Genomic DNA, 144,179 nt, shown 5'->3' on the forward strand with positions numbered 1-144,179 from the left:
ACATGTTGATTGGTATAAACAGGAGGCTACAATCACGGCTCAGCAGTGTGTCCGATGAATCTGAAGTTCATTTTAACCTTTGTTTTCTTGACCATACAGCCAACCACAATTAAACACATCAGTAACAACTGCCAGTTTCCATTATTATCTACGTACAGATTTCAATGCTGTACACTTTATGAAATTGGTATGTATACACAGTCAATGTATTATTTTAACTAAATGATTGTGTACCAGTACACTTCACTTAGTGTCTGATTTGTCTTCTGATGTAATGGGTAATTGGAGTCCATCCTCCAGGCAGTGCAGTTCATATTTTCTGCTCTGCCACCCCTCGGAGTGGTCACTCTTGCCAAAGGCTCATGGTGTTACGTTGCCAGTCTTCTCCTCCTGGGCATCTCCTGAACTAGCCTAATGGCCTGCAGGTAAAAACCCCGAGACGTCCCAGCAGTTTGTGGGCTCATGTCTCAGTTTAGGGCAGATCTCTGTAGAGTGAACATGTTCTCCTCCAACTCGCTTGCAGTTTGAGTTGAATGGGATGGAAAATGTTACCTCTTGAAGATAGCCCTTGTCAGGTTTCAAAAATTGTTGGAAAGTGGGGTTGCACAATGGACGTGCAACATGTAGTAGAAGCTTTGTTAAAATTGTTGCTGTTAAGGAGCTGGATGTCGTTGAGATTCGAGACAATGAGGAAATAGCTTGAGACAAAATAAAGAGGCAAAAAATAAATTGCAGCCCGAAGAGAAAAGCAAGCCACAGAAGATATATATGAGAGACCATCGAAGCTAATTTATAATCAGTTAAAATAGGATAGGCAAGGAATAACAATCAAAGATGCCGAAGCTTTCATAAATCTGCGTACAAAGCTAGGCGGAAAATTCTGCCAAAATTGCCAACTAGTATTGAAGAGGTTCCTGATGTTGTCAGCACACCAAATGTAGAATCCATAGATGGGACCTACGTTGCTGAAAAATAATGCGGAGAAAAAAAGTAAAAAAGTCTCCAAGTGATCAAGGTCTAACTTCAATGCTAAGAAATATGACCCCAAAATGCCCCCCCCCCCCCCCCCAGGCCACACCATGGGAGGAACACCAGGCTAAGGATGGCTGCGAAGCTTATTTACCCCGGTACCTCGTACGTACGAGTGTTGATGGGGTATCTTTCTTGTCAATGTAACCTCAGTTTCTTGTGGAGCATTTAGAAGACATGGTGCATAGTGTCCATCATGCTCTGAGACCACTCGCATCCTTCGTTGATGTGGACCCACACTTCTGCTCATTCTCCAGCTGTTGTGCGAGGTCATCCTCCTGAGTGTGTTTTCCTCCATCCTCTGTGCAGTATTGTGAATCAAAAAACCTTGAAATACTTAATGTGACTTATATGTTGATAAAAACATTCAAGTGTTGCACAAAGATCTTTTTGTCAGCTGTTTACAATACTCAGCTTAGTTACATTATATTCCAGTGGTTTGCCTTTCAAACAGTTGCCGATAAACTAGTTTGGTGAGAAGGAGGGCTTTCCCCACTGTCGACGATAATGGACTTCTTAGCTCGTTTGCACCTGATATCCAAAACCGTAGCCAGTTCGTTGTGGTGGGGCCGCCATGTACCCTGTTGGTTGTAGCCCACTGACAACGCAGGGATCGCTCTGCTGATGCTTGCACTGTTAACTCCCCACATATGCCGTGGAGTAGATGCCCGTCACCCTGGGGCATCGGGACTCCGGGCAATGGCCATCCTGCCAGGTGGCCTTTGCTGTGGCTTGGTGGCACCTATGGGGAGAGCCCCTGGTTGGAGGGGGTGGCATCAGGGCGGATGACATGTCATGAAGTGTAGTATGTCATCTCTTGCTGGTGGTCAAACACCAGCAGTCTCTATGTGATCAAAGTCTGACTTCAGTGCTAAGAAATATGACCCCAAATCATCCCCCCCCCCTCCTCTCCCCAGGCTACACCATGGGAGGAACGCCAGGCTAAGGATGGCAGCGAAGCTTATTCACCCTGGTACCTTGTATGTATGAGAGTTGACGGGGACTCTTGTCCAAAATGCAGTCAGGGTCAGTCTTTATCAAAACAGCATCCTCTGTCCAGTCACAGGCACTACTAGCCCGTGACAAGCTGGGGGATGTTTCTGTTTCCCTCACACCCCATAGGAGGTTAAATATGGTCCAGGGTATCTTATTCCACAGGGACCTTCTTTTGCAGTCTGATGATGAGCTGCACGCCAATTTAGAGCGGCAACGTGTCCATTTCGTCTGGTGCATCCACCGGGGTCCAAGAGATAATCAGGTTGCCACTGGTGCCTTCATCTTGGCCTTCGAGGGTGACACATTACCCGAGAAGGTCAAGGTGATGATGTAAAGCCATATATCCCTCCCCCAATGTGATGCTTTAAGTGCTAGAAGCGTAGGTCTTCCTGCTGTACTTCCAGCATCACCTGTCGGGATTGTGGATGTTCTTCACATCCCAATACTCCATGTGCCCCGCCTCCCATCTGTGTCAGCTATGGAGAGCACCATTCGCCTTGGTCGCCAGACTGCAGGATTCTCCAGAAAGAAACAAAAATAATGGAATACAAGACCATGGACTGACTGACCTACACTGAGGCTAAGAGAAAATATGAGAGGCTACATCCTGTGCATATGATATCAACCTACGCCGCTGCTATTACAACGGTTCTACCATCTTCCGTTCTGCCACATAGAGCTGGCTCTCAGAGCCGTCAAGACTCCACCTGCCTCCTTGATTGGGGGCGGGGTGGGGGGGGGCACTTGCCTTCCTGTTGCTCCTGCACAGCCTACTTCAGGAGCAACAACCCCCCCCCCCCCCCAACCATCAGGGATGTCAGTCCCTACTTCTCAGCTGGAGAAGCGTATGTCTTCTTCGGCTCCTCTCTCCAGGAAGGGATCCTTTGAGTCACTCCCTTTCCAGGTTCCTACCAATGGCAAAGCTGACAACCGCCATTGGCTGAAGCAACTGGAGGTAGCTGGTCGTAGTGCTTTACGGTCCTCCTCAACCCCTGAGACTGAATCAGTGAAGCCCTCCCAACCAGACAAATTTAAGGAGCAGCGTGAGAAACCTAAAAAGAAAATGACCCTAAGAACCAAGGCACTGCAGTGGTGCACACACACCACCAATACCTACAAGCTCTGTGTCTAAGGATGAAATGGAGATTTTGGTGCCACTAAGGACCTAAATCTTGTTCGGCCCTCAGACACAATGGATGTCAATCGCGCAGGTACTCATCTGGTGGCAGCAGGTCACCCTGAAGTGATGACTGCCTCATTGATTGTTTCTCATGCCTGCCCAGTCTCATGATCACGTCATCCTCCACTGGAACTGCAGAAGTTTTTCCCTCCACCTGGCTGAGCTACGGCAACTGTTAAGCTTTACACCTGCTTTCTGTATTGCCCTCCTGGAAACCTGGTTCCCAGCAATGTGGACCACTGCCCTCCGCAGCTATAAGGGATATTACAGGAACCGCAGCAACTATAATAGTGTCAGGTGGAGTTTGTGTCTATGTCCTGAACTCAGTATGTAGTGAACCTGTGTCCCTTCAAACCCCTGTCAGGGTAAGGACAACGCAGGAAATAACTGTCTGTGATGTATATCTTCCTCCAGATGGTGCAGTACCCCTGAAAGTATTAGCTGCATTGATTCTTAAACTTCCTAAACCTTTCCTACTTTTGAGAGGGAGATTTTAATGCACATAAACCCTTGTGGGTTGGCACCATGCTTCTGGCTGAGGTAGGGAGGTCGAAAATTTACTGTCACTACTCGACCTCTGCCTCTTAAATACAGGTGCCACCACACATTTCAATGTGGCACATGGCACATATTCGGCCATTGATGTCTCGGTTTGCAGTCCTGGCCTTCTCCCATCTATCCACAGGAAAGCACTTGATGACCTATGTGGTAGTGACCACTTCCCCAACTTCCTGTCACTCCCCCTGCGTCAGGCCCAAGTACGCCTACCCAGATGGGCTTTTAAACAAGACAGACTGAGAAGCCTTCACCTCTGCTGTCACCGCTGAATCTCCCCCACATGGTGCCATCGATGTTGTTGTTGAGCAGGTCATTACAATGATCATTTCTGCGGCGGAAAACGCGATCCCTCATTCTTTAGGGTGCCCCGGCGAAAGACAGTCCCTTGGTCGTCTCCAGAAGTCGCTGAGGTAATTAAAGAGTGTCGGCGAGCTCCACAGTGACATATGTGGCAGCCTTCCCTATAGCACCTAATAGCGTTTAAGCAGCTCCATGCCCGTGTTTGCCAGCTTATAAAACAACGGAAACAGGAGAGTTTGGGAGAGGTACGTGTCGACCATTGGGTGCCATACGTCACCTTCCCAAGTCTGGAAGAAGATCAGACGTCTTTTTGTGTACCAGACCCCAACGGGTATCTGTGGCGTATTATCTACCGATGCAAACGTGATTGCCGAGCACTATGCTCGAGCCTCTGCGTCGGAGAGCTACCCCCCCGAGCCTTTCGCACCCTCAAACAGTGGATGGAAAGGCAAGTCCTCTCGTTCACTTCACGCCACAGTGGACTCTATGACGCCCCATTTACAGAGTGGGAGCTCCTCAGCGCCCTTGAACGTTGCCCTGACAGCTCCTGGCCCAGATCAGATTCACTATTAGATGCTTAAACATTTCTCGTCTGAGTGTAAGCGACAGTCGTCTTCAACCGGACCTGGTGCGATTGCGTCTTTCCATCGCAATGGCGGGGGAACACCATAATTCCGGTATACTCTGTTAAAACCCACTTGATGTGGATAGCTACTGGCCCATCAGCTGCACCAACTTCCTTTGTAAGCTGCTGGAATGTATGGTGTGTCAGTGGTTGGTTTGGGTCCTGGAGTCGTGTGGCCTACTGGCTCCACGTCAGGGCGGCTTCCGCGAGGGCCGCTCTGCCACTGATAATATTGTGTCTCTCAAGTCTGCCATCCAAACAGCCTTTTCCAGACGCCAACATCTGGTTGCCATCTTTTTCGACTTACGTAAAGCATATGACACGACCTGGCGACATATCCTTGCCACATTGTATGAGTGGGGTGTCTGGGGCCCGCTCCCGATTTTTATCCAAAACTTCCTGTCGCTCCGTAGTTTCCGTGTCAAAGTCAGTGCCTTTCATAGTTCACCCTGTATTCAGGAGACTGGCATTCCGCAGGGCTCCGTATTGAGTGTCTATTTTTAGTGGCTATTAACAGTCTAGCAGCAGTAGGCCCGTCGGTCTCACCTTCTGTGTATGCAGATGACTTCTGCATTTTGTACTGTTCCTCCAGTACTGGTGTTGCTGAGCAGCGCCTACCGGGAGCCATTCACAATGCGCAGTCATCGGCTCTAGCCCACGGCTCCCAGTTTTCAGCCGTGAAGTCTCGTGTCGTGCATTTCTGTCGGTGTCACACCATTCATCCAGAACCAGTACTTTACCTTAATGACGATCCACTGACTATAGTGGAGACGTATCTATTCTTAGAACTGGTTTTCGATGCCTGATTGACTTGGCTACCTCACCTTCGTCAGCTTAAGTAGAAGTGCTGGCAGCACCTCTATGCCCTCCGCTGCCTGAGCAACACCAACTGGACCTCTATGCTCTCCACTGCCTGAGCAACACCAACTGGGGTGCAGATCACTCTACGCCGCTGCAGCTCTTCAGAGCCCATGTTCAATCCCACCTTGACTATAGGAGTCATATTTATGGTTCGGTGGCGCCCTCATTATTCCGTTTACACAACCCAGTGCACCACTGTGGTGGTCGCATAGTGACGGGAGCTTTTAGAACGAGTGCGATGTCCTGGTGGAGGCCAGAGTCCCTCCATTGAAGGGTAGGCATGCACAACCGCTCGCAAGTTACGTTGTACACATTCGTACCTCTCCTGCACATCTGAATTACCTTATCCTTTTTCCAACTACTGCTCCTTTTCCCAACTACAGCGGTTCATCTCCCCATCAGTGGCCCAGGTCAGGGCTTAGGATTGCGGTTCGCATCCGGACCCTTCTGTCTGAACTGTTAGTCCTTCCCATTACCACCTCTCCTTGAGGTCCATTCATGTACACCTTCATGGTGTACATCTAGGCCGCAGATGCTTCTGGATATTTCACATGGCCCTAAGGACTCCGTTAATCGTGCAGCTCTCTGCTATCACTTCCTCTCGATTCTCGACATGTGCTGGGGGCCACGAAGTGGTTTACACCGACTTCTCGATGGCTGATTGTCACGTAGGCTTTGTGTCTGTTCGTGGAGGACATATTGAACAGCACTCCTTCCCACATGGCTGTAGTGTTTTCACTGTAGAGCTAGCGGCCATATCTCGTGCTCTTGTGTGCATCCGCTCATGCCCTGGTGAGTCGTTTCTCTTGTGTACTGATTCCTTGAGCAGCCTACAAGCTATTGACCAGTCCTACCCTCGCCATTGCTTGGTAGCGTCCATTCAGGAGTCCATCTATGCCCTGGAACGGTCCCGTCGTTCAGGGGTGTGTGTGGACCCAGGACACATTGGAATCTCAGGCAACGAACTTGCCGACAAGCTGGCCAAACAGGCTATGTGGAAACCGCTTCTGGAGATGCGCATCTCCGAAAGTGACCTGCGTTCTGTCTTATGCCGCAGGGTTTTCTGACTTTGGGAGATGGAATGGCATAAGAATACACTCAACAAACTGTGTGTCATTAAGGAGACTATGAATGTGTGGAAGTGTTCCATGCGGTCCTTTCGCAGGGAATCAGTTGTCCTCTGCTGGCTCCGCATGACCATACGTGGCTAACGCATGGTTACCTCCTCTGTCGCAAGCACCTACCGTGGTGTCCTGTTGCTCACAAATGACGTTCGTCCACCTCTTGCTGGACTGCCCACTTTTAGCCGCTCTGTGACGGACTTTTAACTCTCCCAGTACCCTACCTTCGGCGTTGGGCGAAAATGCCTCAACAGTAGCTTTAGTTTTAAGTTTTATTCGTGAGGGTGGGTTTTATCATTTGATCTAAGTTTTAGCGCATGTCCTTTGTCCCTCTGTGTCCTCCACCTTAGTGCTTTTAGGGTGGAGGTTTTAATGTATTGCAGAGGAAGTCTTTGGTGTGACGTCATAAGCATGTGACTGTGTGTCAGATCGCTCTCTAAGTTTTCATATATTTTTAGGTTTCAGATACATATTTTAACGGATTTTGTGATAATATTTACTATATAAGTGACTTATTAGTTGTTTTTTCATTCACCTCCGCCTATCTTGTGTTGTGACCTGATATTTGTGAGTGTTTCGTATCGAGCAACTTAACCTCTTACCTGTGTTTACATTCTGCGCTGACTAGTTGCAGCTGTAGCGGTGCATCGAAAGCTAAATACTAATTAATTGTTCGTGCATAGTGGTTTACTTAGGAACTTTATTAGTCTTCAACCGGTGGTCTTGGTGTTTTCTGGTGAAATAATTTCAGAAGAAACTTTTGAGAACTGGTTTCAGTTTCGTTACTGTGTCATTAGACGTTTGATTTTCTTTCTGTGTTAAGTCTTTTGTTATATTCTCATTTGCTGTTGATTAATACTGTTAATAATAGTAGTTACTTCCCTTGTAAAGTAAGTTTGTGCTTATTGTAGTCAGTTTTTTAACATTTTCTTATTGTAGTAGCTGAACTTAAAGTAGTTTTCTTGTTTCAATAACTGTAAAATTTTACCATGAGTGAGAAGTGTGGGCCTTGCCATAGGTTCATGAGTAGTGGATTGCGGTGTGAGACTTGTTCGAAGTATTTTCACCGGGGGGGGGGGGGGGGGGGGATGCAGCGGGGAAGTCAGTGGGCATTCTGGTGAGATCCTCTCCTGGAACTGCAGGTTATGCAGCAAGAGTAAGTTGATAGAGGAGCAGGAGCGTAAGATCTGTGCCCTTCAGGTGCAGTTGAAAAACGCACATGAGGAGCTAGATAGGATGAGGAGGGAGAAGGGGGTTGGGGGATGGGAGCTGGCTGTTGGCAAGAGATCTGCTAGGAGAAGGAGATTTTCAGATAGTTTTACTATTGGTGTTTGCAATAGATATGACCAACTGTCAGAGTCTAGTGGAGAGGAATCTCTGGTACCTGTAGATGTAGGAAGTATGCAGCAGACCTCAGCAGTTACGGTGGCTAGGACAGTTGCAAAGTCTAAGAGAAAGAAGAAGGTTCTGCTGTTACGTAGTTCTCATGGGAGAGGTGTAGGCCAGCAGTTGCAGGAAATGCTGGGGAGTGAGTACCAGGTCACCAGCATTGTGAAGCCTAATGCAGGATTGGCTCAGGTGACTGTTAACATAGGGGGGGTTATGTAGGGATTTTACTAAAGAGGATCAGGTAGTGATTGTGGGTGGGGTTGGTAATAGTATTGATAGGGATGGGGAGTGTGACATAGATGGTGACCTGGAAAAGATAGCCACTCAGACTGGCAACACGAATGTGCATTTCGTGGAACTGTTTCAGCGCCACGATTGGCCTCATCTTAATACAGCCGTCAAGCGTAATAACATGAGACTTGGGGGTGCGCTGATGACGGAAAGCATGAGTCACATTTCAGTGGTGTCGGTGGAGTCTATTAGCAGGACAGGTTTCACTAGACATGGGCTGCACCTCAACAGGTATGGGAAGGGGAGGTTGGCAAAGCTTATAGGTGACAGCATAGGTGGGGGTGGTGGGATCACTCATGGGAAAATTACTGTACTAGTGGGTGTTAGAGCTGCACCTTTTTTAGATTGAAGTCAGCTGATAGGTATTCCTGCTTAAGGGAAGTGTCTCTAACAAAGAAACCACTTTCGACAAAGCTTAGGTATCTGAGTAATGAGGGAATTGGTATATTTAATCAAAACATACAAGGTATTAGGGATAAGGTTAGTGAACTGCTTATAGATGTTGACTCTGAAATTATTGGTATATCTGAACACTTCTTAAATAAGGAGATAATTCAGAGGCTTCCTTTACCAGATACAGGTTGGCTGACAGCTTTTCTAGGAGCTCTTTGCGGTGTGGGGGAGTAGCCATGTATGTGAAAAACGGTATCCCATTTGAGTCCGTTGATGTTTCAAAGTACTGCACTGAAAAGGTGTTTGAATGTTGTGCAGGTGTGGTTGAATTTAGTGGGGTTAAACTTCTAACTGTTGTTATTTATAGATCCCCAGACTCAGATTTCACAACATTTTTGCTAAAGCTAGAGGAGGTTCTTGGTTCACTTTGTAGGAAATACAAAAAGTATAAGTGATTGTGCAAGGAAAAGGATGCTGGTAGACCTCCTTAATTCATATAATCTTATGCAAACCGTATTCTTTCCAACGAGAGTGCAAGGGAACAGTAGAACAACCATAGACAACATTTTTGTTCATTCCTCATTACTAGAAGGGCATTCTGTTAGCAAAAAGGTGAATGGCCTTTCAGATCATGATGCACAAGTTTTACCTCTAAAATTTTTTTGTGCTGCAAGACATGTTAAATATAGTTATCAACTTTTTAGGAAAGCTGATCCAGTTGCTGTAGAGACCTTTGTAAACCTTATCAAGGAACAAGAGTGGCAAGATGTTTATAATGCTGATACAGTAGACGATAAATATAATGCTTTCCTCAAGAATTTTCTCATGCTCTTTGAAAGTTGCTTTCCGTTAGAATGTTCAAAACAGGGTACTAGCACAAACAGACAGCCTGGGTGGCTGACTAGAGAGATAAGAATATCCTGTAGAACAAAGTGGCAATTATATCAAAACATTAGAAACAGTCAAAATCTAAATGCAGCAGCCCATTACAAACAGTATTGTAAGGTGCTTAAAAAAGTTATTAGGAAGGCAAAAAGTATGTGGTATGCAGGTAGAACAGCTTAGTCTCAGGATAAAATTAAAGCCATATGGTCAGTCGTAAAGAAAGTGGCTGGTCTGCAGAGACAGGTCAAGGATATAGAGCCAGTGCATAGTGGGAATGTCCATGTTACTGATAAGTCGCATATATGTACAGTATTTAATAATCACTTTCTGAATATAGCAGGTGAACTAAATAGAAACCTAGTCCCAACAGGGAATCATGTAGTGCTTGTAGAAAAAAGTGTTCCGAGACTGTTACCTGAAATTCTCCTCCATGATACTGACAAGAGGGAGATTGAGTTAATTATTAAATCACTAAAGACAAAGAACTCTCATGGATATGAGGGGTATCTAGCAGAATACTGAAGTATTGTTCTATGTATGTTAGCCCAGTACTTAGCCATATCTGTAACTTTTACTTTAGGAGTGGTCAGTTTCCTGACCGATTAAAGTACTCGGTAGTGAAGCCACTTTATAAAAAGGGAGACAGGGAAAATGTTGACAATTATGGACCTATTTCTATGCCATCGGTGTTTGCTAAAGTTATCGAGAAGGTTGTATATACAAGGTTACTGGAGCATTTAAATTCACATAATTTGCTGTCAAATGTACAGTTTGGTTTTAGAAATGGTTTAACAGCTGAAAATGCTATATTCTCTTTTCTCTGTGAGGTTTTTGGACGGATTAAATAAAAGGTTGCGAACACTAGGTGTTTTCTTTAATTTAACAAAGGCTTTTGACTGTATTGACCACAAAATATTACTGCAGAAATTGGACCATTATCGAGTAAGGGGATTAGCTTACAATTGGTTCGCCTCTTACTTTAAGAACATAAAGCAGAAGGTGATTCGCCACAATATGGAGAGTGGTAGTGATGTTCAGTCCCAATGGGGCACTGTTAAGTGGGGCGTTCCCCAAGGGTCGGTGCTGGGGCCACTGCTGTTCCTTATTTATATAAATGATATGCCGTCTAGTATTACAGGTGATTCAAAAATATTTCTGTTTGCTGATGACACCAGCTTGGTAGTGAAGGATCGTGTGTGTAATATTGAAACATTATCAAATAATGTAGTTCATGAAATAAGTTCGTGGCTTGTGGAAAATAATTTGATGTTAAATTACAGTAAGACTCAGTTTTTACAGTTTCTAACTCATAATTCAACAAGAACTGATATTTTGATCAGACAGAAGGGGCATATTATAAGCGAGACGGAACAGTTAGAGTTCCTAGGCGTTCGGATAGATAGTAAGTTGTTGTGGAAAGCCCATGTTCAGGATCTTGTTCGGAAACAAAATGCTGCTTTATTTACCATTAGAACAGTATCTGAAATAAGTGACAGTTCAACACGAAAAGTAGTCTACTTCGCATATTTTCATATGCTTATGTCATATGGTATTATTTTTTGGGGTAATTCTTCTGATTCAAAAAGGGTATTTTTTGCTCAAAAACGGGCTGTTCGAGCTATATGTGGTGTAAGTTCGATAACCTCTTGTCAACCCCTATTCAATAGTCTGGGAATTCTGACATTGCCCTCACTAAATATTTTCTTTAATGTCGTTTGTTGTTAGCAATATTAGCTTATTCCCAAGAATTAGCAGCTTTCACTCAGTTAATACTTGGCAGAAATCAAATCTGCATGTGGAATGCACTTACTTGACTCTTGTGCAGAAAGGAGTGCACCATACTGCTGCATCTATTTTCAATAAGCTACCACAAGAACTCAAAAATCTTAGCAGTAGCCCAAACACTTTTAAGTTTAAACTGAAGAGTTTCCTCATGGCTCACACCAATTTTGTGGAGGAGCTCCTGGAAGAGCTGAAAAATTAAGCAAATTCCAGTGTTACATTGTTGATTTTCTTTATTTAAACTTACGAATTGTCGCCTGAATACGTTTCTTATATTTCATTTTATGTGTTTCTACTATCGTGTTATAATTTCATGTATTGACTCGTTCCGTGACCATGGAGACTTCTCCTTAATTTGGTCCCACAGAACGATAAATAAATAAATAAATAAAAAGTGGCTGGCGTCTCGTTTTTATTCTCATGGTCAGCCAGCCATGGTAATCTGCTCTCTGGTTTTGATCTTTTCTACATGTTTCTTAAGTATCTGTGATTTTCTTGTCTGATTTTGTCCATTTTAGTATTTGTCGCCCTTCTGTCATTCTTCTGGTTTTCTCCTTTCTTCCAGCTTTGTTTTGTATGTCTCAGTTATTTTACACCCACCCTATGAACCTTTCTGGAGTATCATTTCTATTACTAAGGCCCTGTTTCATGCAACCTCCATGTTAACAAAAGCAGCAGTTTACACGGAGTGGCGTAGCGGGGACATTTCGCCTTGTTGTCCGCACCATGTCCGTTTTTCGCCACGAGTGGCGCAACGGAAGGATGCGTGGTGGACTCCATTTGATGTCTTCTGATGTGCCTCAAGAAACATTGTTTTATCTAAGCATTGGTCTGTGTAGATAGTTTCTCAGCAAAACTTTTACTTCTCGCGTAAAAAATTAAAAATTACAGTTTTCAAATTTGCGCGTTATCTGTTATGCAATCTTTCTCATTCGATTTTGAAGAAAGAGTTTGGCAATATATATCGACATTTTATTTTCTGGCGTCATAGCTTGATGGTGAACTGGTTTCAGTTTCTTTATTGCTCGCAGTTATTGTGATACTTTCCAAATAAGTAAACCATCGAGCATTTTTTGAAAAGTTTGCAGTGAAGAATGTAGTCGCCGTCCAGTTTACATTTCGTGGGCTTTAGGACATAGTACGATATGTAGCTAACATATCGAAATTGTTTTTAACGGTGGAAGGAGATTTCCATTCGCGAGTAAGTGATAATATTTTGACGTTTGGCCATGACGAGCAACATTCGACGTTATGGCCGTGCTCTAAGTGGATTTGTGACTCGTTTCCCTTAACGTATGTGGTCTGTAAAGTCAGTTAAAACCACATTTAAGTTAATATTGCGTTAAGAGATATTTTCAGTGTAAAACTAGATGTAGACAATTGCAAATCCAGTGGCAGAGTTAACTGTATAGGTAAATTGCTATTGCCTACACCACCAGTTTCATTCACAAAACATTTAAAAACTATTTTCGTTCACGTTTTCTCAGACATATGGCGTGTGTTCCAGCGAGCAACGAATGAGAAATGTTATTCTACTGTTGATATAACTAAAGTATTCTGCGATCTACATTGTTTTATACTTATTTATTTGCTTACCTACTTTATGCTTCCATATTTGGGCTTTCTTGTTGAGATAAAAAGCCATTTTGCTTATTTTTGTAAATTATTTCACAATTATATCTTCGAAAAAATAATACTATTTTATGTTCCTGCACTAACAACATTCAATCTCTACAGTTACAACTTTGTGCTGCTGAAACACTCAGGTTTTTGTGTCACTTATTCCAGAAGTAGAAACCTTAACAATTGGTTTAAGAATAATGAGAGAAGGTTGTACATGAGAAAGAGACCAAGGATACCGAAAGGTTTCAGATTGATTATATAATTGTTAGACAGAGATTAAGGACCTAGATTTTAAATTGTAAGACATTTCCAGGTGCAGATGTGGACTCTCACCACAATTTATTGGTTATGAAGTGCAAATTAAAACTGTAGAAAGTGCAAAAAGGCAGGAATTTAAGGATATGGGACCTGGATAAACTAAACGAACAATAGGTTGTAGAGGGGTGTCAGGTGGATCATTAGGGAATGATTGACAAGAACATCGGAAAGGAATATAGAGGAAGAATGGGTAGCTTTGAGAGATGAAATAGTGAAGACAGCAGAGGATCAAGTAAGTAAAAAGACGAGGGCAAGTAGAAATCCTTGGGTAACACAAGAGATATTGAATTTAATTAATGAAAGGAGAAAATATAAAAATGCAATAAATAAAGCAGGCAAAACGAAATACAAACGTCTAAAAAATGAGATTGATGGGAAGTGCAAAATGGCTAAGCAGAAATGGCTAGAGGACAAATGTAAAGATGGAGAACCATATATGACTAAGGGTAGTATAGTTACTGCCTACAGGAAAATTCAAGAGACCTTTGGAGAAAAAAGAACCACCTGTATGAAAACCAGCCCTAAGCAAAGAAGGGAAAGCAGAAAGGTTGAAGGAGTGTATAGACAAGGGAGATGCACTTGAGGGCAATATTATGGAAATGGAAGAGGACCTGGAGGAAGATGAAATGGGAGATATGATGCTGCGTGAAGAATTTGACAAAGTACTGAAAGATCTAAGTCGAAACAAGGAACTGGAAGCAGACAACTTTCCATTACAGCTACTTGGGAGAGCCAGCCATGCCAAAACTCATCTATCTGGTGAGTAAGATGTACAAGACAGGCGAAATATCCCCAGACTCCAAGAATAACATAATAATCCCAGTTTCAAAGAAAGCAGGTGCTGATAGGTGTGAAAATTATCAAAGTCTATCAGTTTGAGTCATGGCAGCGAAATACAAACACGGATCAGTTACAGAAGAATGGAAAAACTCGTAGAAGCCGACCTCAGGGAAGATCAGTTTGGATTCTGGAGAAATGTAGGAACACGCGAGGCAATACTGACCCCTACGATTTCTCATAGAAGACAGGTTAAGGAAAGGCAGACCTACGTTTCTAGCAAGCATTTGTGGGCTTAGAGAAAGCTTTTGACTATGTTAACTGGAATACTCTGTCTCAAATTATAAAGGTGACAGTGGTAAAATACAGGGAAGGCTATTTACAATTTGCCCAGAAACAAGACAGCAGTTATAAGAGTCGAGTGGCATGAATGGGAGGCTAGCGGTTCAGAAGGGAGTAAGGCAGAGTTTTAGCTCTCAAATGGTTCAAATGGCTCTGAGCACTATGGGACTCAACATCTTAGGTCATAAGTCCCCTAGAACTTAGAACTACTTAAACCTAACAAACCTAAGGACATCACACACGCCCATGCCCGAGGCAGGATTCGAACCTGCGACCGTAGCAGTCCCGCGGTTCCGGACTGCAGCGCCAGAACCGCTAGACCACCGCGGCCGGCAGTTTTAGCCTATCCCTGATGTTGATGTTATTCATCTGTATATTGAGCAGGCAGTAAAGGAGGCAGAGACAGCAAAGGACTCGCAAGAGCAGTTGAACAGAAAGGACAGTATCTTGGAAGGAGGATATAAGATGAACATCAACAAAAGCTTAACGAGGATAATGGAATGTGGTCGAATTAAATTAGGTGATGCTGAGAGAGAGATTAGGAAATGAGACACTTAAAGTAGTAAAGGAGTTTTGCTATTTGGGGAGCAAAATAACTGATGATGGTCGAAGTAGAGAGGATATAAAATGTAGACTGGCAATGGCAAGGAAAGTGTTTCTGAAGAAGAGAAATTTGTTAACGTCGAGTATAAATTTAAGTGTCAGGAAGTCCTTTCTGGAGGTATATTTATGGAGTGTAGCCATGTTTGGAAGTGAAATATAGATGATAAATAGTTTAGACAAAAAGAGAAGAGAAGCTTTTGAAATGTGGTGCTACAAAAGAATGCTGAAGATCAGATGGGTAGACCATGTAACTAATGAGGTGGTACTGAATAGAATTGAGGAGAAGAGAAAATTGTGATATAACCTGGCCAAAAGAAGGGATCGGTTTGTAGAAGGCATTGTGAGACATCAAGGGATCACCAATTCAGTACTGGAGGGAAGCATGCGGGGTAAAAGTAATAGGAGACCAACAGATGAATACAAATCGTAGAGGGAGACCAAGAGATGAATACAGTAAGCAGATTCGGAGGGATGTAGGTTGCAGTAGTTACTCGGAGACAAAGAAGCGTGCACAGGATAGAGCAGCATGGAGAGCTGCGTCAAAACGATCTTCAGACTGAAGACCACAACACAACAACATTTTGAGAAAGTACAAGACAGGTCAAAGCATATAATGTTTGTTGCAGTACAAATCAGGATGAACAGCAGCAAAAGGTACGGAAAAACTTGACACCATTTCTGTTGTTGTTGTTTTCAGTCCTGAAACTGGTGTGATGCAGCTCTCCATGCTACTCTATCCTGTGCAAGCTTCTTCATCTCCCTGTACCTACTGCAGCTTACATCCTTCTGAATCTGTTGTGTGTATTCATCTCTTTGTCTCCCTCTACGATTTTTACCCTCCACGCTGCCATCCAATGCTAAATTTGTGATCCCTTGATGCCTCAGAACATGTCCTACCAACAGATCCCTTCTTCTAGTCAAGTTGTGCCACAAGCTCCTCTTCTTCCCAATTCTATTCAATACCTCATTAGTTATGTGATCTACCCATCTAATCTTCAGCATTCTTCTGTAGCACCACATTTCGAAAGCTTCTATTCTCTTCTTGTCCAAACTATTTATCGTCCATGTTTCACTTCCATACGTGCTACACTCCATACAAATACTTTCAGAAACGACTTCCTGACCTTTAAATCCATACTCGATGTTAACAAATTTTTCTTCTTCAGAAACGCTTTCCTTGCCATTGCCAGTCTGCATTTTATATCCTCTCTACTTCAACCATCATCTGTTATTTTGCTCCCCAAATAGCAAACTCCTTTACTACGTTAAGTGTCTCATTTCCTAATCTAATTGCCTCAGCATCACCCGACTTAATTCGACTACATTCCATTATCCTCGTTTTGCTTTTGTTGAATCTTATACCCTCCTTTCAAGACACTGTCCATTCCGTTCAGCTGCTCTTCCAAGTCCTTTGCTGTCTCTGACAGAATTACAATGTCATCGGCGAACCTCAAAGCTTTTGTTTCTTCTCCATGGATTTTAGTACCTACTCCGAATTTTTCTTTTGTTTCCTTTATTGCATGCTCAATATACAGATTGAATAACATCGGGGATAGGCTACAACCCTGTCTCACTCCCTTCCCAACCACTGCTTCCCTTTCACACCCCTCGACTCTAATAACTGCCATCTTGTTTCTGTACAAATTGTAAATAGCCTTTCGCTCCCTGTATTTTACCCCTGCCACCTTTAGAATTTGAGAGAGAGTATTCCAGTCAACATTGTCAAAAACTTTCTCTAGATCTACAAATGCTAGAAACGTAGGTTTGCCTTTCCTTAATCTTTCTTCTAAGATAAGTCGTAAGGTCAGTATTGCCTCACGTGTTCCAACATTTCTACGGAATCCAAGCTGATCTTCCCCGAGGTCGGCTTCTAGCAGTTTTTCCGTTCGTCTGTAAAGAATTCGCGTTAGTATTTTGCAGCCGTGACTGATTAATCTGATAGTTCGGTAATGTTCACATCTGTCAACACCTGCTTTCTGTGGGATTGGAATTATTATATTCTTCTTGAAGTCTGAGGGAATTTCGCCTGTCTCAAACATCTTGCTCACCAGATGGTAGAGTTTTGTCAGGACTGGCTCTCCCAAGGCTGTCAGTAGTTCTAATGGAGTGTTGTCTACTCTGGGGGCCTTGTGTCGACTCAGGTCTTTCAGCGCTCTGTCAAACTCTTCACGCAGTATTGTATTTCCCATTTCATCTACATCTACATCCTCTTCCATTTCCATAATATTGTCCTCAAGTACATCGCCCTTGTATAGACCCTCTACATACTCCTTCCGCCTTTCTGCTTTCCCTTCTTTACTTAGAACTGGGTTTCCATCAAAGCTCTTGATATTCATGCAAGTGGTTCTCCTGTCTCCAAAGGTCTCTTTAATTTTCCTGTAGGCAATATCTATCTTACCCCTAGTGAGATAAGCCTCTACATCCTTACATTTGTCCTCTAAGCCATCCCTGCTTAGCCATTTTGCACTTGCTGTCGATCTCATTTTTAAGACGGTTGTATTCCTTTTTGCCTGCTTCATTTACTGCATTTTTATATTTTCTCCTTTCATCAATTAAATTCAATATTTCTTCTGTTACCCAAGGGTTTCTACTAGCCCTCGTCTTTTTACCTATTTGATCCACTGCTGCCTTCACTATTTCATCCCTCAAAGCTATCCATTCTTCGTCTACTGTATTTTTTTCCCCCATTCCTGTCAGTTGTTCCCTTATGCTCTCCCTGAAACTCTGTACAACCTCTGGTTCTTTCAGTTTATCCAGGTTCCATCTCCTTAAATTCCCACCTTTTTGCAGTTTCTTCAGTTTTGTTGCAATTACACAAAACGTGCAGTCAGTATAACACCATTGTCTGTCCTTAGTCGATTGGATTTGCCAGACATACGTGGAAGTTTACTATGCATTTGTTACTTCCCTTTGAAGTTCGGATTTTCAGATGAGATATACTGTCACATGTTAAGTAATCAGCGCTTTTAACCTCATCACACAAGATAGGGAAAACTGTAAAGTTATCTAGCGGCAAATTTTTTCTCCCAGGACCTCTTGGCTTCCTTGCAACGCTGTGACAAAGCCACGGTTGTTGGATGTTACGACTTTTTCCTCCCCATTGTTTGGTAGGGTTGGCAGATGAAATACTCAATTATTTTGAATGAGCCTCTGCAATCCGTGGTCTGGTGTGCCAAGATCCCTGAAATCCTCTGGTTCCAACTTGCACAGAAGGAATCCGTTGCCCTTGGCCTTGGCAATGATTGGAATCCAGTTGTCTTGGGCGAAATGATATTTTGTTCCTGACTGTAAAGGCAAAAATCTCTGTCGCATGGTAGGAAACTATGACTTGTAACAAGGAATTTCTGGTGTGCAGCAGTGAAATATTTACGGATTATCAGATTTCGTGAAAGTGGGGTATCGTAATATATTGAACATCTCTTACGAAATCAACAATGTTTAGGCTTAAGTTCAAATGAAAATCATAAGAAAGATAGGAATTATGATCAAACCATTCAAGTTTCATTGCTTTCCTCGGAATGCTGTCCTCCATTGTCTGACGCAATACAGAAACACTTCTGAGACATTCTGTAAAATGATGGAAACGTTCGTGGTACATATTATGGTCTTTCATTATGTTGAGTGCGCTGCATTTCTTTCTCTTTTGTCGACCATAACGGATGTACCCTGTATGTTCTTCACTGTTCAGCATTTAAGAGTCACAAAAGGTCCAGTGCATCAGTATCTTCGTCTGACGAAGAAGACTTATACCGATCCATTCGTAGCACACCCGTCCCTCGTGTCTCGGAGAGCGCCACCTCTGTGAATTCCTGAAGTCCCGTCCGGGCCACGTCTCTCACTCGCCATTTCTGTGTGAATATTGTTATCAAAGTAACATCATAAAATTAGTGGAATACCACATCAGAAGATTACTTTAAGAAGTAGTGAATATTGCTAAAGAAAAGGATTAATATACAGGGTGAGCACAAAGTCTTGCCCTTATTATAAAAATTTATAATATTATAAAAATTTATAACAGAATAACAGTTTGACGTAAGCGACAATATATTTCCCCTCGGAGCTGTCAAACATCAATCTTTTGAATGGTAACGGTTTTATACACGGCGTAGAACGACACTTCAGGAAACGAAACCTGGAGAAAAAGCATTGTGTTTCGGAAAGATCTTCGACGCACGGCAACATGTACTCCGCATAGTTTCCTATTATGAAAATATAAATACGAATTCCACCAAATACACCAAGGAAGCTTCCGAAGCTCTGAAATAGAGATTGCGATGCGTTTTTATTAGCCAATCATAGCTCATGTCACGTTGTCTCGTCAATCAGTGACAGCAGATATTTTATTTATTTTATGTTCCGTAGATCTCGTATTGTGAGCACGTCACATGAGATGTGGAACGAGTCAAACGTACAAAAAGATACAAAACAGTCTTCATTAAATATATAAAAAATGTTCTACATAACTGCATATAGTTAATACAAAGTTTCTATTCGAAGCATAGGACATGTAATGTAGTGCGAACACACAAATTGTAAAAGTTAATGGTTTAAACTAAATTAGTATACATGCAATATAGCTACAAAAAAAGCTAAGCTGAACTTTCACATTACAAGCACTGACTTTGATCTTAACCTCTGAGTTAGATTTATAAAGAGCTATCTATGTGTGGTCAGTGCTTTTGTATGGCGTGGAAAGTTGGACGTTGAAACTGAACACCGTGAACAAGTTGGAAGCATTCGAGATGTGGTTATATCGAAGAATACTTAAAATTCCATGGACAGCAAGGAAAACAAATGAAAAGATCTTGAGAATAGTAAAAAGAGACCGCGAACTGCTAACCACAAACAAACGTAAGAAAACAGCTTACTTAGGCTAAGTAATATGAAATGAAAGGAATCCCCTTTTTAAACTGATAATCGAGGGGAAGAGGAACTGGCAGGAGAAAAATGTCATGGCTCCTCAATAACAGATAGTGGACAGGAATAAGAAACGCCGGCGACTTGATCCATGTTGATAGAGATAGAGAAGGCTGGGTAAATGTGATCGCAAACATCCATTATTGGATATGCAGCAGAATAAAAAAAAAGATTGGTCGTCAAAAGTTTGGTGCTGCTTTTTTTTCACGAGGGTGTGGTTAGGCAGTATTGTAAGAGCGCAGCTTAAATTGTACCAGCAAAATTTTTATGGCAAACAAGATTTAAAATATCACTGCTCTGAACTGAACTGAATATTTCAAGGGGTAAATTTCATCGAGCACTTCAACTTATATATTGAAAAGTCAGTTACGTTTGAAATTGCTGAAGAACTCACCTCGCACTTTGTAATTATACTCCTTCCCATCGTTATCATACAATTTGTAATCTATGAAAGAACTAAAATCAATATGAAAAACTTAACAACCTCGAAGCTTTGTCTGTTTTTAGCATGTTTTATCCTTCAAATGTGCCAGTAAAATCTTAAATGGTGGCATAAATGGCTGGTCTTTTCGGCCTGAAATTTTTCTAAGTGGCGGGCCCTCAAATTAGATTCAAACGCTCCATGCTTTAAAAAATTCAACCTACATTCTCACATGCGACACAATTCATCATGTGGAAGAGGAAATTTATTTTAAAATTAACACTTCTCAAACCACCATTCCCAATATTTTCCCGCGAACTATTAGGAATTTAAACAATCGTGGTGTCACGCTCATCGAAAGTAGTTTGATGTTACGACCTATTGCACTGTCGGCATCCTGAAGTCTTTGAAACATTTTGCTGTCGGGAGACGCTTGTGTGTGCAAGAGGTGGGCCAAACAGTTATTTTGAAGTTAATTTAAACGGTTATAAGTAACTGCCACTTATTTTTCACTGCCGAGTACTCCAGGCGGGGTTACAGTAAAATAACGAAGTAGGTGGAATCCATCAGTTCAGTTATCAGTATAATTATAATTACGAGTACTGCTAAGTGGCAGTAATGTCATTATAAATCGTGCCATATCCTTAGCAAATTAACTGTCCGGTAAATTGCATTTGATCTTCGGACGGTTATTGGTGTTTCATATTATATGTACGTAGGTTATTGGTCGCTGTTAGAAATGCTATCCTCGCAGGTACAACAGAAAGTACGCGAAACTTCGCCACAGCACTGTTTAAATGAAATGTTAAAAACGTGTGCCGGCCGGTGTGACCGTGCGGTTCTAGGCGCTTCAGTCAGGAACCGCGTGTGACCGCTACGGTCGCAGGTTCGAATCCTGCCTCGGGCATGGATGTGTGTGATGTCCTTAGGTTAGTTAGGTTTAGGTAGTTCTAAGTTCTAGTGGACTGATGACCACAGATGTTAAGTCCCATAGTGCTCAGAGCCATTTGTTAAAAATGTGCTCTTTTATGTATGAACTACTACGTAAGCTGAATACTGTAGGTAATTTCTTATGCTGTTCACTTTATAGAATAAGTGTACGGCCTTGTAATGCAACACAAAAATATACATAATGTGATAGGTTCGTTTACTCTTGCACGAGACATTATACGCGCAAAGTCGACACTCGGCGCGGTGGCTGATGGGAGCGACTGTAAAGGCATTTCCCAATAACAGCCGCTGCCATTAGCCAGCACGCCAAGTGTCAGCTTTGTTAGCGCTCTTAATAGCCCATTTGAGGAAAGTGAGAGTACGCTAATCCAAGTTTTATGTAAGATTTGAAAAAAAACTGCTCGCTTTCTTCAGCTACTATGAGGGTCTTGATTTTTTTGCGGGAGAATGACTAAATTACATTTCTCCAAGCTTTCAGTATATCTTACGTTTAACATTATTGTACGCAGAATTCCAGTGAATGATGGGTAGCAGATTTAAATGCCTCAGACGTCATTATGATACCCTTTTTACTCTGTTGATCTAATTATTCTTTGGGTATCCAGATTGTAAGAATCTGAATTAATAGTATTGTGATGGGAATACGATTTCGTTGAGAAATTTCTCAATAACAGAATTTCCTGTCCTGAGGAATACTTTACCTGTCTATTCCATGTTTTGCTTTTTTTCCCTCCTGTTACCCATAGGAGGCAATAATAAACACTTCATGTGTCAATACCAACTGCCAGCTTTGACTTTTTTCTTATTTTTACAATTTAATATCATGAGAGTTAACTGTCGAATATGTAACAGACTAAATCATGAACGAGATAGGTGAGCACTTAAAATGAAGTGCAAAGTTTGGCATATAACAGAGCCTCAACATAGCGGTAAGTGCACCTGCCAAAGTTTTCTAGTGTTGCTTAACATAATGGACCTGCCCCCCCCCCCCCCCCCCCCCCCCCTCATGAACCATAGACCTTGCCATTGGTGGGGAGGCTTGCATGCCTCAGCGATACAGATAGCTGTACCGTAGGTGCAACCACAACAAAGGGGTATCTGTTGGGAGGCCAGGCAAACATATGGTTCCTGAAGAGGGGCAGCAGCCTTTTCAGTAGTTGCAGGGGCAACAGTCTGGGTGATTGACTGATCTGGCCTTGTAACACTAACCAAAACGGCCTTGCTGTGCTGGTACTTCGAACGGCTGAAAGCAAGGGGAAACTACAGCCGTAATTTTTCCCGAGGGCATGCAGCTTTACTGTATGGTTAAACGATGGGTAAAATATTCCAGAGGTAAAATAGTCACCCATTCGGATAACCGGGCAGGGACTACTCAAGAGGATGTCGTTATCAGGAAAAAGAAAACTGGCGTTCTACGGATCAGAGCGTGGAATGTCAGATCCCTTAATCGGACAGGTAGGTTAGAAATTTTAAAAAGGGAAATGGATAGGTTAAAGTTAGATATAGTGGGAATTAGTGAAGTTCGGTGGCAGGAGGAACAAGACTTCTGGTCAGGTGAATACAGGGTTATAAACACAAAATCAAATAGGGGTAATGCAGGAGTAGGTTTAATAATGATAAAAAAAATAGGAGTGCGGGTAAGCTACTACAAACAGCATAGTAAACGCCTTATTGTGGCCAAGATAGAGATGAAGCCCACACCTACTTCAGTAGTACAAGTTTATATGCCATCTAGCGCTGCAGATTACGAAGAAATTGAAGAAATGTATGATGAAATAAAAGAAATTATTCAGATAGTGAAGGGAGACGAAAATTTAATAGTCATGGGTGACTCGAATTCGATAGTAGGAAAAGGAAGAGAAGGAAACTTAGTAGGTGAATATGGATTGGGGGTAAGGAATGAAAGAGGAAGCCGTCTGGTAGAATCTTGCACAGAGCATAACTTAATCATAGCTAACACTTGGTTCAAGAATCATAAAAGAAGGTTGTATACATGGAAGAAACCTGGAGATACTGACAGGTTTCAGATAGATTACATAATGGTAAGACAGAGATTTAGGAACCAGGTTTTAAATTGTAAGACATTTCCAGGGGCAGATGTGGACTCTGACCACAATCTATTGGTTATGAACTGTAGATTAAAACTGAAGGAACTGCAAAAAGGTGGGAATTTAAGGAGATGGGACCTGGATAAACTGACTAAACCAGAGGTTGTTCACAGTTTCAGGGAGAGCATAAGGGAACAATTGACAAGAATGGGGGAAAAAATACAGTAGAAGAAGAATGGGTAGCTTTGAGGGATGAAGTAGCAAAGGCAGCAGGGGATCAAGTAGGTAAAAAGATGAAGGCTAGTAGAAATCCTTGGGTAACAGAAGAAATACTGAATTTAATTGATGAAAAGAGAAAATATAAAAATGCAATAAATGAAGCAGCCAAAAAGGAATACAAACGTCTCAAAAATGAGATGGACAGGAAGTGCTAAATGGCTAAGCAGGGATGGCTAGAGGACAAATGTAAGGATGTAGAGGCTTATCTCACTAGGCGTAAGCTAAATACTGCCTACAGGAAAATTAAAGAGACCTTTGGAGAAAAGAGAACCACTTGTATGAATATCAAGAGATCAGATGGAAACCCAGTTCTAAGCAAAGAAGGGAAAGCAGAAAGGTGGAAGGAGTATATAGAGGGTCTATACAAGGGCGATGTACTTGAGGTCAATATTATGGAAATGGAAGAGGATGTAGATGCAGATGCAGATGGAATGGGAGATACAATACTGCGTGAAGAGTTTGACATAGAACTGAAAGACCTAAGTCGAAACAAGGCCCCAGGAATAGATAACATTCCATTAGAACTACTGACAGCCTTGGAAGAGCCAGTCCTGACAACTCTCTACCATCTGGTGAGTAAGATGTATGAGACAGGCGAAATACACTCAGACTTCAGGAAGAATATAATAATTCCAATCCCAAAGAAAGCAGGTGTTGACAGATGTGAACATTACCGAACTATCAGTTTAATAATTCACGGCTGCAAAATAGTAACAGAAATTCTTTACAGACGAATGGAAAAACTGGTAGAAGCCGACCTCTGGGAAGATCAGTTTGGATTCCGTAGAAATGTTGGAACACGTGAGGCAATACTGACCCTATTGCTTATCTTAGAAGCTAGCTTAAGAAAAGGCAAACCTATGTTTCTAGCATTTGTAGACTTAAAGAAAGCTTTCGACAATGTTGACTGGAATACTCTTTCAAATTCTGAAGGTGGCAGGGTATTTACAATTTCTACAGAAACCAGATGGAAGTTTTAAGAGTTGAGGGGCATGAAAGGGAAGCAGTGGTTGGGAAGGGAGTGAGACAGGGTTGTAGCCTCTCCCCGATGTTATTCAATCTGTATATTGAACAAGCAGTAAAGGAAACAAAAGAAAAATTCTGAGTAGGTATTAAAAACCATGGAGAAGAAATAAAAACTTTGAGGTTCGCTAATGACATTGTAATTCTGTCAGAGACAGTAAAGGACTTGGAAGAGCAGTTGAACGGAATGGACAGTGTCTTGAAGGGAGGATATAAGATGAACATCAACAAAAGCAAAATGAGGATAATGGGATGTAGTCGAATTAAGTCGGGTGATGCTGAGGGAAATAGATTAGGAAATGAGACACTTAAAGTAGTAAAAGAATTTTGCTGTTTGTGGAGCAAAATAACTGATGATGGTCGAAGTAGAGAGGATATAAAATGTAGACTGGCAATGGCAAGGAAAGCGTTTCTGAAGAAGAGAAATTTGTTAACATCAAGTATAGATTTAAGTGTCAGGAAGTCATTTCTGAGAGTATTTGTATTGAGTGTAGCCATGTATGGAAGTGAAACATGGACAATAAATAGTTTAGATAAGAAGAGAATAGAAGCTTTTGAAATGTGGTGCTACAGAAGAATGCTGAAGATTAGATGGGTAGATCACATAACTAATGAGGAGGTATTGAATAGAATTGGCGAGAAGTGGAGTTTGTGGCACAACTTGACTAGAAGAAGGGACCAGTTGTTAGGACATGTTCTGAGGAATCAAGGGATCACCAATTTAGTATTGGGGGCAGCGTGGAGGGTAAAAATTGTAGAGGGAGACCAAGAGATGAATACACCAAGCAGATTCAGAAGGATATAGGCTGCAGTACTTACTGGGAGATGAAGCAGCTTGCACAGGATGGAGTAGCATGGAGAGCTGCATCAAACCAGTCTCAGGAGTGAAGACAACAACAACAACGTAATGGAAAATGAACTGACTTGAGCTCTTTGAAAACAAAAAGCATATATTATTCAAAAACTTTCATGTTGTGTGCACAAGTAATAGTAGGCCTAAAATAAGTAAATCTACAGTTTTATTAAAATTCCACAGACAAAGTATCTGACCTAATTATTGTTGTAAGCATACATGTATTCATTCCAAATATGCCTCCATCAAATGGTTACTTTGCTTATACGTGTGTCTAAAATGTAAATATTCCATTGTACAATAAACCTTTATAAAATTAATGTGCTCAATATTGTGCAGAGTATGTTTCAAAGTCAATGGACAAAAACTAATCAAATAAAATAAAGCCCTCTTGTAATGGCTATATCACAATCATAAGTTTTTTGCTATATTAGCAGGTCTGGTCTTTTGCCTCTCCATTATCTTCAATCCATTGCTTCCTTCTTAAGGCTGCTGTATGTTACACACCGTCCATCACAACATCTAGTATCTGAAAACTCTTTCTTCCTTGCTTCCTTTTCCCTTCTACGTAACCTTCTAAAACTGTTTTTATCAGTCTGTCATTTTTTCTTAATATATGCCCAATACAATTTCTTTTTCTTCTTTTTATTACATCTAGTATCTGTCTTTATCTCCCACTCTTCTCGGTACCTCTGTATGATGTATGCAAATTGAGAAAACTCATTTTTCTTTTAGTAAAGCTACAAAGCTATGTTTCGCCAAATTGCACATGTCTTTTTGTACACAAGTCGATAAATCACACTTTAATGTGATTGATGTGATGCAGCACCAGTATTCTTTCATCACATTGATGCCACTGAGCTTTAGGGTTATGGTATACTGTGAGAAAATGCTGAACTATTTTCCACTTTTTGATCGCCTACATTACTCAGATATTTCAGTACCGGCAAGCGTAAAACCCTGAAAAATAGTAACATGTTGCATACTCTTTACAATATTGTGTAGCTTTCATGGATAAGACTATTGCTAGTATTACTGGCCTTGAGGCAACAACACAAAGACAGACAAGAACATGGAGTGAAAAGTTACCCTCTAATGCAACCAATGGCTTGAAAGAGTGTGCCACCTGTTACGGAACTACAAGAAATGAAGAAAATAGAATACTGTTATTTGTCAACTCTCTGGAATCTCCGATGGCCAGCGGTTATTTCCGTAGCAGTATGAAAATATTTTGTTCACTCCAGTAACTATCCTCTGTGGAAATATCACCGGTTCTACGACCTATAACAGGAGTCAGGAACACAGTTGCCAACTTTCAGGTTACCTGTAGTGGTTGCCCGGGAACGAGAATGGTGAGCGAATACGATAACTGCCAGAAAAAAAAATACCGACCTGTGACAGTTATTTCCATAGTCACTCAAATTCCTTATAGTAACTATTTGTACTCCCTCCCTCCCAATGTGCAATGTCGTTACGGTCGCTCTTACCTGCCACCGCTCTGATGATATCTTTATTTGTTTATGCTGAAAGTAGCGAGAGCGCACAATATAATGCACAGTTATGTCAACAAATGGCGCGCAGTCTAACAGTTATTTCCATGGCATATAGAACACCTTCCATATGTCCATCCCTCTCCATCGTAACCAGATCTCAGATCAGTTGACGCGAAAGTATAGTACGATCTTCGGTAAACGATGGTGCGAGGCACTGTTCGCAGTAATTGAAATAACTGCTAATATCAGATCGAACGGTTATCACAGTAACTGCTACTTTTCAATAACCGGTTATTTATATCAGTTATGTTGTTTTTGCCACCTCTAACTGTGAACTGTGTTTTGTTGTAAATGTCACATTTTGTTTGCATCTACAGTTTTATTTTGGTGTTATTGTCTTGTTTGTTTTATTGCTGCAGCATTATTACTTCTGCAGTAGCAAGCTAAAGTAAAATACTTTCTAAGAGGATCCGTTCTTACCAGTCAAAAGTACGAAAATTTAACTGGAAACTAAAATAATGAAAAATTCCCCGTTTTCCTGGGGAATATACTCCCTGTACTATGGATGAACTGTTGTTAAATTTTTAATTTATTACTGTGACCATAATAGTTCCTCTTTTGTTAATTCATAGAAAAGGTAGACGAATATTTAATCTTTTAAAGCAAATGAAGCATGTACTTCATTGTTATATCACTTAATAAAAATATTTCCAGCCTAGAGTTAGTGCCATTCTGCAGCACAACAGAAGTCTGGGGATGACAGCGAGAGACTACTCTATAGAACAGATGGGGACAAGTCTTGAAACTGACACATCACCTAAAGAGCCATGTGGAAGGGCTGTCATGGGTGCATACACATCAATTTTCAGAATTATGTTTTTGAAATTTCAAGTGAAATGAATAACTCGTAGTGTAAAAATGTATTTCTTAAGCCTTTTACACTCTAATACATTATTTATTACATATTCAGAAATAAAAAATATCATTTAACGAGTGGAACGTGAACAGTTAATTTCGAAATAAAAATATGTCATGACCTCAATAGTTTTAGCCAGTGATGGATCATAAATTGTGTGTAATCTGCATACTCAAGGTCATCTTCGTCGTCTTCGTAAAAACCATTGAATGCTTGAGAAGTAGGATTGGTCAAGAACTGTTTCAAATGTAGTAGATCCTTCAGTTTTGCGGCTTGAAGGGGCAGCTTTCCATTGTAAAGTTCTCTCCGTTTGTGTGGGTCACTTTGCTTACTGTACTTCCTTGATTTCTTCTTTTCTGTGCCTTGATTCCCAGTAAAAACAACTTTAAAAAGATTCTAGTTTGCCTTGTGAAGCACGAATCTTGGCTTCTACTGTTCAACCTTTATAATTCTAATTGATCAGGTAGCATAGGGTACATTTAAACATAAAGTCAAAGTTTGTCCTAGTTGAAGATTTCATGTCTGTGGCACAATTGATGACAGTGTAGAGCTAAGGTTTCATTCTGCTATTACTAATGACGTCGCTCCAGTCATCGGATGTCTCGATGCAAGATTTTACATTTACAAGACTCGGTATCCTTGTCCCCCTCCGTATAAGAATGGCCTCTTACTGGGAAAACTACTTTTAAGGTTGCAATTCATTTTAGTGTATGAACTATGTTGTGCAGAAAACACTTGTATGGAATTCTGTGCTTTACTAAAATGTTTAAGCTTCAAGCAAATGTCATATCCCTCCTTCCGGACAACACCTTCACCATACGTGTAAAATATTGAGATTGTGTCTGACAGTAAAAGATATGAAATTAAGTTGATGATGATAGTATATGTCAGATGTGGTTATGTTAGAAGTAGGCAGATATTTTTGAAAATCAACAGTAATAACCTCTATGTCTTCATATTTTCTGGATTCTTTACGATTGTTTCTTTTTATTGAAAAAAACTTCACACTTTTCACCAGATGTTCTTTTCTTTCATTCTCCTTTGTAAGTAGGTCGTGTGCTAATGATGCTTTAGTTTTTTTTTTCCAGTTGTCTTAGTATTTTCTTTGTCATTAGTCTTAGTAATTTATCTTCTAACACTGATATCTGATTTCAGGAAATCACAACAGCTGCCCGTGTCTTTTCGAGGGCATCCAAAAGAAATATTGAAATTTCAGTTAAAAACTTCACGGAAAGTTGTCAAACCAACAGTCGGCTCTTTATTAGACTCGTTGTATATTCTGTATAGTTTGGCTTCAAGTAGCCCTTCAGGTAAGTAAACCCTTGGTGTATTCTTTATAGAATAGTGAGATTTCCTTTCTCTCCAAGATTTAATGAAGGAAAAGATTTTGGATTTTATTTGCTGAGGTAGTTAATTTGGGCTGTTTTTATGTTTACCTCTGAATTCAGTCAGCTGTTTCTATGAAGTTTGTACACAGTGATTTATAATACTGTATAAGGATAAAATGGCTTTGTGACAAACAGTGACATCCTGCAATGAATTGCTACCATCAACATGTACACGATAACAATAAGAACACCCAAGATTTGTATATAATACGTTGTTGTTCCTTAGACGATAAACTTGAAAACACTTGCAGTGAAAGAAAATGTAATTCTCACCTGTCCCTCTAGTTGAAGCTCACAGTTTTCTCATCGTATCCCTCGTTCTACCTGTAGTCCTTTTTTTCACTTCACTCTGTACACTCATCCCTTCTTTACTGTCTGTTTCGCTATAATCACTTGACATACCTCATTCCGCCTGTGTTCGCCCCCCCCCCCCCACCCCCACCCCCACCCCTTTTTTTGCCCCATGTGTCTCTGTACGTTCCTTCCTTCTTCAGTGTCTTTTGCTAAAATCACTCAACATAATGTATAATGTTTTAATGGGACAGGACATTACATTATTGTAGACAGAATGATAGCATGCCAGAAAACAAAGCAATGTAATCGAATATGTATGGATGGGAACAAATGGAACTTTGACCTCCTTTGCCCCCCCCAATGTGTGTACTCGGTGGTCATTCTTCCCCACTAGCCTCAATCGTTCCCCTATTATAACTTAGGGACTACGATCTATGGTGCGTGGATGATGATATCATAGTTTCAGTAATCACAATTTGGTGGGAAATAGACTTTGCTTGTTCTTTCCTGTGGCCCTTCACCTATTTTGAAGTGTTGGACTTAATGAGTTGCTGCTTGCATCCAGGGTAAGATCTAGGACTGCGGTTTTGTAGCGGATATGAAGAAGCAGTGACTAACAGTGGCAGGCAGGAACAAATGTTTCAATATATCTAAAATGTGTTGGAATGGCATAAGAAATGCACAATATCAGAAGGTGGATGTTAAAGTACTTGAGACCAGTAAGTGATAGAGTTTGATAAAGTTTTTGAAAACACAAAAGTGGCATAACAAGAGAGTGGGGGGGATGCACAATGGGTACCAAGTCCGTGGGGGCGACAAAACCTGGCAGTATATGTAAATGGAAGTTTTAGAGGTGGAGAAAGGGAAGAGAAGGGAAGGGACTGCTATGTCAGCTGCATCGGGACTTTATGCGGAATCTGCGGAGGTGAGTGCAAATGTGTGCTGGACCAGGATTTGAACCTGGGATCTCCAGCTTACTTGGCAGTTGCATTAACCACTGCACCACCCGGAACGCAGTGTCCGTTGCAATTGCGCATACTGTCTCGGTATACCTCTCCGCTAACCCACACTCCCATCCGCAGTCCATGTCCTTCATGCCCACTACTTTGAGACTTCAAGAGGAGGTCAGATGTAATTATGCATCCACACTGAAGAAGATATTCTTGCCCGTGGAGGCGAATTAATTATGTGAATGAGAGGTGCCTGTTCTTTTGGACATGGCTCAAAGAACGGCTTACTGCAGTTGCAGTAGATACTGTGTTCCTGCAGTTGTCGGCACTGATTCTGCCGAAAGCCCCGATTTTGCTGACCCCAATAGTCCCTTTCCTTTCTCCGCCTCCACCTTCAATTTACACATAATGTACTACAGCTGCAGATACTGCCTGGTGTCTGTTCTTTTGAACATGTGGTTATCCTGTCAAGGTTTTCTTACTGTTATTATTTTGTGCTAAGTACAGATCCCAGATTTAAAAATAAAGAAAAACAATCCTTTATGAGGCAACGTACTGTGATCGTAAAGAAATTTAAGTTGTGGATGGAGAAGGTAACATATTTAGTGCCTCCAGGATTTAAAAAAAAAAAATACACAAAACGTGTAACTGAATATATGTAACAATATAATGTAATTGGATAGGTAAAAAATCTACTCACGAAGCGGCAGCAGGAGAACACCCATATAAAAAAGGTATGAAGAATTCATGCTTTTGGAGCCAGTGTCTCGTTTTTCTGGAAGAAAGGTTGAAGAGGAAGGAATTGGGGGTGAAGGTAAAGGACTGGTGAGGTTTTAGGAAAAGCAATGGAGTTCAGAAAACTCGCCCAGAACCCCAGGTAACGGGAGATTTACCAGACGGGATGAGAAGCAAAGACTGATTGTTGGGGACTACACCAAACGAGACTTGAAAACCAGAGAGATAAGGGTGGCAGATAAGGTAATATCCTCCACCTTTAACTCTCAGGTTTCCAAATCTCGCCCAGTGCAGTCATCAACAATCAGTCTTCTGTCTCACCCTGTCCAGTAAGTATCACCTGACCTGGGGTTCTGGTTGAGATTTCCTATCTCTATCCCTTTTTCTAATCCTTACCAGTCCTTTTACTTCATCCCTCTTCCCTTCTTCCCTTTTGCCAGAAGAAGAAAATACGTAGTACTTGCATCAGATGAAAGTAATGTGAAAGACTTTTCTTTTGCATTTTCTAAAACTTTTCACACTCTGCTCATAGATCAGATCAGTGAAATCATTTGTTACATTCACTTAAGAACATAAAAGTGTAAGTAACGAAATCATCTGTAGGTTATTTGCATCAAACTTGGAGGAGAGCCATTAACATAATAGAAGATAAATTACAGGTTACTGAACAGGGTAGTCTGGATATAACAACATGTTTAGAACCAGGATACAGTGTTTGTATAATGGTCAGTCAAAAACGATCAGATGTTTTTACAGACTATCTGGGTCAGGAGCTGTAGTAGTGTAGTGCTTCAGAAAGACCGTACAGAATATCGTTAATAATTTTTGTGATCATGCCATTGTAATAGTGGATTACTTCAACTTGTCAGGTATAGACTGGGTGAGTCATTTATCAAAACTGGAGCCAGAGATAGCAATTTGTGTGACATTATTCTGAATGTCTTGTCTGATAATTGCTTGGAGTATATAATTACAGAACCATTATGTGAAGGTAAAGACATAGACCACCTAGTGACTAAACAGACCTGACGATATCGAATCAGTTTACATAGAGGAAGGAATCAGTGGTCATAAGGCTGTGACAGCAAATTTGACTATGAGTTTTATAAGAAATGTTAGGAAAGGTAGTAGGAAAATATTTTTTTTTTAGCAAGAATGACAGAGTACAAAATGCAGAGTATCTAAGCAGTGAGCATCAAATATTCACTGCTGAGCATGAAGGTGGAAAGCACAAGGGGGAGGGGGGTTGGGGTGGGGGGTTGGGGGGGGGGGGAGGAGAACAACAAAACAAAATAAAAGTGTTGTTCACTATGCCTAAATACAATACAAGTATGTTCCAAGCTAGGTCTTAATGAATTGGAAAGAGCCAGTGTGATTCAATAGCTGTGTTAGAAAACTGGGATGTAAACAAATAAAGCTTCATCATAGATTCAAGAAGGAAAATGTGAGACAGTTTATACAATAATTGCTTAGGATTTTGCCTATCGTGATGCACATGTTGGTTCGTGGGAACAGGCAGCCCATGATCGTAGTTGGTTCCATAGAAATATACAAGACCTGCCCAAAGTTTTGCACCTATTCTGGTTGTATGCCATAGAAGTCACGTATGGAGTAAATTTCGTAAGGAGGATTTTTCATAGATATAGATTGTCAGAACAAGGATGTGTTAATTACTGGCAGGGGTAAACTAATATCAAACTACAGGAATTTGTAATGGTTGCTATCCATAAAGCATCACGTGTATTGTCATCTGAACAGTATATGACTGTGAAGATTAAAAATGTGCTGAGTCTCTCTGATGTAGCAATGTAGCAACAACTGAACTGTAGAAGTGTCTCTGACATTGCAAAATGTATGAAGTACTAAAGCTCTCTCTCCAGCATCTGAACTGTTTAGTCTCATGGTATATGTGTATGTTAGAATAAAACATATTACAACTTGTAAAAGAAAAATATTATTTATTATCATATATATTTTTTATATATGTTGCTAATATACATTTGGTACTTTGGGGAGTAAATCACCATTGTTAAAAAATATTGGCATTCTCTTTCTCTATACATCAACCCCATTCAATACTCTCCAATACTTTCCAAATAACTGTTTGTTTTTATTCCTTAAATTCAGTATGAGTTTCTCACAAGCCACTTGGACCACTAATACACTTAGGAATGCCTTCTGTAAACTCCATTTGCATGGGATTTCTTTTTGTAGGATTAAAGCCTCGTTTACACTGGTGCAACATCTTGCAACAGTTCCGTATGCTACGTGACGCACGTTGTCGCATGAATCACGCGGTGTAGACAACACCGTGCGTCATGTCGCAAGCTGCCCCTCCCGAGCTAAGTGGGTTCGTGTGCGACATTTTCTGTCCGGCATTGGTAAATTCGAAAATGAAAGAGTGGTCGAACGAGAAGTATTTGGCGTTCATAGAGGATTATAGACAAGCTAAGGTTATGTGGAACGTACATGAACATAATTATAAAAATAATGTAATGAAAAGACATTATATGAAATCTCGCTTCAAAATATGAAATCGATGAGAACGCTGTGAGGAAGAAGATTAAAAGTCAAGTGCGTTTCATCACGAACACACACGTGTGACGAATGAAGAAGTGACTCAACGGGTAATATGGAAAAAATTGTTCGCATATGAATCATTAAAACTCATCTAAGATGTGATGGAACCACATGCAGCTCAATTGTAAGTATCTCGATTTCAATAACTATTCATATTCCTTAACTGAGTACTGTAGCATACCAATCCATGGCATCAAATTTATATTATATTTGTAAAATAGGGAATATTATTGTGTTCTTAGAAAGCCCCCAGTTATTCTGCCCTTAAGTCCCAAGTTTTTAAACTGTTGAAATGAATAGGCTACGTATAGTACTTTCTACCAAATACTTTTGAATAAGTATGTGATCGATAGATGTAGACAGTAGTATCAAAATACATTTTACTACAGTAGAACACACAAACAATTTTGTAGGAAGAAAGCAACTAGAAAGTTTGAATGCATCTAGATAATTCTATTTATTTACATAAATTAATATACATTGTAGAATAAACATAATTAATATACATTGATGCAAGATTATACTATTGGAATCTCTCTTGCCACTCAACCTTTCCATATGGTGTCATAAAATATTCTTTGAATTCCTCTCATACTGCCTGTTCATCACAGGAATGTCTTTGAAGTACCTTTGTTAAAGTCGTTAAACCTGTAAAGTTGCGAGTAGCGTCTCTCCACTCTCCAAGAATAATTACACCATTATGGACATATTCTGTATCCAAACTACTTTGAGGTGAATAAATAGTTCTGGACGGTGCACTTTGCCTTAAAAATTATGGAGATAAGTACAAGCTTTTGTAACTATTTCAGCATTCTCAACTTTAAACAACACTGGCTTCCTAAACACTCTCGTGCGAGAAGGTCGATAATTAAATATTCTTTCTTCCGACCTCGGTAACTGCCCAGCATACGGTTTCATTATATTTGTGATCAATGGAAATGCCTCGTTTGCTACTAAGACATGGAGTCAAATTTTCTCTTGCTGGCAGAGATTCTGGGGGAGGCATGTTTAATTTATTTTCCGTCAACACATTATGAAACGAAGTGTTCTTAAAAACTTTTCCATCTGATATGCGGCGCTGACAGCCAATATGTATGTATTGAAAGCAGTAATTTGCGTCTGCAATCGGCATAAGGACTTTTTTTTAGTTAATATATTCACTTGCAGAATTGGCAGGACATATAATTTGCACATGTTTGCCATCTATGGCTCTTACACAGTGAGGGAAGTTCCACTTCACTTATCATTTCTTTCCCTATCTTTTCAGAATGACAACACAGAGGACACAGAAACAAAAGATGAAGATGCACACCAGCCTTTTGAAGAAAACTTGCCTCAAACACCATCTACGTCTCATGAGGAAAAAGCAAAAGAGAATTACTGTTGTTGTTGTTGTTGTTGTTGTTGTGGTCTTCAGTCCTGAGACTGGTTTGATGCAGCTCTCTTGCTACTCTATCCTGTGCAAGCTTCATCATCTCCCAGTACCTACTGCAACCTACATCCTTCTGAATCTGCTTGGTGTATTCATCTCTTGGTCTACCTCTACGAATTTCACCCTCCACGCTTCCCTCCAATACTAAATTGGTGATCCCTTGATGCCTCAGAATATGCCCTACCAACTGATCACTTTTTCTAGTCAAGTTGTGCCACAAACTCCTCTTCTTCCCAATTCTGTTCAATACCTCCTCATTAGTTATGTGATCTACCCATCTAATCTTCAGCATTCTTCTGTAGCACCACATTTCGAAAGCTTCTATTCTATGCCCTACCAACCGATCACTTTTTCTAGCCAAGTTGTGCCACAAACTCCTCTTCTTCCCAATTCTATTCAATACCTCCTCATTAGTTATGTGATCTACCCATCTAATCTTCAGCATTCTTCTGTAGCACCACATTTCGAAAGCTTCTATTCTCTTCTTCTCCAAACTATTTATCATCCATGTTTCACTTCCATACATGGCTACACTCCATACAAATACTTTCAGAAATGACTTCCTGACACTTAAACCTATACTCGATGTTAACAAATTTCTCTTCTTCAGAAACGCTTTCCTTGCCATTGCCAGTCTACATTTTATATCCTCTCTACTTCGACCATTATCAGTTACTTTGCTCCCCAAATAGCAAAACTCATTTACTACATTAAGTGTCTCATTTCCTAATCTAATTCCCTCAGTATCACCTGACTTAATTCGACTACATTCCATTATCCTCAGTTTGCTTTTGTTGATGTTACTAATTATTACTAAACCCAAGAAAAGAACAGCTCAGGAAATGGAGAGTGATGCTCAAGCTGAGGAAGCTTACCAGATTTTAAAAACTGTTAACAACGTAGATGAGTGGAGAATGTATGGAGAATTCATCGCCAATGAAATTAGAAAAATTTCCCCCGACAACACAAACATATGTGAAGCAAATAATTGGAAATGTCCTATTCAAAACACCGTTGGTGGAGTCTTAGAAACCAACTCCCAGCATTACATCATTACCGGTTGTTCTATCAGAAAACAGTGCAAAACAGTGGCTAGCACACTGGACTTTCATTCGGGAGGAAGAAATCCCGCGTCCGGCCATCCTGATTTAGGTTTCTGTGATTTCCCTAAATTTCTCCAGGCAAATGCCAGGATGGTTCCTTTGAAAGGGCATGGCCGACTTCCTTCCCCGTCCTTCTCTAATCCAATGAGACCGATGACCTCGCTGTCTGGTCTCTTCCCTCAAACAACCCAACCCAACAGTGCAGAAATAAGCTGTCCAGAAGCTAACCGCAAAATTGTATAGTTTGATAATGATACTGGTGAGAGTGAAGAATTTGTTGAAGTACCAGTTACATCAGAAGAGGTCCATCAATTTTTGCTATTTAAAAATAAATGAAATACTTTGTACCAATTATTTAACTTAGATTATAGCTTATTTAAAAATTAAAATAAAAAATTATTTAAACGAAGTGACTATTAAACGTTGTGTACCTACCTTTATATAATGCTTCAACACTGATGAAATAGCTTTGCATATTTCTGACACTATGAGGGAAATAGCAGAATGATACTTTGAATAAAAACTTTAGTGACTTGCACGAACCCCCAGGTGCTAAAAATCATAATCCAGTGGGCAGTCAAATTCTTTGTGGAATACTGTCTTGGCAATTGGTATCTTTCTTTAGAATGAGAGGTGTTGTTAACTGTCATAAATAATTCCAGTCTTCACTGGACGTTCACTTAAAATTACTAAATAATTCACCAATATCTGCTGCTACATCTCCTAGTATACTCAGTTGTAGGCCGCCTTGAAATATTCTTCTGTTCCACCATCATTCCCTTTTCCATTTATTTTCATTTCCATTGTTAGCTACATGTGCGATGACAAAGTAAGCAGCCACCGCAATCACTTTATCACCCATTCTCCTGCAAGACCGACTCAGTGTGGCACAGATTCTGTTGCTTTGATGTAAATTAACCTGCCGCATGCAACATAGGCTCCAAGATGTTGTCTTTTCTAGCATACTACAAGACGACACACACTAAATTCCTGTAGCATGCCCCATTTTGCAAGATGTTGCTCCATTGTAAACGAGCCGTAATACTAGCAGACTTAAGTGCAAAACACACACACAAACCTATGCACATGGAGGTATCTGCCCTGGGCAGCATTTTCAGGGGGTGCCAAATTCATATTCTTGAAGAATAAAACCTTATCTCACAAACTAGCATGCAGCATGCGTTGATCTATTGATTATTCATATGATTTCGAAACAGGAAATAAATTTCTAACACGTAAGAAAGATTACATATTATCATCTTGGTGTACCCAAGAACATAAAATTTTGACGGAAGGTTTTCGCCAGAATGCTACGCTACTAAGGGCCAGTCCCCTGTTAGCAGCGGCTTAAGTTCTATTCTCGGAATAGTGCAGAAAACACGTGATATGAACATGTAATAACACGTTACCGGAGAATAAACTAGGGATAACTGAACTAGTGATTCTGGCAGGGTTAGGGAAGTTAACCGGAGAATAAGTTTGACAATGGCAGTTACAGAATCAGTGATGACAAGATTGTTTGTTAGAATGAGGAAGGAGGAAGAACTGAGACATCACACAAATTGTATGGAAGAATATGATGATTCCAAATTTATATAAAAATTTCATACTGCAACTTTTTGCTTTCCTGCTTGAGAAACTGGAACGTATGAATGAAATGAGAAACTTGTTTCCTAACATAAAACTTTTCTCTTGTAGTAGACGTAATTGGCAGTTGATATTGGTACTTAGTGAATTGTATCCTGTTGTGTTGTTTATGTAAAGGAGGTTCATAAAAATAACCATTTGTGTCAAAGCAGTCTCGCTTATTTGGCGTGTGTTAAAATTGCTCCAATAATCGAAAGACCAATTTCGTTTTATCTATCAGACTGTGACAAAATGGATACAATCAAATAGAGAAACCTCACCAATCTTGGGTACTGTTCATATTAACGGCTTTTTCAGTGTTAGACACTGCCATTTTGATTTTTCTTTTAGAGAAATGTTTGATGAATTTTTATGAGGTAACAGATTCTTTCGCAGAAAGGAAATCACACAGTATACAACTGTAGCAGGATCAGAGAGAAAAAAATGCTAGGACCTGAGGATTGAAGAAATGCGTACTATCTTGCTTGTCTCTCGACTTAACTGGTTTTATGTTTAGTATATTTAATTTTATGTCACATAAATAATAAGCTTTTAGCTAATAAGCAATAGAGAGTGCATATTTTCTGGAGAGTTCTTATTCTCCTGGTCACAAATAATCCCCCATAGTATTAATTGTGATTTTCTATTTTTATTTTTTATTTTATTTTTTTAAATTTTTTTAAAGTGGAGTTGGATGTCAAACTGGGAGCAGGAGAGGCACCATTGTTGTTGTTGTGGTCTTCAGTCCTGAGACTGGTTTGATGCAGCTCTCCATGCTACTCTATCCTGTGCAAGCTCCTTCATCTCCCAGTACCTACTGCAACCTACATTCTTCTGAATCTGTTTAGTGTATTCGTCTCTTGGCCTCCCTCTACGATTTTTACCCTCCACGCTGCCCTCCATTACTAAATTGGTGATCCCTTGATGCCTCAGAACATATCCTACCAACCGATCCCTTCTTCTACTCAAGTTGTGCCACAAACTTCTCTTCTCCCAATCCTATTCAATACCTCCTCATTAGTTATATGATCTACCCATCTAATCTTCAGCATTCTTCTGTAGCACCACATTTCGAAAGCTTCTATTCTCTTCTTGTCCAAAGTAGTTATCGTCCATGTTTCACTTCCATACATGGCTACGCTCCATACAAATACTTTCAGAAACGACTTCCTGACACTTAAACCTATACTCGATGTTAACAAATTCCTCTTCTTGAGAAACGCTTTCCTTGCCATTGCCAGTCTACATTTTATATCCTCTCTACTTCAACCATCATCAGTTATTTTGCTCCCCAAATAGCAAAACTCCTTTACTACTTTAAGCCTCTCATTTCCTAATCTAATTCCCTCAGCATCATCCGACTTAATTCGACTACATTCCATTATCCTCGTTTTGCTTTTGTTGATGTTCATCTTAAATCCTCCTTTCATGACACTGTCCATTCCGTTCAACTTCTCTTCCAAGTCCTTCGCTGTCTCTGACAGAATTACAATGTCATCGGCAAACCTCAAAGTTTTTATTTCTTCTCCATGGTTTTTAATACCTACTCCGGATGTTTCTTTTGTTTCTTTTACTGCTTTACGGGGAGAAGCTACAACCCTGTCTCACTCCCTTCCCAACCACTGCTTCCCTTTCATGCCCCTCGACTCTTAAAACTTCCATCTGGTTTCTGTACAAATTGTAAATACCCCTGCCACCTTCAGAATTTGAAAGAGAGTATTCCAGTCAACATAGTCAAAAGCTTTCTCTGAGTCTACAAATGCTAGAAATGTAGGTTTGCCTTTCCTTAATCTAGCTTCTAAGATAAGTCGTAGGGTCAGTATTGCCTCGTGTTTTAATATTTCTACGGAATCCAAACTGATCTTCCCCGAGGTCAGCTTCTACCAGTTTTTCCATTTGTCTGTAAAGAATTCGTGTTAGTATTTTGCAGCCGTGACTTATTGAACTGATAGTTTGGTAATTTTCACATCTGTCAACACCTGCTTTCTTTGGGAATGGAATTATTATACTCTTCTTGAAGTCTGAGGGTATTTCGCTTGTCTCACTCATCTTGCTCACCAGATGGTAGAGTTTTGTCAGGACTGGCTCTCCCAAGGCCGTCAGTAGTTCTAATGGAATGTTATCTACTCCCGGGGCCTTGTTTCGACTCAGGTCTTTCAGTGCTCTGTCAAACTCTTCACGCAGTATCGTATCTCCCATTTCATCTTCATCTACATCCTCTTCCATTTCCATAATATTGTCCTCAAGTACATTGTCCTTGTTGAGAGGCACCATAGATTTTAATTTCCACTGTCCTGAGTATAGGGTTGATGGCTTCCATTACAAAATATACATGTTTGAATTCCACAGAACGAAGTATGGTGAAGTGCGATAGAAGAATGCTGTGTGAAGAAGCGTGGCACACTTAAGACAAATAACATGCCTTAAATTTCCTCAAACATATTTGTTTTATGTATCAAACTATTCTGAAATATGTATGCTACAAAGAGAATATGTTTCTGAAAAATCAATTTTTTTTAATTTTTGATGCTCGATGGGGGTGGCACAACTATCAAACTTTTGCCGCGGTTCAGAAATATCGTAGATCTAGGGCTTCCTGGAGGGTGACATCATGGAAATACCATTACCCTGCTCAGTTGTTTACTATTTTGGAATGTTGAATGACAATAACATGTTAGAAATTCATAGCAGAGACTTTCTTGAAGGGTAGTAAGCCTGGACACTACAGGCGAGTAGTAGATTGAGATCTGTTGGGAGTATTAGATGTCCTATGTACGACATAAAACACTTAATGGTTGGAGTTTAACATTTCATCAGCATCAATATCTAATTTCCACCACATCAAGGCATGTCTACAGTGAAAATTGGTGTTAGTTAAAAAAGTTATACTGCCACGCATCAAGAGTGTGTGTGGGTTAGTTGGGAACATATTACGGTATGAAATTATCACAGAGCCAGTTTTAATTTGTCAAATCTACTACTACAAATGCTAGTATGGTACTGTTGCATACCAACCTTGTGTAGGGCAGGTAAAACTGTGTGTATTGGGGGGGGGGGGGGGTGTTAAAGGCTTTGGTGCTCTCTTGCTCCATTATATTCTTTGAGGGTAGTAAGCCTGCGTGCTACACCTTGTGGAGAATATCTTATATCAGTGCTAGTCGGCCCCTTTTTTTCTGTGCCATTTGCATATGGAGCAATGGGAGAGGGGGTATGTGCCTCTAACAAGTTACTTTAAGCATTCAGTTGTGGTGAACCTGTGCAACTTGTACTCTGCAATATACGTTGCTATAGAGAGACTGGATCTATGGTGGACATATTTTAAAACTACTCTTTGATTGTGCTGTCAAGTTTTTAGAGTTGAAATGCACTGTGGTGTTGCACTGGTGACTTTTTGGTGTTGAAATATCATCGATATGAAGGGGACAAACAATTACTCTCATAAGACATTGCTGTTTTGTCAAATATGTTTACCATCACTGACGATCATTTTATAGAGAATGATGTGAACATACCACAAATTCCAAACTGTAATCAGATATTAATTCCGTGAACCATTGCTTTTATGAAGCTTCTGAAACTTGTAAATGGGTGTGTCGGATAGAAACAATGTTGTATTGGGTGTCCAAGGCAGTATTGTCACCCTCGTAAAGAAGTGACTGTAGTGTGCGGAACTTGGTAGCTATATGTATGTTTAAGGACTGTTGAATGATATTAAATTGCAGTCGGCATTTTTGCATTGTGTGTGATCTACACTCTCACCTTGTGTATGGAACATTGTTTCGAAGTTGTGGTGGTTTTGGGTCTGCAGTAGAAGTGCGAATACCTTAAAGTGATAATTCAGTGGATAGTACTACTATATGTCAGAACTACAGCTGTTTAGCAAGTTTGAAGTTACAGTAGAAACGTAAAATGTGCTGTGCAAGATATCATAGAGTTGAGTCATACAACCAAAGGTCTATATCGCTAGCGTTAGGCGGCTGTTAATTTTTGGGAATGTCTTATGCCCATTCTGGAGACAGGACAACAACAACAATATGTATTTATTCCTTTTTAGCCTATTGAGAGCTTGTTTAATACATGTAACATATAAGCGCAACACTGAAAAGAGCTGGACCAACATGGCAAAATTCAGTGTTGAATTCAGACCCTGGATAGCCTGACTTTAGATACATTATTCAAGAATTTCACCATAAAATTGATGCGAATATTCAATGACTGTCTATATCTATTATGCCTGTCACTATGTAGAAATCCTATGGAGTCTGCTGATGGTAAGTATGCACCATAAAAGTTCTGTGACACGACAGCAAATTCGGGCTGCCTTGTCCTCCAGCTGTGAGTAGTTGACTGGGCCATGTGTGCTCCGGCAGCACCTCTCCATACGGAGAGACAGAGTGCAGCCAGTGTACATGAATTGTACGTTACACAGTGTGGTAGGTAGAGCTGTCATGCTTCATTCTCGTTAGCCTTTGCTCATATTCTCGAGGCATAGTGTTCATACTTTCTCCACCAGATGTGTCACTGGGCAATGTTACCGTCATCCACCACTATTTGGTGCTGTACACTGTTGGTGGTGGCAGTTCAGTTTTTTGTGTTGTATGAGTTTGGTGTAGACCATCACTCTTATAGAAAATATTATACTTTCTCATCATATGTATTTGTCAGGTTTTGACGAGTATGATTCAGCCTGTAAATATGTACTCATATAAGCATGTTTCTTTCTCAAATTTCAATACTACATGGCTTCTGCGTTCTGCATTCACATGTTTGATGGCTCTGTGATGTTGATTATGTTATTTTCAGTTATAGCCACACACCGTTTATTTTTGTGGTAAATTTTATAGGCATAGTATTCAGACTTTTTTTTCCTCTCCAGCTTCAGAGCCTGCGCACAAGTGTCCACCATTGGGAGGACAAATGTGTGTCCTTGATATTCAGTTTCCATTCAGTATGTATGTGTGTACAGGGCTATTACAAATGATTGAAGCGATTTCATAAATTCACTGTAGCTCCATTCATTGAAATATGGTCGCGACACACTACAGATACGTAGAAAAACTCATAAAGTTTTGATCGGCTGAAGCCGCACTTCAGGTTTCTGCTGCCAGAGCGCTAGAGAGCGCAGTGAGACAAAATGGCGACAGGAGCCGAGAAAGCGTGTGTCGTGCTTGAAATGCACTCACATCAGTCAGTCATAACAGTGCAACGACACTTCAGGACGAAGTTCAACAAAGATCCACCAACTGCTAACTCCATTCGGCGATGGTATGCGCAGTTTAAAGCTTCTGGATGCCTCTGTAAGGGGAAATCAACGGGTCGGCCTGCAATGAGCGAAGAAACGGTTGAACCTCCACGCTCTCCCGACTTAACCCAATGCGATTTCTTTCTGTGGGGTTATGTGAAAGATTCAGTGTTTAAACCTCCTCTACCAAGAAACGTGCCAGAACTGCGAGCTCACATCGATGATGCTTTCGAACTCATTGATGGGGACATGCTGCGCCGAGTGTGGGAGGAACTTGATTATCGGCTTGATGTCTGCCAAATCACTAAAGGGGCACATATCGAACATTTGTGAATGCCTAAAAAAACTTTTTGAGTTTTTGTATGTGTGTGCAAAGCATTGTGAAAATATCTCAAATAATAAAGTTATTGTAGAGCTGTGAAATCGCTTCAATCATTTGTAATAACCCTGTATGTATGTGTGGATTATAGATTATTGGTGCTTCTCACTAGCTTGGAAATTATTAAAATGTTGAATTTCCCACCAGTTGGTCTTTGTCAGGTTGGTATGGGGATGCGGAAATCCCGTGATGCCATCGGTGTGTCCAATAATTGGCCCAACATATATACTTGTGGTTTCCCAGTTCACTCCTGATGAATCCCAGGATGGTTCCTTTAGAAGGCCCCAGCTGCTTCCTTCCCCTCTGATAGTGAAAAATCGGAGTAGAGCTCCGTCGCTGATGATCTTAGCTGTCGAGGAGACATAAAACACTGAACTTCCTCCCTTAATTCTACCACAGCACATAATCGACAGGACTATGAAGTGAAACCTGTACATGTGTTGTCAGTGTTGAGCAAATTAGAAATTCTTTTGCATGTACTTCTCATCATTGTGCCGTTTTCCCCTCTCACTAATTCATTATTATTTGAAATGATACCACTTCTTGGAAAGACATGGATTGCCAACAGTTACGTGCAAGTACTCACTGCCACCTCTAACAACATTTACTGCCATACATAATCACATCTCTCACACACGTGTGTGTCTACATATTTTTATATTTTGTTGTTTTGTGTTCTATTACGAGTCCACTATATCATGATGACCGTTTGTCAGATCGCTCTAACCCACGGAAGTCAAATCCTGGCTTCGCTTGGGGAGAAATGGATACAATCATTGTATCATATCCTGTGACAATTTACTCTAGCAGAGAAACTAAAATTTGCTAATTGTGTTTGCTATACTTGCACTTTACAAATGGAGAGACAAAGAACTCATCATGTAATTTATTGATTTGCTTATTTTGTTTTATATATTCTCAAGGACGTCATGTTCTTGCACTTCTTTATTTAACAATGTTGGAGAATGATGAGTGACAGAACCTTGTAATTTTGACCTCTGCATAGTGGAAAGAGGTTAAGAACTGTTTGTGCTCTCTTTTTATGTGGTTTAGAGTTAGAATATTATGTATGTAGTTGCAGCAGTTAGTATCCCATTATTTGGAAGTATCATTGTCAGCTGATACTCGTATTCAAGTTTTCATTTTTCTCCTGCATTTCCTTTATTGCATCACAGTTTAGGTATGGAGATACCTTTAATGGCTTAGCAAACAAATCCTGGCATGAAAGTTTCGTTCACATAGATCACACATAATAGAGGGTGGAGGCAATGGCTGGGGCTGGTGGAGTTTACGTATCTGATGTTTTCCATTTTCCTGCCTCTGACATTCTTGCTCAAAATGGAAGACAGCAGTTGAAGTAGCTGTGGGCTACACACTACTCTCTCTGCTGCAGCCCACCAGTTATTCAGGTCAGTCTTTAGACTCATTAGATTGTTCCTGAACTGGTCCTTACAGCACTTCAGAGGAGCATTACGGGGTCTTCTATATGTGCTCACTTCACTATTAAAAAAACTGTTGAGGAAATCTTCCATTTTTTCATTGGCTGGACATGCCCAGTCTACCTGAATTGGTGACCAATAATGGTGGCTCTGTACAACACATCTTTGCCTTCCCAAGAACAGTAGTATTTGATGCAGTCATCCCATTTGTTGTTCATAATGTATATTTCTGTTGGCTGAGCATTCTATTCTTAAGTCACGGCAATATATCATCCCAAGTTTCGCAACCATAAACCAGGGTAGAAGCAGCTACTGTTCAATACACCATCAGTTTGGTGCATACCGTCTGATCTTTATTCAGGTAGATACAACGTAGAAGGCATCCAAAAGCAAGATGTGCCGCATGAAGTAATTAACTGATGATATACTTCCTAGATAGAGGAAGTAATCTACTTATTCCACAGATGTTTTGGAAATGGTGATAACCAAATCTGGAAAGGCAGTTCCAGGAACTGACTATTCTAGTAACTTTGTTTTTTGGATATTGATGGTCAGGACAAACTGTTTATATGCAATACTTAAACAATTTACAGACAGTTGCAGCTCTGCGGGCATGTGACCTTGAGAAGCATTGTCGCTTGCATACTGCAGAGTGAGACTTGTGAACTTTTAGAATGCTGTCTGTACTTATCAAATTTTCTTTTGTCAAATCTTTATGCAAGTTCCACTCCTGCAGTGTTAACAGAAAATGTCACATAAAGCATGGCTGGTAGATATAGAGCAATAAATATTGCTTGAGGATGCATCCTTGTTTGAGCTCATGAGTAATAGGGAATTTGTCAGATGTTTCATTCTAGTATAGCAGTTGCCCAAACATATTATGAAAAGCTTGTATCAGTCAAAGAAAGTATTCAGGGCAGAAAAAACATTTTAAGTTCTTCCATATAGCTTCTCTGTATGCTTTGTCCAAGGTCTTTTCAAGGCTATAGAACATAAATAATAAAGGTTATAAAAACAATGGTGAATGATTGTATGTAAAGCTACTGTGCAGAGAAAGTATAGCATGGATATGTTGTATTTCTTGTAAACTCTGTGTGGTACAGCTAAAATGCTCATATGAATGCAGTTCATTTTGAATGAATTACAGCTTCAAAATCATGAAATTTTGAGTCTCTCGTATATTTTACAAGTCCAGCCAGAATTTATGTTGCAACTCATGAATACTTAGTGTAGTACTGCAGAAAGTTTGAAGAACGTGACTCCAGTGTTCAAATACATAAGGAGCTGAAATCTTCCTATTCGTTACTTTCTTTAAAATATTAATGATGAATCAATTGGATCCATTCCGTAGGTCACGTTAGGAAACCAATTCACCTCGTGAAGACCGTGAAAATTTTATTGAATTAAACCTGCATTTATGCTGGATTTGAAATGTGTTTTACAATGATGATATAAACACAAAAATACTGATACCAAGCTTTGTCAATACATATAAAAGAAAATTTTGTTTCTGGGCTGCTACCACTAAATGCTATTGTATCGGGGCTAGTGTTAATGTTCTTATGACTTACCAGTACTTCGTGACTTCTTGCAGTAGAGTACATATAATAATTGTGTTGTGTCATAGAGTTTGATAGATTTAAATACATGTTTTTTGTGTCATTACAACACACATTTAATCTTAACACACAGAGCAGTGCCTGTGGAATGTGTGAAGTGCAGACTATAAAAATTCAAAGTTAAAAAAAAAAAAAGGCTCCATACAGAAAACTTGCTTCTGCGCTTAACAGTAGCAGCAGTGACTGGGAAAATAAATTGAGGTCTCGGCAAACGCACTACCGTACTGACAAATTGTATCAGGTACACTTTCTGACACAACTGAATTTATTTAAGAGAATGGAGGAATTCATGAGCGTGGATGTAGATGGAGAATCGAACAGGTGCAAATTCCCTTTATTTCATTATTACTGTTTTCGACTTCATTGTAGAAGATATTGAAGAGGATTTGATATATATGTTAATGTATTACAAGTATTCCAGTACAAGAAAGTACAGGATTATTCTAAATGATGGACCCATTTTCAAAACGTCGTATTTATTCAAGTACAAATCTAAAATGATCAAGCTTTATACCAATGAAAAGAGAAACTCTTTACAAAGTATTTTTTCATAATGCTTGATATCACTTTAATAATTTGTAATTAATTACTTTTTAATAATTATTTAATAATTAAAAATTTGATAAATGTTATAAATGTTCAGTGTGGCCACCATTGGCTGCACAGAAAAATATCGACATGGTAGCCAAACTCGTCCCACACATGCCTAAGCATATCTGCTGTTCCCGAGTGCAAGGCAACAGTGATCCAGTTCCGCAACTCGTTCAGAGTGGTCGATAGAGGCAGGATGTAAACATCTTCCCTCACAGAACCCGATAAGAAATAGTCGCAGGATGAGAGATCAGGAGATCTCGGTGGCCAGAAGTGCAGAGCCAGGTCCTCAAGTCCCCTGTGATCCAGTTCTGAGGAAGGGAGTCATTCAAAAAAACCTTGTACACCACAGTGCCAGTGAGGTGGAGCACCATGCTGGAGGAAAATGAAGTCCAGGGAATCTTCCATAAGTCGAGGGAACAGCAATTGTTCCAACATGTCAAAGTACATGATACCTGTTACAGTTCAACATTGTGTCTGTTGACCTTCGTGGAATGTTGCTCATTGCTAAAAATTACACGCTGTAGAAATGCGTCATCCTCCATCTCTGCTAGCACATAACCACAAAATGCGAGACGCTTCTCTTTGTTATTGGGGTTGAGAGCTTGCTCAAGTTGTAATCAGTAGGGCTTGTACAGCAAATGCCTTCTCAGAACTTTCCATATATTTGGATGGGGCATTCAAAGTATTCAATTGGCTGTATTGGTAGACTTACTGGGACTGCGATCAAAACTTTCTTGAATTCGTTGGACATCAGCATCTGACACGTGCATTCGGCCTGTGCTCTTTCCTTTGCACACACTCCCAGTCTGTTTAAATTGCTTAAACCAATGGCTAATGCTTTTGCGAGTTGGTGGTTGAATCCCGAATATTTGGTACAAAATGCTTGTTGCACTGCAATTTGCGATTCACTTTTTGCGAACTCAAGAATGCAGAAAACCTTGTGCTCTGCAGTCACCATCTCACTCACAACTGACAGTGAAACAGAATGACTCCCCTATTGCCGCGCTAACTGTACCAGCCGCTTCGGAGGAACAATCACCGCCTGCTCACCGCCACCCACCAAAAACTTTGAAACTTCGTCTTTTCATTGGTACAAAGCTGGTTTGTTTTGGATTTGTACTTAAATACATATGAATTTTTGAAAATGGGTCCATCATTTAGAATAACCCTGTTTACTTCAGTATCATTTCCATAACTGGATTGCCTTTGAATAATTCTTTGACCAAAACTTCACAAAATGCAAAGACTATTTGAGATAGGTGGCTTCGAAATGTGGAATAATTATATAAGGCTTTGAAAAAAATCTCTGTCTGCCAAAAATCAAAGGATAACAGCAAATACTGTATGTGCAAACTATGTTGACACCTGGTGCAGTAACTGTAAATAGGGAATGCCTTTATGTTCGATCCCATCAGCAGGTGCACCAAATATCTACTTAGTTTTTTCATGTAGTAACTAATTCACAGGAATTGTTTTCTTGTGGAGTGAAATTACCAGCCAGTATGAAAAGCAATGCTTTCTTCCATGTTCTGCCCGCACAGTGAACACTATTCCTGCCATGACTGGGGTTACCAAGTCCAAAAATAGGAAAGGTGGTCTCAGCATTATATGTAGGTGTACAATTTGCCCTAAAAGCCAGACTACCTGTTTTAAATACAAATGGGATCAGTAGGACATTTAGCTGTCATTAAAAAAAATGCCATTCAGTGCAAGAATGAAAGGAATGTTATAACATGAAGTTATTCGTATGTCTATCAGATTGATTGACTGTAATGATGTTTGAATCAGAAACAGTCTTGGTCAGTAAACTGTCAAAAACAATGAGTTTTTTAGATGTTCTTAGTGTGACATTGCCTCAAAACAGTATGTTTACGTAGCTCGTTAATTACCACTGTACGATTGCAATGTAAATGCTGTGTTAGCTGTATAACATGCTAAAATTTAATGTGTAGTACTGGTAACCAATTTGCAACCAATAACATACTAATGTCACTTGTGACATGAAAAATATGATGGTTTCTTCTAAATCGAAAATCTTTCGTTAGGTGAAATGCACAAATTTTTAGTAGATGTTGGTGACTTTAATTTTTATTCCAAATGTTTGTTTATACATTCACCAAGCACACTATTGTAATTGCAGAAAGGTGATAACAGGTTGAAATTAGTTCTTGAGTGTTTTAGTTTTAGGCAGAGTTTCAAAGCTACTGCTGTGGTGTGGAACATGCTTACAGCACAGTCTAATATTGCTTAGATCTTGTTATGCTCTTTACATCTCGTGAATAGTTGGTGCCATTCAAATCATTACATGGAAGTAGATATGCCAGTGGTGCTCTTCAGTTTGTATTATTGTGTGTTTTCACTTTCGAGGCCAGTTCAACAATACTTTTCCACATGAGGGACATTACGTTTGCACCACTCACATCTCCCTTTTTCTCAGACATTAGTTTTCTTTACTTAGGCTCTTGGTAATACCTTCAAAAATAATCTAAATCTAGTGATAGTGGAAATAAGTTAGGTTGGTTTTTCTTTTAAAACAAATAGGGGAGGGGGGAGACTACTTTCTTCCTTAATAATGAATTACCCCAAAATATGTTGTCATGTGAAAGCAGTGAATAAAAATAGGCATAATAAGTTATTTAATTTATATGTTAATAACCAAAGTCCGCAAGAACCCTTATAGCATATTGTCTTTCTTAGTCTATCTGTTACATTAGTATTCTACTGGACGCAAATAATCAGTAAGTGGAATAAAACCAAGCAGAAGTTTTATAAAAAATCCAGTTAAAAGTTAAAAACATTTTGAAATTGAACTTATTGGAAACTAATACAAATTTCCATTTCACCTTCTGTGGTAAAAGCCCTTCTGTTTCAAAGTACAAGATGGTGGTTGACTGACAAAGTAAGGCTGAACTTCCAACATGTTATAAAAAGTTTTAAAACAATTGAGGATGGAATAAAGACAGTATAATGAAAAGGATAGATTGTTGCTCACTATATAGTGGAGATGAGTCACAGAAAGGGAAAAGAAAAATACTACTAAACAAGTGAGCTGTCAACCAAAGGCCTTTCTGAATTATGCGACATACACTGATCAACCAGAACATAATGACCACCTACCTAATAGCCAGTATGTCTACCTTCGCCACAGATAACAGTGGCGACACATCGTGGCACAGAAGCAGTGAGGCCTTGGTATGTCGCTGGAGGGAGTTGGCACAACATCTGCACACACAACTCACGTAATTCCCGTACTTTTGGGGAGGAGGGGCCAATGAGCTCTGACGCCATGTTCAATCACATTCCAGATGTGTTAGATTGGATTCAGATAAGGTGACTTGTGGGGCCAGCACATCAATTGGAACTCACTACTGTGTTTGTTGAACTGCTCCGTGACACTCTCGGCCTTGTGACGTCTTGCTTTATATTGTTGAAAAATGCCACTGTCGTCGGGAAAGATGATCGTCATGAAGGGGTATATGTGGTCTGGAACCAGTGTACAATACTGCTTGGTCATCATGGTACCTTGCACGAGCTCCACTGGACCCATGGATGCTGACGTGAATGTTCCCTAGACCATAATGGAGCCACTACCAGCTTGTCTCTGTCGTGCAGTATAGGTGTCAAGGAGCAGTTGCCCTGAAAGATTACAGATTTGCTCCTTCCCATGAGCATGATGATAAAGGTATCTGGATTCATCAGACCATACAGCGATCTATTGCTGTGTCAATGCCCAGTGCCAATGGTCACTTGCTCATTTCAGTCATATTTGCCAATGTCATTTGTTAACATTGGCTCATGCAAGAGTCATTGGCTGCAGAGGTCTATTGTTAGGAGTATTTGGTGCACTGTGTGCTCAGACCCCCTGTACACTGCCCAGCATTAAAGTCTGATGTTGGTCTCACCATAATTTTCCATCTGCCCTGTTTTACCCGTCTGCCCAGCGTACGTCATCAGAGAACCGTAATTAGGGGTGGCCTCCCAACGTCATGGTTTCTGGACATGGATTCACCTTGGTTTTGCCATGCCACTCCTTGAGCAATCCATAAGTCGTGCAGTTTCCAGGATGCTCATGCCGAGCCTCTGGGCCATTACAGTGTGCCATCGGTCAAACTCAGGTAGATTGCGCTGTCCATTCTACAAATGGGCAGCACACTCATTTATACTACGTGCGCCATGAGTGTATCTGACTAGCAGTCATTATGAAATGCCCTGCTTAACTCTCAGGACAGGACAGATAGAATAAATTGTGGAAAGGCGCCAAAATAAGGGCTGTCAGTTACATTCCAACATACAACTTTATTATTTGATCAAACATTACAAGAGCCCAAAAATTTTTTTTAAATACACAGCTTTAATCTTTGGGACTTAATTACTGGCTGAAAGCCACTTTAATTTAAAAACGGCTGAAGGCCAATAACTTAAAACGCAAGCATAATTACAAATTTAAAAGGCAAGCCTTATCTTAAAACAGTTCTTTAGTTAGGCTGAATAAACAAGTTAAATTCAAATCGGCTGAAGGCCGAAGAATTAAAAATTAATGTCAAAGGGCTTACGTGAAACAGCACTTTAAGCTAGGCTGAAGCTCTTAAGAGTAAAACAACTCTAATTTTAAACACAAAACCAGCTAGAAGCCATACAAGTACCAACACAAGAACAAATTAAAAAAAATAAGTCAGTACACACAAGGGCGCCCAGATGTTCGAGGGTCAGCCTACAATTCAAACACTAACGTTCACTTAGGTGAGACAAGCACTCGGGCCAACCATTAAATCTGATGACAGACCGACAGTCAGCGGACCCCACCGACAAGATAACTTCCACTTCACCTGACCAGGGCACAACAGGGAGTTGAACAGAACAACGTAGAAGATATTGGTGCCAACAACCAATCATACACGGAGCTGTCAAACTACACACCATGCTGGACAGCAACAACACGGTGAGGTACCACACTGCCTGAAATTTACGTCAACGGCCAGGGCAGGTAACTGGAATGTTAACGGCCACAAGGCAGAAGATTTCGCTTGTGCACTTCAATTAATTCAAATAACCAAATACAGTGAAACTCCACCAGAGGGTGGCAAGAATTTTGCAACTTGAAAACAATGTTGTTGCTCGTGGGAATATCCCAACAGCCAAGAACGAACTCCGAACAACACAATGTGAATAGTCTTGACTTGCTGGTAAGTTAAATCAAAACTAAACTTTCATGTCCAGGGTCGGTGACCCGCGGACCTTGTAGCAATGGGAACAGCGCCACACACACACAGACAGTGCGTAGAGACTGCCAGCGGGCCCCCGACCAAACTATGCCCCGCCGAGAATTCCTCGCTGCTCCATGCCGACTGACCAACTTGACAGAGCCAGTACGCCGACAACATTAAAAATAACTTGTCAGTCAATCACACAAACTTCAAACAGTTTCACGAACTCTTACACAAAGAACTAGACAATGCAACGGCAGTGCCTGTACAATAACAGGGATGAATCACGAGTTGGCACACACAGCCAACCCATAAGTGAACGCCAGCCAAATACACGTTGTCTGGCAAGACAACCGACCGACGACCAACCAAAGTCGTCCTCACTCCAATAATGTGTGTTGGCAACAGTCAGGCAAGTCATGGCGGTCCAGACCTCAACTGCTGCCATTCCTGACTGAACTTGTGCCGTGTGCCAACTGAAACACTGCCAGGACCGAACTAACTCGCAACACATGACGACCAGGAAGTAATAGCAGCCCAGCAAATATAATACGGCAGGGCCTATATCGAAAAGCGCTGCTGCTGCTGCTGCTGCTGCTGCTGCCGCTCACAGACATGCAAGGCAGCAGTTCAGTGACACTAGTAATTGAAAATTAACATAACAAGGTGGCAGTATGGTAAAAACAAGATGTAAAATAAGAAATGGTGTGAACATGAACCACACACAGCACAAATTAGTTGTCAGATGACACTTCTATAACTTGGAGGGGTTTATATTTATAGTAGGTCGGTAGTCGTGTGTGTGTGTGTGTGTGTGTGTGTGTGTGTGTGTGTGTGTGTGTTTGAGAGAGAGAGAGAGAGAGAGAGAGCTGTGTTCTGTGAATTTGTGTGTGTGTGAGGGGCATTTGAAAAGTCAGTGCAAAAATAAAAACTTCTTATGTGTTTGGGGTAAACCTTTTTATTTTTCAACATTGTCTCCTTTTAGACTTATACACTTCATCCAACGCTGTTCTAATTTGTTTTTCCCTTCCGAATAATAGGAATTGTGTCTGCAAAATAGCTATTAGTTGCTGCAATCACCTCCTCCTTTGAATGAAATCTTTGTCCCACCAGCCATTTCTTCAAATTGGGGAACAAATAGTAGTCCGAGGTAGCCAAGTCTGGAGAACAGGGGGATGTGAAATGAGTTGGAATCTTATTTCCATTAATTTTGCGACTACAACTGTTGAGGTGTGTGCTAGTGCATTGTCGTGATGGAAAAGGACTTTTTTTGCGGTCCAATCGCTGCCGTTTTTCCTGCAGCTCGGTTTTCAAATGGTCCAATAAGAATGAATAATATGCACCTGTAATAGTTTTACCCTTTTCCAGATAGTCGACAAGGATTATCCCTTGTGAATCCCAAAAGACAGTCACCATAACCTTTCCGGCCGAAGGAATGGTCTTCACCTTTTTTGGTGCAGATTCTCCCATGGTAACCCATTGTTTAGATTGTTGTTTGGTCTCCACGTTTCATCCACAGTGACGAAAGTCCTGTGGATTCTTCCTGAGCAGCAGCAAACCAGCCTTGCAACACTTCACATGATTCCGTTTTTGGTCAAGCATGAGCAATTGCGGAAGCCCTCTTGTGGCTAGCTTTCTCACATCCAAATGTTTATGCAAAATATTATGTACTCGTTCATTCGAGATGCCCACAGTACTAGCAATCTCACGCACCTTAACTCTTATGTCATCCATCACCATATCGTGGATTTTATCAATGATGTCCGGAGTTGTAACCTCCACAGGGCGTCCAGAACATTCAGCACCACTTGTGCCCATATGGCCATTCCAAAAATTTTGAAACCACTTATAAAATGTTCTAATCAAAGGTGCAGAGTCACCGTAATGTTTATCAAGCTTCTCTTTAGTCTCCTGAGGCATTTTGCCTTTCGTAAAGTAGTATTTAATCACCACACGAGATTCTTTTTTTGTCCATTTTTTGACAATCGCTCGACTTCCTTGATTCACACAAATGCCAAACACAAAGAAATAGACCAATATGGCTGAAACTTGGTGTGCATTCTTTATAAAGATGCTACTAACTAAATATGACCTCGATACGCGCTGGTGGTGCCATCTCTTGGGCTTTGCACAGAATTTTCAAACGCCCCTTGTATGTTGTCTAATTCAGAAGGAGGTCCACTACATAGTGAGTAGCAATCTATCCTTTTCATTATAAACAGTTGTAAAATACACACCATTTTACTGACCATATAATTCTTTACCTGGAGAATCAGCTGTATATTCCCAATAGAGGTAATGTATCATACAGCACTTATAAGTGTGCAGAATGCGAAATATTGACAAATGCTGTGGAAAACACACTCACATAACTAACAACAAAAAGCTGTAGAAAATGTTCTTTGTTGCCTGTAGTTTGCATTCTTTCATTTGATTTTGAAATTGGCCTGTAGACTGAGTACTGACCATGAAATATTGTGTCTTCCTAGGTACTCTATCCTCTAGGTACAAGACTACTTCATACACAATCCTCTGAAAAAATAAATAAATATCTTTATCTTATTTCAATGTTAAATATTAAAATAAGGAACAATTTCCATCTAAATCGAGATCTTTATAAAAATACAGAGAAAGCAGGAAGAACTCACCTTTTGTATTATTCTAGCTATGTATGTTATCTACTGAATGGAGTGGAACTAATGAGTATAAAGAGTGTTACCTAATATGTGGGGAACCTCTGGGGAATGGACAGATAACTTAAAAAAAAAAATCTTTGTTACAGACATTTTTTTGTTGCACGTCTCTGGCTGCCGAGGTCAGCCTCTGAGCAGCAGGTACAATGGTAGGTGCAGTGCGGGGGTAAGGAGGGCGCTGGTGTCAGTGGGGGCAGGGACGGTAAAGTGCTTCTTGTGGGAGCATAGGGACGAGATAGGGAGAGAGGGTAGGCTGGTTGGAGGGGGGGGGGGGGTGCAGTAGAAAAGTGGAGAAGTAAAAGGAGTGTGGGTGCATTGGTGGAATAGAGGGCTATGTAGTGCTGGAGTGAGATCAGGGCATGGGATAGGTGGGTGTAGGACAATGACTAACAAAGGTTGAGGCCAGGAAAGTTGCTGGTACGTAGGATATATTGCAGGGAGAGTTCGACCATCTTTTCGTTGTGCCTATATGCAACTCGGTGTGTCCGCTGTATGCTGAGTAGCAATCTATCCCTTCATATAAAATTGTCATAGTCACTTAAATCCTTTGGTATTGCCTTGCAGTGTGTTCTAAAAGTGATTTAGTTAAACATATATTTAATGCTTTAATTGTGTTACTGAATGTGATATTGATTTTGTTCCAGGTAAAAGTTGTATAGCTGCTGTTGATCACCAGTAAGTATCTTTTGTTAATTAATTATTTTTTTCCGGAAATCTGTTTAAAGTGTTGGCATTTCTGTCTGCACCACATTGAGTATATTTACCAATCCATTACAGACATTACAAAAAAATATTACTAACTATAGTCTACCAGCCTCATCTGTGATCATGTGAGCAAAGCTACGCATAGTTTACTGTTACCGAGGTGGAAATAAACTCAAAGCAGAATTTTGCAGTAGGGGATCAAACCATACTATAAACTGCACAAAGGCAGTAGTAGAGAGATATAAAAACATATAAGCAAAAAAGCATACTTCTTAAATAACGAGACACTGACCTGCCAAGACATTATACCCACCTTTTTACTTTTGATATAAACCAGTCCAGGCAATAGCAGTATCACCTGGCATGGAATGACTGCTAGTCACACACGCATGGTGCATGTAGAATTAGTGAATGTGCTGTCTGTGCATAGAATGGAGAAGGTACATGATCTGTCAGAGTTTGACTGAGGGCAGATTATGATGGTCCAGAGGCTTGGCATGAGCATTTCAAAAACTGGTTGGCTTGGTGGGTGTTTGTGGAGTGCTGTGGTGAGTATCCTTCAACACATGGCAAAACCAAGGTGAAACAATGTCCAGATTTGGTGGCCACCCTTCATTGCAGAAGTCGGACATCATAGGCTGGGATAACCAGTAAAACAGGACAAGTAGTGAACTGTGTCGAAACTAACATCAGACTTTAAAGCTGGGGAGAGTACTGGTGTGTCCGAACACACAGTGCATCAAATACTCCTGATGATGGGTCTATGCAGCCTGTGACTCATGCACGAGCCAGTGTTAATACCACAACACTGGAAATTAAGACTGTAATGGGCACATGACCATTGGCACTGTGCCAGAACATTGCATGGTCTGATGAGTCCTTATACCTTCTTCGTCATGCCGATGGGAGGGCACAAATTCGTTGTCTTCCAGGTGAGCAGCTCCTTGATACCTGTACTGCGGGGCAGAGACAAGCTGGAAGTGGCTCCATGTCCTTGGAGTCTTTTGCGATGGCACACACGAATAAAACGTTCTCAGTTTTCAAGCCATGTCAATTTGAATAAAATCCTCGAGCTTTCGATGACCAACTCCACCATCATCGTCAGGGGTTCACTAACTGCCGGGGCTGCTACAGTTTCTCGCTTAGATGGACATGATGCCATCATCAGCAGCCAATCAGATAGACCCAGTGTGGCGCATAAGTCGACCTGGGCAGCTAGCGGAGCTATTGCCCGTGGCAGCACTGGTGACATCAGGTGGCACCAGGGGCAGGTGCCACATTTGAAACTGCTGCTTCAGCGTCGCGCATCTATCTTTGCTTTCTTTCGATGTCCAAACCCCGACCCCATGCCCTGCTGAGTGTGTACCCCTGGTCCCTATTGAAATTATTTTTGTTTAAACGAATCTCAGCCTCTTCCTTTACAACAGAGTCCCAATATGTAGATGCACAAGCCAACACTTTTGTATTTTCGAATTGTATTTTATGTCCGTTTTCTAGGCAATGCTCCGCTTTTGCAGACTTGTCAAGCTCCCTTTGTTTTATATAACGCTTGTGCTCAGCACAACGCTCCTCAACCTGCAAATTGTTTGTCCGATATACATGCTGCCACATGGGGGCTGGTGTTGGACATCGAAAGAAAGCAAAGACAGATGCACGATGCGGGAGCGGCAGTTTAAATGTGGCGCCTGCCCCTGGCGCCACCTGATGTCACCAGTGCTGCCACGGGCAATAGCTCCGCTAGCTGCCTCGGTCAGCTTATGCGTGCCACATTGGGTGTATCTGATTGGCTGCTGATGATGTCATCTTGCCTATATAAACAAGAAACCGTAGCAGCCCTGGCAGTCAGTGAACTCCTGACAACGATGGTGGAGTTGTTCATCGTAAGCTTGAGGATTTTACTCGAATTGAAACAGATTGAAAACTGAGAATGTTTTATTGTGGCAGTGGTTCCACGGGGTGTCTACGAGCCAGGAGGAATTTTTCATCCAGGAAAAACCTGGGAATCTTTTTGAGTCCCGGGAATTTTTCATTGTTTTAGTTTTCAGTTAAATTTTTGTGATTTTGACTGGTAAGAACCAATACTCTAACATAAAAATTTACTGTATCCTGTTTTTGCAGAATAATACTGCAGCAACAAAACATGAACGAGAGAAAAAAACGAAAATAAAACTTAAGTCGTAAAGAAAATGCGCAATATACAACAACAGAACACAGTGGTCATAGAAGCGTCTGCCAGCAGCAAAGTGTGTCAAAGGCTTTAGGAAAACTGTGCAGTGCTTCTTAACAACAAATTGCCTCCAATGAGCGTGATGTGACAGTTTTTTACATTAGATTAGTTTTAATGCAAGATCTTTTAATGTTTCACACGTACGAACATGCAGGCTTCCTGCATCATCGTAGCTGCGCAAGTGCAGTGACGCCTGTTATCTGGCGCTCTCTGGCAACTGCTGAAACGTACCTTTCTAGTAGGTCACGGAAAAATATTGCGATTATTGCTTTGAAAAGCGTTACTGTCAAAGTAAATTTCCTTTTATGTAAGATAAGCTGTGTGAGAGAGTGTACGATGAATTTCTTAAATCACCGAGCATTTGACTCTGGTTTAAAAATCAACTCTTTGGGGACGAGCCCAGAAGATCAGACATTTACGTCGTTATTAAAAAATTTTACTGGCACATTTATGTGATGTATGACACGCAAAAAAGATCAACAATATATGTGGAAGCTTAGCTTCTCTTGCAGCTTATTAATCTTAGAGACCAATATTATATGTGATAGCTTTGCTTTTCTTGTAGCAACAATTGTACATTAATTTAAGCCATTAATTTTTCTTATTTGTGTGTTCGCGCTACTGAAAAGTGCTCTTGCTATTGGCTGACTACATCACGTGTCAAATGCTGTCATCAGCTGGTGGGATTAGGTGACATGAGCTGTGACTGGCTTACAAAAGCGCGTCGCAATCTCGATTTTAATGCTTCGGAAAGTAACATGCGGTGTTTGGTGGAATTCGAATTTATACCTTCGTAACACGGAAATATGCAGTGTATATGTTGCTGCACATCAAAGATCTTTTCAAAACGTGTTTTTTCCTCTGAGTTTCATTTTCTTAAGTGCTGGGAAATTCTACACTGGTGTATAAAACCATAAACCTTAAAAGGATTGGTAAGTGCCGAGAAAAAGTATACTGTCACTTACCAGGGAAAAAGTGTATTTTCACCTGGGAGAAAGTGTATTTTCAACCGGGAAATCCGGGAAAAATCTGGGAACTATTTTTCCTTGTCCATGTAGACACCCTGTTTCATTATGCTCTGAGGAACATTCACGTTAACATGCATGGGTCTAGTGAAGCTCATGTAAGGCACCATGGCGGCCAAGGAGTATCGTACACTGACTGAAGACTACGTACACCGCTTCATGATGGTCGTTTTTCCTGACAACGGTGTTATTTTTCAACAAGATAATGCACCATGTCACAAGGCTAGGAGTGTGATGAAGCAGTTCAAGAAACACAGTGGCAAGTGACTGATGTGCTGGTCCCACAACTCACCAGATCTGAACACGATCAAACACATCTGAGATATGATTGAATATGGCATCAGAGCTAATCACCTCCCTCCCCAGAATTTAAGGTAATAACGTGACTTGTGTGTGCAGATGTTGTGCCAGCTCCCTTCAGTGATCTACAAGGCCTCGTTGCCTCCACGTTGCCACTTTTATCTGTGCCAAAGGTCCGCTATTAGGTAGGTGGTCATAATGTTCTGGCTGATCTGTTTTTAGCTAATCAAATAAAAAATGACTGAGTCGTGCAGTATTAATGTTCAACAATAATACTTTTTTAGGCCACATGTATCAGCAAGCGCTTCTTCTAGGTGTACAAAGTCTGCTACTTTCCATATATAAATGACAAATTTTTGTATAGAAATGTTCTTCAAATTTTCACATTTTGTACAGCACGAAGCTCTTGCTCTCACTACAGGTTGAAATCGGGCTGCTTTGTTTGTTTGTTTGTTTGTGTGTGTGTGTGTGTGTGTGTGTGTGTGTGTGTGTGTGTGTGTGTGTGTGTGTGTGTGGTGGAACTTTCTTTCCTTGTCTCTTTGTGGAACCTTTATGTACCTTGATGTAATCAGTTCATTGAGGGTATTGGCCTGTTTCTAGCTTCGGGTCATCAGAAAAGAAGATCTTTGCATTCCTCCATTCTTGTTATTTGATTTTCTCTCTTCCAGTGTCAGACTCAAAGCCAGAGCAAAGTTTCCCTGACGCAGACGAGCTGATGCTGGCCGGGTATACGAGAGTGGAGAGCATGAGGTCCCACTTAGACACACGAATGCAAACGATAGACACCTCGCTTGCCACAACATCTACAAAGCTGCAAGACATAAAGGCATGGCTCATCAGGGAGAATAAGGAGCAGCGGAAGAAGGCAGCCCAGATTAACAGGGAGCTGCAAAACTTGCAGGAAAATTTCATGTGGGCTGACGAGTCACTGTCGACAGATGACTGCAGACTGCAGAACGAGATTACCCTGCTGACCAGAGAGAAGAAAGAGTTGCTGAAGAGGATGGGCGTGTTCATGATTGTGAAAAAAGAGCTGCTGAAGATGCTGGCCCTCCACAAGGTATGCACCCAGATGCCAGGCAGTGCTATGTCCATAGTCTCACGACGTTAGATCACCTGTACTTTTTGAAAAGTCTTGAACATTTCTGACTAATTGTATGATGAATTTTTTATTATACTGTTTGCAATGGAAGAAGTGAAAGTAATCACCCACTGCATAGCTGAGACAGTGAGAGGTTAACTGGCACGTATATCAGCAGCTGCACAATTACTAAGCAATTCACACATACCGTATTTACTCGAATCTAAGCCGCACTTTTTTTCCGGTTTTCGTAATCCAAAAAACCGCCTGCGGCTTAGAATCGAGTGCAAAGCAAGCGGAAGTTATGAAAAATGTTGGTACGTGCCACCACAACTAACTTCTGCCGTCGAATATATGTAGCGCTACGCGGGCATGCTTTGTAGGCACAAAGATAAATACTGGCGCCAAAACCTCTGCGTCAGTAAATAATTTTTTTTAAAAAAAGTGGAAGACGAGCGTTTTTTCTCCGCTGCGAGTTTCGACCACTGCATTTTCATACATTATCCAACGAAGTAAATACAAATTCCGTGTTGTTCATCTTCGAATGTAGCACAATTTCAGTGTACTACGAAAATCTGACTGGCGAGACTGTTTGGGATGTTTGTCAATATGGCCAACTCTATGTTCTGAATTTTTTCCTATCTGTGAGAAGAGATGGTTGCTAATAGGAACCTAATGAAATTTGAATCACATACAGTATTCTCTTCACCATAAGAATAATAAGAATTAAACATTTTGCCTTGTATTCTTTCGTGTTTGCTGCTATCTCATTTAAATCCTTCTGCCTAATAAACTACGAAACTAGAGTGAGACAACAGCAAACGTGGAAGAATATACGTATCGTGTCATGTTTATATTCGTATTATTCTTATGCCTAATAGTGATACAGTCAGAAATGAAGCACGGCAAGTGACTAGATTTTTAAATCTAAGATGACTCAAATTTCTGTGCAGAATTTGATGTAATAAAGAAGCGGCCGCAAAGATTTTCAAACGGAGAAAATTTTCGCCTAACTCTCGTTCAGAACATGTTCCATCATACGCAGTCTATTATTTGATTCTTGTTGATCATTATCAAAGAAAGCAGCAGTGTAAGTAACGTCTCTTGCCATTGTTTCACTAATGAGACGATTCCTCTCTCTCTCTCTCTCTCTCTCTCTCTCTCTCTCTCTCTCTCTCTTTTTTGTACGCGGCGGTAGCGCGCGCAAAAGCAAGCCATGCCGCGAGCCGCGACAGGCCGTAAACACGCACTATCAGAATGCGACAAACAATGCATGACACAGTGCAGTAATGCATTTTCAGCTTAAGAGTGACGCAAACACCTATAACAAAGAAAACGGCACTTATCAAATCAAAGCAAAATAAACAATCGATTCATACCAGCCGAAGCACGTGAAAAAGGAGGGGTACCCGTATAAATACGGACGGAGCGCCTGACGCATAGCAATGGCTACCTGGTAAAGCTTAACTGCTAAGCTTACGACTCAAACCAAACTACTGTAGCTGTATCGTCATTCATTCGACCTAAATTGTGTCTCATATTACAATGGACCAACTTTGTTTCGATTTGGAGGTGCGGCCTAAAACTTTTCTCTCCCCTTGAATTCCGAGTCTCAAATTTCAGGTGCGGCTTAGATTCGGGAATTTTTTTTTCCTTTATTTCGAGTCTCATTTTTCAGGTGCGGCTTAGATTCGAGTAAATACGGTAGGTGTTTGCAGTGGGTTCATAAAACCATTTTCAGATTACTTCTTTGCTGTTCCACACTCAAAAATGAACACACACACACTTTTCCATGTGAGCAATGATTTCTCTTATTTTATGACGTTGGTGATTTTGTGTATGTAGATGAGAATGAACAAAATATTTTGGCATTTGAAATATGAAGTTGTAGATTAAAATGTTACGAAAATATCTCACTACAATTAAAGAAGACACCCCCCCCCCCCCCCCGCCTTTTTTCCCCCCACCCCGCCACCCCAACTTGCTTATCATATCCATCACTCTCTGTCACTTATTTCGTGATAATATGAAATGGGCTGCCGTCCTTTAACTTTTTCAGTGTCCTCTGTCAGTCCTATCGGGTAATGATCCTACACTGTGAAGAAGTACTGCATAAGATGTTGGACCGGGAAGTGTCTGTAAACAGTGTCTTCAGTAGATTTGTTGCATTTTCTGGGTGTTTGCAAAAATGTAATTTTCTCTGTGATGGTTAAAATTTAAGCTTTTTATTGAAATCCCTAGAAATTTTGATGAATTGACAGCTTTTAAATTTGTAATTTGTCTAGCAACCAAAGTTTAATGGCATGGTTTTAGTACTAATCATTTTGTAAATTTTTATGTTTTTAAAATTCAGTCTTAATCACACCATGTATGCTACAAGAACGTAGGTGACCTGTTCGACATCACAGCAGCTGAGAAGAGTGCTCCACCTACCATCTTCGAAGGATGCCATGGGTCTGATGACGGTCATGTGATATGACCGAAACTGGTCACCTATGTTCTTGTAACATATGAGTTGTGATTAAGACTGAATTTTAAAAACAAAAAAAATTAAAAAATTTTAATCACTGTTCCAAAAATGTTTATTAAAATTGTTTAATCAGTTTGTAATTGGTTTTGATCTTCTGATCACTTGACTAGACTGAAATGACAGCATCATCTGCAAGCAGTCTTAAGATAGCTGCTCAGGTGGCCTATAACACTTCCTGGGGTCACTTCTGTTTCACTCAGTGATTCCCCATCAACTACTATAAACTATGACCTTTGACAATACCTTTGACAAGGAGAGAATACTCAATAGACATGCAATCTGATTAGAAGCCACTAGTGAAGATTGGTGTCGAAAGTCTTTCAGAAATCTCGATAATGAAATAAATTTGAAATATCCTCCTTTAAGCACTCATTGCTTTGCACAGACAAAGTGTTTCACAAGAATGATATTTTCTGAATCAGTGCTGTCTGTGTGTCAGTAGCTTGTTTTCTTTGAAGTATTTGGTAGTGTTGGAACACAGTGCATGTTTCGGAATTTTATTACAATTTAATGGCAGTGATACGGGCCTAAAATTCAGTGGATTGAATCTGTTTCCTTTCGTGTGTGTTGATGCGACCTGTGCAGCATCCGCTCCTTAAGTACAAATCTTTTGTCAGGCAAATAGGTGTATATGATCGCTAAAAATGGAGCTATTTCATATGTATACTCTCATAGGAACTTAGCCGGTCTGCAATCTAGGCCAGAAGACTTGCCTGTATTGATTTAAGCTGCTTCTCTACCCTGAGGAGTGCACGCACACACACACACACACACACACACACACACACACACACACATTTGTAAGTGTACAGAGGCAGAAAAAGGCATGGCTCTGTACACTGATCCATTGGTCTGTTAGCTGAGGAAAATTAGCAGACTTATCTGGTTTGTGTACTTGTTGACCTCTCAGTGTATCATTCCGTTTATATATATATATATATATATATATATATATATATATATATATATATATATATATATATAATAGAAGGAAACATTCCACGAAGGAAAAATATACCTAAAAACAAAGATGATGTGACTTACCAAATGAAAGTGCTGGCAGGTCGACAGACACACAAACGAACACAAACATACACACAAAATTCAAGCTTTCGCAACAAACTGTTGCCTCATCAGGAAAGAGGGAAGGAGAGGGAAAGACGAAAGGATGTGGGTTTTAAGGGAGAGGGTAAGGAGTCATTCCAGTCCCGGGAGCGGAAAGACTTACCTTAGGGGGAAAAAAGGACGGGTATACACTCGCGCGCGCACACACACACATATCCATCCACACATATATGGATGTCTGCTTGTGTCTGTATATGTGTGGATGGATATGTGTGTGTGTGTGTGTGTGTGTGTGTGTGTGTGTGTGTGTGTGTGTATATATATGATGTGACTTACCAAATGAAAGTGCTGGCAGGTCGACAGACACACAAAAGAACACAAACATACACACAAAATTCAAGCTTTCGCAACAAACTGTTGCCTCATCATTTTTCCTTCGTGGAATGTTTCCTTCTATTATAACTATATATATATATATATATATATATATATATATAAAAACAAAGATGATGTGACTTACCAAATGAAAGTGCTGGCAGGTCGACAGACACACAAACATACACACAAAATTCAAGCTTTCGCAACCAACGGTTGCTTCATCAGGAAAGAGGGAAGGTGAGGGAAAGACGAAAGGATGTGGTTTTTAAGGGAGAGGGTCATTCCAATCCCGGGAGCAGAAAGACTTACCTTAGGGGGAAAAGAGGACGGGTATACACACGCGCGCGCACTCACAGACATATCCATCCGCTTGTGTGTGTGTGTGTGTGTGTGTGTGTGTGTGTGTGTGTGTGTATACCTGTCCTTTTTTCCCCCTAAGGTAAGTCTTTCCGCTCCCGGGACTGGAATGACTCCTTACCCTCTCCCTTAAAACCCACATCCTTTCGTCTTTCCCTCTCCTTCCCTCTTTCCTGATGAAGCAACCGTTGGTTGCGAAGGCTTCAATTTTGTGTGTATGTTTGTGTGTCTATCGACCTGCCAGCGCTTTCGTTTGGTAAGTCACGTCATCTTTGTTTTTAGATATATTTTTCCCACGTGGAATGTTTCCCTCTATTTTATATATACGAAACTGAGCTAATTCGTCGTTGTTGTTGTGGTCTTCAGTCCTGAGACTGGTTTGATGCAGCTCTCCATGCTACTCTATCCTGTGCAAGCTTCATCATCTCCCAGTACCTACTGCAACCTACATCCTTTTGAATCTGCTTAGTGTATTCATCTCTTGGTCTCCCTCTACGATTTTTACCCTCCCCGCTGCCCTCCAATACTAAATTGGTGATCCCTTCTTCTAGGCAAGTTGTGCCACAAACTTCTCTTCTCCCAATCCTATTCAATACCTCCTCATTAGTTATGTGATCTACCCATCTAATCTTCAGCATTCTTCTGTAGCACCACATCTCGAAAGCTTCTATTCTCTTCTTGTCCAAACTATTTATCGTCCATGTTTCAATTCTATACGTGGCCACACTCCATACAAATACTTTCAGAAATGACTTCCTGACACTTAAATCTATATTTGATGTTAACAAATTTCTCTTTTTCAGAAACGCTTTCCTTGCCATTGCCAGTCTACATTTTATATCCTCTCTACTTCAACCATCATCAGTTATTTTGCTCCCCAAATAGCAAAACTACTTTAAGTGTCTCATTTCCTAATCGATTTCCCTCAGCATCACCCGACTTAATTCGACTACATTCCATTATCCTCGTTTTGCTTCTGTTGATGTTCATCCTATATCCTCCTTTCAAGACACTGTCCATTCCGTTCAGCTGCTCTTCCAAGTCCTTTGCTGTCTCTGACAGAATTACAATGTCATCGACAAACGTCAAAAGTTTTTATTACTTCTCCATGGATTTTAATACCTACTCCGAACTTTTCTTTTGTTTCCTTCACTGATTGCTCAATATAAAGATTGAACAACATTAGGGACAGGCTGCAACCCTGTCTCACTCCCTTCCCAACCACTGCTTCCCTTTCATGCCCCTCGACTCTTATAACTGCCATCTGGTTTCTGTACAAATTGTAAATAGCCTTTCGCTCCCTGTATTTTACCCTTGCCACCTTCAGAATTTGGAAGAGAGTATTCCAGTCAACATTGTCAAATGCTTTCTCTAAGTCTACAAATGCTAGAAATGTAGGATTGCGTTTCCTTAATCTTTCGTCTAAGATAGGTCGTAAGGTCAGTATTGCCTCACGTGTTCCAACATTTCTACGGAATCCAAGCTGATCTTTCCCGAGGTCGTTTTCTACTAGTTTTTCCATTCGTCTGTAAAGAATTCGCTTTAGCATTTTGCAACTGTGGCTTTTTAAACTGATAGTTCGGTAATTTTCACATCTATCAACACCTGCTTTCTTCAGGATTGGAATTATTATATTTTTCTTGAAGTCTGAGGGTATTTTGCCTGTCTCATACATCTTGCTCACCAGATGGTAGAGTTTCGTCAGGACTGGCTCTCCCAAGGCAGTCAGTAGTTCTAAATGAATATTGTCTACTCCCGGGGCCTTGTTTCGACTCAGATCTTTCAGCACTTTGTCAAACGCTTCACACAGTATCATATCTCCCATTTTATCTACATCCTCTTCCATTTCCATAATATTGTCCTCAAGTACATTGCCCTTGTATCGACCCTCTATATACTCCTTCCACCTTTCTGCTTTCCCTTCTTTGCTTAGAACTGTGTTTCCATCTGAGCTCTTGATATTCATACAAGTGGTTCTCTTTTCTCCAAAGGTCTCTTTAATTTTCCTATAGGCTGTATCTATCTTACCCCTAGTGAGATAAGCCTCAACATCCTTACATTTGTCCTCTAGCCATCCCGGCTTAACCATTTTGCACTTCCTGTCAATCTCATTTTTGAGACGTTTGTATTCCTTTTTGCCTGCTTCTTTTACTGCATTTTTATATTTTCTCGATTAAATTCAATATATCTTCTGTTATACAAGGATTTCTACTAGCCTTCGTCTTTTTACCTACTGGATCCTCTGCTGCTTTCACTATTTCATCCATCAAAGCTACCCATTCTTCTTCTACCATATTTCTTTCCCCCATTCTTGTCAATTGTTCCCTAATGCTCTCCCTGAATCACTCTACAACCTCTGATTCTTTCAGTTTATCCAGGTCCCATCTCCTTAAATTCCCACCTTTTTGCAGTTTCTTCAGTTTTAATCTACAGTTCATAACCAATAGATTGTGGTCAGAGTCCACATCTGCCCCTGGAAATGTCTTAAAATTTAAAACCTGTTTCCTAAATCTCTGTCGTACCATTACATAATCTATCTGAAACCTGTCAGTATCTCCAGGCTTCTTCCATGTATACAGCCTTCTTTTATGAATCTTGAGCTAATTCATATGATTCACATTTTAAAATTTTTATGTAAGTGCTACAAGTCAATCATTGGCCAGAATTAAGGTTGGTTAGTAGCTTCATTCTTGTTGTACTCAGTGTGGGGTATGTAGAGGATGAGCACAAAGGGGAAGATGACTTCGTTGTATGCTTTGTTTGTTCACTTGAGGGCGATTTCATCTCGAATCATACAAGTCATGTCAACTCATGCTCATGGATTTCTCTGGAAAAAAATATGTATTAGACCTATATATCATAAGTGTTAAGAAATAAAGTATTTTCATTTTATCTTAATTTTTGTAAATGGTACAGCCCTTTGAAAAATGTATATTTCGTAAATAACTCTTAAAACAGCAGAGAAGAAAAAAGACCTACTAGATGTTTTGGATTATAGCTCCTTCTTAGTATGTTGAAATTTAGTTTGACACCCACAAACTTACGGGCTTCCTTTAACTTACAAATTGAAGACAAGAAAATAGTAGTGATTTACCACCAGGAGGAGGTCCTTACTCATTGGTCTGAAGATGACCACAGTTGTGGTCGAAACTGGCCACCAGAGTAAATAATTTGTTATGTTTTTGATACTAGTAAAAAAATGAAGTTAATTTTTCTACATTTTTTCTAATTTGGAAAGTCACAGAACGCTTTCTTTTCTGTTTTATTACCAGATACTGCTGTTGTAATTATAAACAGTCTCTTCTCTGCTCCAGCTATCTGTACTATCTCAATATTTATCACTAAAAATGTAAAAAAAAATGAATTTTTATGAGTTTTTATGAATTATTTACTCAAAAATTACCATTCAAATATTTTTGAGAATCACTCAAAATATTGTTTGGTTAATATGTTACTGGTCAGTGCAAACATAGTATGTAATATTTTTCTGCGTAAAGTGCTAAAAATTTTTCAATATTCTGCATATTTCGCATCACCGAATTTCTAGTATAAAATATGCATGTTGCCACACTGTTTCCTGTGCCCTTCTGTTTATAACAAATGAGTGAGAACTTGCACATATACCATTCAGCGTCGAGTTTTGTGTTTGGTTCGACTTTTTGTTAGGTACCATGTTAGTGAGAAAGTACAGAAGTGAAAGAGTGAGGTATGTGGACCATGAAAAGATACACAAAAAGGTGGTGTTTAAGAAAGGTGAAAAACCCTTCACAGAGGTATTGCAGAAATATCTTGGTCCTCAAGCAACTGTATTAGCATCACATCCATTTTGCAGAAATTGCTACACTCACTACAAGAAGAAATTTATTGAGAACTCACCTGAACAATCACCATCTCCTGAAGGTGAAACTGAAGACAGCATTGCAGATGTTTATATTCCTGGATGTGAAGTTGTTGCTCATTGAATGTTAGCATTTCTGCTGTAGCCCCTACTGTATCCCCCCTTAAATGTCCAGGAAAGGTAAGAAGCACAAGAAGAAAACAGTTCGTAAAAAGGGAAGTGGAAGAAATTGAAACAAGTTTGGTAATTTCCAAGAATGATTGCCTATTGAAGCCGCGGGGTCCAAACAGTATATGTCGAAAGGGCAATTGTAAATCGATCATGCGACTCTGGTGGCGGGCGTTAAGAGTATGTTTACGGTGGTCACTACAGCAACGACCAAAGAAGAGCATTACAAAAATAATTGTAATTACAAAGGAGATGACTTCCCTTACTCGTCATCGGTGTTGTCGTCATGTGAAAGTCCATGTGATGTATGTGCTATGGGGACAATTCCATTTTCTCTATAGCCTGGGTAAACTTTGCCAATATTACGCAAGAATATAGGTAGTGTGTGTCACATGCATTAACTTTTCCTTGCACAAACAAGTTGTGGAAATAGAGGTACTGAAACCAGTATAGTTCATCTGTGTGTCCTGGACGCCTTTCTCTTTTAGTGGAAGACTTCACAGATTACTATAGCTGCTCGATGTTCTGCGTGTGCACACTGGGGTCATCCAAAGAGATGAACTCTACAGAGTTGTTGACGAACTCGCGGTCAAATCCTTCTGCTTTGAGTGTCTTGTAGGACTGAAACCCATCTGTAATGACTTTACTACCAGGCCGTATAAAATGCTTTATCAGGTGCACTAAAGTGACCTTGCCTCTGGACAACATTCTACCGAGAAACACTTCCGGGACTCTCTTTCTATACCACCAAATACCCAAATATGATCGATTTCACTCTTTGAAGGCTGTCCTCTCTGGTTCTTCCTTCTAGCTATGTGAGATTCGTCCACTTCAACAACTTTACTTGCTCCTCCAATTGGTACACTGTCGTTGATCGCTATCACATAACACACTTCTCTACAAAACCCCGAAATAGCGTCACACGGTATTAGCAGATAAGTCAGTTTCTGATGCTGTTGCTTGCAAGGTGAAGTCTCGAATCCAGCAAGATAGAAGAATTACACTGATCTGGATGGATAATTTGGAAGAGTGAAACCATGTATTCTTCCTGATACTCGTTTGTTTTCCACACTGTCCACAATGAAATTGTAACAGTATTTCAGCTTCGAAACTCTTCTTATGAAGTTTTACACCACCACCACTGTCTACACAGTCCCTCATCGGGTAGTACTCCATATTTGCGATAAAAAGTCAAACGCTGGATAAGCATGGAATTAGATTTCTCCATGTGAGAGAATCCGCTGAAGAAACGTCAAGAACACCAGACCTCCCACTCACTACTGACATAAATCATCTGGGTTTCTCTAGCAACTCACAAATAATTCACGGAGGTATGTAATTTAGAGCAACTAAGGGAATGATGGAAACAGATAAAAATGACGATCACAAATAATTGATCATAACGCCCGCCTTTAGTCACATGACTGATTTACAATTGCACATTCGATATGTATCGTTTGGACCCTACGACTTCAATAGGCAATCATTCTTGGAAATTACCCAAATTTTACACAAGCAACATTTTCAAAACTTTGTGAAATGTGTAATGTAGATGTACTTGATGCAGAACCTGAAGATAGTGATTTGTTCACGAAATGGGATGTATGGTTTCAAAACCAAATAGTGCTATCTCAGCAGCCACCTCTACTGAGAAGGTATAGTTACTGACACTGGTACCAGGTAGCTACCCTAAGCAACAGATACAGAAATACATACCCACTTCCTCACATTATTTGATTTCATAAAATAAAGAATGAGGAAGATGAATGCCCAGATTATTACAGTGGGCACCCATTGCAAGATGAAATGCATCAAAGGACTTCATAGTTGGCCACTTCATTTTTTGTGTGTATGGCAATCAGTGGTGGGTGGGACAGATTATAAGTGTCTCACATAAGCTGCAAGATCTAACAGTGTCCTTTATGACACATCATGGCCCTGCTAATGCTTTCAAATGGCCATCATCAAAAGTTCGTTTGCCATTCCCATTTCCCAAGTACTGCTCTTGTTGGATCATCCTTGTCCGTGTGCAAATTCAGCTCTGCTATACAAGTGCAATGAGAAGCAGATGGGAAAACAATGGAAAAAAAAAGAATTCTGTTCAGCAGTGCAGTGTTGATTGTTACATTGCAGGTAATTTTAATTTGTAGAAAGTCATGAAGAAGTAAAATACTGAGAGAAGATGGTAATAAGTTGAGAATAATACCACAGAAAGGAAAACAGGTGTAAATAATCTATACCTCATTTTTGTTATAAAATACTTTTGAACAAAATTATGAATTGTTTTCCCACTCACTTATAATGTTGTAAAGTAATTATTTTGATTCATAAATACCAGTTTTTCATGACATTTACTTAAAATCAGCAATTAATTTAAACATTTAAATAGAGTGTCCATGATTTTTTTGACCTTGAGAGTGGAGCTAGGACTACATAAAAAAAATTTATCACTTTTTGTACAGACAAGTATTGCCCACTCTGATTGTACATTCCCTAAGTACAGTGACAAACCAACATACCGTGAAATTTTCAGAACATTTGGGATGGAGGTTTTGGAGAAAATAATTTCTAAATAAGTAAAAAATTTCAGATTTTTTCATCTTTATGTACAAATATTTTGACAAGTTAAGAATTCCATGCATTAATGTCATAGCCGACAGTTAGTAGTCCTTCCGCGTTATCATTTCTCAAGACTGTTAACATCCTGTGATTATTTGTATTTTGAAAGTATAGTTCTGAAATTTGCAAAAAGCTACAAATTTTCATAGTTTATTTTTCAAAAATGAAAAAAAGCTCAGAAGTGTGTATATATCAATCATGTCTCATAGTATTGGGAATTTAAGGAGAAGGGACCTGGATAAACTGAAAGAACCAGAGGTTGTACAGAGTTTCAGGGAGAGCATAAGGTAACAATTGACAGGAATGGGGGAAAGAAATACAGTAGGAGAAGAATGGGTAGCTTTGAGGGATGAAGTAGTGAAGGCAGCAAAGGATCAAGTAGGTAAAAAGACGAGGGCTAGTAGAAATCCTTGGGTAACAGAAGAAATATTGAATTTAATTGATGAAAGGAGAAAATATAAAAATGCAGTAAAAGAAGCAGGAAAAAAGGAATACAAACGTCTCAAAAATGAGATCGACAGGAAGTGCAAAATGGCTAAGCAGGGATGGCTAGAGGACAAATGTAAGGATGTAGAGGCTTATCTCACTAGGGGTAAGATCGATACTGCCTACAGGAAAATTAAAGAGACCTTTGGAGAAAAGAGAACCACTTGTATGATCATCAAGGGCTCAGATGGAAACCCAGTTCTAAGCAAAGAAGGGAAAGCAGAAAGGTGGAAGGAGTATATAGAGGGTCTATACAAAGGCAATGTACTTGAGAACAATATTATGGAAATGGAAGAGGATGTAGATGAAGATGAAATAGGAGATACGATGCTGCGTGAAGAGTTTGACAGAGCACTGAAAGACCTGAGTCGAAACAAGGCCCCCGGGAGTAGACAACATCCCATTGGAACTACTGATAGCCTTGGGAGAGCCAGTCCTGATAAAACTCTACCATCTGGTGAGCAAGATGTATGAAACAGGCGAAATACCCTCAGACTTCAAGAAGAATATAATAATTCCAATCCCAAAGAAAGCAGATGTTGACAGATGTGAAAATTACCGAACAATCAGTTTAATAAGCCACAGCTTCAAAATACTAACACGAATTCTTTACAGACGCATGGAAAAACTAGTAGAAGCCTACCTCGGGGAAGATCAGTTTGGATTCCGTAGAAATACTGGAACACGTGAGGCAATACTGACCTTACGACTTATCTTAGAAGAAAGATTAAGGAAAGGCAAACCTACGTTTCTAGCATTTGTAGACTTAGAGAAAACTTCTGACAATGTTGACTGGAATACTCTTTTTTTCAAATTCTAAAGGTGGCAGGGGTAAAATACAGGGAGCGAAAGACTATTTACAATTTGTACAGAAACCAGATGGCAGTTATAAGAGTCGAGGGACATGAAAGGGAAGCAGTGGTTGGGAAGGGAGTAAGACAGGGTTGTAGCCTCTCCCCAATGTTATTCAATCTGTGTATTGAGCAAGCAGTAAAGGAAACAAAAGAAAAATTCGGAGTAGGTATTAAAATCCATGGAATAGAAATAAAAACTTTGAGGTGCGCCGAGACATTGTAATTCTGTCAGAGACAGCAAAGGACTTGGAAGAGCAGTGGAATGGAATGGATGGTGTCTTGAAGGGAGGATATAAGATGAACATCAACAAAAGCAAAACGAGGATAATGGAATGTAGGTTGAGGGTATTAGATTAGGAAATGAGACACTTAAAGTAGTATAGGAGTTTTGCTATTTGGGGAGCAAAATAACTGATGATGGTCGAAGTAGGGAGGATATAAAATGTAGACTGGCAATGGCAAGGAAAGTTTTTCTGAAGAAGAGAAATTTGTTAACATCGAGTATAGATTTAAGTGTCAGGAAGTCAATTCTCAAAGTATTTGTATGGAGTGTAGCCTTGTATGGAAGTGAAACATGGACGGTAAATAGTTTGGACAAGAAGAGAATAGAAGCTTTCGAAATGTGGTGTGACAGAAGAATGCTGAAGATTAGATGGGTAGATCACATAACTAATGAGGAAGTATTGAATAGGATTGGGGAGAAGAGAAGTTTGTGGCACAACTTGACCAGAAGAAGGGATCGGTTGGTAGGACATGTTCTGAGGCATCAAGGGATCACCAATTTAGAATTGGAGGGCAGCGTAGAGGGTAAAAATCGTAGGGGGAGACCAAGAGATGAATACACTAAGCAGATTCAGAAGGATGTAGGTTGCAGTAGGTACTGGGAGATGAAGCAGCTTGCACAGGATAGAGTAGCATGGAGAGCTGCATCAAACCAGTCTCAGGACTGAAGACCACAACAACAACAACAACAACAACAACAACAGTATTGGAAACAATATTGTGGGGAGGAAAGTTGCACACACCATATAGCAGAGATGCTCAGTCACAGATAGGCACAACAAAAATACTCTCACAATTAAAGCTTTCTGCCATTGGCCAAAATATGGGACAAAAAAGAGGGGGGCAAATACACTAGCAGATTGTATACAGCTTAAGGCATTAAAATAGACTGTACTGTAAAGTATTGCTGACATTCATGTGCATTTGCGCTTTAAATATGAAGAGGCATACCTGTTTTGTAATAAAGCCTGTATTAATATACTGGAGCTGTAGTAGCATCATCAAATGCTAAACACAAAATCAGTGCCAGCATCATATCATCAAATATACATAAATAATAGTATATGCAAGAGTCATATTGTCTGCAGCACTACTGTTCCACACAAACTGGTGTACAGTGGCCACAGAGTGTTTGTGTTGCAACTTCGCCAGATATCGCTACTGTAGGCATACACATATTGTTCAATGATTAACTTTATGATGTAAAATAGAGGCAGCTACAATCAATAAAGTCTGTAATTGGCTTACAAAATGTGAGAGGCATTACAGTAATAAAAAGCAATTGAATAAAACACAACAAAAGTTAGATTATTAAAAAGGAAAAGGGTAAGAGACAGTAATTGACATACACTCAAGTGGCGTTATTATTATTATAGAAAATGAGATAAATAATAAAAACTTTCTGTGTACACAGAATAATATAAAAACATTCTGTAAATGATGTCACGTGCTCTTACAAGAGGCTAAAGAAATATATTGAAAACAGCAGGCACACTAGCACCACACACAGAAAATAGAACCAGTAAAGAAAGAATGAAAGCCATTCCTATGAAACTTAACAGCAAAAAGGCCCTGCAAATAGAAAAACGTTTTAGGAAATCTGATGTTAGATGTTACTTTCAGCTTAACATCATCCAAAACTGCGAGTAAAACATAAACTGATGACAAATTTGATGGCCCTGGAGTACACAGGATTGTTTGCAATAACTGTGACAAATGTTATATTGGTCAAACAGGTCGCTCTTTTAACGTAAGGTTTAAAGAACATTCACAGCCACGGAACAAAACTGCTTTGGCGGCACAGCATTTATCTGAAACTGGTCATTGTATAGGCTACGTCGATACTAGTATATGTATTCTCCACAGGGTGAAAAAAGGCCATATTTGTTAGAAGAGCTTGAATTTATAAAGAGGAAAAAATAAGAGCCAACAAAAGTGCTTAATTGGCTGAATGATTTCATGCCCAATGTCTACTTTGCTTTGTTTTCAATGTCCTACTTTAATTACTGAACGCCTCTGTTTTATATATCTTGCTCATAGTTTTACCTAGTATATAGTGCCTTACACATTTACTTACATTTTCTTGGAATGGCGTGCCGCAGGGTACGAGGGGCTCTCTGGCGGGCACGTTCCTCTAACTTCTCACTTATGCGGCATTCTAGCATTAGTGCTAACAGAGGGTCCTGATTATGTGCTCACTCTGTTTTCATTCAATGAGTTTCTTTAGCTGTTTGTTTTGTAATTTTCATATTATTCTGTGTACTTCGAAAGCTGTTTATTATTTATCTCATTTTCTATAATAATAATAACGCCACTTGAGTGTATTTCAGTTACTGTCTCTTAACTTTTTCCTGTTTAATAATCTAACTTTTGTCATGTTTTATTTAATTGCTTTTTGTTACTGTAATGCATCTTATATTTTGTAATCCCATTGCAGACGAACTGGCCTGTCCCAATTTTCATCATACATTTAATACTTTTCCAGTCATGTTTCCTAAGCATCTGTGACAAAGGTTGGAAAAAAGAGAAAAAAGTACCTTTGAACATTAGATTTTAACAGTCTCTAGTAGCTATATTACACTATATTACACTAAAGAAGAATGATCCCCTTGTCTGTGATAACTACAGAGGAATTGCCCTACTCGATGTCACGTATAAAATTTTGTCGATATGTGGAAAGTAGATGGAGACACCTCAGAAACAGTATTCAAGATGTAGCTTCCAAAACTATAGGTAAAAGAAAACGAACTAACAAAATCTGGTTTAATATAAAGTGCCAAGAAAGAGTACTGGAGAGGCAAAATGCGAGGAAGGCATGGTTACAAGACATGGACAATATTACACTAAAGGAGAGATACTATAAAATCCGCAAGGAAACACAACGAACTCTAAGACAAGAGAAGAGAAAACACTACAACAACATGGTAAGAGAAGCGGAGGATGATTTCAAGCATCACAGAGCAAGGCAGATGTACCAGAATATAAAAAAGTCCTTGGGAAAATTCACTAAAAGGGAACAGTTTATAAAGGACCATAATGGGAAAATACTTACAAACAAGAATGACATACAAGAAACATGGAAGACATACTTTACACAGCTGCTCAACTGCAATGATCCACAATATTACTTTACATTTGAAGAACCAGATATAGTTGATATACAAGTCACCACACCATCAGTAAATGAAATAAGACAAACAATAAAGAAATTAAAGAACAACAAGGCCTGTGGGGAAGACCAGGTATATGCTGAGCTTTTAAAAAATGGAGGACCACAATTGGAAATAGAACTACATTCCTTAATTGAAACAATTTGGGAGACAGAAAACATACCGGCCGATTGGAAAACTGCAATTATATGCCCCATCTTTAAGAAGAATGATCCCCTTGTCTGTGATAACTACAGAGGAATTGCCCTACTCGATGTCACGTATAAAATTTTGTCGATGTGTATACTACACAGACTGATTCCCATAACCGAAGAACTGATTGGGGACTATCAATGTGGCTTCCGCACTAACAGATCCACTTTGGATCACTTATTCACATTGAGACAAATAACTGAGAAGGCATGGGAATTTAATGTAGATATCCATATTCTATTTATAGACTTCAAGAAGGCCTATGATAGCATACACCGACAGACACTCTTAAACACCATGAAAGAATTTGAAATACCATTAAAGTTAATCAAATTAGTTAAAATGTGTTTGGAAGAAACCATATGCAAAGTTAAGACACCTGCAGGAGAGACTGAAAATTTTAAGGTGTACACTGGACTGAGACAAGGGGATGCCATCTCACCTATTCTATTTAATATTATCTTAGAGAAGATTGATAGAGAATTCACCAAAACTAATCCACAAGGGATCCAACTGCAGGGACAGAACATTACTAGACTTGCTTATGCAGATGATGTAGCCTTAATAAGCACTTCAAAAGCTGAATTAATCAGGATGATGCAAAATTATTACAAAATAGCTGAGAAAGCTGGACTTCATGTGAATGAAGAAAAGACAGAATATCTAGTCATAAGTAAAAAACTCCAAAAGAATACACCACTGACCGTAAATGGTCTCACTTTCAAGGCAGTTGACCACTTCAAGTACTTAGGGAGTCTTTTTAGCAGAGACAATAGAGCAGAAATAGAAATAGACGCCCGTCTAGCAGCAGCTAATAGAACTTTTTACAGCTGTATCAAAATTTTAAGGATGAGATCACTTAGTACTGAATTCAAAATCCGTTTTTATCAGTCAACTATTGTACCAGTAGCATTATATGGATGTGAAGCTATTACATTCAGGAAAAAAGATGAAGAAAAACTGTTGATATTTGAAAGAAAAATACTAAGAAAAATATTTGGACCAATCTTCGATGAAAATGTCATGGAGTGGAGGGTAAGGAAAAATGAAGAACTACGGGAGCTGTACAAACATAGTACCATTGTGGAAATGTTAAAGAAGAGAAGACTGAACTGGGCTGGTCATGTAGCAAGGATGCCGGAGAACAGACTACCCAAAATAGCATCCACTAAGAAATTAGAAGGAAAGAGAAGAAGAGGAAGACCTCGAATTAGGTGGATGGAGAATATCCGGGAAGATGCAGCTAGGATGGGCATCAACTCTGATTGGACAACAATTTCCCTGGATAGAAATAATTGGAAGAGGCTCGTAGAGCAGGTGTATGGTCGATAAGGCCTTAGCCACGTGTAAAGTAAAGTAAAGTAAAGTAGCTTTGAATGTGTTTTGTGTCTTGAATGTGTTAAATCACTGGTTCGAGTGTCACTAGCAGCAACTTTCTTATTTAAATCCTGTTTCAGTGCCAAATTGCAGTGTTCATTAACAAATATAGAATCATAAATTTTAGTAAAAATCTCATTTTTTTTTGTTCAGTTACTAATCACATGAAAATAAATTACAATATAATTGACATGTGAAATGTCTGATTATCAAATGAAAAAAATGTGCATTAGTAATATGGTTCAGTGAATAGAAATAAAAAAGTGGTATACAATCAAACCTCGATAGAACAATACTCATGTGATTCTGAAAATGGTATTGTTATAGCAGGATTATTGTAATGATGAGCTTTTGTTAATAGTGACTACTACACAACTGTACCTTAAAGGTAAGTGTATACAGTACTGTAGTACTTTTCTGATGATAAATAACATTAAAACAATGAAACCCAATTTGTTCACTCCATTTATTAGTAGAGTATCTCACTCTGGTGTACAGAAGTAGTCACTTATTTTTATTTTTCCAATTCGTGAATGTTATCTTTATCTCCTCTAATGAAATCCGTTCCCCCTGAAATCCTGGGAGTTGAAGATACTACTTACTGAATATTTTTCAACTGGCCTATTAGCTCCACCAGAGGAGAAGGATTCGCAGTTATCACATCACTGTCATCGTCAGAATCTTCGACAGGTGAATTACCCATTACCTCTTCAGTGATAGTCATTGGTGTATGCTTCAAACACCAATGCCTCATTATCTGATGACATGTATTCAACTACTGATCCATCTATGGTTTTACCAGTTACTGCTAAATATATCTCGAGCACTTTGAACATCATCTGGCAGTTTTTCATCCACCATAACATTCTCACTGTCATCTCCACTTAGGGAATTCCTTGCTTTTTTCTGCAGTTCACAATCACATTCGGCTCTACACTGTTGCAGGAACTAGCAGTCTTGTCATGAGCCTGTTTCACTTTGAAACTGCATTGATTGTCCAACTTTCTTTCAGTGTTTGTGATCATGTATTGAACAAAATGTGAAGGTATTTTGTTTTGAAGTTCTTAATTATGCTCATCTCAAGTGGCTTAAGGATTGAAGTACAGTTCAGGGGGAAGTAGCATAGCTCTACAGTCTTCAACGCTAATATGCTGTTACACTCACAATTATGCAACAACAGTGCTGTTTTCTTAGTTTTACTTGCAGTCTCTTTATCAAGCAAAAGTATCCACTCACTAAAGCAAGCAGATGTCAACCATGCTTTTCAATTTGCCTTGAAATTTATTGCAGTAAATGAAATCTTATTTAGAATAACGAAAAATACAAAATTAATCTTGTAGAGTACTGTACTGTATGTCCCTTTATGCACATTCATAACATTACAGCTGAAGGTACTGATGAATCAACTTACAAATTAAAGGAGGATAAAATAAAATGTATGTACTCTTGCCTGGTAAGCTTCTTAATTTTTTTTAAGCATCAGGGATTTGTTGATCATCCTGTCACCAATTGTGTCAACTTATTTGTCCCTGAGACATTGCTACAGAGAAGAAATGTTAGATGCACTTTAGACTGCTTACCTCCTTTACATTTTTCTTCTCCCAAGGCCGTTGTCTTCTCTAACATCTGCTGTTAAACAATCCCGTCTCATCTGCATTGTACATGTTTTTGGGACTGTATGTGTCCACCAGTTTACACTTGGTGTTTTTCCGCCAACCTTGTGCGTGACCTAAAGTGCCGATTTTTCTTCGCCTGAAATCACCAATTGTGTCAACTTATTTGTCCCTGAGACATTGCTACAGAGAAGAAATGTTAGATGCACTTTAGACTGCTTACCTCCTTTACATTTTTCTTCTCCCAAGGCCGTTGTCTTCTCTAACATCTGCTGTTAAACAATCCCGTCTCATCTGCATTGTACATGTTTTTGGGACTGTATGTGTCCACCAGTTTACACTTGGTGTTTTTCCGCCAACCTTGTGCGTGACCTAAAGTGCCGATTTTTCTTCGCCTGAAATCACTTTAAAAATGATGCCATGTGTCTTAACACCACAGTGTAGCACCATCCACATCATTATCAGCAGCTGTCTCCATTCTTTTTCTTGAATGGTTAAACTTGCGACCTACAACACTCTTCAGTTCCTTTTTGTATCTTAAGGAGTGTAGCTACACTTCCTTGCTACACCTACCAGTTTCATTCCATTATCAATGTCTTTTAAAACCTCCATTTTTTGTCTGTAACCTTAACTGTTTTCGAGTTCCAGCCATTGTCCAAATCATATTAGTCAAGTTCAAACCATTTTTACATCAACTTGGAAACATTCACAGATTGCAAAAATCATAGAAATAATATATGAGCCCAATACAACACTTCTGACTGCAACTCAAGGTTAGTAACAAATAGACTACAACAGTTGATACTGGTTCAAACACAGGAGCTCTATGAGTTTTTCTATTTGCTTCTCAGCCCAGCTCGCCTGTGGCTATATGCAGTTCGCTACCTGCTCACCGTGAGCACAGTATATAGCGAATCTTCTGTAAACACACTGCTCAAGATCAAGAGGTTTAACAAACAATATATACCATCGTAGTGAGATTCTTAGAAGCAGAAAATAGTAAGATCCTCGAAACATGTCTTCGTTATAACAGGGTGTTGCTAAAATTACTCCATTATTGTAATGAAGGATAATTAATTTAGAAAATATAAGTAATCAGGCTGGACCATATGAAATTATCACTGCACCCAGGGGTTTATTGTTGCATTGATAATTGTTGTACTTAGGTTTGACTGTTTTTATTATTATTATTATTATTATTATTATTATTATTATTATGTTACACATTGTTGTACATAGTTTTAATTTATTGAGAATACTCGCATTTTACAAAAGTGAATTGAAACTGGAACTTCACAAATCTGAGATTTATATAATGTGCACTCAGCCTCCAGAGACTTTTTAATGACCAAAATGTTTTATACTCAACAGCACTTAGACATCTTTGAACCTCGGAAGGAGGTTTTCTTAAGACTTGTCATACAGTTCTAGGAAACTGATGTGCTGGCACTGACGTTAGTGTTGGTTTATGAAGAAAATAAGATGGGCACATTCTGAGACTGTTTTTTAAACATAAAAATCCATAAACAAAAATGATGGCAGATTTAAGGAAAACAAACGTTCGTAAAAAAAAATCTACATTTCCTCCTTATGTAATTTGTCTTTTGTCAACAGAAGACTATGAAGAAGAGGACTTTGGTGATGGAGCTCATGGAGTCAGCAGACAACCATTGGTCGCGTGTACGTAAGTCCCTATTACACCATAGGCGTGAGAACTGCAAACAGAATGAAGAAAACATTGTCCCTGACACAGAGACAGATTGAGAGTAAGTATCCCAAATATTCTTTATATGAAGACTACCTTTCCAGTGTGACCTCCAGATGGCACTATTGATATGTGACTTTCTGTTGTTTTAAAATTTGTCCTTTATTATTGTCAGACCAATGGCAGTTTGGAAATTTAAGAAAATAAGAGGCAGAGTTGTCAGCCAGTGCTTAACATCAGGACATGAAATGTGTAGCACTGCTGCTAGATATTAATACAAGTGAGGGAGGTGCAATTTACTAGTGCAAGTCAGTTTCCCACTTGTACCACAGGTAGCAAAGCATATGTTGCTGGAAGCAACAGCATGTATGTGAAAGAGTAATGATACAGCATGTGCTAACAGAACTTCCTAATGTCACGCCTTCGTAGTTACAGTTGAAAATGAGGCTCACACTGTGTGTGAAGTGCGGCCGGTGATAAAGCTTTGAATGCATAGGTCATAGCACTAACTGAGATTCATTGTCAGCTGCGGCAGGCCTGTGGGGTGTCATGTGCAAGCAGATGATGTGTCACTGATGCAGATGTGGCATTTCTTGTTACACAGAATTTGTGTCACGTTCCTTGTTGCACAAAATTGTCACGGAGCACGCGTCGCTCTGGAAATAGTCTGCCACTGAAGCAACTGACTCTTAGAATGCAAAACAAAATGAACAGGGGCAGCTTTGACTTTCCTGCAGTGGTACCATGACAGTAATAAGTTTCTGGACCAGATTGTCACAGATGGTGAGACTTGGGTTGCACACAGTACCCCAGAAAGTGAGTAGCAGTCAGTGCATTGGCATCACAGTGGCTCTCTCTGCAAGGTGTTTAATCATGCCCCCCACAGCCCAAACCTCACTCCCAGTGGTATCCATTTGTTTTGGAAACTCAAAAAATTCTTGTCTGGTCGGTTCAGTGTTTTCAAATTGACAGGGAGGCAGAAATAGTTACCACATAGTGGTTCCAATCACAAATGACAAACTCCTGTGACACAGGAATACGAAAGTTGGTCCCACAGTATGACAGATGTCTTGATACGGCAATGAATATGTTGAAAAATAGCACAACACTTTCTCTGTTTCTTCCAATGAACCTTTCAATTAAATTCTGTATTGTTTCTGTTCATAAACACAGTGAAACTTACTTGATGGATGTATCTTGTATGTGTGTCTATGGGCAGTGCTACACATTGCACGTCTTGGGGTAAGACTGGCTGTAAGCTTACTGACCTGCGTTTGCTAGGCCTCAGTAACTGTGTAGGTTAGCTTTGTATCTTCTCACAGTTATTGACACCTTGGAAAGACTTCGATAACCAACTTTTTCGAATGAATTGATGCAGATCACATGCCACTGGCCAGTAACCTCACTTTTAACAAGTCTTAGCAGTGGCATCATACACATGAACGATTTCATCACCATATTTGGTAACAAAGTCACGTAGTAGACATTAACACGAATAAGTTGTATTATGTTCACACAAACAGTTTCTCTGATGTTTGCTAATTAATAATTAATTAATCACAGGATGGATCATGAAATAATAATACATTGGGTTGGAATCATTTAAGCATTCAGTTATAATAAATAGTGTCACTAAGATGTCGAAGAAATGATTCAAACCGTGAATCAATACCTTAAGACGGCATATAAGAGTTCACAATTTAGCCATTAGGTGCTGACTGATTGAAAAAAGTTCACAAGTTTTTAACTCATAATTTAAGAGACTACATGATGATAAGGAAATGAGTGACTCCCACAGAACTGAAGGAAGCATTGTCCTGTACATCTACTCCCAGAAGTACATATGAATAAAGTTAAAAATTTGTTGTTAAATTTTACTTTATAACAGGAGAATTAGCAAAATTAGTGAGCTTGAAAATACAGGTAGCAAGTCTCTTAGTTGGTTGGGTGTTGGGGAAAATGACACGATTGTAGGTACTGTTTTGTGAAACTGCTTTTGTGTTTCCACGGGGGATTGACGAAGACCAACAAAAATTACTGAATTTTGTAAATCGAATAATTGGTAAACTAACAAGCTTTGTGTGTGAACATGTAAATTTTTTGTAATCGACTACAAAACTATGAGACTAAACTTTGGAAATAAACATGTGTTAAGAATGGAGAATTCTGGAAGATGAAAACTTTAATTATGAATAACTTTTCATATATGATAAAACTATTTAATTGGATAGACAAAAAATCTGCTCACCAAGCAGTGGCAGAAAACAAACAAATAAACACACACACACACACACACACACACACACACACACACACACAAGACTGTTGTGACTGGCAAGCTTTCAGGGCCAGTGGCTACTCCTTCAGGCAGAAGAGTTGAAGAAGAGTGGAGTGGTCCAGGAAAGGGGTAAGTCACCCAGAACCATCGGTAAGGGGAGACTTCCCTTGTCATCCCCTATGGTAAGTCTCCCCAGACCCACTGTTCTGGGTGACTTTCTCAAAATCTACCTCTTTTCTAGACCTCTCCAGTCCTTTTCCTTCTTGAACTCTTCTGCCTGAAGAAGGAGCCAATGACTCAGAAAGCTTGCCATTCACATCAAGCTTTTATGTGTGTATTCTGGCACTGCTTGGTGAGTAGATTTTTTATCTATCCAATTAGACAATTTTATCAGTAATTGATTGCTTTCATTTTCATGTATGATGTTTTTGGAAGTAGTCAAATGTTTGCTAAGAAGAGAGGGCTGAGGGCTTTGACTTCAGGTGTGTCATTTTTTCAGCACCACTGATTAATTTTTGGAAAATTTTATCTCTGCATGTCTGTGAGAATTCTCAAATCATTGATATTTATTCACAAAGAAATATATCTAGGTGTAAGCTTAACTGGTTTACCTAGATATATTTTTTGTGAATAAATATCAATGATTTGAGAATTCTCACTAACATGTAGGGATAAAATTTGGTGCTGACAAAAATGACACATCTGAAGTCAAAGCCTTCATTCCTCTCTCCTTAGCAAACATTTTACTATTTCCAAAAACATCATATATGAAAATGAAAGCAATCAATTACTGATAAAATTGTTTAATTGGATGGATAAAAAAATCTACTCATCAATACAATACACATCAATAATTGTGGAATTACCTCATGAACAATAAAACTTTAAAAGCCTTTGCTGGATTAAGAAAATAACTAATATGTATAATACTTGTAATGTGATATTAACAACTAGATCAAATCAATGAAAAAAATGTAGTGCAGTTAAGAATTTTATAAGAACTAGTGGACTAATCCACCTTGCTCTGTTACATGGCTAGTAATTCTGTCTCATAATTTATCAGTTTTCTCAGTGAAATTTTCATATCATACTATTTGCAGCTGAGAAATAGTTCATCGGTAGCTTAATCTTTTTTTTTTTTTTTTTTTAAAGTGTGTTGCTAAAGGTGGAATTTATTATAAATTTTTTATTGGAAGATTTTATGATTTTCACAAAGATCTATCTTGACAAAAATGCTTCTTAATCACCAGGGTCAGCTTCTGGTTGTCAATCAGCCTCAGGAAAAACTGTCTCCAATTGTTTTACAGGAATTTATCATGACATCCTTCTGTCAGAGGCGAATTTAGTGGGAATTGGCCAGAATTGGTTATTGTTCCAAAAAGATACTGAGCACATGACTGAAGAATGTCGGCATGTGACTTAACATGAAACAGAGCCACCCTTGGCCCTGTTGAAGGCTATAGTACAGTTGATTGTGGGTGAATGTTTAGCTGTGAAACAGTTCGCTTTCCAGTGCCTCCTGCACAATTCGAAAGAAGTTCAAAATTGAGCCCATGCCAATTAGTGTTAGATAATACTGAAGAATTGCATAGCCCTCACATAACATTATGAGGGGGGATAAAACTTGGACGCATTCGTGCAAGCAGAAGACAAAGCAATAGTGAACTGTTTGTGTGTTCACAATTTAACAGACATTAAGAAATGTTTTTCATGAGGGAAGCACTGCCAACAATATGATCCTTTTTGCTTTTGTTTTCCAGTGCAGGTGTCGTGATCATTGCATTATAGAAGCTAAGAACAGTTAATGCTGAATGGTATCAAGCAAATCAGGAAAAATAGCTGAAAAGTCATGTCAGTCTTCATCATAACATGCAAAAAAAATTGATCACTCGGAGAAAAATAATAAGTTACTGTCTTGTTGCCCATATTTACCTAACTCACTGCCTAAATGCGTAACGACTTTTATTCTTTTTTATGTGAAACAAAAAGTGTGTGTCAGCTATTTTTGTCCCATGAGAAAGTTGTTGAAGCCTTCTAAATGCATACTACCTGAGTGTAAGCAGTGTTTCAAGAATTGTTTTGAATATCTTCAAAATTATATAAATTTTATAGTTCACCCGTGGTCTAGGGGTAGCGTCTTTGATTCATAATAAAAAGTCTTCGGTCCCGGGTTCGATCCCCGCCACTGCCTAAATTTTGATAAATAATCAGCATTGGCGGCCGAAGACTTCCGGCATAAGAAGTCAGCCTCATTCTGCCAGCGGCCTTGTCAAAGAGGGCGGAGGAGCGGATAGAGGTTCAGGGCACTCTCTTGTCCTAGGGGTGGGAAATTGCCCCTAAAGGCGGAAGAATCAGCAATGATCAGTGACATGAGGATGCAGAAGGCAATGGAAACCACTGCATTAAAGACACGTAACGTGTATCCACAGGACATGTGGCCTGTAATTGAAGAAGTGTCATGATGATCTCTCCATTGGCAAAAGATTCCGGAATAGTCCCCCATTCGGATCTCCGGGAGGGGACTGCCAAGGGGGAGGTTACCATGAGAAAAAGGTTGAATAATCAATGAAAGGATAACGTTCTACGAGTCGGGGCGTGGAATGTCAGAAGCTTGAACGTGGTAGGGAAACTAGAAAATCTGAAAAGGGAAATGCAAAGGCTCAATCTAGATATAGTAGGGGTCAGTGAAGTGAAGTGGAAGGAAGACAAGGATTTCTGGTCAGATGAGTATCGGGTAATATCAACAGCAGCAGAAAATGGTATAACAGGTGTAGGATTCGTTATGAATAGGAAGGTAGGGCAGAGGGTGTGTTACTGTGAACAGTTCAGTGACCGGGTTGTTCTAATCAGAATCGACAGCAGACCAACACCGACAACGGTAGTTCAGGTATACATGCCGACGTCGCAAGCTGAAGATGAACAGATAGAGAAAGTGTATGAGGATATTGAAAGGGTAATGCAGTATGTAAAGGGGGACGAAAATCTAATAGTCATGGGCGACTGGAATGCAGTTGTAGGGGAAGGAGTAGAAGAAAAGGTTACAGGGGAATATGGGCTTGGGACAAGGAATGAAAGAGGAGAAAGACTAATTGAGTTCTGTAACAAGTTTCAGCTAGTAATAGCGAATACCCTGTTCAAGAATCACAAGAGGAGGAGGTATACTTGGAAACGGCCGGGAGATACAGCAATAAGGAATAGCGCAGTAGGCAGTACAGTTGAAGAGGAATGGACATCTCTAAAAAGGGCCATCACGGAAGTTGGGAAGGAAAATATAGGTACAAAGAAGGTAGCTGCGAAGAAACCATGGGTAACAGAAGAAATACTTCAGTTGATTGATGAAAGGAGGAAGTACAAACATGTTCCGGGAAAATCAGGAATACAGAAATACAAGTCGCTGAGGAATGAAATAAATAGGAAGTGCAGGGAAGCGAAGACGAAATGGCTGCAGGAAAAATGTGAAGACATCGAAAATGATATGATTGTCGGAAGGACAGACTCAGCATACAGGAAAGTCAAAACAACCTTTCGTGACATTAAAAGCAACAGTGGTAACATTAAGAGTGCAACGGGAATTCCACTGTTAAATGCAGAGGAGAGAGCAGATAGGTGGAAAGAATACACTGAAAGCCTCTATGAGGGTGAAGATTTGTCTGATGTGATAGAAGAAGAAACAGGAGTCGATTTAGAAGAGATAGGGGATCCAGTATTAGAATCGGAATTTAAAAGAGCTTTGGAGGACTTACGGTCAAATAAGGCAGAAGGGATAGATAACATTCCATCAGAACTTCCAAAATCATTGGGGGAAGTGGAAACAAAACGACTATTCACGTTGGTGTGTAGAATATATGACTCTGGCGATATACCATCTGACTTTCGGAAAAGCATCATCCACACAATTCCGATGACGGCAAGAGCTGACAAGTGCGAGAATTATCGCACAATCAGCTTAACAGCTCATGCATCGAAGCTGCTTACAAGAATAATATACAGAAGAATGGAAAAGAAAATTGAGAATGCGCTAGGTGACGATCAGTTTGACTTTAGGAAAAGTAAAGGGACGAGAGAGGCAATTCTGACGTTACGGCTAATAATGGAAGCAAGGCTAAAGAAAAATCAAGACACTTTCATAGGATTTGTCGACCTGGAAAAAGCGTTCGACAATATAAAATGGTGCAAGCTGCTCGAGATTCTGAAAAAAGTAGGGGTAAGCTATAGGGAGAGATGGGTCATACACAATATGTACAACAACCGAGAGGGAATAATAAGAGTGGACGATCAAGAACGAAGTGCTCGTATTAAGAAGGGTGTAAGACAAGGCTGTAGCCTTTCGCCCCTACTCTTCAATCTGTACATCGAGGAAGCAATGATGGAAATAAAAGAAAGGTTTAGGAGTGGAATTAAAATACAAGGTGAAAGAATATCAATGATATGATTCGCTGATGACATTGCTATCCTGAGTGAAAGTGAAGAAGAATTAAATGATCTGCTGAACGGAATGAACAGTCTAATGAGTACACAGTATGGTTTGAGAGTGAATCGGAGAAAGACGAAGGTAATGAGAAGTAGTAGAAATGAGAACAGCGAGAAACTTAACATCAGGATTGATGGTCACAAAGTCAGTGAAGTTAAGGAATTCTGCTACCTAGGCAGTAAAATAACCAATGACGGACGGAGCAAGGAGGACATCAAAAGCAGACTCGCTATGGCAAAAAAGGCATTTCTGGCCAAGAGAAGTCTACTAATATCAAATACCGGCCTTAATTTGAGGAAGAAATTTCTGAGGATGTACGTCTGGAGTACAGCATTGTATGGTAGTGAAACATGGACTGTGGGAAAACCGGAACAGAAGAGAATCGAAGAATTTGAGATGTGGTGCTATAGACGAATGTTGAAAATTAGGTGGACTGATAAGGTAAGGAATGAGGAGGTTCTACGCAGAATCGGAGAGGAAAGGAATATGTGGAAAACACTGATAAGGAGAAGGGACAGGATGATAGGACATCTGCTAAGACATGAGGGAATGACTTCCATGGTACTAGAGGGAGCTGTAGAGGGCAAAAACTGTAGAGGAAGACAGAGATTGGAATACGTCAAGCAAATAATTGAGGACGTAGGTTGCAAGTGCTACTCTGAGATGAAGAGGTTAGCACAGGAAAGGAATTCGTGGCGGGCCGCATCAAACCAGTCAGTAGACTGATGACAAAAAAAAAAAAAAGTCAGATATTTTGAGAAGCAATTTCTTCTTCTTCTTCTTCTCCTCCTCCTCCTCTCTCTCTCTCTCTCTCTCTCTCTCTCTCTCTCTCTCTCTCTCTCTCTCTCTCTCTCTCTTCCTCACCCCTGTATGTTAGTATACCATAAATGAAACTTTTCTCTTTCATCTTAAAACCAACTGCAGTGAAGAAAACAAAACAGCACACTGTTTTGTATTCAGTTTTTGTTTAAAATTTTATGTAACGAGAAAGAATGTGTGGGATAGATAATTTGTCTAATGGTTTAAGTGGCCTGATATCTAAGTTGAAACTGACAGTGAGAAAGAAAATGAAACCACACATTTTCACAGTTCTGCATTTTCATTCTTGCAGTTTGTTTTTGCATAAAATCTGTACATTGTTGTTTAAAAAATCTATAGCTTATTTCTGTCTGAATGTTAGGGTATCTTATAATAATGTAAAGTAAAACGCTCAAGAACTTTTAGAGATTTTTATTAACATCATTTCTTCTTTATGTATTGTATAGACATTTATGTACGACATATATTAATGTAAACACACAAACACACACACAAATTTCAAGCTTTCGCAACCCAAGGTTGCTTCATCAGGAAAGAGGGAAGGAGAGGGAAAGACGAAAGGATGTGGGTTTTGAGGGAGACAGTAACGAGTCATTCCAATCCTGGGAGCGGAAAGACTTACCTTAGGGGGGGAAAAGGACAGGTATACGCGCGCGCGCGCACACACACACACATCCATCCACACATATACAGACACAGGCCTGATGAAGCAACCTTGGGTTGCGAAAGCTTGAAATTTGTTTGTGTGTTTATTGTCTCTGTCAACATACCAACGCTTTCGTTTGGTAAGTTACAGCATCTTTGTTTTTAGATATATTTTTCCTCCCGCTATTATATTCATATATTAATGTAATGTTAATATAATATGCCCATCAGAAAGTGTATCAGACTATCAAGCAAAAATTTGAACTAAAGACATTCCAGAGATTTTTGATAACAATGATTACCCTTTATGTATGATCTGCAATGGTGAATTGTGGCATTTTCTGTGGGGTAGACTGAGAATTATGAATTTCAAAAAAAGAAAGAAATCTTACAAACTTGTAAAATAGAAACACTGCAAAAGCAACTTGGTTACATAACTCTACTAAAATTGTTGTAAATAAAAGCATAAAAATGTTAAACAGAAACACATTAATAGAAATAGCACACACAGTAATTCACTGTTACATCTTTTTATAAATTATTTCTATCACTCTGGGCATAAACATCGGTAACACGACAAATTAACTCCTGCTGTCTGTCTGATTATTTCAGACTCCCCTTTCTTATAACCAAAATCACCAAGTTTGACAGTCTGTCATTTGCCATTGTGTTGTGAAAGTAGGTTTTAATGCATTTTATTGTGTTTATGCTTCTTTTGCAAGACGCAGTGGTTGCTGGAGTTGCAAGTCCCAACAACAGTAATTTCACACACATTCAGAGAACACATTTTTTAATCCATTGTTTATAATGAATTTAAGGAGGCCCTGAGGCTGTAGACATATATCTTCACTGCTGTAAATAACTGGAAGGTCTTGTTTCAGTTGTTCACTGTCAAAGAGAGGATATATCTTAAGTTGTTTTTCAACTACATGTATTGGGAAGTTGTTTGGCCTACTACGCCCTGAGAACTTTTTCTCATTTAAAAGTTCTATAAAATCTATTTCATGAAAGTCTGGAATATGTTTTCCATGTTTACTACTATATTGTCAATTATTTCGAATGCTAACATTCTCATTTTCTGAATACTTGCTTCTGTTTCATTACAACTCATTTCAGATAGTCCTGCTGAATTTATAAGATGCTTAGCTTCGGCTATGCATTTTGCAATAATTTCCTCACATCTTACACTTTCAACAGTCTGAATGCAGTTTTCAATTTCAGACTTACAGCATCTTACATCCACAGTTTTACTTTGCAAGATGTGAAACAAGATACTTGTGTGCTGGAAAATCGAATTGTACAGCTGCAGCAGAAAATGAAAAGTTTGATCATTCAGTATACTATTCAGCCGAATTGCTTGATGTAAGGAATTATCATCCCACTCTTCATTGTTTATCACATCATTGAATGCTGCTCTAAGGTCTGTGTAGTGAAGATTAATGATTTGTAAAGCACTTGAATGAAAATTCCACTTTGTTCCACAAGCACTTTGAAGCCTAAAGCCACTTTCCTTCAGAATTTCACTTCTTTTACTGGAACAACAAAAAATGTGTGAAATCCTGATAGATTTGCCACAAAAATTTGTACTTCAGTAATGCTTTTACAAGCACAGAGGAGGACTAGGTTCAACTGATGAGCATAGCAGAGGATAAACAGAGCATGAGGATATGCCTGTTTCACAATTGAATGGACACCATAATTGTTCCCTGCCACTGTACTGCAACCGCTATATGTTTGCGATACTAATTCGTTTTTTTCAGTATTCCAACTACATAGCATTTGCAACAAAACAGTGATTATGCCTTGCACTCCGGCATTTGTATATGTCATAAGACCTTATGAATCACTCTTATATTTCTCCTGATTCGTTACCTGAAAAAGGAAAAATTACACATGTTTGACTCCTAGTTGACACCTATGTTGTTTTGTAAGCATATATGTATGTTAAAGGACTATTTTTAACTTCGCTTGAAATTTGTTCCTTAACAACATCCATAATACAAGCTATTACAGGGTGTCTACGACCCGGGACAACCGGGAGATCTGGGAACAACCCGGGAATTTTTTCATCCAGGATAAAACCGGGAAAAACCCGGGAATCTTTTTGAGTTCCGGGAATTTTTCATTGTTTTAGTTTTCAGTTAAATTTTTGTGATTTTGACTGGTAAGAACCAATACTCTAACAAAAACCTTTACCGTGTCCCGCTTCTGCAGAATAATACTGCAGCAACTAAACATGAACGAGAGAAAAAAACGAAAATAAAACTTACGTCGCAAAGAAAATGCACCATATACAACAATAAAACACAGTGCTCTTACAAGCGTCTGCCAACAGCAAAGTGTGTCAAAGGCTTTAGGAAGACTGTGCAGTGCTTCTTAACAACAAATTGCCTCCAATGAGCGTGACGTGACAGTTTCTTACATTAGATTCGTTTTAATGCAAGATCTTTTATGTTTCATACGCACGAACATGCGGGCTTCCTGCGTCATCGTAGCTGCGCAAGCGCAGCGACACCTGTTATCTGGCGCTCTCTGGCAACTGCTGAAACGTACCTTTCTAACAAGTCACGGAAAAATATTGCGAATATTGCTTTGAAAAGCGTTACTTTCAAAGTAAATTTCCTTTTATGTAAGATAAACTATGTGAGAGAGTGTACGACGAATTTCTTAAATCACAGAGCGTTTGACTCTCATTTAAAAATCAACTGTTTGGGGACGACCATATGAAGAATTTCGAGCCCAGAAGATCAGACATTTACGTCGTTATTAAAAAAATTTACTGGCACATTTATGTGATGTATGACGCGCAAAAAAGATCAACAATACATGTGGAAGCTTAGCTTCTCTTGCAGCTTATTAATCTTAGAGACCAATATTATATGTGATAGCTTTGCTTTTCGTGTAGCAACAATTGTACATTAATTTAATCCATTAATTTTTCTTATTTGTGTGTTCGCGCTACTTCAGAGTGATCGGACTACATCACGTGTCAAATGCTGTCATCAGCTGGCGAGATCAGGTGACATGAGCTGTGACTCGCTTACAAAAGCGCGTCGCAATCTCGATTTTAATGCTTTGGAAAGCAACATGCGGTGTTTGATGGAATTCGAATTTATACCTTCGTAACACGGAAATATGCAGTGCATATGTTGCTGCACATCAAAGATCTTTCCAAAACGTGTTTTTTTCCCCCTGAGTTTCATTTTCTAAAGTGCCGGGAAATTCTACACAGGTGTATAAAACCATAAACCATAAACCATAAAAGGATTGATAAGTGTCGAGAATAAGTATACTGTCACTTAACACGGAAAAAGAGTATTTTCACCCGGGAGAAAGTGTATTTTCAACCGGGAAATCCGGGAAAAATCCGGGAATTATTTTTCCTTGTCCATGTAGACACCCTGTATTAATTCATTCTGTATGTCAGAGGAAGTGCCTTTAAATATTCCATCGGATGCCAAATGATCTTTTACTTATGGTTCTTCTTCTGCCAAGAAATCCAAAAGTTCTAAATAATTTCCTTTACTTACTGACACCTCAGATTCCTAATCACCTCGAAAGACTAACTCGTACTGTGCTAAAATGCCTGATAGTCAAAATAAGTCTCTTCATTATACTTTTGTTATGAACAACCTTTTTGTTATGTTTCAAAGCTTCCAGGCGTGTTGCTCCTGAAAGAGCATGGTCAATTTTTACTGTACCTAACTGATTGTATTTAACAGTTGCTGTGATATGTGAAAATAACATTCAAGCTTTTTAACTTTTGAAAGGAAATTTTGAAGTCATTCTCCACCCCACTTACACCATTCAAAACCATCATTACCCATTCCAAATAGTACACAATAAAAACAAAAAGTTTGTTCCGTATGTCATTGACAGCTTAACCACGGTTATAAATTTTTTATTGCAGAATCAGATTCTACATAAAAAACTACATACCGGGTGATCAAAAAGTCAGTATAAATTTGAAAACTGAATAAATCACGGAATAATATAGATAGAGAGGTACAAATTGACACACGTTTGGAATGACATGGGGTTTTATTAGAGAAAAAAAAAAAAAAAATGCAAAAGTTCAAAAAATGTCCAACAGATGGCACTTCATCTGATCAGAATAGCAATAATTAGCATAACAAAGTAAGACAAAGCAAATATGATGATCTTTACAGGAAATGCTCAATATGTCCACCATCATTCCTCAACAATAGCTGTAGTCGAGGAATTACGTAGTGAACAGCACTGTAAAGCATGTCCGGAGTTATGGTGAGGCATTGGCGTTGGATGTTGTCTTTCAGCTTCCCTAGAGATGTCGGTCGATCATGATACACTTGCGACTTCAGGTAACCCCAAAGCCAATAATCGCTCTGACTGAGGTCTGGGGACCTGGGAGTCCAAGCATCACGAAAGTGGCGGCTGAGCACACGATCATCACCAAATGACGCTCGCAAGAGATCTTTCACGCGTCTAGCAATACATTTTTTTTTTTTTTTTTTTCCTCCTAATAAAACCCCATCTCATTCCAAGCGTGTGTGTCAATTTGTACCTCTCTACCTACATTATTCCGTGGTTTATTAAGTTTTCAAATTTATACTTACTTTTTGATCACCCAGTACATTTTGTCTTAAACATTTGTTCTGATTCTTGGTAGCTGGCACTGTAATTCAAGAAAATCCATGTTCTCATTTTTGCATGGAAAATGGTTACGGATAAATAAAAAATACTTATTTACTTCATAAATTTTGATTCGCTAAAACTGAAACTCTCCCTCTCCCGCCATAGGGTGGGGTTTGAGAGAGAGGGATTACAGTTTTACAAATGTTGACCCAAATATTAATTTTTTCAGCAGATCCGGATAAGTTTTGTTTGTTTCGTGGTCATGAGGCCACACAACTTTCAATTATCAAACAAATCATATGACTAGCTAACTAAACAACCAAACATCCTACTTACTATTGACTATTGACTAACAAGTAAACAAAATAAAAGACTAACTGAGGAAAAGACTAGCCCACTTGCTAACTAAAGGTGAACATATTCCTGTTTAAGATTTGGTGGTCCTGAAAAGGAACGATTGGTTTCGATTTATGGTTGATTATTTGCAAATACTTGCAAGTAAATGAATTTTGGGGTGCTTGTTTCCAGTGAGGACCCTCGCCCACCACTTTTGGCCTGCTTGTTGTTCAAAGTGATGACCTCCAATATCGATGCATTTATTGACTTGTGCTGTAAATCCCCGCCCACATCTTGATAACATGTCTGGTGTAATTGCAGTGTAAGCATATCTTATTCTTTGCATCATGTTTTCGTGAGTGGTAGGCATTTCCTGGTAAACAATATATTTTAGATAACCCCATAAGAAAAAATCTGGCGAGGTTAGGTCAGGCGATCTGGCTGGCCAAGTCACAGGACCTGCCTTGCCGATTCAGCGACCATGGTAAAGTCGATCTAGTGCATCACGTGCTACTCTTGAATAATGTGTTGGACAGCCATCGTGTTGGAACCACATGTTTTGTCAAAGTTCGATGCTCAGGTCTTCAAGTAGAACTGGCAGTAGGTTTCGATATTTGTTGCCATTCAAATTACCGTCGATAAAATATGGACTGATCAGTTTATCAGCAATTATACCAAACCAAACATTAACTCACCAAGGTTGCTGATGGTTGATTTCTTGAATCCAGTGTGGGTCCTGTTCACTCCAGTAATGCACGTTATAGCAGTTAACTTTGCCGCGGTTTGTTCATGTTGCCTCATCGGAGAAAAGTACTCTGGCAAAAAAGTTTTGGTTTATTTGCATCCGCTGAACTGCCCAGTGACAAAACGTTAGACGATTTTTGAAGTCATCGCCGTGTAGTTCCTGATGCATGGATACATGGTCTGGATGAAATTTGTGGAGCTTCAGGATTTTCCAAACACTGATGTGTGAAATTCCATATTGCCTTGATATTTCTCTTGTGCTCGCATGTGGATTATGAGCCACAGCATCTAGGACTGCCACGTGATTGTTTTCTCCACAAACAGTAGCTGCACGGGTGCTTTTTTTCTGGTTCACACTACCTTCTGCAGTAAATTGTCTAATAACTCAAACAAAAGAGGACTGTGATCGTACTTGTCCAGAAAGATACTGTGCATAAAGTGCAACTGCATCATCAAAATATCTCCCACTTTCTCCATAAATGTACACCATCTCAATTTTTTCTTCCGCAGAAAGATAATTCATAATGACATATGCCACCTATTAATCTCAAGAGAGGAAAGATAAGTGGTGTCGAGAAAGGCAGGGTTAGAATTTCTATGAGTGAGAAGCGGCCCGCTCGGCGTAATTCCACCTAGCAATACTAACTCCACGTCAAACACGACTGGTAGTGAACAAAAGCTGAGAATGCAGTTGCACAAGGTAATCAAACATAAGTCGCCCAAAAGACAATTGTTATAAACGATGTACTGCTGTCTGAATACTCAGATGGGTAAAAGATACAGTGCATTTATTGTGTTAAGACATACAATTTCTAAAGCCCAGTCTTTTTACGAGAAAGCGCGAATTTCTTGTCCCTGCACTACGTAACGGTGGCACTCCGAAACATTACGTCGCTCATCAGCAAGGGCTGGATAAGAGCATTGATTATCGATCAGGGCTGAGTGGGATATCGATTATCGTACATAATTCTAAAAATGAAAACAACCTAACAGCCACACTATTCCGAAATAAAATAAAAGTGTGAGCAATGTGATTTAAGTCAATAAATTTATGAGTGTCGTTTTCTACGTTTTTCCACCCAAAACTAAAAGACTCAAACTAAGCAAGCACCCCAGTTGTGAGACTTCTCGACAAACAAGAGTGTTTACTCCGAATCTAATAAAAAATTAGTTTCGTGAGTAAGTTTTTTTAGTTAATGAGTTTACTTGTTAGTAAGTAGGATGTTTGGTTGGTTGGTTAGCTAGTCATATGATTTGTTTGATAATTAAAAGTTGTGGGGGCTCATGACCACGAAACAAACAAAACTTATCCGAATCTGCCAAAAAAAATTAATATTTGTGTCAACGTTTGTAAAACTCTAATTCCTCTCTCTCAAACCCCACCCTATGGGGAGAGAGGGAGAGTTTCAGTTTTAGCAAATTAAAATTTACAAAGTTAATAAGTATTTTCTATTTATCCGTAATCATTTTCCACGCAAAAATGAGAACATGGATTTTCTTGAATTACTGTGCTAACCACTAAGTATCAAAACAAATGTTTAAGACAAAATGTACGTAGTTTTTTTTATGTAGAATCTGATTCTGCCATAAAAAATGGGGGTTCCCATTTGAAATTTTAAATTTGCCTGTCACCCCACCCCCAGGGGGCTGGGGTGGTGGGCTATTTTAGCACCAGCAGATGTCCCCCTCGAAAATAATCAACTTTGGATTCTACACATTTTTTCGCATGAAGCTTATTTTTCGTGTTATTCTGAATTGTCAACTTCAAATTTACGCACTGTATAAAGATGGGAAATGGTGGTGGTGATTAGAGTCAACTGGTTTTGTAATTCTTCACTTTCAGGTGATGGCAGCAATGCCATTAGCAAAGGTGATGACAGCAATGACATTAACATATCTTAAGGCTGGTTAGAACGGAAAAGAAATTTTTTTTCGCATTTTCTGATTTTTATCTCACTATAAAATTTGAAGTTTTCCAAATAAAATGATATATATCACTTATAAACTCACATGGGAAGTGTTTTATTTTATTTTTAAATATAATCTACACCGTTTGAAAATGTTATAATTTTTAAGTGCGTTAATTCAAGATCTAATAAAATCAGTAATTTTTGATATAGAAAGCTGTGGATTGTTGTGTTACAAAGTTCATGTCCAAAAGAGGACAGGCACCAGGTTGAGGAAGTTGAAACAAAGTTTGAGAGACAAGAAACTTTCTGGTGGTAAAACCATAAGAGGCAGGCTGACAAACAAAATGATTGATGAACTACAGCGGTATGGTGGGATGGCCATTAGAAATACTGAGGATTTGTTGAAAATGAAGCAGGCAGTATGTGCTACCTTCTTCCACTGACTGTCAACTGATGAAAAACCAGTACAGGACCTTTGCCCTCCTGGACCTGATTAATGGTGCAGTTACCACAGTGCCCAATACTCAAACAGTTCATACAGCCATTAACAATCCATCCCAGCAGCAGTCATGGATATCATATAACCTATTTACAGAGACCTAGCAAATCCTGAATTACTGAAGAAGTATCTGCGTGGTCAGACTCAAAATCTCAAGGAGTCGTTCAATAATCTTATATGGACTTGCTTACCAAAAAATGTTTTTGTTGGAACGAAGACACTGAAGTGGGGGTTAGTGATGCTGTTACTGCTTTTAATGATAGCATCATTGATAGGGTGAAAGTGCTACAGCATATGGGAATTAATCCTGGAGCGAACTGCATCAGAGAACTTGAATGGATGGTTAAGGTCCGCAATGATAAAGCAGAGTATGCAGCACAGTTGGCACTAAGGAGTCCAGAAAGAAGAAAAAACTTGGAAAAAGATCAAGAGGATGATGTACAGCAAGGTGCAGGGTGCTTCTGAGTGACTAAAAATAAAAAAATAAAAAAATTAAGCATATATTGAGTTAGTCGTTTGAAACTTTAGAAGCCATTCCTGAAAATTTACATTTTCTGTTGCATTTTGTCCTAAATCTCAGAAACCACTTCGAGTAGAGTATTCAAATTTTCGGGGAGTAATAATATATATATATATATATATATCCTGAGTCTACTGAACTAAAAGAACAACATAATCTTATGTATAATTAAAAGTATTTTGGATAACATACAAAAAAAGTACACAAAATTTTAACTGTATAATTAAAATATTGTATTTCCGAAAGCAGTGGCTGAATTGCAATTATTGAAGTTCAGTACACTTGAAACATACAATTTAATGTCCTGTAAAAGTTTCTAGACAATGGCTACAGTGGTTCCTGAAATACAGGGAAGCCAAGTCACTAAATTTAACATTGTCGGGATAGGTCGTTCCAACCACCCTTAACACTCAAATATTTTCAGGCTGGATTTTAATCCCACTCTTGAACCTTTTTTCTTTATTATTTCCATCATTGATTATTTGTCTATAGATTGAAATGTAAAGATTAGGGCTACATCCCTGTCATACACCATTTACAATCTCAGCACTTCTTTTTTTCATTTTCATTTTTGTTGTTCCTCTTGATTCTTGTAAATCTATACTACTTTGTGAGTGTGACGACAAGTTGTAATCTAAAGTTATTATGAAAAATCTTGACAGGTTCTTGGCCAATTTACTTCCAGTTTTTACACCATGCTCTAACAAATGCTCCAAGATACATAGTCTACATATTTTTCAATATATAAAGTGTATAAACATACAAGCATACAACATACATGGCGAAGCGTCCATTAAGGCTCCAAGACTGAGCCTACCCAAAGAATTCCACTATAATTCATCCAAACTGAATTTAATCTTATCTCATAACATACCTTCGTTTTCTAATATTTTACATTTGAATTCTGTACACGCACCCACCAGTATAATGCATCATTGCTCTAGCTTGGAAACCAATAGCAACTCTGAATTCCATGTTTGTTACGAGCATGTGCAATAAGCCTGTTTCTTTTGCATGGTGGTCTGGGGTTTTTACAATGGGGATACAGTTTTTAAAAGCCAGCGTCTGATTTGTTTCCATTTGTCGCCAGCAGGTGGGTACACTCCTAAGTGTACTGACAAGTCATTCAGCAGTTCCCTAACAGACAGTGCTATTTTGCATCATCTGCCACGCTAGCAGCAAGCTGGGCTTAAGTGTTTTAAGAAAATGAAAAGAATAAAAAGATTCATAATTCACAGAAAATAAATGCTAATGCGTCACTGGAAGTTGTTGCAAGTTGACAGGAAACAGCCAATGTATTTTCATTGTTCCTCAGATTAAAATTTAGTAGTCTCATTTATTTAAAATGTTGATAGTTCCATAGTTTGTCTTATGTTTTCATATCAGTAGTACTAGACGTCCTTATGGTGAAGTCTGGAACATGAATTTTGTAGTAAAAATATAGTAAGTAGTGGTAGTAAGTAACTGATTACTGAAGTATATTTTAGAGAGTCATATCACATGTGAGATGAGTATTTAAATCATTATCTTGTAACGCATGGTATTGCTGACTACCTCAGACTGTCATGGATGCATTTATATCACCAAAAGATCCACTGAAATTTTAAACTGAAAAACCTGCATTCTTCTCATCTTCCTCTGGAACACAAACTCCTGGTTTGTCAACTTAAAATTTACACTCTGTATATCACTTTCTAGGAATGCCATATATATGCAAATAAGCTGCATCATCAAGTAATCTGCACATCCTAATTTTATAGGAGGAGAGAATTGCCTTTAATTTGTGTTTCATTTACAAGAAAATTATTCTAGAATAATGGTTCTATTCATCGTCACTTTCATTGTCATCACAAGGGGAAGAATCATTATTGTCATCTCCCTCTTCCCAGCATCATTGTCATTTCTCTTCAGTGAATTCGTGATGCCTCATTTTTTTGGAAGATTTTCCCACAAGTGGTAGCAGAATGGAATCTCATGTACATTTCACCCACTAACAGATCTGGGGCAACTGCATTTACTTGATTTCCCCACTCGGCATGAACTTGGGGTTTCCATCGGCCATCCTGTTTGAGAGCAGCTTTCAATGGCCAATTTATACTCACATCTAGTAATCGTGTTTGATCCACATTACCAAGTTGCAATAATGTATAGGAATGTCCACGGCGCAAATTTATTACGTAGCGATGTAAATTCACTACTTTTCGTAGTAATTACCTGGAAGCCATTGAGAGACTGTAGTTCTTCTCTGGAAGTCTAGTCCATTCCAACTGAAAATTGTTGATAGCCAACTCCGGCTAGCCTTGAAACTGGTGATGCCTAGTTCTTTGACTGAAGCCAGTGCTTTGAGTGGGCACATTTTACTAGTCACCATACCATCCATATCGTTGCTTCTCATCTACATAATCACAGAGCCTTTTTTTGACATCTGGCTGCCTTGCTTTTTACCCACAAAATGCCCAGTGTTTACTGTTAATTTTCTGAAGCCATGTCCTCTTTCTTTCGCCAGTCATGAATACAACCCTCACTCACATTGTACTTTCTTCCCATATCTTCTGTGCTTCTTCAATAATTTTAAGTTTTTCTTTAGCTGTGTGTAAGTGATAATGAGGACTTGTAGCCATAATTAACAAGTTAACACTTAATACTTCACATCCAACATGCTACTGATGTGTCACAGACTGATGCCCCAGCAATGCTATGGTATAATGAGACCTATTGTTGAAGGTGGAGTAGTACCAGCAGTATTACAATTAGTCCTCGTACACCAGTTTTTCATCCTTAAATTCAGGAAAAATATGTTTGGATTATTTGCATATACACAGTTCTTGAATTTGTCAGTATTATGTTGTTAAGAAAATGGTCTATAAAAACTCAGTTCCATTGTGTTAAGACCATTACAGAGATCAGTTAACAATTTCACTGCTTTATTGTTGTTGTTGTTGTTGTTGTTGTGGTCTTCAGTCCTGAGACTGGTTTGATGCAGCTCTCCATGCTATTCTATCCTGTGCAAGCTTCTTCATCTCCCAGTACCTACTGCAATCTACATCCTTCTGAATCTGTTTAGTGTATTCATCTCTTGGTCTCCCTCTAAGATTTTTACCCTCCACACTGCCCTCCAATACTAAATTGGTGATCCCTTGATGCCTCAGAACATGTCCCACCAACCGATCCCTTCTTCTAGTCAAGTTGTGCCACAAACTTCTCTTCTCCCCAATCCTATTCAACACCTCCTCATTAGTTATGTGATCTACCCATCTAATCTTCAGCATTCTTCTGTAGCACCACATTTCGAAAGCTTCTATTCTCTTCTTGTCTAAACTATTTATCGTTCACATTTCACTTCCATACATGGCAACACTCCATACAAATACTTTCAGAAATGACTTCCTGACACTTAAATCTATACTCGATGTTAACAAATTCCTCTTCTTCAGAAACACTTTCCTTCCAATTGCCAGTCTACATTTTATATCCTCTCTACTCCGACCATCATCAGTTATTTTCAGAATGAGATTTTCACTCTGCAGCGGAGTGTGCGCTGATATGAATCTTTCTGGCAGATTAAAACTGTGTGCAGGACCGAGACTCGAACTCGGGAACTTTGCCTTTCGCGGGCAACTGCAAGGTTCGCAGGAGAGCTTCTGTAAAGTTTGGAAGGTAGGAGGCAAGGTACTGGCAGAAGTAAACGGGGCGTGAGTCATGCTTGGGTAGCTCAGTTGGTAGAGGACTTGCCCGCGAAAGGCAAACGTCCCGAGTTGGAGTCTCGGTTGGGCACACAGTTTTAATCTGCCAGAAAGTTTCATCAGTTATTTTGCTCCCCAAATAGCAAAATTCCTTTACTGCTTTAAGTGACTCATTTCCTAATCTAATACCCTCAGCATCACCCGACTTAATTCAACTACATTCCTTTAACCTCGTTTTGCTTTTGTTGATGTTCATGTTATATCCTCCTCTTCAAGACACCATCCATTCCGTTCAACTGGTCTTCCAAGTCCTTTGCTGTCTCTGAGAGAATTACAGTGTCATCGGCGAACCTCCAAGTGTTTATTTCTTCTCCATAATTTTAATACCTACTCCGAATTTTTCTTTTGTTTCCTTCACAGCTTGCTCAATATACAGATTGAATAACATCGGGGAGACGCTACAACCCTGTCCACTCCCTTCCCAACCACTGCTTCCCTTTCATGCCCTCAACTCTTACAACTGCCATTTGGTTTCTATACAAATTGTAAATAGCCTTTCGCTCCCTATATTTTACCCCTGCCACCTTCAGAATTTGAAAGAGAGTATTCCACTCAATATTGTCAAAAGCTTCCTCCAAGTCTACAAATGCTACGAACGTAGGTTTGCCTTTCCTTAATCTAGCTTCTAAGATAAGTCGTAGGGTCAGTATTGCCTCACGTGTTCCAGTATTTCTACGGAACCCAAACTGATTTTCCCCGAGGTCCGGCTTCTACCAGTTTTTCCATTCGTCTGTAAAGAATTCGTGTTAGTATTTTGCAGCTGTGACTTATTAAACTGATAGTTTGGTAATGTTCACATCTGTCAACACTTGCTTTCTTTGGGATTGGAATTATTATATTCTTCTTGATGTCTGAGGGTATTTCGCCTGTCTCATACATCTTGCTCACCAGATGGGAGAGTTTCGTCAGGACTGGCTCTCCCAAGGCCGTCAATAGTTCTAATGGAATGTTGTCTACTCCCGGGGCCTTGTTTCGACTTAGGTCTTTCAGTGCTCTGTCAAACTCTTCACGCAGTATCATATCTCCCATTTCATCTTCGTCTACATCCTCTTCCATTTCCATAATATTGTCCTCAAGTACATCGCTCTTGTATAGACACTCTATATACTCCTTCCACCTTTCTGCTTTGCCTTCTTTGTTTAGAACTGGGTTTCCACCTGAGCTCTTGATATTCATACAAGTGGTTCTCTTTTCTCCAAAGGTCTCTTTAATTTTCCTGTAGGCAGTATCCGTCTTACCCCTAGTGAGATAAGCCTCTACATCCTTACATTTGTCCTCTAGCCATCCCTGCTTAGCCATTTTGCACTTCCTGTCCATCTCATTTTTGAGATGTTTGTATTCCTTTTTGCCTGCTTCATTTACTGCATGTTTATATTTTCTCCTTTCATCAATTAAATTCAATATTTCTTCTGTTACCCAAGGATTTCTACTAGCCCTCGTCTTTTTACCTACTTGATCCTCTGCTGCCTTCACTACTTCATCCCTCAAAGCTACCCATTCTTCTTCTACTATATTTCTTTCCCCCATTCCTGTCAATTGTTCCCTAATGCTCTCCCTGAAACTCTGTACAACCTCTGGTTTAGTCAGTTTATCCAGGTCCCATCTCCTTAAATTCTCACCTTTTTGCAGTTCCTTCAGTTTTAATCTACAGTTCATAACCAATAGATTGTGGTCAGAGTCCACATCTGCCCCTGGAAATGTCTTCCAATTTAAAACCTGTTTCCTAAATCTCTGTCTCACCATTATATAATCTATCTGAAATCTGTCAGTATCTCCAGGCTTGTTCCATGTATACAACCTTCTTTTATGATTCTTGAACCAAATTTTAGCTATGGTTAAGTTGTGCTCTGTGCAAAATTCTACCAGGCGGCTTCCTCTTTCATTTCTTACCCCCAATCCATATTCACCTACTACGTTTCCTTCTCTCCCTTTTCCTACTACCGAATTCCAGTCACCCACGACTATTAAATTTTCGTCTCCCTTCACTATCTGAATAATTTCTTTTATTTCATCATACATTTCTTCAATTTCTTCGTCATCTGCAGAGCTAGTTGGCATATAAACTTGTACTACTGTAGTAGGCGTGGGCTTCGTGTATATCTTGGCGACAATAATGCGTTCACTATGCTGTTTGTATTAGCTTACCCGCATTCCAATTTTTTTTATTCATTATTGAACCTACTCCTGCTTTACCCCTATTTGACTTTGTATTTATAACCCTGTACTTTAACCTATCCATTTCCCTTTTTAAATTTTCTAACCTACCTGCCCGATTAAGGGATCTGACATTCCACGCTCCGATCCGTAGAACGCCAGTTTTCTTTCTCTTGATAATGACGTCCTCTTGAGTAGTCCCCACCCGGAGATCCGAATGGGGGACTATTTTACCTCCGGAATATTTTACCGAAGAGGACGCCATCATCATTAACCATACAGTAAAGCTGCATGCCCTCGGGAAAAAGTATGGCTGTAGTTTCCCCTTGCTTTCAACCGTCAGTCAATCATCCAGACTGTTGCCCCTGCAACTACTGAAAAGGCTGTTGCCACTCTTCAGGAACCATGTGTTTGTCTGGCCTCTCAACAGATACCCCTCCGTTATGGTTGCACCTACGGTGCGGCTATCTGTATCGCTGAGGCACGCAAGCCTCCCCGCCAATGGCAAGGTCCATGGTTCATGCGGGCACTGCTTTATTAAAACCAATAAATACAATTTTTTATCTTATGTGTAGTCAGCCAGAGGCAAATTCTTACCCTGTGCTCTTTTCAGCTCATAATTTTTGTTGTAGTTCACAAAAATCTAGGGGTAAAAGATTAACTGGCTCATACTATGTAGCATTGTCGGACAGTTTGATTACTGATTTGAAATAGACACAAATTTATTGTAAACTTACATAGTTGTCTCCCCATGCGAAAAATGCATTATCTCTGCTTGAGGACAAAATGCATTCTTGTACCTAAACATACATATCTCCAAAAACATTACAGCTAAAATAGTAGTACTTGAGTGTTATGTACAACATAATGATTGATATTCTGTGCATCAGCACACATTTTATAAGGATTTGAATTTTTAATTACCATTGTTTTTACAATGTAGCTTTTCTGATAAACCAAGCAAACAAGAAAACTGTAATTACGCGGTTTACTTCTGCATAAGAGGCTACTAAAACACGTGAACAGATTTTTGTTTAAGATCAAAGTTGCGTTGAAATTAATGTTTCAGTTTTGTGGTACCTCTTTATTTTTTTCAAATTTTTAGAGAACTTTTCTCGGGGAAAAGATAATGGAAAAGTGCTGCACCTTCACTAATATTCTTCTTAGATGATCTATGTGACTTTGTCGAAAATTGTTGTTCACACTTAGGAGTAGCATCTGTAACACTGTTATTTAAATTTCCTGTACCTTTTATATATGAAATTCAATGGACAGAGCAATCTGAGTTATTGTGGGAGCGAGGGACGGGGGTTAGTTTCCATGTGACCAACTTTTATGTTTTGTGATTTTGCTGTTTCCTCTTTGTTTACACTTCTCACGTCAAACAAAAACAAAATGGATTTCTGTGGCTGGAAGCTATCAAGTGAATTAAAATACATTCACATAATTACAGAACACTAAAATATGTTATTAGTTTCAGTTTTCTGATGTTATTTTATTTTCATGTTACTGGCAATCAAATATTAATTGTCTTGCAGGACATTGAAGTTACTTTTGTTGGTTTGTTAAAAAAAATTTGGCATCTATCAATCTTTTCCACAGAGGCAGCCGATGTATTTGAAACGGAAGTGTTTCATTCCACACTATTGGCTAATTTCAACTGTTCACTGAATTTCAAGTGCACATTTTCGTCTTCTGGCATGTATGGTATAATGGCTTAATAAAGAATCTAACATGAGATAATACAGTACAGGTCCTCCAAAAAACTTGGCACACCAAAAACCACACGGAAAATCTTAATACCATATAGGGGCCTACTTCAGTGTGAATCTGGACATACAAATATGCACTAAGGCAAATTAAGCATTTTAGTGTGATTATGAAATTCTGATGTGTTTGGAGTATTTTGATGTCCAGTTTTTTAAAGACATAATGTAAGATCTTTTAATGCTATGTGCGTATGATGTTGTGGTCTTCAGTCCTGAGACTGGTTTGATGCAGCTCTCCATGCTACTCTGTTCTGTGCAAGCTTCTTCATCTCCCGGTACCTACTGCAACCTACATCCTTCTGATTCTGCTTAGTGTATTCATCTCTTGGTCTCCCTGTACGATTTTTACCCTCCACGCTGCCCTCCAATACTAAATTGGCGATCCCTTGATGCCTCAGAACATGTCCTACCAACCGATCCCTTCTTCTACTCAAGTTGGCCACAAGCTCATCTTCTCCCCAGTCCTATTCAATACTTCCTCATTAGTTATGTGATCTACCCATCTAATCTTCAGCATTCTTCTGTAGCACCACATTTCGAAAGCTTCTATTCTCTTCTTGTCCAAACTATTTATCGTCCATGTTTCACTTCCATACGTGGCTACACTCCATACAAATACTTTCAGAAACGACTTCCTGACCTTTAAATCTATAGTCGATGTTAACAAATTTCTCTTCTTCAGAAACGCTTTCCTTGCCATTGCCAGTCTACATTTTATATCCCCTCTACTTCGACCATCATCAGTTATTTTGATCCCCAAATAGCAAAACTCCTTTACTACTTTAAGTGTCTCGAACATGAGTAAATCTTCACTTGAAGATGACGAAGCATGCAAATTTGTTCAGTAGTATTGAATAAAATGTTTAGTTTCAAATCTGTTCAGGAGAATTTTTATAGGTACGCCTTCCATGAAGCTCAATGTATTTCGGTCACAAGACGTGTTTCAACACTTGTCTGGTACCTCCTCCAGTCTTGATGTTGTTTCTGAATTTGCATTGTTTACATTTTAAAACCACAGAACACATTCTTCAGTAAATTATAGACTGGTAGCACACTGTGTTTTATTACTGTAACTTCCCACAATGCTTTATATTGACTCCTGCAGTAGAATATAAACTGCCAGTTACACAGTTTCTTGGCTGCATAGAATTATTTTTGTTATTTTTTTATACCATTTGAAGAAGTTATGAAAAACTTATTGTCTGTAGTTTTGGCATATTCAAACATTTGATTTTAATTTATATTTTTGCAAGAAATTTGTATTCCTTCTTGCCAGCTTTTTGCAGTGCTATGTGGATGTAAACCTGATTGGAAATGCTAGACAATAGTGTTACAGAGTAAGGAAAAAAATGTTAAAAGTTGTCACATAGCAAAATGTTAGGGTACTTTGAGTTATAGAATATAGTTCGGAAATGTATGTTATGGCAAGGACCACTTTCTTATTTTGCATTCATTATCAGAATGGGATATTGCCCTCAGTACGATAACTCTGTATGTCCACCCCGAACAACGTGCTGCACATGGTCATGTGATGCCCCACTACACATGAAATTCCAAAAAGAAATGTGCCGAAAGACCTATAAGCAGAGCAAACACAAAGCATGAGCTTCCCACCTCATTGTAATTGCACATGCGCAGTAAGGCCTGTTTTATGACGCTTTCTGGCAACTGTTCAAATGAACATTTTTCTAACAAGTTGTAGGAAAATACTATGAATGGTGGTTTGAGAAGGTTACTTTCAATCTAAATTTCCTTTTACCCACAATGAATTATTTTATGTGAGAGAATGCGTGATGAATTTCTTAAATTGCAGAGCATATTAACACTTTGAGGCCCAGCCACTTAGAAAAATTTCAGGCCCAAAAACACCAGCCGTTCGTGTCGTTTTTAAAAATTTTACTGGCACATTTGTGTGATGTATCTTAAACTGTAAAACATGCAAAAAAAGACCTACATTATATGTGAAAGATACCATTAACTTCTCCTGTTTGTGTGTTCACGCTGCTTAACAGTGATGTTGCTATTGGATGACTACGTTACATGTCTTATGCTCTGAATGTGTGCTGTCACAGACTGGTGAGATCATGAGCTATTAGTGGCTGAAAAAAGCGTATTGCAATCTTGATTTCAGTGCTTTGGAAGATAATCTGCTGTATTTGGTGGAAAAACATATTTATACTTTCAGAATAAGAAAATACGCAGTGTACATGTTACATGTTACTGCCCACCAAAGATCTGTTGATAATTTCCAACAATCAGTGCACATCAAAGTTGCAGGCCCACTGTGAGTGATACATATCCAACGTTCAACTGTGTCAAGTCTGGAAGTGGGAAATACAGATATTCTTTGACAACCTGACAGTGGAATGTCTGCTGAGAGCAGTAAAATGTTATGTGATAAAGTGATATGTCTCCGGTGAGGATAGTGTAATGAATGTATAGGATTCTATTATGTGGAAGGAGACGATTCCGCCATTCAGCGATTAAACGTAATTGTGTTGTTAGTGTGGATTGGAGGAATTTTTGCAGAGGCAGAGGTATACTTACTGCAACTAGCATGTGTGTGAAGAAAATTTTAAATTTGAATGGATATCCAGTAACGGTACGTAACTAAGGTTGTGGACTTTGTGATTCCAGTCACTTGAATACTTTCATCACTTGTGCTGCAAAATTATTGAAACGTAACTTTTTGCTACAAATAGGCAGTGAAATTACTCTTGAACTCAGGCTTGACACAAAGTGAAATGAGTCCATTTTTTGCATGCAGTTATGGGTCATTGGCAGCCCTCCGTACAACTGGCAGAGATATGTGCAGTCCAACTCTCGATAATTTCTGCTGAGATCCAGGATTTCCAAGCTGCCTAAATACAACCTCTGTTTTATTTATTTAGGAACCAGGTTTTAAATTGTAAGACATTTCCAGATGCAGATGTAGACTCTGACCACAATCTATTGGTTACAAACTGTAGATTAAAACTGAAGAAACTGCAAAAAGGTGGGAATTTAAGGAGATGGGATCTGGATAAACTGACAGAACCAGAGGTTGTAGAGTGTTTCAGGGAGAGCATTAGGGAACGATTGACAGAAATGGGGGAAAGAAATACAGTAGAAGAAGAATGGGTAGCTGTGAGGTATGAAATAGTGAAGGCAGCAGAGGATCAAGTAGGTAAAAAGACGAAGGCTAGTAGAAATCCTTGTGTAACAGAAGAGATACTGAATTTAATCGATGAAAGGAGAAAATTTAAAACTGCAGTAAAAGAAGCAGGCAAAAAGCAATACAAACACCTCAAACATGAGATTAACAAGCAGTGCAAAATGGCTAAGCAGGGATGGCTAGAGGACAAATGTAATTATGTAGAGGCATATCTCACTAGGGGTAAGGAAGATAACTGCCTACAGGAAAATTAGAGAGACCTTTGGAGAAAAGAGAACCACTTGTATGAATATCAAGAGCTCAGATGGAAACCCAGTTCTAAACAAAGAAGGCAAAGCAGAAAGGTGGAAGGAGTATATAGAGGGTCTATACAAGGGCGATGTACTTGAGGACAATATTTTGGAAATGGAACAGGATGTAGATGAAGATGAAATGGGAGATATGATACTGCGTGAAGAGTTTGACAGAGCACTGAAAGACCTAAGTTGAAAGAAGGCCCCGGGAGTAGACAACATACCATTAGAACTACTGACAGCCTTGGGAGAGCCAGTCCTGGCGAAACTCTACCATCTGGTGAGCAAAATGTATGAGACAGGCTAAATACCCTCAGACATCAAGAAGAATATAATAATTCCAATCCCAAAGAAAGCAGGTGTTGACAGGTGTGAAAATCACCGAACTATCAGTTTAATAAGTCATGGCTGCAAAATGATAACGCAAATTCTTTACAGAAGAATGGAAAAAGTGGTAGAAGCCGACCTCAGAGATGATTTGTTCGGATTCCGTAGAAGTGTTGGACATGCGATGCAATACTGACCCTAAGGCATATCTTGGAAGATAGGGCAAGGAAAGGCAAACCTACGTTTCTAGCATTTGTAGAGTTAGAGAAAGCTTTTGACAATGTTGGCTGGAACACTCTCTTTCAAATTCTGTAGGTGGCAGGGGCAAAATATGGGGAGCGAAAGGCTATTTAAAATTTGTACAGAAACCAGAGGGCAGTTATAAGAGTCGAGGGACATGAAAGGGAAACAGTGGTTGGGAAGGGAGTGAGACAGGGTTGTAGCCTCTCCCCGATGTTATTCAATCTGCATATTGAGCAAGAAGTAAAGGAAACAAAAGAAAAATTCGGAGTAGGTATTAAAATCCATGGAGAAGAAATAAAAGCATTGAGGTTCGCCGATGACATTGTAATTCTGTCAGAGACAGTAAAGGACCTGGAAGAGCAGCTGAAAGGAATGTACAGTGTCTTGAAAGGAGGATATAAGATGAACATCAACAAAAGCAAAACGAGGATAATGGAATGTAGTTGAATTAAGTCGGGTGATGCTGAGGGAATTAGATTAGGAAATGAGACACTTAATGTAGTAAATGAGTTTTGCTATTTGGGGAGCAAAATAACTGATGATGGCTGAAGTAGAGAGGATATAAAATGTAGACTGGCAATGGCAATGAAAGTGTTTCTGAAAGTATTTGTGTGGAGTGTCACCATGTATGGAAGTGAAACATCGATAAATACACTCCTGGAAATTGAAATAAGAACACCGTGAATTCATTGTCCCAGGAAGGGGAAACTTTATTGGCACATTCCTGGGGTCAGATACATCACATGATCACACTGACAGAACCACAGGCACATAGACACAGGCAACAGAGCATGCACAATGTCGGCACTAGTACAGTGTATATCCACCTTTCGCAGCAATGCAGGCTGCTATTCTCCCATGGAGACGATCGTAGAGATGCTGGATGTAGTCCTGTGGAACGGCTTGCCATGCCATTTCCACCTGGCGCCTCAGTTGGACCAGCGTTCGTGCTGGACGTGCAGACCGCGTGAGACGACGCTTCATCCAGTCCCAAACATGCTCAATGGGGGACAGATCCAGAGATCTTGCTGGCCAGGGTAGTTGACTTACACCTTCTAGAGCACGTTGGGTGGCACGGGATACATGCGGACGTGCATTGTCCTGTTGGAACAGCAAGTTCCCTTGCCGGTCTAGGAATGGTAGAACGATGGGTTCGATGTCGGTTTGGATGTACCGTGCACTATTCAGTGTCCCCTCGATGATCACCAGTGGTGTACGGCCAGTGTAGGAGATCGCTCCCCACACCATGATGCCGGGTGTTGGCCCTGTGTGCCTCGGTCGTATGCAGTCCTGATTGTGGCACTCACCTGCACGGCGCCAAACACGCATACGACCATCATTGGCACCAAGGCAGAAGCGACTCTCATCGCTGAAGACGACACGTCTCCATTCGTCCCTCCATTCACGCCTGTCGCGACACTACTGGAGGCGGGCTGCACGATGTTGGGGCGTGAGCGGAAGACGGCCTAACGGTGTGCGGGACCGTAGCCCAGCTTCATGGAGACGGTTGCGAATGGTCCTCGCCGATACCCCAGGAGCAACAGTGTCCCTAATTTGCTGGGAAGTGGCGGTGCGGTCCCCTACGGCACTGCGTAGGATCCTACGGTCTTGGCGTGCATCCTTGCGTCGCTGCGGTCCGGTCCCAGGTCGACGGGCACGTGCACCTTCCGCCGACCACTGGCGACAACATCGATGTAGTGTGGAGACCTCACGCCCCACGTGTTGAGCAATTCGGCGGTACGTCCACCCGGCCTCCCGCATGCCCACTATACGCCCTCGCTCAAAGTCCGTCAACTGCACATACGGTTCACGTCCACGCTGTCGCGGCATGCTACCAGTGTTAAAGACTGCGATGGAGCTCCGTATGCCACGGCAAACTGGCTGACACTGACGGCGGCGGTGCACAAATGCTGAGCAGCTAGCGCCATTCAACGGCCAACACCGCGGTTCCTGGTGTGTCCGCTGTGCCGTGCGTGTGATCATTGCTTGTACAGCCCTCTCGCAGTGTCTGGAGCAAGTATGGTGGGTCTGACACACCGGTGTCAATGTGTTCTTTTTTCCATTTCCAGGAGTGTAGTTTGGACAAGAAGAGAATAGAAGCTTTCGAAATGTGGTGCTACAGAAGAATGCTGAAGATTAGATGGGTAGATCTCATAACTAATGAGGAGGTATTGAATAGAATTGGGGAGAAGAGAAATTTGTGGCGCAACTTGACTAGGAGAAGGGATTGGTTGGTAGGACATGTTCCGAGGTATCAAGGGATCACCAATTTAGTATTGGAGGGCAGTGTGGAAGGTAAAGATCATAGAAGGAGGCCAAGAGATGAATACACTAAGCAGATTCAGAAGTATGTGGGTTCCAGTAGGTACTGCGAGATGAAGAAGCTTGCACATGATAGAACAATGGCGAGAGCTGCATCAAACCAGTCTCGGGACTGAAGACCACCACCACCACCACCACAACAACAACAACAACAACAGACAAAGGTGCAACATGCCGAGAGGCCTGTTACTGAACATCATGATGTACTTCGAGAACCAGTGACTGCATGGGTGTAACACATCCCTTTCATTAAAGGAAATTGGACAAGGAAGTTATTGGTAGACGAAGATGGCAACATGTGAGAAGTTTATCGGCCATCACGACAAATGTTTTTGACAAACAACATCTAATATACAGGGTGGTCCATTGATGGTGACCGGGCCAAATATCTCACAAAATAAGCATCAAACAAAAAAACTACAAAGAACGAAACTCATCTAGCTTGAATGGGGAAACCAGATGGTGCTATGGTTGGCCCGCTAGATGGCGCTGCCATAGGTCAAACAGATATCAACTGTGTGGTTTTTTTTTTTAAATAGGAACGCCCATTTTTTATAACATATACGTGTAGTACATTAAGAAATATGAATGTTTTAGTTGGACCACTTTTTTCGCTTTGTGGTAGATAGCGCTGTAATATTCATAAACGTTTAAGTATGTGATATCACATAACATTTCGCCAGTGCGGACGGTATTTGCTTCATGTTACATTACCTGTGTTGAAATGGACCTTTTACCAATTGTGGAAAAGGTCTATATCATGTTGATGTATGGCTACTGTGATCAAAATGTCCAAAGGGCGTGTGCTATGTATGTTGCTCGGTATCCTGGACGACATCATCAGAGTGTCCGGACAGTTCGTCGGGTAGTTAAGTTATTTAAGGAAACAGGAAGTGTTCAGCTACATGTGAAACGTCAACCACGACGTGCAACAAATGATGGCGCTCAGGTAATTGTTTTAGCTGCTGTTGCAGCTAATTCGCACATCAGTAGCAGACAAATTGCGAAAGAATCGGGATTCACAGAAACGTCGGTGTTGAGAACGCTACATCAACATCGATTGCACCCGTACCATATTTCTATGCACCAGGAATTGCATGGTGGCAACTTTGAATATCGTGTACAGTTCTGCCACTGGGCACAAGAGAAATTACGGGACGATGACAGATTTTTTGCACGCGTTCTACCTAGCAACGAAGCGTCATTCACCAACAGCGGTAACGTAAAATGGCATAATATGCACTAATGGGCAACGGGAAATCAACAATGGCTGCGAGTAGTGGAACATCTGAGACCTAGGCGGGTTAATGTATCGTGCGGCATTAAGGGAGGAAGGATAATGGGGCCTCATTTAATCGATGGCAATCTAAATGGTGCTGATTTCCTACATAATAGTCTACCAATGTTACTACAAGATGTTTCACTGCATGACAGAATGGCGATGTACTTCTAACATGATGGATGTCCAGCACATTGCTCGCGTGCGGTTGAAGCGGTATTGAATAGCATATTTCATGACAGGTGTATTGGTCGTCGAAGCACCATACTCTGGCCCGCAAATTCACCAGATCTGACATCCCCGGATATCTTTCTGTGGGGAAAGTTGAGGGATATGTGCTATCGTGATCCACTGACAACACCTGACAACATGCATCAGCGTATTGTCAATGCATGTGCGAACATTAAAGAAGGCGAACTTCTCGCTGTTGAGAGGAATGTCATTACACGTATTTCCAAATGCATTGAGGTTGACAGACATCATTTTGAGCATTTATTGCATTAATGTGGTATTTATAGGTAATCATACTGTAACAGCAGAAATGATAAGTTCACAAAGGCACATGTATCACATTGGAACAACCAAAATAAAATGTTCAAACGTACCTATGTTCTGAAACTTCCTGTCAGATTAAAACTGTGTGCCCGACCGAGACTTGAACTCGGGACCTTTGCCTTTCGCGGGCAAGTGCTCTACCATCTGAGCTACCGAAGCACCACTCACGCCCGGTCCTCACAGCTTTACTTCTGCCAGTATCTCATCTCCTACCTTCCAAACTTTACAGAAGCTCTCCTGTCACAGCTTTACTTCTGCCAGTATCTCGTCTCCTACCTTCCAAACTTTACAGAAGCTCTCCTGGTTCGCAGGAGAGCTTCTGTAAAGTTTGGAAGGTAGGAGACGAGATACTGGCAGAAGTAAGGCTGTGAGTACCAGACGTGAGTCGTGCTTTGGTAGCTCAGTTGGTGGAGCACTTGCTCGCGAAAGGCAAAGGTCCCGAGTTCGAGTCTCGGTCGGGCACACAGTTTTAATCTGCCAGGAAGTTTCATATCAGCGCACACTCCGCTGCAGAGTGAAAATTTCATTCAAGAAAACAATTAAACAAAATCAGAGTTTTCCATCAGCCCCCACATTTTGAAGTATCAGCATTTTTATGCCTGCTCTAGTTATTCTGAATGTTGCTCCAGAACAGTAGTGTCCTCAGACAAACAGTTTTCTAATGGAAAACAAAAACAGATTTTTCCACCAGACCCAACTTTTTGAAAATCAGATTTTTTATGAGTTGCTGTGGTTACTCTGAATGTGTCTTCAGAACAACGATGTCAACCTAATAGTAGTCTAGAATTGGCAACCAAAACAATTTTTTCTTGCAGTAGACCACTCTTATTGAAAACGTGGTGTTTTAAAGTCTGTTTTGAGTTGTTCTACATATTCCGAACAATGCTCCAGAATGAATATGCTGGAAAACAAATAAACAAATAGTATTGAAATAGAAATTATAACCATCTTTTCATCAGCTACCCTTTCCACATACCCCCCCCCCCCTGCCCTTTCTGTGTGTGTGTAGTTGTTCAGAATGTACCTTCAGATCAACAGTGCCAACAAGTAAATAATATTCAAGTGGTAACTATAACTATTTTCTTTTAGCCTCCTTTCTCGGAATAAATATGGCTTTTATGTTTGTTCTGACGTGCTGTAGTTCTCAACATTGCTCCAGAACAACAATTTAAATAATAATAATAATAATAACAGATAATAATAATAAAAACAGATGCCTATAAATATCTAGGATACAGACAAAAATAGGAATAGATAATACAAATATTAAAGAAGAACTAAAAGAAAAATATAGACAAAGACTAACAAAAATACCGAAAACAGAATTGACAGCAAGAAACAAGACAAAAGCTATAAATACTTCTGCTATACCAATATTGACCTACTCATTTGGAGTAGTGAAATGGACTAACACAGACCTAGAAGCACTCAGTACACTTACACGATCACAATGCCACAAATATAGAATACATCACATACATTCAGCAATAGAAAGATTCACATTAAGCAGAAAGGAACGAGGAAGGGGATTTATCGACATAAAAAACCTATATTATGGACAGGTAGACAATTTAAAGAAAATTCTTTCTAGAACGAGCAGAAACTAGCAAAATGCACAAAGTAATCACTCATATAAATACATCGGCTACATCACTACAATTTCATAACCACCTCTACAACCCTTTAGATCACATAACATCAACAGATATGAAGAAAGTAAACACTACATGGCAAGCACCCGTATTATCTAACACAGCCACACAGACGCATCCAACACATGGCTAAGAAAAGGAAATATATACGGTGAGACAGAAGGATTCATAATTGCAATACAGGATCAAACAATAAACACCAGATATTACAGCAAGCATATTATTAAAGATCCCAATACCACAACAGATAAATGCAGACTTTGCAAACAACAAATAGAAACAGTAGATCACATCACAAGGGGATGTACAATACTAGCAAATACAGAATACCGCAGAAGACACGACAATGTAGCAAAAATAATACATCAACAACTTGCCATACAACTTAAACTAATAAAACAACACATTCCCACATACAACTATGCACCACAAAATGTACTGGAGAATGATGAATACAAATTATACTGGAACAGAACCATTATAACAGATAAAACACCACCACATAACAAACCTGGCATCATACTCACCAATAAAAAGAAGAAATTAACACAACTAATCGAAATATCCATACCCAATACAACAAATATACAAAAGAAAACAGGAGAAAAAATTGAAAAATACATCCAACTGGCTGAGGAAGTCAAGGACATGTGGCATCAGGATAAAGTTGACATTATACCAATTATACTATCAACTACAGGAGTCATACCACACAATATCCACCAGTACATCAATGCAATACAGCTACATCCAAACTTATATATACAACTACAGAAATCCGTAATTATTGATACATGTTCAATTACCCGAAAGTTCCTAAATGCAATATAACATACACCGTACAGTTAAAAGGAAGTCATGCTTGATCAAGGTCTGCGTCACTTTCCATTTTTGACCAGACATAACGTCTGAGAAAAGAAAGAAATAATAGTGATGATGATGATGATGATGATGATGATGATGATGATATGGAAACGAAATCAACCTCCCAGTAAAGGTTTATTTTAATCTGTATTATTCCAAAATAGTATTTTAAAGCATTACAGACATTGGCAATCAGTGACAGCATTTCTTTCAACTTATCATTGTCAAAAGGGAAATTCTTGTAAGAAAGTCCTCAGCAGATTTATCTGAGCTTACAGGTATGTGTAGCTTGTTTCCTTTGGATTTCATGCTAGTTAATGCTGACTGGACTCATCACTAGATTTTGGAGAGTTCCTTGCGGCTTACAACTGCTCCAAAACTAAGCAGTCAACCAGCTTACGAGCCGCAGTATCCATGATGCTGTGAAGACAAAGAAACATAGAGGTCTCTTCAAGATACACTTTAATAGAACTTTGATACTTATTTCAGCCACAACAAGAGTTTGGTAAAAAGCACATGAATTTCCAAGTTATTAATTCTTTCTGGCAGCTGTTATTACGGCTTAGTAGTAATTGGTGCCAATAAGTAACATGCGAACTATTGTATGTGCGATTGTACTGATAGGTAGGAGATGGTTGATGTATAAATTAGAAAACTGTTGATAGACCATGATTTGTGTGTCTTTGAGTCGTAATTAATCTATATGAATTATTAATGTAATAGAGGTGTAGGAAAATAGTGCATTATGTTTCATGACTTTCATTACCGGAAAAAATGCATTTTCACTGCAGAAAAAGTGTATTTTCACCCAGGAAAAAAAATTTTTAACTAGAAAAAATCCGTTTTCTTTTCCCGCCTTGTCTGCATATACACCCAATTTTCGGCTACCTTTTCCTTTAGATTTCCCCACCCCCACCTTTATGAGTTTTTGGTCCCTGGTCTGAACGAATGTTGCATTGGGCAAGAAAATTTTTGTCAGATGAAGGTGTTATTGATATTGAAAATGGCCTTTACTTTTTTTTAGGACAGAAAACAAAAATTAAATACCAGTGCACCAAACATCACAACATATTTTCGTTAGCCTTTGGCAAATGTTAATGTAGTTTGTAAGATTAATTGTAGTTGAGTGATATGATTACAGTTTTAGGTGTTACTCAAGGTAAGGGTAAGTATTGTATTTCTTTTGCAGCAAACATTCAGTTGCAAAGGGCACATAATATTTATTCTTATTTACAAAATAAATACACAAATATTGCTAAGATTTGGATGTAATAACTCTACATTTTTCCTGTGTTTCTGTTTCAGGCTGGAATGCATGCAACATAAGAGAATCATTACATCATACCAAAAAATTATTTCAAAAATGCTAGAAAAATGAAGATGAATCTTAGTGCCAGCTTTACGTATACACTTGGTTCTAATTTTGTATTGCTTGCTTATTGTGTATGATTGGCATTTGAACTGTAATTTCTTTTTTATGTTTTAATGATGAATATGCTTTTAGCTGCTATGGAAAATGAGATAATTTCCTGTAGAGAATAAAAGTGCTGTAGTTGGTCAAAAAAAGTATATTAAAAATATGATAGGAACACAATATTTTAGAGCAGTGTTACTCATTTTAGTGTTCATATGTTACAAATTACTCGTTCACTACCCAGAAGTGAAGACGGCTATCCTGTGTATCACAAAATGTTTTATAAGCTTGTGACTGGTGGTAGGGGATAGACTGATAAATCAAGTGCAGATGATATCAGTATGTTATTGTGATGTATTTTGGGACTGTTGATATTTTTAAAAATATCGAAAATTCCATATATCAATATTTTAAAAAAATATATCAGTATCTGCGGAGATTTGGAAGGGTGATGACAAGCTATTCTAGGTGTGGTGGGCAAAATCTCGGACAGAACGACCTCATTTCAGGGCATGATTTTAGGAAGTGATGGCGTTAGCAGTAATTGATATATCAATGGAAAAAATGTTGACATACTGGCCTATAAAAAGTTGGCTCCACATGGTAAATGTATCTATGGTTTTAGAACTATATATTTAAGTATTGATTTATTACTAGATATTCTACACATCAACAAGCTAGCGGCTTGCCTATCTGCCTCAGAGTAAGAATTGGTCCTAGCAGTTGTAGTTTCAAAATTGCGTGGTGAAGCTAAATGTTGCATTTTCTGTTGGTAGTGCTGAGCGTCAATTACGTCAGCATTTCTCCTCGCCCATCCCTGTCAACTGCAAAGACCAATCTTGTCATTCAGATTTTCAACAACTGTCTTTGAAGAATGCCAATGTGAAGAATTGCATTAGAAATCGTTTTTTAACACAACTGGTGTACTATCAGAAATTTTGTTACTCCATTCACAACGCCATCTCCAGTGGAATCTCCTTTCATTCAAAGAGAGAGATTGGACATGATGAGCCCAAAAAGTAGTAAGACTCCTTCACACAGTGAAAGTAAAATTATGTTCTACAATAATTTCAAAAGAACAATTTCAAATATTTACTGAAAATTGTGATAAAAAATATTACATAAAAATATCGGCACTCGATATTGCCATTTTGATATTGATATATCAGGTGACAAATATCGCTGATATTGGTACCAGTATATATCTTTGGGTGGTGGGGGGGGTGGGGGAATTGATGTATTGGTATTTTATCAACAGCGTTAATGTATTTAATATTTTGAACATTGATGACATATTTAAATTTTATGCTAAACCAAGACTTGGACTTGAATCTGTACCTTTCAGTGAAATTTCTCTTTCCAGTCTATTCTTTACAGCCCAATATAAAACTTAAACTAACTACTGCTTACTTCTAATGTAACTGGATGTAATGTAATCTACTCATCAATCGGCGGCAGGAGAATACATGTGTAAAAAAAGGTATTACATATACAAGCATTTGGAGTCAATTGGCTCTTTGTTCTTTCAGAGGGGTTGAAGGAGAAGGAAGAGGGGTGAAGGAAAAGGACTGGTGAGTTTTAGGAAAAGTAGTAGTGTTTGGAAAAGTCACTCGGAACCCTGGGTCGGGGGAGACTTACCGGAAGGGATGAGGGGGAAAGACTGATTGGCAAAAAAGAAGACAGGTCAGGAAGTGAAAGATGTAGAAAACTGAAAAGGAGTGAAGAAATGCTGAGATGGAAGAAATTGATGTTAATTATGGCCATGTGGGTGGCAACAACCATCGCCATATTGTAGTGCAATTCCTCACCTGTGGAGTTCTGAGAAACTGGTGCCTGAGGGAAGAATCCAGATGATGTGTGTGATAAAATAAGCACTGGGATCACTGCTGTCGTATTTTAGAATATTCTGTACAACAAGACATTGTGTGTTGCCAGTATAAACCCTCTTCCTATGCCCATTCATCCTGACATGATAATTTGGAAGTAGTCATGTCGATGTAAAACGCCGAACAGTGTTTACATAACAGCTGGTATATGACATGTCGTTTCACAGGTGTGATCTCCCTTTGTTGGTATGTGTTTTGCCAGTTACAGGGCTGTACAAGTGGAGGTAGGAGGGTGCATAGGGCAGGTCTTGTGGAAAAGCCGGTTACAGGGGCAGGAGCCATAATAGGGTAGGGAGATTAGTGTAGAAGGAGCATGGGGTCTGACAAGTATTTGCGGAGATTTGGAAGGGTGATGACAAGCTATTCTAGGTGTGGTGGGCAAAATCTCAGACAGAACGACCTCATTTCAGGGCATGATTTTAGGAAGTGATGGCGTTAGCAGTAATCTGTCTTGCATATTACCCCATCTTCAATCTTTAAACTCTCAGGTTTTCAAATCTTGTCCAATGCAGTCCCCAACATTCAGTCTTTCCTTCTCATCCAGTCTGGTAAGTTGCCTCTGACTCAGGGTTCTGGGACTTTTTTGAACTCTTTTCTAAACCTCATCTATCCTTCTCCTTCAACCCTCAATGTAGCTGATGTCTTCACCATACATACAAACTTGGGATAACAAATCAGTGAAATTCAAATAAATTTGTTTTCTTCAGTCATATTTGCCAACACAACACGAAAATGGAGTATGAGAAATCGATAATTTTAGTCAAAGGAGGAGTTTATTGGCATCCTGAGGGTAAAAAATATAATTGGGATATCATTTGGAATCCTATGGATGAAAATCGCAGGTTTTTTGCAAACCACAAGTAGGTAAAATCTGTATTGAAAACTTTAGGTATAAATTAGAACCTCAGAAAAGTTGTTAAAGTGAGAAGGATGATGTCCCATGCTTCAAGCTACTGTGGTGTATCTTTTCTCTTTTTTGTGTAAAGTGGACATTAACTGCCTACAAATTATTATTACTGCTTACTGGTGTTTATATGCCAGTAAGGTATCAATCCTATCACATGAAATGGTTTGCAGATGTCATGTACATTTGTACTCTTTTCAGTGCTTTGGGGGTTCAGAGGTTTTTGTTCTAAACTCCATTTGTGTTTCATATGTATGCTGAATGACAGTCTATGAAGGTTAATTTATATATGTATCTGCACAACTTCAAATAAATGCAGCAAAATATAGTTTGTAATATTTTTTCAAGGTCACTACAAATCATCTTATGTAACAGAAAATTTCTACTTTCATCTCTTATATTCGTGAAACTTGTCTGGTAGTTCCAGTAGCTGAGACAGTGTGTACAGTACTTTTCATGTTCTTTTCAAGACAGATATAGCTCATTCACATGCATTTGGCACATTTCTGATAGCAAAAGCATCATTGTAGCACTCATCTCCAAGCACAGAGTAGTTGTTGTACTCACCCTACCCGTGAAGGTTAAAACCAAACCTACTTCATACATAGAATAGATTCTATCCTAACCTAAACATGGACCCCCGAAAAACTGACAATGGAGATCGGAAGCACTGTGACTAAGCTGTAGGCTGATGTTGACCTCTGGCGACAGCGTCTGACGACCGTTGTCGGTACCATTGTGAAGGCAGCCTAAGATCGCCACCAAGAAAGAATAAGAGTGGGATGAGTAATACTATCCCATCTCACCTATGTAGGTACATTGTCCTCATAAGTGGAAAAGACTGGTAAGAGAATGAATGTACAAAATTACAGACCAATATCCTTAACACGGTTTGTTGCGGAATTGTTGATCATATTCTATGTTTGAATATATTAAATTTCCTGTAGAGGGAAAAATCTTCCATCCACAAGTCAACATCGATTTAGAAAGGTCACTAGTGCAAAACTGAACTTGTCTTTTTCTTGCATGATATCCTGCAAACCATGGATGAAGTGAACAGGTAGATTCCATTTTCTTATATTTCCAGAAAGTCTTTGACACAGAGCTATGCTGCAGACTGTTGATGAAGGTGTGAGCAAACGGAATATGTTCTTAGAGATGTGAGTGGCTCAAAGGGTTTTTGAGTAATAGAACCCAGTAAGCAGTGCTGGATGATGAGTGTTCATGAGAGACAGATGTATTCACACAAGAGCCCCAGGGGAGTGCAATTGGACCATTCATGTTCTTTATAAACAATCTGACAGGTAAGGTGAGCACCAGTCTGCCAGTTTTCACTGACAAAAAACTTGTCTTTGGGGCAACTGCAGGAGTATATAGTATGACTGGGGTAGAATTTCTTTTTGGTGTGATGAATGACATCTTGCTCTAAATGTGGAAAAATTTAAGGTAATGAAGGTAAGTAAGAATAACAATATGGTAATATTTGAATATGGTGTTAATTCTGTGTTGCTCAATACTGTTCAATCGATTACATCTCCAGGAGTAGCAGTGCAAAGTGATGTGAAATGGTACAAGCTTGTGAGGTAAGTTATAGGGAAGGTGGTGGTATACTTTAATTTAGTGGTTGGATTCTAGGAGAGTGTAGATCACTTGTGTGACCCATTCTGTTTTGCTTGAGTGTTTGGGATCCCCACCAGCTCAGATTGAAACAGCCACCAAAGCAGTTCGGAAACATGCTGCTAGATTTGTTATTGATAGATTCGATCAGCAACTTTATATTACGGAATTGCTCCATAAGCTCAAATGGGATTCCTTGGAGGGAAGATGATTCTCCCCCCCCCCCCTCTCTCCCCCCACCCCCACCCCCAAATGCTAATTAGGTATTTGCAAAGAGTGTTAAATGATTCTAATGCCACCAACATATGTATTCCATAACAACTATGAAAAAGATATAAAAGAAATGAGTATTTTTGTATCCCTTCATTTGCGAGTGGAACAGGACAGAGTGGCTAACTGGGGTATAATATACCCTGTACCCTGCACCATATGGTGGCCTGTGGAGTATGTATGTAGTTGTAGAAAAGGGGATACAATCTCACCAATTTAAAAAGAAAAATTGTTATTGGAGCTAAAAATCCAGGTGGGGATACAAGGTGTCTACAGGTCACGAAAGTCATGGAAAAGTGATGAAAATGAATAGGTGGTCCTGAAAGTAATGAAAAGATAATGAAAGTGAGTGGGTGGTCATGAACTTTGTTTTGTGTGTCAGTTAGGTGCAGTTCTACAAGAGAGTAGCAAGATAGAACTACCTCCAAAAATGTATCCAGCAGTCCATTTAATAAAAAAATTGCAGGACTCTTAAAGGCCTTCTTATGTGTAGGGGACTAGCATGTCCATCTGTGCAAGCCACGTTAGTGAAGCCTCTGTCGCTGCGGTTTACAACTCTGACAGACAGGTGCAGATGTGGCTTCTCTGAGTTACTTAAGTTACATGTAGTGTCTACACCTAGTGGAAATGACATATAAATTGTAGTTCCGTGGATGATAAATCCTGCCAACTCGTGTGTTGCTGGAGGATTATCACTTACAACTGTTTCCTTAATCCTGTCCCCTCACACTTTTGTTTAAATCTCTTTAATCCGCATCTTTTTTGGAAAGACATTTCCTTAAAGATTTTTAATAATTACTATGAAACTATTGTAATTTTAATCTCATTTAAAGGGTGTAGAGGTTGATCAGAGTAAAATCGATCTCTCACTAGTCAAAACGTTTCCCCCACCATGTTAGTGCTACTCACAGACTATATCTTCGTATCTGTCAAATATTTTGTGCAAATGTGACTTTGACATTAGTTTCAGTGGCGTTTTGTGTGTAAAAACAGACGAATGAGGAAAGAGGCATTCAGAATTGGTTAATTCACTACTTTCAAGGCAACAAAACAGGATGTCCTTTGCTGTAGTAAAGATAGTGCCAGCACAGTCACAAGTTTCTTCTGAACAGAATTTGAATGGCAGTAACGAATTACCATCATTTGCTGCTGCTACAACCTCTAGAACTTCAGTTGAAGAGTGTTCCAAAACAAACTCATTTGAACATTTTTAGTTACAGGTAGAATTGTAAAATCTGAAATTGTATGGGCTGTAAATAAATCCATGTCTCATTCTTCAGTAAGAAGTTCTAGGAAAACACCAGACGCATTCCAAATTGTGTTCTGACAGCATGAGTAAAAAAAAAAAACTCATCTTGATTCTTTTGTGTGTTATATAATGAGAGTTTAAACAAACTTGTCTAAAAGTGACAGATGGTTTTGTTGGTTCATTTCTGAAATGAACAAAATTAGTTGTATCTAGAAGATATTTAGCATCTAAATATTTGAATTGTGCTGCATCTTCTGATTTACAGTAAAATTTCCTGGAGGGTCAGAATGCTTTGAATTTGTCACCTAAGAATATAATGCAAATTTCAATGGCTGGGCAAATGTGAACTTGAAGATGTTGCATGATTTGCAAGCATTTCTAATCAGTGAAGAATATACTCAACCACAAACATTTTATTGTGGAATTTACTCATTTCATATAGTAAATGGAGGTTTGAAAACTGCTCATAATAAAAGTGATTGGAATGTTCATGAATTTCTTAGGGTGATTTGGTACATCATGAAGGATTTTCCTTCAAAGGGGACAACTCTCTTATATTTCAGTGAGTTTCCCAAGTTTTCCTCTCATGTTTTGTTCTATAGGATAGGTTGGAAAAATTGAAGTTATGGAGAGAGCACTTGAACTTGTTCTGCATTTGAAGAAGTGTGTTAATGACGTACGTAAAAGACCAACTCAAAGTAGAAAATTTGAAAAAATTAAACATCACTTAGAAGACAAATGCTTTGCAGAAAACATGAGTTTCTTATGTCATTATCAATTGAACTTCAGGAGTTTTTTAATGAGTATCAGTCAAATGACACTCTATTCCCCTTTGTGTACAAAAATGTGTTCAGTTTAATATAGCATTGCTTGGTTCATAAAGAAAACTGTTACAGAAATAGCAACAAATTCTAGCAAATGTTACCAAAGCATGTAATCATAAAACAAGTCAAGATAGTGTTTTGAATGAAGACCAGAAAAACAATAAGTCTCCAAGGTAAGAAGTGAAATACAGACTATTGACAGCTCACTGTTTACATAACGGAACATTGGTGTAGGGGATCTGAAATCACACATGTAGCTCTAAGCTCATATAATCTAGCATGCCATTATAGTATAACCACTATGAGAGATGGTGAATCACATATATACATCGTGAGCACAAAGTCTTGCCCGGATTATAAAAATTTCTTACAGAATAGCCATTTTGACATAATAATTTACATTTGATGCTTTTACATAGGTTTGTGTTACTAGTTTTTTTAAGACCACTTACGTTAGTAAACCTCAACAGTAGCTCAGATAATGTCGAGGCGGAATGATAAAATTATAAAAAATGCAGAAAACAGAACAAAAGTAGCCTGGAAAGTCATCAAACAAGAGACACACAGAAAAAAAGACCAAACAGGTAAACATAGAATTACAGCACAATGGTAACACAATAAAATTGCGAACCAATATTTCAACAACATAGCCACCAAGCTACAGTGCAAATTTGACAAAGTAGAGCAGGTACAATCACTGAACTATGTTCCAAACACAATGACGCTGTGACCCACCACTTCAGAAAAAATAAGCAATGTTGTTCGGGACCTAAAAAATAAAACATCAGCAGCTATAGGTGAAGTACCCGTGTGCTTGCTGAAGGACTGTATTGACAGTATCAAAGACCCTTTAGCACAAATCATAAATGAATCATTCACCATATGTTGTTTCACGGAGGCACTAAAGCATGCAAAGGTCCTGTCCCTACATAAGGAAGGGGACCCCAAAAATATAGAAAATTATAGGCCCATCTCTTTACTGTCATCATTTTCAAAAGTAATGGAAGCCATAATGAAAATTAGATTCATGATGTCCTAACAAAGTACAATTTCCGTGTAAAGAACAGTTTGTGTTCAGGCTTGGTAAAAGCGCACACAATCAGCTATATCTCATTTTACAGATATTGTTCCGGAAGCGCTAGGTAAAGGAGATCATGTAACAGGCATCTTCCTTGACTTCAGCAAAGCCTTTGATACAGTAGACTGCACAGTTCTGTTAAATAACCTCGAGGCTCTATGTATAAGAGGTGTAGCAAATAGTGGTTTCGTACATACCTAAAAAACAAGAGTGCAACAGGTAGAGATCTCTCAAACTAACTCTAGTCATGCCATAAAACATCTTTCTGACCCAGAATACTTAGTATTGGAGTCTCCTAAGGAAGTGTGCTTTGTCCAACACTCTCCTTGACATGTATACAAAAATAATTCGTTAAAAGTGAAAGATGAACTCAGAATGTGTATCACAAACAAAATTTCTATGCTTGCTTGTCACAACTAAAATGGAATGCGTGTGTTACTGCCCTTGGGAAACGAATAGCTTCATCATGCTTTGCACTTAAGAGTAATAAGTTCTGAACATAGTAGCTCATGCACCAGAACAACATATTTTGCATATGTTTATTCTGTGATGATTTGTGGAATAATCGTCTGGGGTAAAAATGAGCAGAATGGTCTGGGGTACAAATGAGCAGAACAGACAATCAGTCTTTAAGCTACAAAAATGGGCTGTATGAATTACAACAAAAAGTAGCAAGAGACTCATTCCACTGAGTTGTTTGAATATATGGAAAACTTGACTGCTGCATATGAATACATGTTGAAAACAGTGATCCATATTTAAAAAATCCATTGATCAGCACTCAACAAACAGATCTCTACACCAACATGGACCCAGATCCAACCACCACTTACATCTCAATAGAAAAAACAAAAAGACCCAAAACAATGTGCTATATAATGGAATTAAATTGTGCAGTAAACTAGCACAAGAGATTGAAGATAAAAGTGAAATATATGCCTTCAGGAATATCCTAAAAATTTATCTGTTAGAAAAGTGTTTATATACTGTAAAGGATTACCTAAAATGAAGTGTAAATTTGTTGACAGTTATGCTAATGGAACTTCCTGGCATGTTAAAACTGTGTGGTGGGCTGAGACTTGAACTTGGGACCTTTGCCTTTCATGGCCAAGTCCTCTGCCATCTGAGCTACCCAAGCATTAGGATTCTGTGCGGTTTCAATTACAGACATTCCTGCAGGAAACACTTCCAAGAGCTGAGAATACGCACAACAGTATCTCAGTACATTTTCTCTCTCATGTGTTTCTCGTGTAAAAACTATTCCCATTTTGAAACGAACAGCATGTATCATAACTATGACACTAGAGTAAAAATGATCTACATCTTGAACAAAAGAATCTAAGTGTGGTGCAAAAAGGAGTACACTACTCTTGCATAACAATATTTAATGCTCTTGCTCAGGCAATAAAAATGTCAGTTACTGATCGACCTACTTTCAACTTAAACAGAATCTTCTAAGTAAAACCATTTACTCACTGGACGAATTTATGTATGAGAATATGTGAATTGATTTTGATCTATTGTAAGTCTGTTCAATGTAATTTGTAACTATTTACAAAAAATAATTCTTGTAAACATTTTTCTATGTAATATATTATTCATTGCTCAACCTATTATTATAAACAAATTTCTAAAATCTATGTAAATGACACGTTCTACACCCAAGCGATTTATCGCTAATGGGTCTACAGAACACGAATGAAATAAATTAAATTTACAGATGATTAAAGACCAAGTATGTGCTATGGCGATTTAAAAGCATAACTGAGGAGCCTGACATCTGAACAAAAGAAGTTGTGGGTTATGTGTAGCTGCTCAACGAACTGCTAAAAGTAGAAATAAAGAACACTGATGATGCAAAAAAATATGAAATTGAAGAAAACTGTTCTAGTGGATTCTGATTTCTATGAAATTCCCAAATTCGTCTAGTCCGAGGAGGCTGCTAATCTACATATATTTCACAATTACATTATATATGACACATTAAAAGTAAATTAACCGTCACGTAACGGCGAAGAATCTCCATTAAAAGTACTTCTCAGTTTCAGGAATAAACACTTTTATTTTTATTTATGTATTCGTCATCTGTTGATCCAGTGTGCAAGAGGAATGAATGGACATGAAACGAGTCGTAATTATACATGAGAACAGTACTTTATATGTGTTAAAAGATACAAATTGTAGTACTGTACACGAACAAAATATGCTCATAATTACAAGCTTTGGCATTTCCTACAGTGAAAAGAGGTACAAAACAATCAAACAATAAATTACAATTATTCCACATTACAAGTTACAAATTTGATCGAATTGAAATACTTCGCTTGAAATTAGGAATAGATAATTCAAAGGAGTATATAAGTCGCTAGTTACTAGCTAACAAAATTTTATTGCCAGCCTCAACGCTGCAGAAAAACTAAAATCTCGTCGTGACCTCCTGAAAGCTGAGACAAAACGTTGTCATCACTTTGTCTTTCTCGTACCTCTGTTGTTCATATAATTTTTTTATTACAGTCGCTCTTGCATTTTCTTTTTCCGTCGCCTTTTTATCACAATAAACGCAACACAGACTCGCAAGCAACAGATAGTTTCGTCGTAGACTGCTTACGCAAAGACGCAACGTGTGGATAGAAGAACACCCAAGCGTACTTGCGTTCTTTCCAACAACTTCATTCCCGTGCGTCTGCGATTGCGCATGACGAAAGAGGCATCGTGCGAACACAGCTTAATGGCATCAAAGCTAAAAAAATTAAATTACGGTAGTCGTGTAGCAAGACAAAACTGAAAGAAAAGACATGAAATTGATAAGTAGCATTGTGAGTCATTTGAGCGTAAACGCTCGGAAATTATTGTTCGGATTGAGAACATCAAAATGCAAGAATTGTGTCAGAATGCAACTGGTACGATACTACTACATGTTTATAGCCTGACAATAATCACTGTTTCTAATTAAAGAACAGAAACTGTCAAGTTTTGAAGTCTCGGAATGGCCCTATGAGAAAGAATTAATACCCCTGCGCTTGTTTATTTCTCTCAATGTTGCACGCCCTGACAGAGCGCACAACCTTGAAGAACAAAAAAGCAGCTCTACGTATTGTTGAGTTGGGCAAGGTGGTGGAGAGTAAAAATGGGACCGATCAGAACAGAGTTGCGTTTTTTTTTTTTTTTTTTTTTAACAGTGATGTGAAGATGGAGGATTAACATCGTACTGCTTTTGCTTAGTGATCTGTGCGGCTAAGGTAGAGTCTGAAAATACTATAAAAATTTCTTATCTGTAGTTATTTAGGTTGTAGTTAGAGCAATCAGTAGCTCGTTATTTAAATGCATTCATCGTCCTTAAGAAAGCACAAAGCGTGGTAGGTTCGCTATATGTTTATAATTGTTTTGGTCAGTGATTATATGTAAATCTACGTACGGTACCTTGTTGTGAAAGAAATTATGATAGCATGTAGAAGTTGCGTTTGTTGTTAACTTAGCCGGCTGGTGTGGCCGAGCGGTTTTAGGCGCTACAGTCTGGAACCGCGCGATCGGTATGGTCGCAGGTTCGCATCCTGCCTCGGGCATGGATGTGTGTGATGTCCTTAGGTTAGTTAGGTTTAAGTAGTTGTAAGTTCTAGGGGACTGATTAGCTCAAAAGTTAAGTCTCATAGTGGTCAGAGCTATTTGAACCATTTGTTGTAACTTAGTGTGGTACAGGTAAAGTGAATGGTCATATGATTGCAGTTGATTTGAAATAAATTGTGGGTTGAGTTTGAACCTTGTGAACATTTGGGTTTCTGAAATAATTTACTAGTTGAGCCAGTCAAGATTTTGTGTTGCAACTCGTAAATGATGCAATGAGAGCAGTTTAATTACTTGGCCTTACGTAATGTAAACCATGCATACTGAATAGCATTTCAGTAACAGTAACTACTGGAAGTTGGGGTAGCCGAATTCCACTTACGCCATGTGTCCAAATAAGTACGGATATATGCTCTCTTTAAAATATTACTGACTGGCAGTTGAGCTATTTTTGTAGGATGTCAAAAGAAAAACGTAAGTCTCAGCTTGAAATCAGTGAAAATTTGACTGATCAACAGTGCAGCGCAGAAAGCTGTGTGCTATTTTTCTCTGTAATTACATAAGTTGGGATTGGAAGTGTACAATGTATTATTATTATTATTATTTATATTATTATTGTTGTTTTAAAGCATGTTATATAATTTGTTTAACTCAGTGAAACCTTGAAAACGCTGTACTGATCCGTTTGCTGATGGAAACGCTCATATAAGCCACCTTGCTTAGCTTCCCATGAATAGCACTTCAGGTAAACACATCGTCAAAACGTATTTGCCCAAAATACTGCCATGCAGTTGTTTTAAACAGCTATAACAAACTTTACAACTTCATGAGTTATACATTATAAAATCGAAGTGTGCGCTCACAGTTACCTTCCATTAGCTCTACGACCTTGAACGTGGATCTGCAGGCTAGTGCTAATGCGCAATAGCATAAATCGAGGGAATGCTGTATTTCTTGCTCTCTCTACATCATTCAGCTTTTTTTAAAGTGGAATTGTTGTCATGCTTTTCCTCAGCTTACTGTGATTTGCGTCATTTCCCACAATACTGTATTCTCCGAAAGCTAGCTGAAAATTTTTAAGATGTACTTGTATATAAAAAGACTAGTCGCTTTTAGTAAATTATGGATTGAGAGGGATGCAATTCTGGGGTTGTCTTTTACCCCTTTCTATCTTTTGGTGGACGAGTGAGACGTAATAAGAGAGGATACCAAACCAGCTCAATAACACTCGTTACGAAGTTGAATGATCTGTGGTGACTAATTCCTTTGTAGATACCAAGAATATCTTGCTTTTCTCCACATTATCAATTTACGTAGTACAAGTGCCGTAGTTGATAAGCAGCATACGTTTTCTTAACCTCTCGTTCATTAAAAAGCAAAGAAAAATGAACTTAGCAATAAGAAACTTGTGCCAGACATTTGTTCAGTTCATATTTCGAGTTTTCTTCGTACTAGAAGCTACAATATTTAGTAGACACTTTGGATAAAATTTTTTTATTCATTTCTAAGACCCCCAGCAAGTGCTGATCCAACATTTGATAACTTCTATAACAGTGAAGTGTGCGGTGTTTGCTACAGTGCAGAGTGATACAGGTACGAAGCTTTCATTGCGAACGTGTAAGATATGTTCGTACCAGCTGAACAGAATACAACACAGCATGGAGCTTACGAGAGAGAGAGAATGAACGGACCGCGTATTGCCGGGGAGGGGGAGAGCGACAACGAGCGAATGCGCTGTATGTGCGATATGGGCGACATCTGCCGTGGGCACGAAGAGTTTGTTGACCCAGTTCGTTTGAACTCTGCACTACCAGATTACTGTTTTTGTCATATGGAGCCGATTGTCCGTTCGGAACATGATAATAGTAGTACCGTAGGAAGACCAGTGCAGTTCTCACTCGTTTCACGTAGTTTTTGTGGTGGGATAGATCACATGTAATGTGACCATTGATACGCACTCGATTCTTATAATGCGTAGTATAAGAGATAAAGTATCGGATCTTTGCAAGTGAAAGCATACTTACCTGGCACAGGGGATACCGTGATCATGAAGGCGGTTCCTCCAGGACGAGGCTCTTCCATTGCACTTCGGTTGGGCTGACCCCTGCGATTACCCCTAATGTGGGTAACTCGGGTGCATAATTTTTGGTAGTCGGGACTGCGTTCGCGCAGACCCGGTCTAATCATAATCGAAATTTAATTTGCGGTAGTTGTTATTTCTTCGCTTTTCTTTAAATTTCAAACTTATGTTATGATACCATATTTTCCTTCATATTTTTAATTCAATTTGGACTTCGTTTGTGATAACGATGCATTCATTTCACGTATTTACAAATTCCTTTAGGCGTTTGTTAACGTTATGTACTTCCTCAAGCAGGGTCGATGCCATTTTGAGTGATCTGTGTTTTAAGGGGGTAGATACAGTTACTGAATTGCAAATATGGAGTGTTTTGTTGTCTCTCTCCCTCCCCCAGGATACAAGAGAATACTATGATTTATTTTTTTAGAGGTGTAGATGCTCTGGCAACAATGTAAACAGATGTTTCAGTTAAAATATAGGTTGATAAAGTCCCAATTAACGATGAAAATTTAACAATGCAAATTTGCATGTTATCACGGTTTTCGTTATAGAACAATAAGTATTCAATATCTTGCATTTATTTTAATTTAGAATTTAGGTATAGTACACAGTTACAACATTATCTAGAATCATCAAAGTTTTCATTGTGTAAATGTTTTTATTAAAAATTAATATATAAATAGCTTTTCGTTCAAAATATACAACCATTAAAAAATCATAAATCATTCATTTTTCTTCGCATCATGGTATAGTGAGTGTTCACTGAAAATTAGAAGATAATATGAGCATTACATGAACCGAGAAAATCTACTTCGAATTTGAAAATCTTTTGACTGTACCTTAATATAAGTTTTTTTTTAACTAAAACTGCCCAGATAAATAAAACACTTCTTGCTCCTCTTCTTTCCTAGCTTCATTTTGTAACTGAGCCTCTTCCTTGCTTTTCTTAATTCCTTCGTGGACTGTTTTGCCTTTTTTTGGGAACTGCTTATTCTCTGCATGTCTTCATTCCTAAAATATATTATCATGTTATGGCCCACAGGTACTTCCAGTCTCTCAAAAACCTTTAATCTGCCATCCATACCATCATTGAAAGTAACCACAGCATCATAAGTCCCAAATTGTCCTATTCTCCTTCCATAAAAGCCAGTCTTTGGGCAAACTTTCCAAATTTTTGAGTGGAATGGCTCATTGGGATTTTGAGTGAATCCACCCACATACCTTTTTAACAATTTTGGATTACAAATATCCTGAAAGATGGGCTTAATTGCTTCCATTACTGCGACTGGAAGGTTGTTTTAATGCTTATACATTTTCAAATATTTTCATTTAAAGAATCTGGCATGAACACCAGCTGTCAGCTCCTTTTGGGCAAAATGAGTGCATTGGATTGTCATCTGTAGAAGATTTGTGAAACCAAACAGCCCATACAGCCTGTTTCATATTTTCAACAGATGAGCTATTAGCTCTGAGTCATTGCCATAATAGCTGGTTAATGTTGCTATGGCACTATCAGTCAAGCGGCCTTTGCCTGCAATTTTCCATCTGACAGTTTTGTTGCTTTACAGTCTGCCTTCAACTTTCTTAATCTTGTACCCATTCTCTTCTGTATGTGACCAACACATTCATACTTCACCACAGGAGTATCTGGACCATATGGTTGCATTTCAGAAATTGATTTAAAAGTTTTCGCATCACCATCTCCAATGAATTTACAATATTTTACACTATTCTTTTTTTCAGGTCGCATGAAAATTGATTTCATCCCTTCTGCTTCCATACTGCCAGATGTTCCTGAATGATTAATGCTGCATTTACCTTCATGCTTCTCCATCCATTCAGCATATTCTACAGTGTTCTTTTTATTTTTCAAAAACTGATAAGATTTACAACTCAGAGACAGTACCTCTGTGTCAAGAACTTTACCACATTTTACCCCGATAACTGTCGACACTCCATGTTGTGATGTGTGTCCACTTGTTAGCCATGAACCGTCACAACTAACAACAGTTTCATTACTCTTCTCCAAAGCTTTTTCTTCATCAGCAGTTTGTGACATTGACCCTTCTGCTACAGACACAAGACAGCCCACAAGTCTGTCAACAATCAGGTTGTATGTTGTTTGTTTTATTGGAGGAGGAAAGTCCATCATTCCACAAAACAAGCTGATTCCTGACAAACCTTGTCCTAAGCACCTCAAAGTGTAAACAATTTGTTGATTGCATACGCTCCTTTCTTCTGTCCAATGGTGGCACCGTTTTGGAATGCACCAATGTTTCTCCATTTACCGCACATTACTGAGACTTTGCAGCCTAAACCTAAAAAAGCGACATTTAGTTTCACTTGTTCACCACACACACAATGTAGGCATCTCTCTATTTCTTTAAACATTAGATCAATATTAAAAATTGCATTTCCAATCTTCTCTGGAGATTACGAAGGCCTACAGTTGCTTTTCACTTTCTTCTTAGAAGCACTTGCTGTGTTACTGTGATTACCAGGGTTACTGTATGTATTTCCATGAAAATACACACATTTTGTTTTCCTATTTAGCAGTGAAAAAGAATTATGTCAGAAATCACTCTGTAGAAAATACTTGATATCGATCCACACATGCAATAATGCAAAACAAAAACATCATTCCTTTGGCCCAAACCAAAGTTAAATATCACTTAAAAAGTATGAGAAATTTAGAGTGCCATTCTATGTCACAGAAGTATGAGAAAGTTGTGTCGAAGATAAAATTAGAAGTCACAAAAGTCAGTTACCAACAAACAGCTGAGGTGGGCATGGAATTACCAAATGTCACCCACACATCTCTATACATATTAATCAATAACTCTGCAGCCATTCAAGATATTTTGATGGAATTTTCACATATGTAAAGGTAAAGACATGAATATTATGGGTCTATTTTTGAAAATTGTGATTTTTTGGCCATGATTAATGTATCTACCCCCTTAAATGTTCTTGAGCCAGCATTTCTTACGCCCCAAGATTTCTGGTCCTAGTAGGATACTGCTGTGTGTGAAGGAGCTATAACACATTGTCAGTTAGAAAATGACATTAAAGACGCATGACACATGCCATTTCATCCAGCTCCAGTGTTCGCTTTGATTTCTCTTGAATGGAAATCTTTCTCAGTCTTCACATGCCTCTAAATGGAGAAGCTGGTTAGTATCAGTGAAGGTACATTTTCATTAAAAAAGTATTTCTCAGTGTAAAAACGTTTCTTGCTGTTGACTCATTCAGCAATTGTACACTTGGTAAAATATGAGTAAATTATTTGAGCCTAGAGCAGGCGAAAGAGGCAGACGATGAAAGTTCGAATACGAATGGAAGCAGTTTCGCTATTGTGATTTCTTTGTTGATTGGTGTTGTCAGATAGGACTCACCTAGCATGCCAGACCTGGTCGTTCTTTGCTCAACTTCTGTTTGAATTTGTTTTATAATGGAACACAATAGGGCCTAGTTCAGTGTCCATTTGTCCGAGGAATCTTACGACAACTACACTGTAGGAATCCCCAAAATACAGCATGCAACACGTTTCCACCTAATGCAACTGCCTTAGATTTCTTCTGGTGTACTCTGATTTGGACGTTGCTGTTTTTTTTTTGCTAAAAGTAAGAAATGTAACGATAGGTAAATGTTTGTGTCACAAATTTGCATATAAAGTCATGAGTTGTGTGCATAAACATTGCTTCGAAATGTTCTGCCGCATTCCTTTTCGGCAAAAGCCAGTCAATATTCATGACCTAAGGGAATTTCCCCCGTTCAGTTTTTTTCCGAGAAGAATGCAGTGCATTCGCCCAGCTGAACTGCCTATGATGTCAGCATCCTCGCTTTCTCTGATCTTCCATAATCATTCAGTGAACTTCCCACAGTCTGGGGCATGCCTAACTTCTCATTGCGTGTGTGCATGTTTTAATTTATCAATTCGAAGATAAATATAGTCTTCAGTGCAATACCAGAAACCACATGAATGTATTCCAGTTTGTTTTCATCTGTTCAGCTGTCGAACCCTTCAAATTCACATAAATAAAAAATAATAATTCTTGCGTGTTTGCCTAGCAACAACTCATTGTTACTACTTACGGCGTGATACCAAAATAATTGTACTTCGCATGTATGTATTCGAAACGTTAGATGCAGTCGTTACAAGACTCATGCCTTCCCCAGCACTGGTGTGTTCATTAGCTTCCCACCCTTTCACACACAGATCTAAACCTACACTCGCACATTCCTAGCGACGAAATTGAGCCTCTCCCTGGCCCAAAATAACGGCAAGGAAAATTACCTAAGCGTAAAATTTTCCATCGCATTACCTCACACTGCCTGGCAGTATCATCAGATAAGTATAAGAGTGCACTAGAAACATAGCTTCAGTGTAATGCAGTGCAAATTTGTGTGAAATTAATAACTAAAAATATTTTGCATATGCAATAAATTCATTTTCAATTGTTATGTAAATAGATTTGTTGTGTTAATGTAATTATGGTACAGATATGTGTGATTACGTTACAAAACATAACTAGACTGCATACTTAAACTAGGATAATTGTATGAAAATGCTGATGGGTCAATAAATATTCTATTCTAATTGAGCTGCAATTTATTATCGAAGTTGAAAATCAGCAGTCTTCTAAAAATCAGTTAATGTCTATAAAACATAAAATTCATCTTAATTATCAGTTATTATTTCCAGTGCTTCTGGAGCAGGTGGGTACAATACCTTTAATACAGCCTTAGCGCTCTGTCAGTGAAATGTTATAAGTCTTGAACACTGTTTATCTTCTTTTCATTTACCATCACAGGAAGAAAATCATCAGGGTGAAATTATTGGAGTGTTTGTATGTCAGATACACATAAAAGTCTGAAAGGAATTTAGCATTGTGTGTAAACTCCTGAAGCAAGTGATGTTTAGTCTGGTTTGTACTGTAGCTGTTCATATCCCTGAATTTAGAATGGATCATTTAGACAAAGGGGCCTGGCAAAAGATCTTGCTCATTAATCCACTCCAGTCTGTGATTATCTCAGCATCAAAGCATACAGTGAGTGGTGATTGGCATAAAATGATTGCCTGCAGGTATGGCTTAGCTGTAGGGATAATGGTTTGCTTCTTTCAAGCCGATTTCACTATGCCAGAATTTCTATCACAATTGGAAAAAGTGTTCCACACACTGGGAAGAGAAGAGATATAGTGATATTCTTTATATGTGAGAGGTATAAGCAAAAAGCAGCAATGGCCTTATTCTTGTTTTGCACACATACAGCATCAGAAAGAAAGAAATCGACTGGTAACATTCAGCTTTGGTACTGGAAAATTTTTGGCATAATTGAATTCTGTGACAATAGGCCTCTCACTATCTTGAGCTTTCTCTAAATTTTCCGTTTTTTCGTTTCAGAGTATAGGTGAAACTTTTTCTTGTGAAGTAAATATTCAACACTGCAGCTATCAGTAGGAATACTTGCAAGTTTTGTTTCACATCATGTACAGTAGTCACCTACATCACTTTTATGGTTTCGAATTGAGACTGGACATTTCTACTTAAACAATTTGAAGTACGTGCTATATTTCAGTGTGGTAAGAGGTTTCCCTGACTGACCCTTAAAATTCCTCATGTCTCATAAAGTGTTTTAACATATAAATCTGGATAGTTCCTCCATGACTAGGCTCTTCCATTGCACTTCGGTTGGGCTGACACCTGCTATTACCCCTAATGTGGGTAACTCGGGTGTATAATTTTTGGTAGTCGGGACTGCGTTCTAGCAGACCCGATGTAACTATAATGCAGATACAGTACACATTACATATATGTTTCAAATTCACGAAAGCGGTCAGTAATGTTACAATATGAAACTTCCTGGCAGATTAAAACTGTGTGCCCGACCGAGACTCGAACTCGGGACCTTTGCCTTTCGCGGGCAAGTGCTCTACCAACTGAGCTACCGAAGCACGACTCACGCCCGGTACTCACAGCTTTACTTCTGCCAGTACCTCGTCGCTGTGAGTACCGGGCGTGAGTCGTGCTTCGGTAGCTCAGTTGGTAGAGCACTTGCCCGCGAAAGGCAAAGGTCCCGAGTTCGAGTCTCGGTCGGGCACACAGTTTTAATCTGCCAGGAAGTTTCATATCAGTGCACACTCCGCTGCAGAGTGAAAATATCTCATTCTGGAATGTTACAATATGTTTTCCACTAAATTTCATTGGAATTTTTCTTAATGTTAGAGGAGAAGAAGGCACAATTTTCTTATCAAAACACAGCAATTGTTGCTTTTGAACCTATTTTATTGGAAAAACAGTTGAATTTGCAGCCGTTTGTGGTATTATATGCATTCGTTTTTGTACTTTCATCACGGGTTTTAGATCCTGACAGTCAGCTGTGTAATTCTCACACAGTTTAATTTCATAGGATCATACGTAGTTGATATCGGTCCTTGTGAGCACACATTTTTGATAGCTTTAATTCATTAAAAATTTTACGATCCCAGCCAGGGTCGCGTTTTTGTTGGGGGTTCAGAGGAGAGCAAGTATGAGCGATCCTGCAAAACTATGGGGTGTTAACCTTCACACGGTATCAGCTCTGGAAGAAACATGTATGCGGTCTTCTTTTTGCCCCAAAGTGATTCTAGCAACTATATGGCGATAAAATGTAAAATATTTCCACAAAAATAATGACTTATTGTGAGACCCTTGCATGTTGTAATTACAAACCAATTGCTGCATGCTGTAATTAAGTTGCAAACTTGTAAAAAAAATTATCAGTGGAAATGTTCCTAGCACTGATCAACTAGATTAAATATCACAAGTTTCCCTTCATTTATTTACCTTCAGGCAGCAGATTTCTCTGTATACAGTTGTGGTTGTATGAGATAGTTGGTCTCACAATCTACAGCAGTGCACCACACTTTTATTATGTACTGTCCAGGTTTTGGAGGAATGTGCACATTGAATGGGCACCGTCGCCTGGAAGTACACAGGCACCCATCAACTGTAATATAAGGCCCAGGGATATAAGAGAAAGTGCATGCCTCAATATTTCAAACACAATCTGTAGATATTCAGCTTTTGATCAAGAAACTGCTTTTCTTTCTTCCCGTGTAAGTTTTCATCAAACCAGAGGCGCATCAGGATATCACGAAACCTTGATAAATCGTAGTGGGTCAAAAAATGGGTAAACTATACTCATATGATCGAAATTCACCCAAGGGTTTTCCACATGCCTTGTTTAAACCAACTATTATTAATAGACCAAAGAATGCCTGTAGCTCTGTTGAGTCAAGTTCAGTCCAGCATTCAAGATACGGATGTAGAACTTTGCTGTCACTGCTTGAGTATTTGGTATGCATTACTATTACACCCTCCGTGTGACTGGTGATAAAAAACCTCTATCTTCACTTGTCTGTATTTTTTGTCTAAGGTGACTTGGAAAATGTGCGGTTTCACCTATTATACTCACGGAAGCCTGCTTGCACACATCAGTTGGGACTACGTCATATGTTATCTGTCTGTTTCTAGACAGAAGAGTAGGTACATTATCTTCCTGAATTCATATTCATTTATATCCACCATATCTAAGACGTGTATATCTTCCTGTCACATCAGCACCAGTCGCATACCCACTTCCAAAAATTGCTTCATTATCACTATCACTAGCTGCTAAAACCAGCTCAAGCCTGTAGTCCCTTTCAAATTGTATATCATGATCCTTTGTGAATATAGTATAATACCACACCATTGTTTGTTTTTTTATTTGGTCCTGTTGATTACATATTGTACAACCAGTGTACAAGTAATATAGGACAAGTCAATTGATACATACAGTAGTACATGAACGTTTATGCATCACATTGCACAGACATTTGTTTATTTACCAAGAACAGTTGAGGTGACAGTTTAAAATAGCAGAATAAGTGATAGTGCATATTTTTATGCTACTGACATATATAAACAGGTAAATTTGCTACATGGTCATGGTTTGGATTAAATACAAATTTTGAGTGCATTCTTTAAGAAGAGGTTGAATGCTCAAGAGTGAGTGATACATGGGAGTTCACATTTTCTCGTAATGACATAGATAAATGTACATTTTATCACCACAATTTCAGTTGAACTAAAAGTAAAAGCATCACGCTTTATCTTTAAGGGAGTGCTTTTCTTAGGTACTTTCCCCCACTCTTATACTTTATAACTCTTAAGTATTCATTCATTTTATAGAAAGTTTGTTCAATGAGGAATAATTTTAGTTTCCTTTTGAAAACCTGTACATTGTTTATTTCCTTTTTTATATTCATAGGGAACTTATTGAAGACCTTTGTACCTGACTCGGCAACTCCCCTGTGTACTTTAGTGAGAGTTGCAGAGCCTTGGTGGAAGTTTTTCACCTGTCTTGTGTCATGGATCTGGATGTCACAATTTTTCTGAAACAGGCTACAAATAGCATCAGTGCGTATATATACTGACCTGTGATGGTAATTATCCTGAGAGATTTGAAGAGACCTCTACAAGATGCCCCATTTGGCACCGCACATATTAGTCGCACTTGAAGCGTCTCAGTTTTTTGCTCGCCGTGCAATCCCAAGTGCCTTCTGAACATCCTCTCTCACTATCTGACGAAGAACACTTGTGAAATCAGCTGCTGCCTCCATCACAGACATCGATACGACATTTGGACGCTGTTCAAACTTCTTGCGTGTAATTCTGCTTTGATGCATTGTCTCGGTATACTGGGACCATTTTATGAAGTCGTCTGCTGTCGAAACGTCCTTCAGGAGTAGGGCTTGATACATGTCCTCAGCGACACCCTTCATGAGATGTGCAACCTTATCCTCCTCCTTCATTCAGCTCCAAGACGTCTTGAATGTAGGATACTGTAGGTCCTCCTGGACGCTGTGCCCTGCACTTTAATTTCCTTCAGTCTTGCATTTCTGTCGTTGTGTGTCAACGAAATCCTTGCGCAGTTCCGCCTGGAATATTTCCCAGTTTGTGAACTTCTCCTTGTTGTTCTCATATCATTGTTTGGCAGCACCCTCCAAGTAGAAAAATATGTTAGCCAAACACACGGTATCATCCCATTTGATAAATTTGACTATACGCTCGTATACTTCCAGCCACTTGTTTGCATCTTGGCCATCGTCACCAGAGAACCCGGAAGGATGTTTCATGTTGTGGCACACAGTTGCTGTCATCGTAACGTCCTCTTCTTCTATCTCCGGTAGATTGCGATCCGTTGAATATGGCTCGAACTCGGGTTTCTCGCCACGTAAACGGCGACACTGTCGTTGCCTGATGGGAGCCGCTGTGTCGTCGATAATGTGCGCCACGCTGTCACCAGTTCCAATACCCAGCGTCTCCACCAGAATAATGTGATGTAGAAGAAGGTGTCATTAGATGAATGACTTCACTTAACGAAGGTTTATTCAGCACTTGCTCATACAAGAATGCGGAGCGAACTGCCTCCGGCCAGAACACATACAGTATATATACAGCTACAGAACATTCCAGTACAATGAGTCTTGACATTTGTGGACCTTCTAGAATGTACTCGAACCGAATATAGATATTAAAACGGTACGGTCCTTGTGAGTTCTGAACTCACGACGCTGCATTCCACAGTTTAGTATGATAACCACTACACCACACTACTACTCAACTTCCTCTGCGACAATATTAATGGTTAATATTACACGGCTCCAACATGCCTGCAGATCGTACAGAATGTAGAAAGTGCTACATATCATAAGCAATGCTCCATAACACGCGAACACACACACACACACACACACACACACACACACACACACACACACACACACACACACACCGCGGACCTTCACAGAGAATACCACCTTCAGACTCTCACAAAGGTATTCAAAGAAACGTGCCACACGACTGTACAAGAATCGAGACACTCGAACAACCTCTTCGTCCGTAACTTGGTAAACTACGCGCACAACTGTAGGTGGAAACACAACCCGCCCAAAAACACTCCTAGCTAGGGACAGTTAACCAACCTATGGACAGCACAAGCTCACAGATAAAGCAAATACTGGTGAACACCTCAATTACAGCAGAACTAACTGGCATTGTCAACTGCAAATAACTATCCAACTAACCGGCAACGGAATCGTATTGCACACTAAACGCAAACAACTCCAACCAAACCTGTTACACCGTGCTATCGATTTTTGGCCAATCGATCACTCGTGTACAGGTATGCCGGCAACGGTGGCCGTGCGGTTCTAGGCGCTACAGTCTGGAACCGCGCGACCGCAACGGTCGCAGGTTCGAATCCTGCCTCGGGCATGGATGTGTGTGATGTCCTTAGGTTAGTTAGGTTTGAGTAGTTCTAAGTTCTAGGGGACTGATGACCTCAGGAGTAAAGTCCCATAGTGCTCAGAGCCATTTGAACCATTTTTTGTATAGGTACGGACGTTGCAGCTGGCACAGGAGACTCCCAGGTGCTCAGCCCAGCAGTACCCCTTCTCAATAGTACTGTCACTCTTCGTGATGACCTAAACTATGACAACGGTACACGAAATTCACAACCACCTCAACCTTGCACGAACTGTAGCCGGTAGCAAAAAACCGCTACTGCTCTTACTCCCTCCCAGTCTCGTGCAGTTTTTTTTTTTTTTTTCTTCTCCCTCTTGGCGCTTGCCTTGGTACTTTTTCACTTTTTCCCACCTCTGCCCTTAAAACCGCGACCCTTCGTTCGCTCTCTGACCACTTCTATCTCCTCGATGTGCCGTATTAGTGGGTAATCACAGCCCCACATCCCGCGAACTCCTCGGTTGTAACTAACCAAACGGAGCTGACGGTAGAACTTTGGTGTTGGGACACCACGTCGATATGGGTGTGCAGGGGATCCTCAAGTAAGCCACCGCTGTGACAGGCAGGAATGCGGCTTGCCCAGTCCCTACCACGGGTTGACGGCTGTGGTTTCGCAACAGTAGACGCCCAGAGTTGGCGGCAGCTTGTATACACTTATTGAATTCACTGGTCTTCCATCAGTATCCTTAATGTAGGTGGACAGGCCTAATTCTGACAATGAGCTTGAGGGCGGAGGTTTTATAGCAAGCGATGATGTGCTCGTTCCCTCCGCCCCCCCCCCCCCCCTTCCAATCTTATCCAGTCCATCCCATGACCCTGACTTATCTCCCCACACACACACAGGCGCGCGCGCGCGCAATGTGCTCTCTTTTCTCAACATGTGAGCGCTCTCGGCTTATGTAGTGCTTAACGTCGAGGTTTCAGAGCGTTCCTAAGTTCATGCGAAGTTTGCATCCTGAAAGGCATTCGTATGGAATCTCTAAGTGGAGATAAGACATTTAGCTATGGTGACCATACGTCCCGATTAATCGCGATTGTCCCGTTTTTTTGAGGCTCAAAAATTTGTCCCGACTTTTTTTTTTAAACAAGCAATTTGTCCCGATTTTCAAGGATTGTTATTAGACATTTGAAAAATGAAATGAAGTCCCATGCTTCTTTACAGAGCGTAGGGGAACAATGCGAGAGACCCGCTCAAAAATTTGTCCCGACTTTTTTTTTTAAACAAGCAATTTGTCCCGATTTTCAAGGATTGTTTTTAGACATTTGAAAAATGAAATGAAGTCCCATGCTTCTTTACAGAGCGTAGGGGAACAATGCGAGAGACCCGCACCGCCTTACTAGGCAAGGTCCTAATAACGGAGGTGGTTTGCCGTTGCCTTCCTCCGACCGTAATGGGGATGAATGATGATGAAGAAGACGACACAACAACACCCAGTCATCTCGAGGCAGGAAAAATCCCTGACCCCGCCGGGAATCGAACCCGGGACCCCGTGCTCGGGAAGCGAGAACGCTACCGCGAGCTCACGAGGGCGGACTTTCAGACATGTACAAAGTGGTTAAAATATTTTCTGAGTGTCGATTTTATGAACTGTCAATTGAAACTGACATTCCGTACGTTCGTACCCCCTGATAATGTACAGCTTAAACACTATAATTGTTGCGTACTCTTTATTTTCTTTGCTTTTGCGTGCCATTGTTGTCAGCTCTCAGTATCAGTTTCGTGAAGTGCTAGCACGTCGTGGTGATGCCGAAACGAAAATCAAAGTTTTCGGAAGAGCTTCAGAGGAAATTTCCTTGCTTCACTGCTACAGACAATGACTGTTCAGCAAAATGTAACGTATGTAACTGTGCTGTATCCGTGTCTCGTGGTGGTACTGCAGATCTCAAGCATCATATGGAATCAGAGAAACACAGGAAGAATCTTCGATCGGCAGGTTCCTCGCAAAAAATGACGAGATATTTTGTAACTTCAAATACACAGGAACAGAAAAACTGCAGCAGAAGGAACCCTGTCATTCCATGATGTTAAACACCACCAAAGCTATCGTTCTAATGACTGCAGTGTTCAACTAAACAAAAGAAAATTTCCTGATTCTAAGATTGCAGAAAATGTTTCGTGTGGAAGAACAAAGTGTGAAGCAATTATCAACAATGTTATAGCTCCGCATTCCCAGAAACAGGTAATAGTTGATGTAAACAGTGAAAAATACTTTTCAATATCTACTGATGCTAGCAACCATGGGCATCAGAAAATTTTTCCTGTGATAGTCCAGTATTTTTCTGTGACTGAGGGTGGACTGCAGACGAAATTGCTTGATCCTGATGAATTGCAGAACGAAAAGTCCGAAACAATTTCCAATTATCTTTCTCATGTGATACAGTCATTCAGTATCTCAAAGTGTGTTGCATTTGGTGCAGACAATACTAACTGTAATTTTGGGGGTTAATAAAGAAAGAGGGTAATAATGTTTTCACACATCTGAAAGAAAAATTAAAAAACTCTTAACATTGTTGGCATAGGTTGTCCAGCACATGTTGTTCATAACACAC

The 144,179-nt window shown here is 39.5% G+C and overlaps 1 protein-coding gene and 1 non-coding gene across 2 annotated transcripts; both read left to right on the forward strand.

Annotated features, from left to right (window-relative positions):
• Nucleotides 1–28,848: 28,848 nt before the first annotated feature.
• On the forward strand, nucleotides 28,849–118,016 carry LOC126106760 (uncharacterized). Its single transcript, XM_049913133.1, has 6 exons — nucleotides 28,849–28,882; nucleotides 28,993–29,017; nucleotides 29,130–29,284; nucleotides 60,178–60,569; nucleotides 81,134–81,285; nucleotides 117,721–118,016. The coding sequence occupies exons 1-5, from the start codon at nucleotides 28,849–28,851 to the stop codon at nucleotides 81,281–81,283; spliced, it is 756 nt and encodes a 251-aa protein (XP_049769090.1). The 3' UTR covers nucleotides 81,284–81,285; nucleotides 117,721–118,016.
• Nucleotides 118,017–131,234: 13,218 nt separating this feature from the next.
• Nucleotides 131,235–131,397, forward strand: LOC126106994 (U1 spliceosomal RNA). The gene has a single exon (XR_007523428.1). It is a non-coding gene; the product is annotated as a U1 spliceosomal RNA (small nuclear RNA).
• Nucleotides 131,398–144,179: the final 12,782 nt, after the last annotated feature.

The sequence above is a fragment of the Schistocerca cancellata genome, chromosome 10 (assembly GCF_023864275.1).
Source record: "Schistocerca cancellata isolate TAMUIC-IGC-003103 chromosome 10, iqSchCanc2.1, whole genome shotgun sequence".
In the NCBI taxonomy this organism is placed as follows: domain Eukaryota; kingdom Metazoa; phylum Arthropoda; class Insecta; order Orthoptera; family Acrididae; genus Schistocerca; species Schistocerca cancellata.

What these genes read in the sequence shown, in the direction of transcription:
- LOC126106760 (XM_049913133.1), top strand. Translation starts at nt 28,849, where the DNA reads ATGATAGTATATGTCAGATGTGGTTATGTTAGAA. An exon ending in CAGATGTGGTTATGTTAGAA is followed by an intron (nt 28,883 to 28,992) that starts GTAGGCAGATAT and finishes ACTTTTCACCAG; the next exon opens with ATGTTCTTTTCTTTCATTCT. An exon ending in GGCTTCAAGTAGCCCTTCAG is followed by an intron (nt 29,285 to 60,177) that starts GTAAGTAAACCC and finishes TCTCTCTTCCAG; the next exon opens with TGTCAGACTCAAAGCCAGAG.